Below are 131,737 nucleotides of genomic sequence, written 5' to 3' on the forward strand. Positions count from 1 at the left end.
ACGAACATCTTGATTTGGTATTTAATGCAATAAACGTACAAATAGAAATTCATTAATTACAATATAGAGCTATTTATTAGTATTTTCCTCGATTTCGGAAGGGTGGATGGATCGACGGCGTAGGTTTCGAAGAGAAGAGAAGAGGAAGAAGGGGTGGGGGGTGGTCGAGGTTGCACCAGGCGCTACGGGGAAGGAGAAAACGCGTCGTCGTTAATACCGAAACACCCGCGATTTGAACGTTTTAAAACCTCCCACGTCAATATGCCTGTTCATGTACGTGACGGTTGGACGGTTTGCATGTGTTGCATGATCAAAATGTCAAACGATTTACCCGCCAAATGGGCTTGTATTCTTTTCTTTACTTAGGTTATATTTCATTTCATAATATGTATAGAAATCTAAATAAGATTTATAGACTGCTTATTAATAATTCTTATTATTCTAAAATATTGAAAGATCAAAAGAATTTATTTTCTTTGAATTTTTTTTGGATATGAACTATTAAAAATATCTTATTAGACTTATTTCGTTAGGGTTGCGTACTAAAAGAAAAGTTTAGTTGTTATTATATACTCAAAAAAAATTAAAAAAAATTCAACGGATCATTATAAAAAAAAATTCAAAGAGTAAAAAAAGAATTATTTATTTTTACTTGCTTACCATCGTTCTATATAAGCAACACACACACGTAACAAGTTGCTAAGTGATTGAGATGAAAAAAAAAAAGAAAAAAGTAGAATGTGCCATACAGGGGTTGGACCTACTGACTTTCTGTTCATAAAACAGATGCTCTATCCGAATAAAATTACCATTTCCCACCGTGAATTCTTCTTAAATTTTTGACCAAAATATTAGTAAAATATAAAATATTTATTACACTAGGTCATTGTTCAAACTATTTCATATTCTAATACACTGAAAGGCGGTCAAAAATATTGGTGTTTTAGACAACAATTTTCTTTTTCACCATTATTTCTATATAAATTACTTTCAGAAGAAAACAATTTACATAAAGGAAATAACTAGAAATCGTTGTATAAAACAGCAATTTTACTGTACTACTAGTTTAGAAAAAAATATAAACATTATTGTATTTTGACGAATATTTTTCATTGTCTTAATATTTTGGTCAAAAACTCATTCTTCTTCCCCCATACTAAGACTTTGACATTTCCGATTAAAACGCAAACTTGCTCGAAAAAGAATGCAGAACATTAGAAGAACCATAAGCTAGTTAGACAAGTAAAGAGAACTGATAAAAGCACCATGTAGCAACACCAAAATTTTGCTTTCGGTTTTCCTCTGTAGCTTCTATTTCTTTAACATGGAAGTAAAATTTGAATTTTAAGTACGCCACACCGAAATATTTCAGTTCCACATCAATTTTAATCTAAGAAGCAAAAACATCAAGAAATTGAGGGTAAATAGCATTGATTTATCATAAACAACAATCAGATTAAGGCCTATGCAGGCCAACTGTTGGAACTCAATCCGACCCGGCAGTGGTTTCTTTTACAAAGTAGCTGGTGAAACTTAAAACCATTGACACCCATTATAAGATTATCCCATTATACAACCCCCATTTGACCTAAGAAACAGGGAGACAAATAGCAAGGCGAGAATAAACAGAGTCAGAACCAACTATATCCTGTATACATGCCCTCTTCCAAAATCTTCTTTATGTACTAAATTACACTGGAAATAAGAACAACCTCTATCCTAATGGGGGCCTTCGTAAGAAAGGACTCAAGAAAACCAATAAGTATCATCGCTAGAAGGCATGATGACGAACTCCAAAAGCCCTCCCCTCAACCAGCATTGGAATAAGTTACACCGAGAGGAAGCATCAGTAAGCACTAGAGCAGGAAACCTCCCATTTCAGCAGCTGCCGTCTAAACTCTCATCCTCTCCTGTTGTGTTGGTGCTACCCTATGCCTCTATATCTGCTAAAGGAAAAGGCACAGGAAGAGGGAGTGCTGAACTTTCAATTGTAGATTTTCACAGGCTTTTCAAAGGTGTGACGATTCTGCACACAAAACAAGGAAACCAACTCACAGTAAGAGATAATGAGAGATTCGCTTTTACTTAGCGTGCAACAGTTTCAATAGTCTGCAGTAAGCAAAACAATGTAAGCCAATTGCTGAGAGAAAGGCAGTTTTCCGTCCTTTGGGCAAGAATTCAGATCAATAAAAGGTTTCATCAATTCATGGACCATAATCAGTACTCCCTCCGTCACAAGAATCATATAACAAGCTGGCAATTACCTGATTTGCTGTGTAGGCCCTTTTCGGAGTAGTATCCGAATGCTCTAGTCCAAGGTACTGCTCCCACGCTCCATAGACATCTCTTCTCTGGTTTAGTATAAGAAAAAGATGAAAAATGAATATAACTGTAGCAAGGGACGAGTGGGAAAATGGAAATGAACAGAAACACATGCCTGAAAACGACTTGACACGATATCAGAATCCTGGAGGTAGTCAGGGCGATTCATTGACAAAAATGCGAACTTCCACTGGTCAAACAATCATTATGAAAGTCAGTGTATATTCTGCATCTCAGGCAAGATTTCTTACAAGACAAAAGAAGTTAAAGCCAAGCATTTAACAGGGAAAAAACAAGCCTTCACTTCCTACAAAAGATATGTATATATGTAAACTGTATATCATCCAATACAAATAAGGCTAGGGTATATGAAAGTATCCATACTTCCTACAAAATAGCTATAAACCATGCCTTTACTTTCTTTACTCAGCAGCAAAAATATACTACAGCAATCTAAATTCACATCATCAGCCTAGACCGAAGGAGCTAAAAAGAACTTGACAGAAGAATTTCCTGAATGCCCCAATTAGAGTACAGAGGAAGAAAAAAAAGGAAATGGAAGTACCTTCGCAAATTCCTCATCAGGAACCTGGAGCTTTTTCTGGATTCGTACTTTCACCTCAGCCAATGTCTCGCCTTCACGAATTACCAAAAAGAAAGGTTCTCCAAAGTTCTGAACCTGCTGCTAGGATTAAAGATCAAAATGTCAATTCCTATGTCATGCATACCCAACATTAAATGTATCAGTGCAAGCAACATCAGAACTACCAACTTCATGACTATTAATAAACCTGGGTGGAAACAGATGGGCCATGGGTCAGGCAGAAGGTGAAGATGTGATTGTTACAAAAGAAAGAAAAAGAATAAAAGATGGATTTTCACGAGACTAGTAACCCTAGTAAACTGGCCAAAGAAAAGTCAAGTACATCTATTGGCAGCAGAATTTCCAGTATAAAAAACTAATTTGCTTTCTTCAGCCATTTAACAATGCAAAACAGAACAGAAAGAGAACTTTCTGATTTCTATTTACCATCTGGTTTTGGTTAGGATCTTTCATGAAATGATAAACATGAATTAGGCGATCATGGGGACCAAGGTTCTTCTCTTCTTCTGGAATCTGTTGCAATCAGGATACACAAATAATTAGCAAAAGATATGTATAATTATACATAAACTGTATGAGAAGAGAAAGTAAGTTTAGCTTAAGGTATGAAAGATTGTCCAGAAATAGAAACTATATAGTGAGTTCTTCTCTAAAAGGAAGCGACTGGTTGACCAAAAACTTTAGATGAGTGACTTACGACATACCTCCTCTGCACGCAGAGTCCAGTACTGATCATTAATATTTTCTATCTTCTCATGAGGTGGAAAGATCTGCAAGGAAGAAACACAATGTTGCTAAAAATGAATGTAAATGCTTTCAAAAAAGCTCAAACATCTAAGCATCAGAGAGTCCAGGCTGCAACAGCACCTTATATATCTTGTGATAAAAGACCTCAAGCAACCGGAGTTCAGCATTAGGATAAGACAGTTCAACCTATTCAGAAGAAAAAAGAAATGCAGATGGTGGAAAATTTAAGCATTGACATAATAGAAATTATACTAGCTAAAAGACTGAAAATATACCCGATATTGCAGGGACAAAATGAACTGGAAACAAATTGAGCAACAGTTGTCATTCTTACCTTTGTTTTCAGGTCATTAATTACATCACCAACTGTGCTATTTTTGGGAAGCCTAATACTATGAATTACAACCTGACAAATAAACAAAAGTTGATTATCGAAGGTCCGTGAAATTAAATTTAACCAGCAATGTGCAAGAAAGACATGGCAGATAAACCTACATCATCCTTTGTAGCATGATGAAATGCAACCTTTAGCGTCTTTAAACCTTGCAATTCTGGCAGAGGAATATCCAGCACTTCGTAATACAGTATATCAGAAGTCTGTTACAGATAAAGCCATTAAAGTCTATATCCCTCATTTACAAATCAAAAGTTCATTATCCACAACAGAGGAAAGGATGATCAACCTGATTGTAGTGGACTAACATGTCAGCTAGGTGCTCTACACCTCGGTACTTGATGGGTTGAGGTTTAGGTTGCTGTGAATAGCAGTTGTGAGATGTAAGCCGAATTTTTGATGGATCATCTAGACCAAGTTGACGAGCGACTCTTTCTACTACATCATCATAAGTATGAAGCTTCGACCTTAAGGGCATAGGAAAGCCATAAGCATAAAAAAAGGATATAATGTTAATATTTGAAAACAGAAAATATATCATAAATTTGACAGACTGTAAACTGGTTTCAGATGCTTACAGTTCTAACGAAAAATCATCCTCCTTTGGCTTTTCTAAAGATCGAAAATGCACAACCTGTCGCATCAAAGAGAGAACAATTTCAATAAGCAAGCTCCCTGTGAAGATAAGGTTCAACTAGACTCAAAAATAATGATATTGACTAATGAAGAATACATAGTTGACTCATGAGTTATGACAATCTAACATCAAAGAGTATGAGGAAAAAGATATTTGTAGGAAAACAACATCACAGGTTGATCATGATTGAAGACCGTTATGAAAATATGTTTGGAAGTACTTTTGCATAATACTTCCACAATAAGAAAAGAAAACCAAAAAAACAAGTACTGGAATAACTCCACTATGAGTAAAAAGAACTGAAGTGAAAAAGAAGGCCACAATAAGGAACTAGGTGATTCAAGGAAGAATGGCGTAGAATAATTCATTCAGATGTACCTGTCGATTATGAACGTACTCCAAAAATGATGGAACATCAGGATAGCGGATTCGATCATCATTTTCTAGAATAGGAGATTTTTGATAACAGATGATGTCACCATCTTCGAGCTATAGAAAATAGAAAGTCAGATAAACTGAACAATTATTTGCATGAATTATCTATAATATGTCATCATGATTGAATTCAACAAGGTCTATAAACCTGGCTAGACCGAAAAGTAAGTTTCTTGTCAATGTGCTCGCACATAACACTTGGCTCAAACTTAATTTCCTGCACATTGTTAGAGAGAAAAGCTCAGAAGACTCATGATACAAAAGAATAGGTAAACTGACAAATCAAAGTAGCAGCATCAGCCTCTTTTGAATGCAGTATGAAATGTCTAGGTATACGAGAAAGTAAAGAAACTGAAACACTACGAGGAATCTATCAGTTAGTACTTAATACATGTGAGAAATAAGCAACTGGTCATTTTCATTTAAAGTCAAATTCTACACATGAATAAATGTTTTCTAAGAAATTAAATTAACTGAATCTAACACTGACCTCATATAGTTCAATTTCTTCATTTGGAGAAAACCCAGCCATTTCATTCAATTTTGTCAGGATTTCTGCTGGCTTTCCGGTTGATTTGACAAAGAGCCTCCCCACATATCTAGGTTTATAAAAGCGCCAGATATGAGACAAAATTTAAGAGACTGTAAGTAAACTATGGTTAAGAAAATGAAATACCGAAGCTCTTCTTTCTCAGGGTCATATAGCTTGAAAAAGAGCAGTATATCTTCCTTTGTTTTAGCAGGAGGCAGAAGAGGATGTAAATCCTGAATAATAAAAAGTGGAATGAAATAATTACCACATGGAAGAAGTGACAAACAGTGTAGAGAAAAATCAAGATAGAAAATTAGAGAGAAAACCATATTATTTATGAGTATTGTCACTACCTGTCCAAGCTCAACTTCCAAAAATAGCTTAAGTTCAGCATTATGTGCCTTATTTGATACCTCTCTTAGCTGTCCAACCTATACAGAACCAGCAGAATCCATAAGCTCACTTGTAGATAGATAAAAAAAAGAAAACAGAAACATACACACAAGAAAGTACGTGCATACACATGCAAGATGGACCTAATAGAAGCCATAATACAGCCTAAGGGAAACTACTGGGTTAATAAGCTCATCAATTTCCTTGGTGCATATGCAAACAAGTTTCTAGAAACTAATTGAAACAGAAACAAAAACAAAAAACAAAAAACAGAAAAGTTTCCAAGAAGCACCTCAATATCCTATTAAAAAATGCAAATAATTCCAGAAGCAAAAGATATCAGAAGGATATAAGAAGTTTGAAGTTTTTGGCAGTCACTTGATAGCTGATTGAACTTCATAATGCTGACCATGGAAACTAAATAAATGGCACACAAAACTAATTGTGGAATATCTATCGTCATACAAGTATAAGCCCAAAATGAGACAATATGTAAGAACAGAATGGAACTAAAAATCTTAAAATAACAAGATATGACATACTTCTTAGAATTTTTATTAACGGGAAGATGCAGCAAGGAAATGCAGCTTCTTATTTCGGGATCTTTGTGCCATCATTCACGAATATCCACCAAAATTTTCATGGAAAAGTAAAAGATTATTATCATTCTAAATAGGGGTGAAATGGGTCACATAACATCTGGCCAGATCCGGTTCCGTATATGAATTTCGCCAAATATGAGTTGAGATTTTCCTATCCATCTTGTTATCCAAATTCGTATTTGTATTCAAATAGTCTATGCAGATACTAATATGGGATAAAGAATAATAAGTGAACTAAAATCTGCATATCATTTAGTTTAAAATATCATAAAAATAGTAATATAAAAAAACTTTTACGACATTTATGTAGATTTCTAATCTAGTTTTTGTATATATTTATTGATTGTCTATAGAATTCCGTAATGTAATCACTAGTTCATATAGATTTAGAAAATGAATATAGATTCATCTGATATTCAATTCATATCCATAGTTGTATTTAGTGGATATTGTATTTAAGTTTACTATATGTTCACTATCCATATTCGTATCTGTACTGAAAGAAAAAATATGGATATGGATATGATTTTACCACTATCCGATCTGTTTTCACCACTGCTTCCAACACACTAGAAACTACCGGTCAATTTAAATATAAAAATTGGGAAAACCTAGTAGAATCTAATAAAAGCATATTATGTACCAACTAAACAAGCAACATCAACAATTAATCTCCAAGGTAGTTGTTTCACATACTTGATGAAGACTCATAAAATCAAGATATGAAGTGTAAAAAATTTACAACTACAAAAAAAAGACAGAAGGTAATAGAGAATTTTTTTTTTAAAAAAAATCTAGAAAAGGAGAATTTGTACTTCTACCTAAAACCTCATGATATCACAACTTGCTAAATGTAGCATCATACCCTTTTCTAATAAATATAAAGAGAAGACCATAATATAATATCACTTACAGATTGTGCTTCTTCCTGTGGACTCAACGGCCTGTTAGGACGGTATGTATGGTTTTGCCGCTTAGCCCACAACCAGAAACGCTGAACTTGAACTGGGACTCCAAATTCTTTGGCCACCTCCTCCTGTTAAAAATTTAGTATGAATTATTAATATCATAAACTGAACATATAAGTGATGTCTTTTATGTCCTTGTAATGAAATGATAGTCAGCATAGCAGACATATGAGAAACAGTTACCTTGAATACACTAAAGGGCAATTGTTTCTGAATCCGAAAGTTACGAACTTTGTCATGGTCCACCAAGTCAAAATATATATCTCTTCCAATCTGTTCTTTCAAATCCTCATCTCGAGCAACCTAGATGAAGATGAAAACTTTAGCCTGTATGAACATCACAACGGCGAACTATTTATAAGATAGATAAATTAGAATCATTATGACGTACCTTTATTATGGTGTAAAGGTGAGCCTCAGCTTTTTCCTTCTTCTTGTGTTCTTTTTCTTCTTGTTCTTTCTTCAATCTTATCTAAAAATCACAAATTTTGCACACAATATGCAACTAAATTAGCTATAATTAATAAATATATATACTATTTATCAAATTTCAATGGACAGTACAACAGCCTTACCCTTAGGTGCTCAGCAATATCCTTCTCGTCCACATTACATATTATCTTTTCCTTGTCACTCTCACGAATATAGACAAGCATGTAGGCGTTTGAATATTTTGTGAATTTAAATGGAGTATTATTGAAGCCGGGGTTTATCTGAGGTAACTGTTTAGGCAGGAAAGAAAAATAAAAGTAGAGTGACTATGCTACAAGAAGCACGCAAAGGATTTCTTAAAATAATTATTGCTTAGAAAAATACATCACCTCTTCTTCACCACCATACTGCTCCTCTAGTGCCCTCTTTATATCCTCCTTTGTTACCCGCTCATCATCAAATTTAAACCTGAAAAGGAAAGATCCACCAGCACTAAACATATATGTATAGGCATAAAAATTTCTAATAAATATTGCATAAAGCTATTTCAATAGATGCACTTATTTATTTTTCAGTACATATATAACTGAGGAGTCTTTTCCACTTGACTGCTGAGCACTAGCAACCATATAAAAGCTTTAAATGAATTAAAATGATAAGAACTTGCACAAACTGCATACCACTGATCAGAAAGAGTTGGTCGTATAAAAGCATAGTAATGCCCACCATGCACCCCGCCACTGTGAACAAGCACGCTGCATGATGCATTAAAGAACGTTAATAGGTATAAAAATATGACAGAAGCATTTGGATAGCATAAGCTGCATAACAATGACAAAAATATTGAAAAAGATCCCATGTTAATGTGAAATCAAACAATTCAAATTTTCTACTTCCAGAGCAGATACAGTTATGATTTACAAATTGAGACAAATCAGGGCCTATAATATATCAAACAGCATTAAATTCCACAAAATAATGCAAATGAAAAATCAAGAACAAAATATTCAAAGTTATAGGCAGTTTAACAGACACCAGAGAAGTGTTTTGTTTAGTTCAAGACTTCACTGGGAGGGTACTGTACTCGGAAGATTGGATTGCCTGAATCACGAGTCTTTTATGCTGTAATATTCTATATCCATTAAGTCAAAAGTAAAATAAAAGGCATTGGTAGGTTGTGAAGCCAGTCAAAACTAAAAGGTTTAATGACAAACCAACAAAATCTGATAGAATTTACCTGTGCAGAGTATAAAGGTTGCGAACTCTTCTATCTGCATCTGGAGAAAGATATTTTCCATTGTCTCTATCAAGATCAAGTTGTAGAGGGAACTCATAGCGGTCATTTATCTGCACCAATATATTATTGCCAACACTTACTTGCAGATCTATGGGAAATACATAAATTGACAAAGTAAAAGAAAAAAGACTAATCAAAATGAGCAGCTAAAATATTTTTTTGTCCAATATTTACACACACATCTGCCTAAGCACCAAGGAAGTCCCACTCTGGCAAACCAAGGTAACTTGAACAATTGACATACGTAGTAAATAACCCATGTAGGGCTTAAACAGAGTCTGATTATCAGGTGAATTTTCAGTAATACACCTCCATAATTCTATAGGCCAGGTACTGTCATACAGACTTAAGTCGTAGCTCTGTTGCTAAGCTGTATTTAACTCCAGTTTGGCACATCACAACCAACATAGAGGACTTATAATGGAGGCATTTCTTTGGGCATTAGGCAATACACCCCAAGCCTCATCTAGAAATATAGAACTTATGTCCCTTGCAGTTATTTACACAATTTTTCAAGGCCAGCCATCCCCCGATAGAATAAGTAGAGACTATCTCTTGTATGCGTTATCCTGTCATACCCTTGGACTCTAACACCAAACTTCAGCATGGCTCAGTAATACATGAACTTAAAATATGTCCAGAGCAGGATTCCTAAAACATCAATATTAAGAGTAAGCAATATTGAAGTAGTCGACTTATCCTTTAAAATCAAATAGCTTTCCCAAGTAGTAAGGGCCTGTTTGTGTAAGTAGGCAATATTTTCCATTGGAAATTCCAAATGTAGGAATTGAAAAGTGAAATTATAAGATCCTATATGAAAATTTTCCTTAGGATTGATTTAATTTATCTTGTTTAGATAGTCAAGGAAATTTGTGACGAAAAGAAAATTAGAAAGAGAGAGATGGGAGGAAGAGGAGAAATAGGAGGTGATGGTGCTGGTGCTGGTGGAAAGAGGAGGTGGTAGATGTGGTGGTGATAGTAGACAGAGGAGGTAGAGAATATGGTGGTGGTGGTGGTGGTGATAGGTGGAGAAGAAGAGTGGTGGTAGGAAAGAAAGGAGGGATGGGAAAGAGAGAGTGTGAGAGAAGAGAGTGAGGGAGAGGGTGTAGGAAAAAAAATGAGGTGAAGGTAGAATCTTTTTTTCCTTAAAAAAAGGGTGTTTTCTAAAAAAACTTTCCTCGAAAATTTTCATTCAAATACCCACTTAGGGAAAAATTCATATCCTTTTAGAATTTCCTAAGGAATGCCAAATTCTTATAAATTCTATAGAAATTTAGGCTATCCAACAGGCCCTAACATTTAATTGGACATGATCTCCTAAGGATAATTCACAGCAAAGCAAAAGAGGCATCAAAAAGATAGTTAAGTCCATTCGCTGACCTTAACCATGGTGTCCCGCATGAAATCATATTCAAAGCGTTTCAGCTGAAGTTGCAAAACAGGGGGAAAATCAATGAAGAGAACACCCTTCTTAGCATCCTGACAGAGAAAGGAGTAACAGTTTTAGCATTAAACAACTCCTAAAAAATGAATCACAGAACTGAAATCATGTAATTCCTGCAACAAGTTACTTCAGAGAAAAGCAGTTTAAAGAGGAGAAAAAGATATTATGCCAGAGTAATATGATCTTCATTTTAGGATAAGAGCAACAATATGATATCTTCCATTGCCTTGTTATCTCGTCAAAATTGAACAGATGAATGTGCCAGATTCCATCATTTCATTTTACATCCTTTAACAATATGATCTCCTAATGCCCTATGATCGCATAGATAAATGGGTGTGAACAGAAGATTGTCATACATACTATTATCAAGCTACTTTCTCCTCATAGATTATATTCTCTAGGCCAACATGAATTCATGTCAAAGACATCCTTTAGAGTTTTAATTTATGGAGTGACAGACATGCTTATAAAGAAGTAACTAAAGGAACAAAAACATACAATATTGTTGCATGAAAAATTAACTGAATAACAAGTCAATAACATCTTGCATTAAAAAACTATATGACGTAAACTGAAGAACAGTAATAACCTTAAATAAATGCTATCAAAAAAATAGCAAGGAACAAACTCTTCCTAATGGGAAATAATATAGTTAATATCGAGAAACCAAAAGGATGCAATATCATGTAACCAAAACTTTAACTGCTCAACTCCACTACACATTTTTAAAAAAGAAAAAGAAAAAAAAAGTACTTCAGCTAATAAACAATTTAACAAAAGATGTTCATCAAATTGTTAGCAAAATTCAAACTCCAAAACAAATTTACAAGGACCAACTAACCTGTAAGCCATATTGCTCCGCATGATACTTATTATCTCCTTCGAGACGTTCAACTTCAACATACTTATCAAACGACGCATAGACATCACGGCAACCTTTCACATCAAGTTGAAGATCTAGACAATACACCCAACCATTAATAAACAAGTAGCAGAACATGCTAAATAAGATGTTCGTTAGTATAACATATCACAGTTCTTTACCATAAAATGATTCCTTCCTGCTAGATTTATAGTCAACGTTAATGCACTCTATGTAATTCATGTGGTGGCCTTCAAATAATTTTTGAATTGTTCCTTCCACAACAGTTCCCTGAGACACAAAAGTGCACAATTAGCTATACGAACTATCATTGACAAGCAATTATCTAGAACATATGTCAAACCTTCATCTTATCTTCCAATTTCTCACAGAGAACCCTATTGAGTTCTTGAACATCATGCTGCATGAAAGAATCATATGTGTCCCATCCAAAAGATTTGGTCAACTCTTTTGTAGCAACACTGCTGTCACTGTATTGAAGTTTATAGAAAAGGCTCTGCAGGGCCAAAGGAATGCTTCCGGATGGCATGTCGTTCTCAGTTGTAGGCATGTGATACACAGCCTGAAGAACATAGCAAGGTCGGAATCATAACCCTCCATACAAAACAATTCAAGCAGCAAGCAGAGAAAGATAATAAATTCACACCTTCCTGAAGTAGGGAATATGATATAATGTCTGGAGAAGAGAATTCATATAGCACGTAGCTCCTTGGTTCTTAAGACCAACATAACCTGTTTCCTTTTTTGAGTCATATGTCCAGTAATCAACCATCTTGCGGACAGCAACCTCAGCTTCAACTACAAGGGTATCATTAACAAGATATCCTCTACTCGGGTCATAAAGTTCACTTAGAGGCATAAAAGATGTGAAACCCCAATCACTCTCCCGTGCATTAAATTGATGTTGGGTCTCTGTGATAAAAAAAAAATGAAGAACATGAAATAAAGAAGGATGAGATTTAAAAAAAAATATCTTGAAATCAATAAAACAGAGAATAATCATTTTCTGTAGCTGCCACTAATAAACTACTAAAAGAAAGCATAGTTGATCCTGGTTCCTTTTAGCAATCCAAATCCTGCTGGAATATAGAACAACTAAAAGAAGTAGCCACCATAACGAAAGTGATACTAAAGATGCTGTTGGGCCACTGCATCTCAAAAAACACATAAACTTTTCTGACAATATTAGGCATCAAAAAGCAAGCCTTCTAAGAGGGAAATCACATTAATATCCACATCAGAGACCAATTTAGGTTGATGTTTAAGGCAGAAAGTGCATATCAGATGTTAAGCCTCCGCATAAAGCATTAAAGAAGGAAGGTGTACTGCATGATATTTATTACTTACAAGATTAAATAAATATTGTCCCATGCTGCAACCCGACAAATATTACAAATGTAAAAAAAACAAATGAGTCTAAATATATACCCGTAAGAATGCTTCCGACCATTTTATTAACTGTCTAAATAACATGTTAAGTAAACCAAAAGAACCTAAAAGGAAGATCATTTTGAAAATGGAACCAAGTGCCTCACCCCAACCCAACAAAACACACATACGACAAAAAAAGAACAACAACTTCTGCCTTCTACATGGAAGAGTTGCATAGGATGAGTCCGCAAATGTATATGCCAAAAAACACACGACGAATAACATTATCAGAATGGCAAATACTTATTCCGATGATCCGATCATCAGTTAACAGTTAAAAAATATGAAGGAAAAAGGAACAGCTGGTCCTAGTTAAGAGAAGACCAAGCTTAAATGGAACCATAAGGTCAGAAAAAGTTATACCTTTTCTTATGGTATACTTGTTGTGGATTTGATTTATGACAGCCAGACTGAATTGGGCATATCTACTCCATCCATAAGGCAGGTTTGCAGAATCAGCAACATCTAGATACATAGACAAGTGGTCTACGTTGTTCCCCTTTGGAAAAATCAACACGCGCCTGCCACAACCATCATGTACTAGTTAGATTTTAGCTCGTTCTGACAATGTCTTGGGCATGGACGTCCAGCAAAGAAATCTTCTTACCATTTGTAGCCTCCAACAATGAAGACATCCGAGTAATGTTTCTTGATGTTGAGCCGAGAGAAATTCTCGATCGTCCAAGTGAACCTGGATGTGGGAGGATCCTCCAACTGCTGATTCTCAGCAGTACTGACAGTTTCAGTTTGAGCCACTACTGATGCCGAAAAGAAACAGTACGAGAAGGGTTCAGATCAGAAATCAGTTACCAAAAAACATTCAGATCAAATCACTGATGATGTAAAGCTGCAACTTTTAGACAAAAATCACGCACGAAACCAAGAAACTCCGATCCAGCAAGAACTCGATTCATCAAATCGAGGTTATACGCTTACCTTCCATGGGTTGCGCTCCATCGGCAAACTCCTGGTGGGGTACCAGCATCTCGTCGTCCTCCTGCTGCGAGTAAGAAAAAGAAGCACAAAGTACACGTCAGATCCAGAAAAACCGTAACCTATCGGGACGATAGATACCGATCGAAACGACTGCTTGTGCCCAAACCCGGCAGAAAACCCTAGGGGGGGCACGAGAAATCGCAAGAGAATAACAGAGAAGTGCGGAAGAGGCAGAGCGAGTAAGAGATCGAGCGGCAAAATCCGTGGGCAATCTAGGTCAAGGAATCAAAAGAGGCATTACAGGCGATAGGGATTAGGAGGAGACACGTACATCGAGCGGCGGAGGAGTCATCATAGTCATGGATGGGGACGACGGAGGAACCGATCCGAGGCTGCAGCGACAAAGCAGAGGAGTGGAATCCCCGGCGGAGGAGAAGAAGAGAAGAACACGAAGGAGGGCCGAAGGGGAAGGGAAGAGCGACCGACGCCACCGGAAAGGAAAAGAGCTGGGTCCAGAAAGAGGTCTGGGTTTTTATTTCGATTACGGGGTGTTTTGGGAATTCTAAAGCGGGTAAGCGGGGGCGGGGGGAGGCAAAGTGGACGAGTACGCCAGAGCCCAAAATCCCACGTAGGTTGAGAGAAATATTCCTATTTTCTTTTTCTTTTTCTTTTTTTTTATGAGAGAGAAATCATCAGAATGAAATAAATAAATAAATGTTAAATTATTACACTTTGATATGAAGAGTTAATATATAAAGCAGATGATGCACCCATGTTGAACATTACAGACTCTGGGGAAGAGATTTTTGTCATCCATAATTATGTGTATTAGTAATTTTTAGATATCTTATATATACACACATATATACATATATATATATATATAGAGAGAGAGAGAGAGAGAGAGAGAGAGAGAAACAAAAACAAAAAGATTTTTAGAAGAACAGCTAATCTTAGCAAATAACAAAGCCCGTTTATTTGATCTTGAGCTTTCGGCTCAGAAGAACAGCTAAGCTTACCAAATACCAAACCCCGTTTATTTGATCTTGGGCTTTTGGCCCAACTGTTAGCCCATTCTAGTTGGGCCAACCTAAACCATATAACAGAGGCTCGCTCATTGAGTCATCAGTATTAATATTTTGTTTTCAATAGAAAATTTAAATAGCAGAGCACGGGGTCCATATTGTTGTAGCTCTCACGATCCTCCTACCGGTTCTGGTTAGCTAGGGTTAGGGTTTTATTTCCGACTCGAGCTCCTCCTCCTCCAGCCCCCCTCTCTCCTCTGATAACCGAGATGATCCAAGGACGGGTTTCTAAGGGGAAGGCCGACCCAGACGGCAAAGCCGATGTGGTCTTTCTCAGCAGCAGCGACGACGAGGAAGCGAACGGGGACCTCAGCCTTGCCATCGTCGAGAGGGCGATGCGGCGCGAGGCGAAGAGAAAGAGAGCCGAGGACGCCGTCTCCGGAGCTGCGGTCGTAAACGTCTCTTCTTCCTCCTCCGATGAGGTCGAGCTCGATACTTGTGAGATGCCCGCGGATCCCGGCGGGGATCCGCAGGATGGGGAGAGAAGTAATAAGCGGAAAAAGTTGAAGAAGAGGAAAAAGAAGAAGAAGCAGCAGCGGGTCCCCGAGAATGAGATTGTAAGTTTTGTTCTTAAAAGAAGCACGCTCTATAGGAGTGGAACATATCTACTTTTTTCACTCATGACAACTTATTTCGAACAGAAGATTTAGTCCTTTAATAGTTGGAGTTGCTCATGTTCTCTTAGTTAATAGTTCTGCATCAGAAAAGATTTTCTTTTTTGATGGTTAATGATGTACATATTGTTAGGTTGCCTTCTTTCAGCCAGAGAAGGGTGCTGCTGGCGCAGAAGAAGAACCATCGGGAACAGCTGAATCTCCAATCACTGAAGTAAAGGAACTATCAGACAATGTAGTCTTGCGAAAGCTTCTTGTGAGTCTAAACACTTTTCCACTTTCTTAAGTTGTAAAGTTTGATTTTTGACCAGAAATTTGTTGTGGAATTATCTGATCAGCGGGGGCCAAGGTACTTTGATCCAGGGGAAAGCAATTGGGCGACTTGTTTTAATTGTGGCGAAGGTGGTCATGTGGCTGTGAATTGCACAATGGAGAAGCGGCGGAAACCATGCTTTGTCTGTGGTTTGTTTGGGCACAATGCAAAGCAGTGTATGCAGGTTGGCCCTCTTTTAAGTCTGAATGAAATGCTGGTCAATTCAAGTATGTTGCTGCCTGCCATTCCTTTCCTTTATTTGACAAGCTGTAATAATTAGACTAGATAGTACATTTCTCTGCTGAGTACATTTGATTAAATGCTGTGTTGCCATTTGAAGTTTTGACTCTTCCTTGATGGTGTGGCTGATGCTTAAATCATTGTCCTAAAAGTGAGGCAAATATGTTTTTCTATTGCTTGGGGGTGAAATGTTATTCATATATTTGGTCCAAACCTTAGAAAGGTCTGCTTGCAACATAGTGACATATATCAGAGAATAGACAGGATACTCTTCTGCATCAATGTCAGAAGCTCATGTGGGAGGAGAATTGAACACACATATTATCATTATCATTATCATGCAGTATCCTAGTGCATTTACCCAGATAGAGGATCACATTCCTTACTAGCGAGAAAGAAGTCAGTATCATTAAGTAGGAAACTAGTAGACGTATATCTATTTGATACTATTGCTATGCTTTGGTTTCTTTAATTTGTGAGCAATACTATTTATCACTTTATTTATTACATCACCGTTTTCCTTTTCTTTAATTGGCATTGAAGTATAATAAATAGTTTTCATCTGCTCAGAAGTTTTAATGCCTTTACTTGCTTGCTGATTTGTTAAGCAATACATTTCATATATTATAATATACTTTATCGCATTTGCTCTGTTATGGGTAAAATGGTGTCAATTTTTTCATCCTTTGATATTTATCTTTTGCATAAAAACTGGCATTCACTGCATTCTATTGTATATACTTGGTTCCTTACATCATTGGCGGCTACATATTTATTTGCTCCATTTGTAGGGACAAGATTGTTTTATATGTAAAAGAAGAGGACACATCGCAAAAGACTGCCCAGATAAGCACAAAAAGATTTCTCAGGACTCTAGGATTTGTCTTCGATGTGGAGATGGAGGGCATGATATGGCTTCATGTATTAATGACTATTCACCCGAAGACTTGAAGGTTTGTACTATCTTCGGGACCCGTGTTCTTGATCGTTTGTGTAATACTTCTTTTGAGTTATTATGGTGTTCAGGAGAGGTTCAGAAAGCTGAGAAGTTTTAGATTGTTGAGCAGCGCTTGCTGCTGACAGCTGTTTCACTGTTACACTGGTGTTAATGTTTGTTATTGGTGCAACTATGTGAAAAACCTCATACTAAAATATCTATCCGTTTGAACTGTACAGGAAATACAGTGCTATATATGCAAAAAGCATGGTCATCTTTGTTGTTCTGATTTCACAGATAGTTGTCCAACAGAAGTCTCCTGCTATAATTGTGCTCAATCTGGTCATACTGGTTCAGTAAGTTAGATGGACCTTTTGTTCTAAGAATTATATTTTTTTTTTCCTTCATACCTATAAGAACTATGGATCGGTGCTCATGATCTCCTTCAATTTAGGGATGTGCAAAGCCACGTGGAGAAACTAGTAATGTTGCATCACCAACCCTCTGCTACAAATGTGGTGAAGAAGGGCATTTTGCACGTGGTTGCACAAAAGCTACTAAGGTTATTTCAAATAATTATATAGATATGCATTGCCGGTGTTATCTTTTACATTTGTTACATAGTTAATGTTTCTCTGCAGTATGATAGGCTGATAGGTGAATCATCAACTCCTATTTGGAAATCAGCCAAGAAAAACAGAGATTGGTCAGGATTTAGATCTGTTTCTCATGATTTTGGTAAACGTGATAAAAAGAAAAGCTTGGCATATGATGAAAGATGGAATATGTCTGCTAGTAAGTCTAGAATAAAGGGTGGATGGATAGTTGATGACTCAGGTGACTTGCCAGCAAAGAAGTTCAAGTCAAATGGTTGGGTGTCCCCCAAATCGCCAATCAAAAGGAATCATGGAAAGCAATACTTGGGTTCTGGTGGGAATTATTCAAGTTCCCAGTCTTTAAAGAAACACAAGGCTGTTTTAGCATCATCCATATCGAAGTCCCCTAAGAGCGCTAATAAGAGTGGCTCTTCAGCCTCAAGATTTTCTAATTCGCATATTCGTTTTGGGCAAAGATAAATGGAAATTTCTTTATGTTGGTTCCGATCCATCCTTTTGTCTGTGGAAGAAAGTCAGCAATTGGTATAAGATGCTGGAGAGATATTCTTCTGACCTTGCACATTTGATCAACTTTATTTACGATGTTTCTCCTAGCAGTCCAGATTGCCTGTTCTCTGATGAAACTGTAAGCAGCCTTATCTATCACCTTTTCTTCCTTTCCAAATATATTATAATGTGTAAAAGGTCTGCCTGTAAAAGATGTAGATATGTAAAATTCATATTTGGCAATCTCTTGTCTTTGTTGGCCCTGATATTGAAATAAGAAGCCTGCAATTCTCAATATGTTCAAAGCTTAAATTCTTTTTCTGCTTTTGCAGGGTGTTGAGGACGGTTATCTTCCACAGCCGGGAGGGATGTTCATTTCAACATTTTTTATGCTATAGCTGATATGTACATTATGTCTGTAATATTGCAGATACAGATGATGTAGTTCAAATCCAAATTTAGCTGCCGTCATTTAAAATTTAATTCAATTGAGGTGCTCAGCTTGTTTAGAACCCACGAAAACAACATCTGATGTGCAAATAACTATAAAGCCAGGCCAGATAGTTTAAGAATGTCAAGTACTTGTTGGAGAGGGACTTTAAATGGAACAGATGTAAGCACCGTTGTTTGTTCCCGAACATAAACATGAAATTTAAGACTCGACTTTCCTGATATAAAAATGGGATATATTGCAAGTTCTTCTGGATTCCAGTGTTACAAAGATTAATGATTGGTAATAACAGTTTGTTAGGCCTTGGATGAAGGACAGAACTTACGGGGAGATGAAGGACAGAACTTACAGGGAGCGCTACTCACGACATCTAAATTTATTAATACAGGTATTCTCATTTAATGGCAACGGTTTTTTGGTTACAAATTATAGTTATCCATCGAGCATTCGCATTGACATTCAGTGCACTGATTTTAACGTCGCATTTTGAGAGACCACTGCCTATCACCGACCAATGAATATGTATATGTCAAGTGGTGGGCAAGGTGTCCAAATCGTCGTCCGATGTGGGCGTGGTAAATGTGAGGCCAAAGCCGAATGGGAACAAGGGGTCATAATGCTGGTCGCCGTAGTTCATGGGGAGCTGGTCCACGGACTTGAACCAGGTCCGAGGGAGCTTCCCAGTGAAGCCGTGGTCGCCAAAGAGGACATCAGCGACGCCTTGCCCCTCCGAACCAGGCAACCAAGCGGCCACGAGGGCATCGATTTGAGAGAGGTAGGGCTGTATCACGACTGGCCTCCCCGTGACGAGCACGACTACGCACTTGACTGCGCCACACACTGTTTGGATCGTGGTCGGGCCAGGCTCTGCAATGGTCAGGTTCAGACTGTCTCCGTCGCTCTCCGCATACGGCTGCTCCCCAACCACAACCAGGGCATAAGAGAAGTTGTTGCTCTTCACAAATTCCGCATCGGGGTTTAAGGAGAACACCACATTGGTTGTAGGGTCTACTGTGGATTTTACGGCATCTAGGATCGTGGTTCCTGTGAAATAAATAAAATAAAAGGGCACACCGACAGAGAAGAACTCATCAATTCCATTACTATTTATTATACAAGGGAAGCCGACCACTGAGCGCACTACATTATATTTATATGTACCTACTGTGATATTTCCACTACCCCCCTGCCATTCAATCGTCCACCCACCACATTGGTAGCCCAAGTTATCAGCGTGGCTTCCAGCAACGAGTATCCTAGAAGCCTTTTTAGGCAGAGGAAGCAGAGGATCACCAGTTCGCTTTCCATTTTTCAACAGCACAAGCGACTTCCTGACTGCTTCCCTTGCCAATTCCCTGTGCTCCTGCATGACATCCAATACACTAGTCTAGTTGAGACTTGTGAAAGCATCGTTCACTAATACAGATCTAGTACACAAGGAAAAGAAACTACCTTCTTTCCAAGCTGATCGGCTAGGCTGAGATCAGCAAAAGGGTTCTCGAACAGGCCCATGATGAATTTAACTCGCAGAATCCTCCTAACGGCATCATCGATTCGGCTCATCGGGATGATGTTGTTGTTAACAAGAGCTGTCAGATTTCTGATAAAAACAGAGTAGTTTCTTGGAACCATCACCTGCAGGAGTCGCCACAGTGAAGAAGTGAAGTGAAGTACTTGGATCGACATATCACAATGAAAGAAATCATCTTCATGGACGTCATAAATAATAAGCCAAGATTCCTTGTGGCAGAAAAGTGGGAAAGAGACAGAGAGAGAGAGAGAGAGAGAGAGAGAGAGAGAGAGAGAGAGATCCTAAGCTATACTGACCATATCAATACCAGCACTAATTCCAGCTTGGACAGAGTAAGTGTAGTTCTTGCCAGCTGGGTTGGTGATTCTATCAAGGCCCTCCCAGTCTGTGATCACCAAGCCCTGTTCACAGATCAAGGTGCGAACATTATCATAAACAGACATAGGTTAAATATTGGAAATGGATTTCAACGGACGCTTTAATTCCGTTCCTTAATCTCCTACCTTGAAACCAAGTCTATTCTTGAGGAAGCCGGTGATGAGATCGCGGTTGGTGTGCATTTTCACCCCATTCCAGCTAGAGTAAGAGATCATAACAGTGGAGACGCCTTTTGCAATGGAATCATAGTAAGCAGGCATATGGATATCAAACAGTCCTTTGCGATCTATTATGGTATTGTTCTCATTAATACCCATGTAAGTGCCACCATCACCAACGTAATGCTTGGCGCAGGCTGCAACATTGTTTCTGTTGAACAAGTGATATCCACATAGTAGTGAACATGAGGTGTCAGCAGCATGTTTTTCTTTGCGACTATAACCATTAATTACATAAGCAAACTCATGAATTATTTCATAAATAGGATGATTCTCCAGTGTCTTTTTTGTTTGATTCTCGAGTGTCTTTTTTGTTTTTCTTTTAAATTACAAGATGAATGAATAACAAAATCACAAGTAATAAATGCAGCTGAAAATAAGAATGATGTGCATCGATCATCATTTTTGTTTGTTTATTGCATTCAGAGGACTAACGTACTTTCCAGCAACATAAGGAAAAGCCTTGCTATAGTTTGCTGGCACATCACCCTGCAAACCGGGAATAATTTCCGTCATTGCCTGTACAATAATATGGTCTTCACTGTAGCTTTCGTAGCAACGCCCCCATCTCGGATCTCTACACACCTGATTCATGCCAGCCAAAAAACAGGGGACAAAAGGAAAATTTTAGTTGTAACCGTCTGTTACATAATACTGAAGAAATCAAATTAAATTGAGAGCTTCTTCTTCAATTACCGCAATACAGGGTGCAAAAGCATAAGGAATTCCTGTTGCTCTGACTTCAAGGGCTGTTGCCGCACCAATCCTCTTTACAAGATCAGGATCCCTGCTAAGAAGGAATAAAGATCACAAACAAAACAAAACAGACACCTTGTTAAACAACACTTTTACTTCGGATGGAAAAGAAGAAGAAAAAAAAAAGCTGACACACTACTTGCCTTGTAGCTCCTAAGCCAATGTTGTGAGGGAATATGGTGGCATTAAAGGCGTTATTATTCCCATGAACGGCGTCGATCCCGTAGATCATCGGAATGCCTAATCTGGTGGAGAGGCAGGCCTTCTGGAACTCATTCATCATATTAACCCAATCGGCAGCAGTGGCTTGGGAACGAGGCACACTACCACCACCACTCAGTATGCTACCTGACAAATTAATTAAGAAAAAATATATATAAAAAAAAAAGTGGGGTGGGGGGAAATGAAGATAATTCTTTTAATTGCACATCGATCTCTTCCTCTTCCCATTCCGATTCGTACCTATGTAGTAATCTTTCAGGACTTGAGCTGATGTTACATCTCTTTCGATTTGTGTCATCTGCCCAATCTTTTCCGCAAGAGTCATCCTCTTGAGCAGATCCCTGATTCGAAGCTCCACCGGTTGGTTTCGATCTTTGTACATCATGTAGCCGGGTTCCCTGAGCGGCTCCCAGAAGAATAATAGGAACGGAACAATCAAAAGAAGCGATGTGTAAATTGCCATCCTTTCGTGGAGCAGCAACTGCCTCCCTCGAAGGATCCACTAACTTGAGTTCAGAATCCACCCACAAAGAAGCAATTCATAGAGCAAATGAGAGATCAATGATGGGAGAATTTAGCCAATAATTAATCTTGGCGTCTATATAACAATCCGCAGAGACAAAAGTTATAATTAAAGCTGACAACTACATTGTTCTATAATAATAATAAGTTAAAATATATCAAAATAATTAAAAAAATTTACGAACCACACTCTATATTTTACTTATTTTATAATTTATACTTTTTCTTTTTTTTTGTATTTTGTAACTCAACCCGTCCAATTTTTTTCAATAATTCTAATTTAAGACGTTACTATAGAAGAAATATTTCGACAAAATAATTTATAAATATAAATTATCCTTGTTTATTTCGTTCTATTTTTTTAAGAGAAAGATAAGGAAATATAGTGATAGAGGAAGTAGCTAGGAAAGATGATTAAGGAATATAGAAAATAAAACGGAATGGTGGGAATATTTTAGTAGTTTGGTTGACGTTAGTTAGTTAAAATAACGTCTTAAATAAGAATTTTGATAAAAAAAAAATTTCTAGTTATAAAACCTCAAAGACAAAGTGTGAATAAAAAAAAATATATATATATATATATATAAGATATAATTTATAAAAATTTTTAATAATTAAAATCTAACTAATTTCGATTATCTTCCGTATGATATTGATGTCATTGAATCTAAAAAAATATTCCATAAAAAAGTGACGAGCACTTAACGTGTGTAGTAAGTAAAATTTAAGGTTGTTTAAGAATAATATAAATATATTACTAACATTATGATATATGCTGATAGTACCATAATAATAAACTAAAATATAACTATACTATGATACATAAAATATATATAATATTTTAACTCTAATTAAATTCTCAATCAAAATAATAAACTCGTACAAGAGCATAATGTCGTACCTTTTTTATCCTGGGTGTGACAACAATGGTAGGGACAACAAAAAAGATGAATAGAGTATGGTGATTAATTTGGGCAATTAAGCTTAGAACTATATATTGCCTCAAGCAAATTAAACCTCCTATCTTAAAGCCAACACTGTAATTTATAGAGCGCAAGGATGTCACCGTGTGAACAAAGTCAACTGCTTAGACGTTAACCGCGTGACAGAATTATATCGGACGCAAACCGATGGTGATTTCTATTGTTAGCCCAAAAACGTGGAAGTTCGTAAAAAGTCGCAGCCACGTCATCATCGTAATTGTGAAAAGAGTTTTGTGAAAATTCTCCGATGTGTAGGTAACAGGTCAGCATCTTCCTTTTAATATTATTTCAAAGGAAGAGGTAGGAGAGCAGAGGATAACTAGAAGGAGACTTGACGTAGCTGCTCCTTTTCTTGTGTGGAATAATACCAGAGACGAAAAAGAAAAGAAAGAAGCAAATCAGAGGGAGAGGGAGAGGGAGAGGAAGAGGGACAGAGAGAGAGAAGATAAAGATAAGATAAGATAAGGATATAGGATATAATTAGTCAGCAGCATCTGGCTACCAAGATTTCTTGGAATGGCGGCAGGGGCAGGGGCAGGGGAACACCAACTAATCCTTTTTTCAGTGTTCCAGACTTGTACGGAAGAAAAAAGCGATATTAATTAATTAATTAACTGTTGATTAGATTCCAGGTGTTAAATTAGATAAACAAAAACGAGACCTTTAACAGATAAACACGTTTTCCTTTTCTTTTATTTATTTTATTTCAAACCAAAGGGAGGGATAACGTGCGGAAAAGGGAATTTGTGTTCAGAACTTATCTAGATCAAGAATAAAGATCCAAGATAACGAAACATAAAAAAGAAACAAATTAACACGAAACTATCCAATACAATGTTTTCCACGTCGTTTAGCTAAATAGATGATGTGGCACGGCCACTAATTAAATAATTTGAGTACAATATATGCTCCAAAGTTATCTAACACGTCACATTTTGGAGGGAGACTGGATAGGTCCTACAAATGCCAATAGTTTATTATAGGAAGAAATTATGTGGAACACGTCCTGCCTACGTGCTTGCGTTGTGTTATCTGCAGCAATTGCAGGTAACGAGAGCGAACAAATCCTGCTGCGATCAGTTAATACAATGTTTTAACTAGTAAAAATTGCAAGATAAAGATCAAAAACAGCTAAAAGATGAGAAATAAAAAGTCAAAAGTTTTTAAACATGAGTGAACATCTGATCAGTTTTATTCTCTTTCAATCAAAGCTCATTAAAATGGAGGTCATCCCCCTTAGTGGATAGCAAAATACAGCAGCAGGACCACAAGAACCTCATTAAGATTGATAAGACTCCACCTACTGACTTAAATTTAGATAAGGTTGGATGTATTTTACTATCCCCAAAGAATTTATTGGAGTACAGGAACATGACTCCTAATTTCCTTTGATCGGCTCTGTTGTGAGTCCAAATCCAAACGGGAAAAGGGGATCGTAATGTGGATCGCCTACGTTCATGGGTAGCTGATCGACAGATTTGAACCACGTCCGAGACAACTTGCCGGAGAAGCCATAGTCACCGAAAAGAACATCAGCGATGCCCTGGCCTTCTGTGCCCGGGAGCCATGCAGCCACGAGTGCATCTATCGTGTCAATGTATGGCTCCATCACCAGAGGTCGCCCGGAAATGACAACGACAACACATTTGACACTCTTGCAGACATTCTGAATCACACTCGGACCAGGGTCGGGAATTGTAAGGTTTAAATTGTCACCATCCGTCTCTGCATATGGATGTTCTCCAACCACAACGATGGCATAATCGAACTTGTCACTCTTGACAAATCCGCTCTCAGGTTTCTCAGAGTAGACAACCTTGGTAGTAGAATCGACCGTGGACTTAATAGCTTTAAGAATTGTGGTTCCTGTTTGAGAATCTCAACATTACCATCAACCAAGGTGTCTAGGGAAAGAAAATTAAATTAGGCAACCTAAATTTTTTATGTTTAGTAAGCTTACCAGATGTGACATTGTTCCCGCTAAGTCCTTGCCAAGTGATTGTCCATCCTCCACACTGATAACCCAAGTTGTCAGCGTGAGCTCCAGCAACAAGGATTTTTTTCGCCTTCTTGGGAAGAGGCAACATCGGAGAATAAGTAGTCTTTCCATTTTTCAACAGCACTAGCGATTTCCTCACGGCTTCCCTGGCAAGTTCCCGATGCTCCTGTTGAAAGTAAGAAGTTTGAATCAGTAGGAATGATCACTGGAAGCATAGAGAAACGAAATGTGATGTAGTTAATAGGTAATTTGAACATGAATTTGGATGTCTATGGGTGAAAGAAACTGACATGCTTTCCAAGCTCGCCAGCCAAGCTAAGATCAGCATAAGGGTCCTCAAAGAGACCCATTGTGAACTTGACTCGAAGGATCCTTCGCACAGCATCATCAATTCGGCTCATGGGGATTATGTTGTTCTTGACTTGGAAGGTCAGATCATCAATGAATTCAATATAGTCATAAGGAATCATTACCTGAAGAAGGCCACACGGAATGAAAGATTGTACATGACCAAACGGAGAGGGAAAAAAGCAGAACTATAGATTTGACATACCCATTAACAATAACCATTTGCATCTTCTTACTGTTCATCAGTGCAATAGAAACACAACCAAGTACTAGAACTTGATCTGAGGCCTCTACAGATTTTTCATAATGATACTTACGAGAAAGTTAATTTTCTTTTAATTAACTTTTAAAATTTGTGGCTGAGTTACTCTTGAGAGCAACCAAAATTGTCAGAAAACAGTTTGAACTCAAGTTTGGAAATCTATTTATTGATGTCTTCTGTCATAGCTCATGAATAATCTAGCATTCATGTATGTAAGATAAATGCTGACCATATCAATGCCAGCATGAACTCCAGCCTGGATCGAATATGAGTAATTTGCATGTGGAGGAGAGGTAATCCTGTCAATACCTTGCCAATCGGAGATAACAAAACCCTGTCAAATAACAAAACTATTCAGCATTGATCTTAGTAATCATGTGTTGCACCTAAATAGACATTAAAACAAAATGAGAAATTGTTTTGCGTTCTAGGCAGTGAACTAACCCTGAAATGGAGCTTGTTTTTGAGAAAATCAGTCACTAGATAATGGTTAGCGTGCATCTTCACTCCATTCCAACTTGAATAGGAGACCATAATAGTAGAGACACCTTTGATAATAGCATCATAATAAGCAGGCATGTGGATGCTGAGCAGCCCATGGAAATTGATGATTGTATTGTTTTCATTAATGCCCATATGTGTTCCACCATCACCAACATAGTGCTTAGCACATGCAACGACCTTTTTTCTAGGGAATATACAAGAAGATTCTTCTCAGAATATCCATTCTCAAAATTTATTTTCCATACTTAATTTCAGTCAGAGGAATTAAGAATGTGCAAAAGACACCAAAGACAGATTATTAATCCAAGTTAATAAAGTAGCATAACAAAGTGTACCTCATTCAGAGGTTTGCATTCCTCGACATCAGGTTAAAAGCTACAGCAGAAGCAGATATATGAACGATACTACCAATTCAAGTTGCCACTTTACAACAACAAGGTCCATTTCAGGCATAGCCTCAGTTACAAAGCTCTACTTTTTTTTTTTTTGTTTTACTGTCCAAATTTTACCATCTGGACTCTCTTCCATCCATCTTTATCAAAAGTTGATTACTTACTCTAGCTCACTAATCTAGTGTGGGGACAAAAAGGATTACATACTATTATATGAAGGAACCTCATGAACATACAATCTGATAATAGATGCTAATTAAATAACATACCGTCCAGCTACAAATGGTACTCCTTTTCTTGAATTTGCTGGAATTTCTCCTTGTAAGCCAGGAATGATCTCTGTCATTTGTTCAACAACTTTTGGATCTTCGCTATAACTTTCATAGCAGCGGCCCCATCTTGGATCTCTGCAAACCTGAACAATATCAAGTAAAAAGGGGAAAATAAAAGTTACAACACATTAATTACTATAATACATAAGATCAGTGGAATCCATAAAATCAACTTCTTGACTTCGAGGATGTCTTGGAACTACTAATTACCGCAATACATGGAGCAAAGACATAAGGGATGCCTGTAGCTCTAACTTCAAGAGCAGTTGCCGCTCCAATTTTCTTCACCAGTGCTGGATCCCTGTGAGGAAAGATATTTTATCTCAAAAAATGAGGACATTAGAGATATAAATCTGATGATCTATCCACAATGTTCTAAAACTTTCAAAATATATCAATTACAATAAGAAAGAACAAATGACAGATTCTTGTTACGTCAAAGCTTCACCTGAATAACTGAAATACAATTTACCTGGTAGCTCCAAGTCCAATGTTGTGCGGGAATATGGTAGCTCTGTAAACATTATTGTGTCCATGAACAGCATCAATACCATAGATAATTGGGATTCCTAGGCGTGTAGAGAGAGCACCTTTCTGCATCTCATTGACCATATTTACCCAGGTCTCCACGGAAGCATGAGGAGAGGGCACACTGCCTCCCCCACTCAGTACACTTCCTACACCAGATTCACATTGATTAATAACAGCATTTGTTCTCTCCATGCATATTATATATACACACACACACACACACACACATATATATCATGACTTCTGTCTTCTGTGAGGGGACAACAGGAATTATGTACCTATGAAATACTTCTTTACAACCTCAGCTGTGGCATTTTCCCTCTCAATCTGTGACATTTGGCCTATCTTTTCAGCAAGAGTCATCCGGCTTAGTAGATCATTTATGCGAACATTTAATGGCTGCTTAGGGTCCTTATATTTCATAAACTTTGTTTCCCCTGTTATAACCGAGCAGCAGACTATCAGAAGAACAAATGCAGCCCTCTGAAAACTATCCATCTTCACAAATTAAATGAAACCTTTCCCTGATTCTTTATAGTCCTGTAGAGAGGAAAAAAAATTAAGGGAACAATAAACAACGTATCTAATAGATGGTATAATTACTGCAATGTTGAAAAACACTCGTACTAAAAACCTTAACGTTAACATTTAAACCAGGAAACAGATACCCATGGGGTAAGTCAGGAACTTGCTGATTTAACGTTAAAAACTTCATGTCTCCTTCAGTTAGAAGATCCACAAACATGTAGCCAATACTTATAGCAATACTTTGGAATACCTCTTGAGATATGAGAACACAACGCAAAAGATATTTGAGATAAACAGCATATCATAAAGACATAAGCAGCTTGTTCGATGTCAGAGAGACTTTTTAAGCACATGAATACTCAACTTGAAAGGACAAAGATATGCAGGATTAAGAAAGGTCAGGAAGTGATCTGAAGAAGAATATAAAACTCTCCTGATAAAATAATATGAATGTCTTCAGAAACTATAGTTTTAGAATAATAGGTGCCATATTGGATCCCTCTTGTAGCAACATTGAGTAAACCAAAATGAACATTTCAGTTCTGAGGCTCTCATAGTATGGATGTAATTTCACAGATAAGCCATGCGAACAAATTCTAGAATTTGAAACAGATGTCTGTTAATAAAGGAGCAACTTGAAAACCGGTCTCTAGGGCAAATGATTAAAGGTTAGCACAAATACGATCATTCTTATCTTGGTAAAAAAAATAGTATGAACAAACATATAGCGAATTGTCTCACCTGCGTATCCTATTGACAACAGGATCATCACTTGAAAACAGCGACGAAGAATTAGAAGAGAAACCAATATGTGCTAGATCAGCATAAGAGCACCTGACATCAGATCCCAGGAGACCCAATCCAGAAGAGGTGCTTATTATGTTGTGGAAGCTCCCAGGAGGAAGTCGAGAGTTTATATAGGAAGGATTTGGCCCTTGCTGCCAAAAATAGGACACTATAAGATAAGATACATTTTACTAGTTTCCATGGACGAATGGTAGGATCTTATTCAACAGTTAACACCACGGCATTGAATGCTATGCAATCGTGGTCTCAGTTACTATTTTAATCACCACAATGCAATTAAAAATAGCCGACATGTCAGCGTAAGGTAGATTAGATAATCGATAAGGACGTTTTCAAAAAAATTGATTAGGAGATGTGGGGATGCAACCTGATCCTAATTTCGACTCCGGGAGTTGCCAGAAATAATCAGGAAGTCGAAGATTAGGTCAGATAAGATCTATAGATGGATTGTAATCCAACCACCAGCGTTGAATGAAGAAGAGGCGGCCCGAAAAGAAGAAGTAAATCCACATTAACGAGTCGAGAGAGCATGACCATTTATAATAGGGACAGAGCAAAAGAAAGACAGGTTACCCATCGACGAAGGATGTGCTAAGTGCAACTGAAGAAAAGAATAGAAAAGAAAGGATTTCAGTACAGTGGAAGAAATTCCAATTTCCAATTTTCAATGTTAAGATTCCACTTGATTTCAATCGATTTCAGTATATGTAATGAAATCCAACGAATTGAGATAGAATTATTTTGCCATATAAAAGTTTTCTTCTTAAAATCTCAACACTAACCCTTAATCTCAAAACTTCTATTGAATTCCACTTAAAATTAATTTTAAACGCACCCTTATTATTACTTTCTGACGTGTATGGTTGAATATAGGTATGGTGCAGTGGCAAGTTACTATATTTCTATTATTAACTTTTAAAATATATTTTCTTGATACAGTAGTTTTATGTTTCATTATCTCACAACGACGTAACAACCTCCAAGCCTCTCTCTTCCCTCAATCTGTCACTCTCTGTCTGTCTTATGATTATGGTTTAAATTTGTTTGATCGATTCAAGGAGACCGACAGCATCGAGTGCCAAGCAGCTCCTCTCGCACCTCCTCCTTCGTAGGTGCTACGTCAATCCTCTTCTCTTCTTTTTATTTTATTTTATTTTATTTTATTTTTTCATTCTATAATCTTATTAACGCTACATCGAATTTTTTCATTCTATAATCTTATTAAGGAATTGGGGCCCAACGAAATGACTTTATTTTATTTTTTTAGTGCTACTAATCTAAGACCGCATACTCGATAATGGAGATTGCTTTGTCATTTTGCGTGGACAAGTCTTTCTTTGGTCAAAAAGAATGAGCTCATTTATTCTTTGAGTTACGCTGACAACTTACCCAACCGACGCATATATCTTGGAATTTTTCAAGATAAACAACCTAATTAATAAAGTTTTACTGCTTAAATAATTGTTGTGGGTTAGATTTCTAACTAAGAGTACTCTTGACTGCAATAGACGTCAATGATAAACCGGTTAAGTAAAAAGTCCCAAAGTTCTGATGTAAGAATGGTCTTCAATCTTCATGCATGATCCATTGCTTTGGTGGGTCAAAATTCCTTTTTCTAATAAAAGAACTTGGATCATTACAATGGAACAGGATAAGGTTGCTAGATGAGGTAGATAACGCTACGTAGACTTAAAAGTGAAAGCTAGCAGTGCAACTGTTGACAGTGACTAATTCTGCTTTGCTGGATTCAAACATGAAATACTGCTCCTATTTTCTTTGGAAGCTCTTTCATCCTGTTAGTTGGCAGTAGGCATGGGCCTTTCGAGAAGTAGCAGACAGCATATGGCATACTAGAAACCTTGGGCTTCTTTCATTCATAAGAAGTAAATCACTAGGTACTACAGAGCAATCCAGGATAAATAAAATTCTCTCTCAGTAGAATAGACAACTGAATCACCAGAGCAATCCAGGATAAATAAAATTCTCTCTCAGTAGAATAGACAACTGAATCACCAGACCTTATTCAACATTCTAATATGCTGTTCTTTTACGTTCGGAGCCCAAACCCAAATGGGAAGAGTGGATCATAATGGGGGTCGCCCACATTCATTGGAAGCTGATTCACAGACTTGAACCAAGTCCTTGAAAGCTTGCCAGTAAACCCATAGTCACCAAAGAGAACATCAGCCACGCCCTGGCCTTCAGTACCAGGAAGCCATGCAGCCACAAGGGCGTCTATCATGTTAATGTAAGGCTCAACCACGAGTGGACGCCCTGAGATTATGACAACGACACATTTGACACTTCCACAGACATTCTGAATCAATGTTGGGCCGGGTTCAGGAATCGTGAGATTTAAATTATCACCAAATGTCTCTGCGTATGGATGTTCTCCGACCACGACAATGGCATGTGAGAAACCATTTTGCTTGACATAACTAGCATCAGGGTTCTCAGAGTAAACGACCTCGGTGCTACTGCCGGCAGTTGATTGAATAGCCTTAAGAATTGTTGTTCCTGAATAAAAAGTACAGTTAGCTACGGAAGAATATTATGCTGTCCCATATTAAGAGAGTCAGCAGATTATGTTCCATTAAGAGCTTCAGAGATCTACCTGAGGTGAGATCATTCCCGTCAAGTCCTTGCCAGGTGATTGTCCACCCACCACACTGATATCCCAAGTTGTCAGCATGGCTGCCTGCGACAAGAATTTTGTTGCCCTTCTTGGGTAGAGGTAGTACTGGTTTGTCCCCATACTTTCCATTTTTCAGCAGCACAAGTGATTTCCTTACAGCTTCTCTGGCAAGCTCACGGTGTTCCTATATTGAGAGCCAAGAGTGTCATCAGTAAGTAAAATCACTTTGGATGCAAATTAAGGACTTAATGGTTGTTGGGCATATTTCTAGGTGAGGACGATTGCTAGCTTACACATGTGGGTAAGTTATGCAAAGAAGTGGCTAACCTGCTTCCCAAGCTGATCAGACAAGCTAAGATCACCATAGGGGTTCTCAAATAGACCCATCGTGAACTTGACCCTTAGGATTCTTCTGACAGCATCATTGATTCGGCTCATTGGTATAATGTTGGTTTGCACTAGGTTGGTCAGGTCATTAATGAACTCTGTGTAGGCATTGGGAATCATAACCTGCCAAATAGCAAAGGAAGAAGATACCATGTAAATGTGTTTAAGTTACCTATCATATAAGACATTATTATGTAATGTTTGTATTTTGTAGCACATGTTCAACTTCTTTCAGTAATTAAAATAAAGTATCATGATTATCCTTTTTCTCTGCTTGATCAAATCCGCATATACTTTTATAGCTTGAACAGTTTGTTTCTCCCTCTTCTTCCTTCTTTTATCTTTTTGTGAGAAAAAGTTATTCTGTATTTGGAAAAGCTAATTTTTAAATTTTAATAATTTTAAGCCATCTCTTGGAAATTGATGGTTAGTTAAGATGCCGCTAGTTTATCTTCATTTCTACCATGATATCTCATGTCATCCAAGGCTGTATGCTGGAAGATAAATACTAACCATGTCAATGCCGGCAAGTATTCCAAGTTGAATTGAATGTGAGTAATTTGCATGTGGAGGTGTTGTAATCCTATCAATCCCTTCCCAATCCGAGATGACAAAACCCTACTTATTCAGCATAATCACATGGTCAGCCACAAATTGTATTCATAAGAATGTGGGTAAATTTTGATATCACCGGAACCAGTCTAATTTGGAATATGGAGCTTGAGAGGATATACTGACCCTGAAATGGAGCTTGTTTTTTAGAAAATCAGTCACTAAATAATGATTAGCATGCATCTTCACTCCATTCCAGCTTGAGTATGAGACCATCACTGTAGAGACACCTTTGATGACAGCACTGGGATAAGGAGGCATATGGATATGCAGCAGGCCATTCTTACTAATGATGGTGTTATTTTCATTGATGCCCATGTATGTTCCGCCATCACCAACATAATGCTTAGCACAGGCAGCAACATTTCTCCTACAAGATATCAAAACAGAAGTTACAGAACGATAAGAACGAGAAAAGTAATTTATATAAATTGATCCACAAGGTGTGTTATGAAGGTTTGAAGAATTTAATTTCAGATGCCTATTTCGAAAGATCCTACCTTCCTGCAACAAATGGAACTCCCTTCTGAGAATTGGCTGGAATATCTCCTTGTAAACCAGGAATGATCTCTGTCATTGCTTGGACAACCTTTGGATCTTCACTGTAGCTCTCATAGCAGCGGCCCCATCTTGGATCCCGGCAGACCTGAACAAGCCGGCCAAGTAAGCAAAGAAAAATTGAGTAAGTCATAGAAGGACAATAACAGTGATCAATAATTTTCTTGAAACTTCTTTTGTTTGACTTGATGGAGAAATTTCACAGCAATGGAAGGGATCTTTGAGGTTTACCGCAACGCATGGAGCAAAAACATAAGGAATGCCAGTTGCTCTAACTTCAAGAGCAGTTGCAGCCCCAATTCTCTTCACTAGTTCTGGGTCCCTAAAAAGAGAAGGAACATCAAATAAGCAAGTTCAGCCTAGAATAGTGAGAAGCAACTTCTCAATGAAAAAACATTCATTTTGATTGTTTATACGAGTGAACGAGCTTTATTTCTTCTTCTTTCTTTTTTCTAGATAACAAAAATAGGACATTATCCAAGCCAAAGGGCACTTGTGTGTCCAGCTGCTAGTGCTTCTTCTCAACATAAAACTATTCAAACACAAAAGAAAATCCTAAGCAAATTTCAAGCCTAATATCATTTGAGAATACTTGCCTGGTAGCTCCAAGTGCAACGTTGTGTGGAAAAATAGTGGCTTTGTAAACATTATTATGACCATGAACCGCATCAATACCATATATCATTGGGATCCCTAAACGAGTGGAAAGAGCTCCCTTTTGTAATTCGTTTACCATGTTCATCCATGCCTCAGCAGAAGCCTGAGCAGAGGGAACACTACCTCCCCCACTCAGTACGCTTCCTGCATTGCAATTAAACTTAGTGGCAAATAAAAATACCATGTCCGATGTAGTTGGAGTATTGAAACAATGTCTCATACCTATAAAGTACTTCTGCATGACATCAGCTGTTGCAACTCCCCTTTCAATCTGTGACATTTGCCCAATCTTCTCAGCAAGAGTCATGCGGCTCAAGAGATCATTTATCCTAGCATTCACTGGTAGCTTAGGGTCTTTGTACTTCATATACTCTGCCCTTCCTGTTACTATGAAGCAGCAAAGGAGAAATAATACGAGTGCAGAACTTTGAGAATTCGCCATTACTCTGGGAATGATGCGACCTTCCAACTATTGGTTAGAGTCCTGAGATGTGGGTTGCCAAACAAAGTATAAGCGAAAAGGAGGCCCAAGAAAGGATCTACGAAGAATAATCAACAATTGGTGAGTGCGGATGCCGATTCTAATCACACTATATTTAGGAGCCACAATCCCATCGATACTAGGATCTGGTACACATACCCACCGAATGCAGCTCAACCCCCAAGGTGTGTAGATTGTTGACTTATATTTGACACATCAAACCTTCAAACGATGGCATGCGGCCAAAAAGGATAATTTAGTAAGCTTTTTTTTCCTCAAGAAAGATTAGGAGAATAAATTATTCTCTTACTAGAAAACCGGACAAATCACTGGACCACACTTGATTGATAGGCACCAAAGTTGACTCCTTCTTTTTAGAAAAATTAAATAAATAAAATCTAGACAGCCCGTAAGCTACTGGATAAAAAGAAGGATAAGGCAAAAGAGGAAAAAGAAAAGGAAATGTGGTCCAAAACATTGGCAGTGATCAAACCTTTCAAGATCTAAAAAACCCTGGTGAGCAATGTGAACCGGGAGTTTCCTGCACGAAATGAATCGAGATCCCAGTTTGCAGTGCGGAATAGAGAACCCAACAATGCACAATGGTTGAATGAAAGAGGCGATGCAAACAAGGAGAGACAAAGAAAGCGGAACAAAATGGAAGCAAAGAGAGCGGAAAAGGGGAGAGATATCTTTACCAAGCATAAGCGTCAAATGCAGAACCAGAACCATAGAGGGAGGTCTGGGCTCTGGAGGATAAGAGCAGGAGGAGATAGGAGAAACAGTGTGGGTGGGGATTTATCATTGTGGTTTGTGAGTATTAGTGGGGGGGGGGGGGGGGGGGGGGGGGGAGGGACAAACGCACAGGGATGGTCACATTTCCACTGTTTCGCAGGGGTGGGACTGGAAGCGAAAAGAAAAAGGAAAAACTCTTTTCTCTCTCCTTGGCAACTGTTTTTTCTTTCTTTCTTTTTTTTGAAATATCCTTTTTCTGAAAAGATCTCCATGGCAACAGTTGGGCGTAGCCGTTTGACCTTTGAAACACATGGGGAGCAGATCGTCTGCATATCGGACTGCAGGAATTTATTTTTAAGCCAATCAATTGCTGCCAGGTATCTTCTTTCGCTCCCGGTTGTTGTTCCATTAAACTTGGCAGAAGACCATCGAACTGTAGGAATTTCCAGCAGTGCGGTAACATTTTTCTCTGCGGCTGGACCTCGTGCAGTCGTGTCACATGGTGTGGCAAGACAAAAGACCCCCCTTATCACTTTTGCTGCAGACGGAATCTTCAATTAGATAATAAGTAACGACCAACCGACATTATATGAGCCAGTGACAGCGAGCGGCTGGCTACTCATGCAAAATTGAGCTTTGTTCTTGAGAGATGCCGGCATCTTTTTATTCACGAAATTAAGTAACATGACAAGTAGTAAATCGTTCAGGAACCTTAGCTATTACAACAACTCCGCCGTGGTGATGGTATATTTATTTCAAAGCTAAATCGTTCAGGAACCTTAGCTATATCTAGGCTTAATTAATTTTTGATGGTTCTGCCTGTAGCCCAAATCCAAATGGGAAGAGTGGGTCATAATGCGAGTCCCCAACGTTCATGGGGAGCTGATCAACGGACCTGAACCAAGTCCTTGAGAGTTTGCCTGAGAACACGTAGTCACCAAACAGCACATCTGCCACTCCCTGGCCTTCGGTGCCCGGAAGCCATGCAGCTACAAGAGCATCTATCGTGTTCATGTAAGGCTCGATCACCAGGGGACGGCCAGAGATCACAACAACAACGCATTTCACACTTCCGCAGACGTTCTGAATCACATTTGGGCCGGGTTCGGGTATCGTCAGATTCAAGTTGTCACCCAATGTCTCTGCATAAGGATGTTCTCCAACTACTACAATGGCGTATGAGAAACTGTGCTGTTTAATGTAGTCCGCACCAGGATTTTCTGAATATATGACCTGCGTGCTCGGGTCGACAATTGATTTGATACCAGCAAGAATTGTCGTTCCTACAGTTGCCAATTTCCATAACATCAATCAGCCCATGTTATGCAGACAGAAAGAAGAAGCAAAGTGCATATTTAGGAGTCTTCGAAGTTTACCGCTAGTGAGATTGTTCCCTCCGAGTCCTTGCCAAGTGATTGTCCACCCACCACACTGGTACCCCAAGTTGTCAGCATGGCTTCCCGCAATGAGAATTTTATTTGCCTTCTTAGGGAGGGGTAACAATGGCTTGTCGCCATACTTGCCATTTTTTAGCAGCACAAGGGATTTCCTTACGGCTTCTCTGGCCAGATTTCGGTGCTCCTGTTGAAATCGAAAAAGTATGGTCACAAAAAAGCATCACTTGGGAAGATAGAGAAAGGCTACATTTGCAATAAAAAGGCCGGGCAGTATGAGCAAGTGACTGACCTGCTTGCCGACCTGATCAGCCAAGCTAAGATCAGCATAGGGGTTCTCAAACAGGCCCATTGTGAATTTGACCCGAAGGATCCTTCTTACGGCATCATCAATTCGGCTCATTGGTATGGTGTTATTATGAATTAGATTAATCATATCAGAAATGAACTCCGTGTAGGTATATGGAATCATTACCTGCAGCAAAAGCCAGCAAAATCGTTAGAACCTGAAATGAGGCAATAGCTAGTTCACAGATGAAATTAACTCACCGTGTATGTGTCTATGCTTGCATAAATGTCTGTAAATCAACAATGTGTGTAACTATGTCTATTTTCTTTAAAGAGGTAATAACTAATCTCGTTCTTGCATGCCAGTTCTCAGTTTTAATTGGTCCATTCAGACACTTCTTGGAGTATGTTATCTTATCATCTTGAATATACAAGTTATGAGCGGATCAAAATACCGCCTTCCTCTCTATGTATTTCATTGAACGTATGGCATTAACTCAAAATTATTCATATGAACGTATGGCATTAACTCAAAATTATTCATATGAACGTATGGCATTAACTGAAAATTATTCATATGCACTTGACCTAGAATATCACTTCAAATGCTGAATATTGTACAATTCTTGGGAATTATATATTAGCTGAAGATAACCAATTATAATTTGGGTGCTTCTTCCATCTAACAAAGACATATACTGACCATGTCAATGCCTGCAAGAATTCCAAGTTGAATCGAGTATGGGTAATTTGCATGTGGAGGGCTGGTAATCCTGTCAAGCCCTTGCCAATCCGAGATAATGAAACCCTAATTAATCAACAAACCCACAAATTCAGCTTTCAAGAATCATCATGAGACAGAAAAAAAAAAAATCAGAAAAGTTGATATATCTGAAACCAGTTCCATTTGGTATATGAATTAGTAACCTTGAAATGGAGTTTATTTTTCAGAAAGTCAGTCACTAGATAATGGTTAGCATGCATTTTCACTCCATTCCAGCTTGAAAATGAAACCATCACAGTAGAGACGCCTTTTGCGACAGCGCTGTAGTAAGGAGGCATATGGATGCTCATTAGCCCACGTTGATCAATGATGGTGTTGTTCTCGTTAATACCCATGTATGTACCACCATCACCAACATAGTGCTTGGAACAGGCAGCAACATTTCTCCTATAACATGTGCAGCAGAAGATCAAGGAGAGAAGAAAATTAATAGACGAATTTTTAATCATACTGCAGATGCTATTGACTGAAATGACTAACTTTCCGGCAACAAAAGGGACTCCTTTTCGAGAATTTGCTGGAATATCTCCCTGTAAACCAGTAATTATCTCTGTCATTTCTTGGACGACCATTGGATCTTCGCTGTAGCTTTCGTAGCATCTTCCCCATCTGGGATCCCTACAAACCTAAGCAAGCTCAGAGAATCAAATGAAAGAAATGGAGAAAGGAAGGCATTAAGAATGCTTAATATGTATCAAAATGTTGTTAATTCTTTAGTCTTTACAAAAGGAATCAACTTCTTATAAGTTAGTGTTTTCTTTTCCTTACCGCAATACATGGAGCGAAAACATAAGGAATGCCTGTCGCTCTGACTTCAAGAGCAGTTGCAGCTCCAATTTTCTTCACAAGAGCTGGATCCCTGAAAAAACAAGATATTTCGTGATCCATATTTCAGACAAAGAATTATATCCACAATAAGAATCCCATACAGGCATATCCTTGAATCTTGTTTACATGATATATGTTAATTGATCCAGAAGGGTGGAATTGTAAGTTAGCAGTAGAATTTTTTTTTTTTTTTGGTTCTTGCATCTAAATGACTTGAAGCATAGTACTAGAAACAATAAACAGACATGACACTAGTATCTGCAGGTAGCATAGAGAAAATTCACGAGACCCAAAAGGATACAATTACACCATGCCATGCCCTATAGTTTAGGAATACTTTCCTTGTAGCGCCAAGGCCAACATTGTGTGGAAAGACCGTAGCTTTGTAGACAGTATTGTGGCCATGGACAGCATCAATACCGTAGATCATTGGGATACCCAGACGAGTAGAAAGAGCACCCTTCTGCAATCCATTGACCATGTTCACCCAATCCTCAACAGAAGCCTGAGGAGAGGGCACGCTACCTCCCCCACTTAGCACACTACCTGCACCAGATCTAATTAATGTTACTTAGCATCGAAATACTGCTCCAATGTCAATTTAGCTTGAACTGAAATAATGAATCTTACCAATGAAATACTTCTGCATCACACCAGCAGTTGCATTTTCTCTTTCAATTTGTGACATTTGGCCTATCTTCTCAGCAAGAGTCATGCGGTTTACCAAATCATTTATTCGAACATTTAGTGGTTGCTTAGGATCCTTGTATTTCAGATACTCTGCTCCCCCCATTGCCGTAAAGCAACAAAGGAGTAGTAAAACAAATGTCGAATTCCAAAAGACATCCATCTTTAGATAGCAATACTACTTTCAGACGCTTGTCTATTATGATCCTGAAAGAGAATCGGATAAGCAAGAGTGCGTTATATGAGAGAATTAATTTTGGTCAACAAAGATACCGGAAGGCCACTGATCGATATATAAATTATGAAATTGTAATCAGTGTTTGAGGTGATTACGATTAGTTTCAAGCAAGGTTTCTACCCACTTTCCTCACATATAAGCATACAAATGCATCATCATATAAACGTCAGCACACAAAGTTCACAAGAATATTCCCATTTGAGACAAGAATGAAGCTACACAAATTAAAACCAAAGTTAACGAGGAGAGAAGAGAAAGAGAAACTAACGAAGCATCAGTGAGAGAGAGAGAGAGAGAGAGAGAGAGAGAGAGAGAGAGACCAACGTCGACAAAGATGGAGATGGGGCAACGGGATTAGAATGGATTTTATAGCAGAGAGACTTGAGCCTGGGAGAGTGGAAATAGCCAAGTGAATCCTGAAGAATCGTGTCTCCAGTAATCCAGTGGCAGTTGTTTATAGTGATGGAAAAGAAAAGAAAAAAATTACCTAGTGAAAGAATAATTTATGGGAAGCGGACAAAAGTCGGTGAAGACCTCGTTCAAATTAATTTGGGATCTCACTAAGACAAGTTGACCTTATCTATAAAGACTGGACTAAAGAGATCATGTGATACCACGTGATGCAAAAAAGGGTACACACTAACTCGCCTAAGTAGAAAGAAATCATTAATTTATAAAGTTGATGTGGGCCAAGGGCCCCTGCCTTGGCTTGGCCCTTGGGCTAATAGGACGGACTAATTCAAGGCAACCAATCATGTCCATACGCATAGATCATAGATAGAGCGAAGAGCTAGGGCTGCGGAGAATCCGGTCCCGAATTTAGGCCCTAAGACCAGATGAAGACACGAACGTTGCTTTGCTAAACAAACAGTTCCTGCAATTGCAATTGCAATTGCTAAAAGAAAATCTACACCAATCACTCATGCACTAGCACATAGAACACGCCCTCCTTCACCTTCTCTCCAACATACATCATACACAAATCACCACAAAAATTAAAAAAAAAAAAAAAAAAAAAAAAAACGTCCACCCTTTTTCTTTCTTCTCTACTTTCTCTTTCTCTCCCTCTCGTCTCCACCGCTCGCGATAACAAAAGCAAGAGGGCGTGATCCACCAAAACCAAATGGTCTCTTCTCTTACCCTCCGCTCTCTGCCGTCGCCGCTGCATCCCCAGGCCCGCCGGAACGGCGCTGCTCTCCCTCGCGCCTCAATCCTCTCTTCTTCTCCCACTGTGAGCTCTCTCTCTCTCTCTCAAATTGTTGGACCAATTATTTAAAGAAAGAATGCTTCTTTACATCTAAAAGATATCCTTAAAGAAAGAATGCTTTTTGAATCTCGACTTTTTATTTCCTGGAGAAGTGGGTCGTTCTTTTAGATGGCTCCTTTCCAGGTGTCTACTTTTTCTCTCACTTTGATTCGTACCAGGACCGTGGTATTATCTACATAGAAAAGTAGCTGATTCTAATCAAATAAATGGCGTTCTCCACTATGCAACTAAATTCGTCCCCCCCCCCCCCCCCCCCACCCTCTCAAGCATTATATGGTAATGATTCTTGATTTCTCCTTTAGACACAAATCCGACTCAATGGTCTTGGTACCGTGGGAAGTGCTTGGAAAACAAGATTTTGGACGTCCGTTGGAGGTGAATTGCCGTTGATTTCAAGATCGATAGGCCGAGAAACTGGGAAGGCTCTACAAGCAGCGGAGAAGAATGTCAATATTGAGGGACAGGGCGACATTGATGAAGACAGTGATGATGATATTTCCAATGATGCACTTCGTGCTACAATAATCAAAAGCAAGAAGGTTTTAGCAATCCAGAGGGATCTGCTGCAACAGGTATTAAATATATGGTATTGCAATATTATCTGACTATTCTCTCTTTAGCATTGGTTGCATTGCCTTGGAAATCATTCAGTTTCACATTTTCCTCTACTGTGATGCAACACAACTTACTACTATATTTCAATTATATACACCTTTAGTTGCCTTGTAGCTATGCTTCTTCTTCTTTTTTTCTTTGTTGGAGCACAATAATTTTGAATATGATAGTACGAAATTTCCACAACTTGGTGCAGATTGCAGAGAAAAGGAAACTTATTTCAACTATAAAAGATAATGTTGCTGAGGGGGAACAATATCCTCTTTCCCCTGATATGGAGGGTTCCTCCTCAAATATTGATAAAGATCCAAGTAATCAAGATCTTGATGATAAACATGCTTCTGAAAGTTACTTTGATAGTTATGCCCAATCAAAGGAAGTTGGTACATATGCAAATCCACCTGGTACCACTCATAGAGGCTCTCATGATGATAGAAAACACACTGACAGTTTAGACTCTATTGCGCATGCTATGGGATTATCAAGAGAGTCCAATTTGGAGCATTCCCACCAGGAGATTCTGCCCACTGTTCTTCCCATATTCTCTGAACCAGATAAGGGAAAAGATCACAAGCGTGATGAATCGGCAGAAGCATATGGAAGTGGTGTCAGTGAAAAGCTAGAGGCCGCAATTGAGGAAAGAAACATGACTTCACCTCCTTTGGCTGGGGATAATGTGATGAATGTCATATTGGTATCTGCAGAATGTGCTCCTTGGTCTAAAACAGGTATTAACATTTCACTTTAAATTTAAGATGTTGTCGTCATTTTAATATTCATCTCCTGCAATAAGCATTTCTTGATTGTGCTTTTATTTTCTCCTTCTTTGTGTCCTTGTACGTTGTGAGGTCATTTCTAGGTTAAGGGCCTAGAATTTTCTTTTCTTTTTCCTTTTTTTTTCTCTTTCTAAGCTAAATTTGATGTTCTTTTCTAGGTGGACTTGGAGATGTAGCTGGAGCTTTACCAAAGGCTTTGGCCAGGAGAGGACATCGTGTCATGGTTTGTAATGCTATAGTTTGTTTTCTATTCATGTTATTTGAACCAGGACTAAGGTTCCTTTACATGGGTTCAGCGTATGATTAATTCTAACTAGCACTTTCTGGAGTCTAGTATACTTATTAGTCTGGTTAGAAATGCCTGAAGAGTTGCTAGATTTTTACTTTCTTAACAGGTTCAGAGATCAGTGATTCATGTCTATTATTATTTCTAGGTTGTGGCACCAAAGTATGGAAACTATGTGGAACCCAAAGAAATAGGAGAGCGTAGAAGGTACAAGGTTGATGGGCAGGTATATTGCTGTGTAAGTTATGTAATTGTTCAACTAGTGGAGCACATTTTATTCTGGTTTGGTGTAATATGTTGTTATGCAGGATATGGAGGTAGCCTATTTCCATGCTTACATTGATGGTGTGGATTTTGTTTTCCTGGATAGTCCTAATTTCCGCCACATAGAAAATGATATATATGGCGGAAATCGACTGGTAAAGCATTACTTACCCATTTCAGACTTTTAGTATAATATCACCCTCTCCGATGTCTCCACCCAATGTTTTCCTTGGCAAGAGTGTCAGGATTATTGTTCAGTTATAACTTTTTATTGATAAAAGTTAGCCAAATTGGTTCATGCTTTCTACTTTATCTGGAGTGCAGGACATTCTGAAGCGGATGATTTTTTTCTGCAAAGCAGCTATAGAGGTATTTTCTTGAGCATTAATAACTTCATATATCATGACATATTGGAATGTGTTTTGAAAGTTTATGTAACAACTAAAATTGTTGAAAAGTACAATAAGCTTTTTTCAGGTTCCTTGGCATGTTCCCTGTGGTGGTTTCTGCTATGGAGATGGGAACCTGGTCTTCATTGCCAATGATTGGCACACTGCTCTTTTACCTGTCTACCTAAAGGCATATTATCGCGACAATGGGTTGATGATCTATGCTCGATGTGTTCTGGTGATACACAACATAGCACACCAAGTATATATTTTAATCATCTATGTTTTATTTCTTTTATTGTTCTACAATCAAAGCTACCTGTATCTTGTTCCTATTCAACTTGATTATGCCTTGCTGTTCACCGGAGTGTTTTTTTTTCCGAACATATGCAGCATGCTATGTATTGTAGATAATTTGTACTGTGCATGTATGAATAATGAATAGACCAATAATATGGAAAGGCTGTGATGATGCATGTAGACTGTTATAAAGCAGTACTGTCTCCGATCTGCTTGTTCATCACTTCATCTTGATTCTTGCCTAACTGTTACATCTAGGATGGTACAGGCTTCTCATTTTCTTTCTTTGCACAATTTGAGGATAGAGGAAAAAAGAAATTCTATTCCAAGGATGTGATTTAGTTAACCTTTATTGTCAAGATGCATATTTTTTAACACAATTTATACTATTATTATTGTGATAGACCTACTGATGGGGAGATACACACAGCAAGAAGTAATATTACTTGGTGGGGCAGATATAGGCACCATAGTTGCATACTTACTGTGCCTCTAATCTGTGTGAGCAAAATGTATGGTGTCTTATATCTTTCCATGACTGAGATAATCATGAAACAGTTTGGACGTGTAGCTTCAGCTCGAATTTGACAGTGGTGATGTCATTAACAAATAAAATCTTCTTCTGGAATAGGCAATCCCCTATTTAGTGTGGACTTTGGTGTAGATCAAACAACCATATAGAGGAAAAAAGAAAGAAAGTATTTAGGTATTTCATATCCTTTCAAGTGATTTATGTATGACAAACACGGTTAAGATTGCCAAACATGCCGGTAACCACTAATTCTGTTTGCAAAAAATATATTCTCATTCTGATATTTTATGACTTACTAGGTTATTTAGCATCCTGTTACTTTTCTTCTAAAGCATTTTACATGTTATCCAGTTACACAGACAAATGACATCAGAGTTATTGTATTGAATCATACATCAAATCATAAAGCTCCAATATATGCCTTGATAGTTGAGGATGTAAATTCAGTTTTGTTCTTGAAAATAGTATTTTAATTTAGATCTCTGTTTCCAGGGTCGTGGTCCAGTAGATGACTTCCGCTATGTGGATTTGCCGGGTCACTACATTGATCATTTTAAACTCCATGACCCAATGGGAGGTGATCATTTCAATATTTTTGCAGCTGGTTTAAAAGCTGCTGACCGGGTGGTTTCCGTTAGCCATGGTTATGCTTGGGAGCTGAAAACACCAGAAGGTGGTTGGGGCTTGCATGATATTATTAATGAGAATGATTGGAAACTCCAGGGTATTGTGAACGGGATTGATACGAAAGATTGGAACCCTAAATTTGATGTGCACTTAAAATCTGATGGTTACATCAACTACTCCCTAGAAACTCTTCAAACAGGCAAGGTCCAATGCAAGTCTGCTTTGCAGCGAGAGCTTGGTCTGCCTGTTTGTAATGATGTTCCTATTATTGCTTTCATTGGAAGGTTGGACCATCAGAAAGGTGTAGACCTTATTGCAGAGGCCATGCCCTGGATTGTTGGTCAAGATGTGCAGTTAATTATGTTGGGTACGGGAAGGCAAGACCTTGAAGATATGCTGAGGATGTTTGAGAGCCAACATCATGACAAAATTAGGGGATGGGTTGGGTTTTCTGTGAAGATGGCTCACCGAATAACTGCTGGTGCTGACATATTATTAATGCCTTCAAGATTTGAGCCTTGTGGATTAAACCAGCTCTACGCCATGATGTATGGGACTGTCCCTGTTGTGCATGCTGTAGGTGGTCTTCGAGATACTGTACATCAATTCAATCCATTAGAGGAGACAGGGTTAGGATGGACGTTTGAGAGTGCAGAGGCAAATAGGATGATAGATGCACTTGGACATTGTTTAAACACGTACAGAAACTACAAGAGCAGTTGGGAGGGATTGCAAAAGCGAGGAATGATGCAGGACCTCAGTTGGGATGGTGCTGCCCAACGCTATGAGGAAACCCTTGTTGCTGCCAAGTACCAATGGTGATTTATGAAAGCATTTGTTCTTCATTTGCAAAGTTTTCTGTCTACGGCTGTCAACAATTTCTGGCAGACAAGTAATAACAGTGATGGGAAATTGCACATTACTTATTCTTGGTGCATCCTTTATATCATCTCCAAGTTGGTGATTTCTAATCCACTTAGCAAGATGAGTTCGTAGGTGGCAATACCCTGCTATCTGCTTGTTTTCCCATTTTTCTTGATTGTAAATAGTGGAGCAGGTTACAGAACAAGCATATCTGAAGTGACTGACGTCGAAGGAAAATGCGTAGAGAGTTCTTAGCAAATTATTTGAGGTGCATGTATTTGCAACGCAAATCCCTGCAATTTGTTTCTCTGTGGAAAACTTCCAGCAGATTATGGAGGGTACATCTAAACCATCTCATCAAGCTTTTGAACTGTTTCTATCTGTATAGAAATTCTCTTTTTTTCCCAATTTTCTTCGTCTCTGCTGACTTATTGATGTGAAGAGAAGTTATTGATGTTACAGACCTAGTCGTGATCTTCGTTGGGATAAGGTTTTTTCTTAGCCTAATCAAAATTGATTACTTTAATTTTAGAGCATAACTAGTCCTTGCCTGGAATTAGTGAGCATATATTGGCAGTCATTTCTTGATGAAATAAGAAATTGTTGTCGGAAATCGAGAACAGATAGGTTGCGCCCATGGTCATCTTCATCTAAAGATATAGGCTGGAGTGAGTCATGACATTTGAGATAACATGCATGCATGGCTTCCAATTTTGCCAATGCCTCGTAGGATATACTCCTTAACGGTAATCGTTTCTATCTTACTTTTGCAAAATACATGGTTCGTAGATGAAGCAGAGACAGGGATCGGAACTACGTAGAAGTAAGCTCATAAATATGTGAGACGATTAAAAACAGTCAAGTGTACGTACGAAAATAGTTTTTTTTTTTTGGGTTCAATTATTCTTGTAAGCATCAGCCACTCCAAAGAATGAACGAGACTTTCCAACATAGAAAAGGCATAGCTACCCTTGGAATCAATACAAAAAATAAATAAAAACTCAGTAAACCACCTTCCAAAGCAATGGCATTCCTCTAACGCCATCACAATCCAAGGAGAGAGCACCTTCCAGTGTACATGCATGTATTATTAAAAAAAAATCTCCAATGCATGCATATATACCCTCCGCCTACAGCCATAATCACATCCAAAGTAATCAAAATCGAAACTACCAAAAGATCAGGCTTGCATAAACATGAGCACAACGCCCGTTCCTAGTGCTGAAAAGCGCAGCTACCAAGACTTTATACCTCCACATGAACTAGTCAAAGAAGGAGGAGTCGACAGTACCTTTCTCATTAGCGTCGCAGGTATGCATGTCTACATATATTTTTGTTAATATTGGTCTTAATTAATTATTACATCTCGCATTTTAAGCATCTTTCCTTTTATATGGATGGATGTTTGTGTGTAGGATTCAAGAAGGAGGAAATCAAGGTCCAATATGACAAGTCGGGAAAGCTAATTGTTAGCGGGAAGCGCCGTCTCGCCGGCAACCAGTGGAGCCGGTTCCGCAAGGAGCTCCAATTTCCAGAGAAGTGCGACGGGAAGGAGATTCGTGCCATACTCGAGAATGGGATTCTCTACGTTAGGCTACCCAAAACGAACCGCCAAGATGATCAGCCCCAGACGCCTACGCCGGCGCCGAGCACCCAAACTACTCAAACTGATGGGACGACCAAGGATGCAGCGATAATTAGCAAGACTAAGGAAGCAGAGAAAGAGAAGAATGGAATCAAAGAGTCTGATAAGAGAAGCGATCTGAAGCACAAGGTGGGTGGGGACTTGGACGACAAGAGGAGGAAGGTCATCTGGAGCGCGTTGCTGGTGGCGTTGCTTGGTGTGGGCTTGTATTTGTATCTCAACTACTACGAACAAACTGGAGAAAGAAGATCACGTTTGTGATTTTAAAATGTCAAATGAGTAATCCAAATGATGATATGAAAACAAAAACAAAAACAAAACAAAGGAGAGAAGAATTGGACATCTATGTATGCCTGCTCCTGTGGCTCTGTGTATCTGTTAAAATATTCAAATATTTAAAAATTACTTTTCTTCACAAGCTTAAGCTTTTAGCGTAAATGTCAGAGACTTGGTGACTATTTTTGGGTGCATATATCCTCATATCAGTTTACAACTAATGATAGTGAATATAATTAAACGCATCGTAAGTAATTATTTGCAAAGAAACCAAGTAGGAAAGACTCCTAGTAGCTGCAGATTGGTCAAAAAGATGCTAAGCTTGCAGAGCACGACGTTATTTAATATATCAATCTTGATCGGTAACACAAAAACTTACTTTAAAATGTCATAAATGATATGTTTAGTCACAAATTCATGACAAACTTGTTGTTTTTAATCCAGCTAATGCAGACACGAGTCTACTAACTACTATTATCCGCATTTCCGCCCACTATTAAAATCTATATATGGTCTTAGTTGAATTATAAAAAAAACATAGGATTATTAAAAAAAAAAGAACTTTCAAAGAAGGGAACAATAATTAGGGACGAAGCTTAACCTTAATAATCAAAATTAGAAACAAATGGGGGGGCGAACCAATTGGATTGATAGAAAGAAATGGAGAGACGTAAAACTCATGACTAGAACCTAGCAAACGTGCATGACAGATAAGGCAGAACCACCCAGATCTAGAAATCTCGATTAAGGAGTCCAATATTCCTCAGAGGAAGAAACAAAGAATAATTCCTTTACCAAGCAAGCAATTAATATAGCTTAGAAGACCTTCCTCGCAAGCGAGTTGAATTTGTCTTGTATATATGTCAGAACCCATGCATGACCTTCCTTCACTCGATCGTTTTGAGTTTATTTCACATTATTATTTATATATATATATATATATATATATATATATATATATATATATCCATTTAGTAAAAGAGATCGGAAGGAAGAAGTGCTCATGGACGTTGCACCACGCTGTAATGATTACTCCGAGATTGAATTGGTTTCCGAATGGTCACGAGGAGAGGAGTCGGATACGCTTATTATTCATGTCCCAGGCATGTATAAATCTAACTGCACATATTAAATTATATAGACATATATAACGGATGGTTTGTGTTTTATTAAGAAATTTAAATTAGGAGTTTGCCCCTGTGATTATTTGTAATGAAGGATTCGAGAAGGAAGAATTGAAGATTCGGGTTAACAGCGCATGCAGGTCAATAAACCTGAACGTCTGTGGAAAGGCGCGGCATAGAGATGTTCGTTTCGAGAAGTGCTTCGACATCCCCAAGGGGTACAACATCCGCAGAATCACCGCCAAGTTTGACCGAGGGAAATTATACGTGGTGATCCCAAAGCAACCGAGTTGGTGGAGGGCGATTTGGGGTTCTGCAACGAACAACAAGCAACTAATCTTCAACGTTGGGGTAGTCATCGTAATTGCATGGTTTGTTGCGCAGTGCATGCAACCAATAAATTACCCAAATGAAGGAGATCGAGATGCACGTACGTGCTAGCTCCAAAAATAAATTAATAATAATAAAAAATACATACAAGTAAATTGTGAATTGATATGAAACTACTATTGATACTTGCGATTGTAAAAACATCGTCCGTCTCACTTCACTTCGCTTCAATTTTTCTTTTTTTCTTTTTGGTTTAATAGGAGAGGCAATTAATATGCTTCTCGATCGTGATGCAAAATATATATGGCAACAAGTGAAAACTGATAGGGTGAGCCGCAATTTCACTAAAATGTAGGGTCTTAAATGAAAAACTTTCCCAAATAAACAGTAAAGGAAAAGGGTCGTTGGTTTGAAACGCGGGAGTGAGATTGCCTTCCTCCTTCCTCCTCAAAAATGGAAACATCAATCTCTAATGGATATGCTCCATCTCTTACCATATTCGTCTCTACAAATCCTTCCCCTTCTTCCCCGATGCTTACAACTCTGACATCATGGAGCCTTCTGAGGGGAACACCTCTTGCCCCTCCTCGGCTTTTTACTCCGCTACCCAATCTCCCTCGTCCTCTGATTTTAACGCAGACGACACTCAAATTACTACCTCAGTCCAACCGAGCAATGCCCACTTGCCCGGTTCTCCATCGGACCTCTCATCTCCTCCATCATTTTCTCTGAGACATTTCGTCGAACAGCTTCCCGGTACTCCTACTCTTTATGAGAGCGACCCAGATGTTGATACCTGTAGAGGTCCAAGTAGGTCTTGGAACTCGGATTTGGATCGAATCAAGCATTGCGATGTGTACGTCGGTTTCAATGGCCGGAAACCGTTGCTCCTCAGGCTAGTAAAGTGGCTTCAAGCTGAGCTTCAGATGCAAGGGATCTCCTGCTTTGCCTCGGATCGAAGGAGGTGTGCAAATGCTTTTGATCATACCACTGCGAGGGCCTCAATTAACATGGCCTCCTTAGGGGTGGTGATCATAACTCCAATTTCCTTTTCAAACCCGTACTGCATAGAGGAGATGCACGTATTCTTGCAAAGGAAGAGACTGATTCCAATTTTTCTTGGAGTCTCTAAAGATGATTGCATCACAAGGGATATAGTTGAAAGGAGAGGGGAGATATGGGAGAGGCTTGGAGGTGAACTTTGGACGGCATATGGCGGCATAGAGAGAGAATGGAAAGAGGTCGTAGATGGACTCTTGCGTGTAGCGTTTAAGTTGGAAGTGAATGCAGGCAATCTCAGGGACCGCATAATGGATGCTGTTGAACTTGTTGGGGTCCAGTTAGGAAAAAGGTGCATTGTGAAAACAGTGGGGAAATGGAGGAAATTGGCAGCTGATGAATTCCCGTATGTACGGAATGTTAACTTTATAGGAAGGAGAAATGAGTTACATGAGCTTGAATCTATATTCTTCGGAGATGTTGAATGGCATGAGGAGGATAACTCCATTGATACAAGAACCAGAGGAAGGTATAGAAGGGATACAACTGTATCTGAGATAAATGACGATAGTAGATCAATAAGAGAAAGATCACTAAAGGAGTATAAAGAGAGAAGTAAGGGCAAGAAACCGATGAACTGGAAAGAATCTGAAGACTGCCAAGAAATGCAATGCACATGGAGAGGCAAACAGCCTCACCGATTCATGAATCAGAGACATGGAAGTAAGAGCAGTAAGAATGATCCTTTATATAGTAATGGCATAGCTTGTGTTTGTGGTGAATCAGGTTTTGGAAAAACAGAACTTCTACTTGAATATGCATATAGATTCTCGCAAAGGTATAAGATGGTATTGTGGGTGGGTGGAGAAGCCAGGTACCTCCGAGGAAATTATATTAAGTTATTGCCTCGATTAGGTATTGATGTTGGACTACAGAATGAAATTTGCCCCGAGGAAAATGGTTTGAAGAGCTTTGCCGATATAGAAGAAGAAGCAATCCAAAAAGTACGAAGAGAGCTCATGCAAGACATCCCTTTCCTTCTAGTGATTGACAACCTAGAAAGCGAAAATGATTGGTGGGATGGGAGGTCTATAAGAGAACTTCTTCCTCCTTTAGGTGTGGCTACACATGTTTTGATCTCCACTCGGTTGCCTCGGATAATGAATATTAAGCCTCTGAGGCTACTGTACCTGTCTGGTGCAGAGGCAATGTCTCTAATGAAGGGAAGCTCCAGAGATCTCAAAACAGAAGACATTATTGCTTTGAGGCTTATTGAAGAGAAACTAGGTAGGTTGCCTCTCGGTCTTGCACTAGTTGGCGCAATCATTTCTGAGTTCCATACTGATCCGTCCAAACTCCTAGATTCAATAAATAAAGTGCCATGCAGTGAGCTCATAACATGGAATAATGATAAGGAAGAAGTCATATTGAAGCAGAATCCGTTCCTTCTCCAGCTTCTTGAGTTATGCTTTTCTATGTTAGATCATGCAAGGAGTCGCAAAAAGTTGGCGGCAAAAATGTTAGAGGCCAGCAGTTGGTTTGCGCCTTCACCAATACCGATATCCATGCTGGTCCTCGCTGCACATGGAACTTCTAATGAGCAATATCACATGAAGGTTTGGAAGAAGTTACAGCATATGATTTCCTGTGCATGCATGCCATCATATGTTGAGAGCTCAGAAGCTGAAGCCTCATCTATGCTGATAACACTTCGTATGGGAAGGACTAGTGCAAAAACAGGATCCATATCTTTTCATGATATAATAAAGGAATATGCTAAAAAAAGGGGCAGCAACAAAATGTCTATCTCTGCAGTTAAAGCAATCAGCATCGAAGGTTCTATACCAGAACACTTTGATCACATATGGGCTGCATGCTTCTTGCTCTTTAAATTTGGCACTGATCCTGTGGTTGTCAATCTACCAACCCGTGATCTGTTATATTTTATCAAACGTTCAGTGCTCCCTCTTGTATCGTGGAGCTATACAATGTTCTTTAAGTACAATGATATCCTTGAGCTTCTACGATTATCCACCGAAGCTCTGGAAGCACTAGAGGATTCATTCATAGATGAAGCCAATGCTGCTCAGCAGAAATCTTCATGCTTGAGTGGTAAAAGTCAATCTATTATAGCATCTGATCCTATTCTTTACCAGGATCTTGCGCATTTAAGGGCAATACTTTTGGAAACCAGAGCAAGACTTATGCTAAAAGGTGGACAATATGATATAGCGCGACAACTTTGTCAGACAGCTGTTAGTATAAAGGAGGTCATTTATGGGAGGGAACATCCAGAAACACAGTCTACTCGTGAAACATTTGAACGAGTTATGAAATATCAATCAAAATTTTGAGTTGTTGAGAAATAATCAATTTATTTATATAATACAATATTCATCATGAAGTTAATGTTCTTTTCTTACAAATGTACTGGCTGCCTTTTTCATAGTTGCTACTCTTAGCCATTTATTTCTTTTTTCTGCTTTGCTCACTTTTGGACAACATTAGATCTTTTAATGTGATGGTGTCTTCACTGTCATACTTGTGTCGATATCCTTATGCTCAAGGATTGTCATTCTTTTTCATAGTATTGCATATTGTCGTATTCTTTAATTGCATGTTATGCAGTCGTCATTTAATGCTTTAAAATGGTCTAGTTGCTAGATAAAAGGTTTGCCACTTTTCCTTATAATCATTTTGTTCCCCAGAAAACGATGGTTTTTATGCAGCAACAGATGCTATAATTCTATAGATTCAGGATTCATGTTGTTTTGTTTCGTTCTCAATTATTAGTTTTGCTTACTTCTCAATTATAAGTTTTGCTTAAATAATGTAGTATATATGTTCACTCATATTATTTACATATCCACGCCTTTACATATGTGTGTATGCTGGATAATATGCAACAGTACTTGCAAAACTTGCTTTTATATCCTACTTATTAGTGGGACATAGTAAAGATTATTCCAACCATAAAGGACTGTATTAGTATGAAATGGTGTCACAAGAGCAGGTATTAGAGACTATTATTTGTCAGAGCAAGAAGCTGTCTACTTCGTTATAATTGGTCTCACTTGATAGTTTTGTTATTTTCTCTGTCTCACTGTCACTGGTCGCTAAGTACCAGTGCAGCTTATATATCCTAGCATTGAGGGTTACTGTTGTTCTATTCATTATTTCTCTTCAGATTTATCATTGCACTTTTTTTTTTCCTTTAAATATGTGTATCTTCTTGCTAAAAGGGAACTATAATGTTGTACAGGAAAATAATCAAATTTGGTAGCAGGCTGGGATACTATGAGTTCTCTACTGGATTTTATCCTTCTCTAAGTTTCACAATCTTTCTCAAGGAACGGAATGGTAATATATTTCAATCAGTTCATCTGGGAGAGAAATTGAGATGAATAAGTGCACCTTTGCTTGTTCAGTAATCCAGAAAAGACATTGAACAAGCGGTGCTCCTTTTTGTTGGCTTCTGCTCCACTTAATGCCTCTTTATATAGTTGTATTCTTCTTTTTAATTTTAAAATGCAATTATTATTTAGCATCTAATGGAGGTTTCCTTCTTGTTTTTTATATAGTCATAGAAGAACTCAGAATTTCAAACAGAGTTCTACAATAGAGGTTTGTAGTAGTGAACCGGTAGCCACTGCATAGCAAATATAGAAAAGGTGAAAAATGAAAAGATCATATGCTGATTCTTGCAGTCATGAGATGAACAAAGATGGTTAGCTTATTGCAATTTATTGATTCTAGAAGACCTCTCAAATCCTTTGTTGAAGATGTTCATATGCTGCAGCATTAGTAATGCGCATTGGAGCTCACACTTCCCCAGAATTTTTCTGGACATAAATTAAAATTTTATTCTCTCCTTTATTGTATCTAGACCGTCTCTTTGTCAAAGGATGCAAACCGTTTTGTTTTTAAATTATGTTAGTGGATCTTGAGACTGCACAGGAGGACTTCTATTAATCGATTTATTTGAATTTAGATTTCTGGGAGCCTGTTGTCTCTTAGTCTCTATCTTTATTCTAAAGCAGAATGTTTTACTTGTAGCCATCTTCTTCGGTGGCTAACATCGACGAATGGAGGTGGAAACTTAGCATGCTCTTGCGTAGTACGGATGAGCAAGAGATTATTTCAAGAGACAAAAGGGATCGGCGTGATTACGAGCAAATATCTAGCCTTGTGCAAGAAGAATGGGTGGGACTTTTTTTTTTTTTAAGAGAAATAATATTATGCTTGCGGATATATTAATAAGGGTTTTGCTGATACATGTTTACATGTCTTTTTGCAGTTAAATCTTCTGTGGCTACAATGAGTAATGAGTGGAAATAAACTTGAATTAAGCTCTAATGTCATGAACCTTGGACAGTCGGATTGATTTAATAAAACCAGCAAAGTATCTTTAAGCTACAGAAACCAGGCTCATCTATGTCACGTCTCGGAATTGGTAAATAAAGCGTAATAATAGTATATAATCGTAAAAAATGCAAAAAGGTGAGCGGAAGAAAATACAACAAATAAACAAAAAAATCGAAAGGAGAAAGTAGTAACAACAACTAATCAAGTGCAGCAGCAGCAGCAGCAGAAGGAGGTCTGACGAATAAAAACCCGCTTTCTCTTTCTCGCATGTCCGTGCTGGAATCAAAAACCCTAACTCTACACACGAGAAACCGATAATAAAGATATCAAGAAGACTGCAGAGAGACCATCTTTCGTCCGTCTCCAATCTCCTGCTCCATTTCCAGTTCTCGGAATCCCTCCTCGATTCCAAGAAATTTGACTCAAGAAACCATCACCTCGCCGAAGCGGACTCCCCTTCCCGGGAATCCGCTCTGAAGCGCAAGGCCACTGCCCTCCACGTCCTCGCTTCTGGGCCCATCGCGGCCTCCGTCGCCAAGCTCTCCGACCGCTCCCCAGGGATCCCTTCCGATAGGGACTTCCACTTCTACAACAACTTCCCGGAGTTCAAAACCCCTGGTCGCGAGATTACCGCGAAATCCGCGGTCATGCTGCCGTAGACAAGGATGCATCGTCGAGGGCTATGGTTAGGGTTAGGATTTCTTGTGAGGTCCGGGAGATTAGCGGCAGCGCCGTTGGATTGCAGGCCTGGAGCTTTACATTGCTTGTTGCGAAGCTTGTTACCCTCATCTAATGATGTTGGAGTTCCGTGGTGGATTGGGAGGGGAAGAGTTTATTGTGGGTACGCGGTCGAGCAGTTCTCTGATGACGAATACGAGTACGAGGACCAGAAGGTCTCTGTTTAATGATATATTCTGTGTCTATGTAATATGATTGTGAAAAATTGAACTTTTGATACGGTTTAGACTTTACACTATTTTAAGCAACTGAAAAAAATTGCAAATTTATTTGTAAGTAATATTTTTCTTGCAAAGTTTTTAGTATTTTTCTGGGTAAAACTTGAAATTTGTATTCTCTCCTTTTATTGTATCTCTTATTTCGTGTAACAAAAGCTATATTCAAGTGTCTAGACTGTCTCTTTTTGTCAAAGGATGCAGACCGTTTTCTTTTTTAATTATGTTAGTGGATCTTGAGACTGCATCGGAGGACTTCTATTAATCTATTTATTTGAATTTAGATTTCTGGGTGCTGTGTTCTCTTAGTCTCTATCTTTATTCTAAAGCAGAATGTTTTACTTGTAGCCATCTTCTTCGGTGGCTAACATTGATGAATGGAGGTGGAAACTTAGCATGCTCTTGCGTAGTACGGATGAACAAGAAATTATTTCAAGAGATAAGAGGGATCGGCGTGATTACGAGCAAATCTCTAGCCTTGCAAGAAGAATGGGACTTTACAGGTTGGGCTGTGAAACTCATTCTTGCTACTGTAGTATAGCTATATGTGTTATGGATTTCTATCTAAGTTTAGGTTCAGGTATCTAATTTGTAATATATATATATATATGTACATGCATGTAGTGAGCTTTACGGGAAGGTGGTGGTTGGCAGCAAAGTTCCTCTGCCAAATTACAGGCCCGATCTCGACGATAAACGGCCACAAAGAGAGGTAACTGCTTGTAATGGATCTTTTGCCTCCCTCACTGCTATGTTTTTTAACAAAAATTTTCTCTGCATACATAGTATTGAATTTTTCTTTTTCTTGGTGTGTTGAATATGATACAGGTGGTGATCCCTCTAAGTTTGCAAAGGAGAGTTGAAGGTCTAATGGAGGAACACCTTGACAGGATGCTACTGACAGCTGAGAGAGCCAGTGATAAGCTAGAACATGCTTCTGCCATTGAAGATATTGATGATATCAACCCAGATGAGAACCAAGATTCTTTAGTCGATAGGTCAGTTATGGAAAAGATTCTTCAGAGAAAGAGTTGGCGCATGCAGAATTTGCAGCGAACATGGCAGGTTGGTCTTGTTCCTTGCTGATATGTTGCTTTATGCATGTTAAGCTGTAATAATAGTCCAAACTTAAGTGAATTGATTCATTATTAGCACTATAATTATATCATATTGTTTTTTCTTATTATTCCTGCAATTCTGGTTTACTGTTGAGTGCAGACATAGTGAAGTTTGGGGAGAGATTTTGTTAGAACCCTCTTTGTTGATAGTAGTTTGTTTGCAGTAATTGTGAACTTCTGATTAGGTGTTATTGCTTGTGGTTGTGCAAATGATCTAGTGTTTTTAGCTGCATGTGCTACTGAAGTTCTTAATGATCTTCTTCATGATCATATATATATATTTTTCTATATAATGAATCTGTACTTGATTATTATTCTTGTGTGTCGTTCACTTTTAACAGGAATCCCCTGAAGGTATCAAGATGCTAAACTTCAGGAAATCACTTCCAGCATACAAGGAAAAGGAGAGACTTTTGTCAGCTATTGCACGGAATCAGGTGTTAATCCAGAGCTTTGATACTTAACCTTGCCCTTTGTATGTTAATAGTAATTTACATTATTAAAGTCTCATGCTGCTCTTATTATCATTACTTTCATTATATTTTATTCTGGAAGTCCCTTTATTTTAAATATTTAGCATGTAACTGTATTGACATGTTTCTACTTGTTGCACGAGCTGATATATAGGAATATTGTTTTTGCTGTTTGCTTTCTCCATCTGCTCATTGTAGGTCATAGTGATTTCTGGGGAGACTGGATGTGGCAAAACTACTCAACTCCCTCAATATGTACTAGAATCTGAGATCGAGTCTGGTCGTGGGGCATTCTGTAACATCATCTGTACTCAGCCGCGAAGAATATCTGCTATAGCTGTTGCAGAAAGAGTTTCTACTGAAAGAGGAGAGAATCTTGGTGAATCGGTAAGCTTAACTATGTACTTGCCTCATTGGCCCTTTACCACTACCTTGGTATTATCAGTAGCTAAAGATTTTTCTAGAATCTTTACTGTAGTTTCCATACAAAATTAGCTTTTGATGTAGGTTGGTTACAAAGTTCGATTAGAGGGAATGAAAGGAAAAAATACGCATCTGCTGTTCTGTACCAGTGGTATTTTGTTAAGAAGATTGCTTGGGGACCGTAATCTGAATGGTATAACTCATGTTTTTGTTGATGAAATTCATGAAAGAGGCATGAACGAAGGTACTTTCCTTGACTTAAAACTATCTCTGAAGTTTTGGCAAGGTCCTTTGTATTGGACTTACTTACACTTTTGGCTGGTATTCATTACTACTTATGCTACTATAACTGTTTTCAGATTTCTTATTGATTGTATTGAAAGATCTCCTTCCACGACGTCGGGATTTGAGATTAATTTTGATGAGTGCCACTTTGAATGCTGAACTTTTCTCAAATTATTTTGGAGGGGCTCCTACAATTCACATACCGGTGAGATAATATTTTGTCATTTTAAAGTAAGTATCAATATGCTTGTATTAACGTCTAATCAAGTGAGAGATGGTAGTCATGTCTTTATTATTGTATATGTTGAGAAGCTTCTTTGTTGGAATGTGCTGCTACATCTGTTTTCTTTTACTAAAAGGCACATGAATTATTCACCCTACTATGTTTAGTTCAGTAGAATGATTCTTTTTTTTTTTGTTGAATGAAACTATTATGAGCAGGGATTATATAGCTTTTTCTTTATGATGTTGTTGATTTAGAGTTTTAAATGACAATGTTTTTTGCTTAAATATCAATAGAAGCCGATAAATAGGAGATAGTGTTTTGCACCCATCTTTCCTATTTTTAAACTCCTTGGATATTTCTTGATGGACTTTTTTACCCCAAGCTTCTTAGATTTGAATGGTGTCAGAATTAGTTGTTAATTGCTTGAGTTTTTATTTGACTGAAGAAATTTTTTTTTTTAAATTTCGTTTGGCAGTTTATCAGGCTATTTATATGCAGTGCTATTTATTGATTTCAGGGCTTTACATACCCAGTAAGGGCACACTTTCTAGAAGAAATTTTGGAGAAGACTGGATACAAATTGAGTTCATCTAACCAAATGGATGACTATGGCCAAGATAAATTTTGGAAGACACAGAGGCAGTTAATGCCTCGAAAGAGAAAGAATCAGATCACTGCACTTGTTGAGGTATTATATTGTGAAAAAAAATGATAATTATTTTTTGTTGACCAATGCTCTTCAGTGGTTCTGCTCTACAAATGCAGGACAGTCTTAAAATCTCAAGCTTCGAGAACTACACTTCCAGGACACGTGATTCTTTGTCCAGTTGGAACCCAGATTGCATAGGGTTTAATCTTATTGAGGCTGTTCTATGTCACATTTGTCGCAAAGAACGCTCAGGTGCTGTTCTAGTTTTCATGACTGGCTGGGATGATATTAGCTGCTTAAGAGATCAGCTAAAAGCACATCCTCTGTTAGGAGATCCAAATAGGGTTTTACTGCTTGCTTGTCATGGTTCCATGGCTACTTCTGAGCAGGTAGGTCCTTTTTAGTCTTTTTCAAGGAATCATCTCTATACGATTTACATGCTGCTGATGATGAAGTTAATCATGTATATTCTATCATTTTAAATATACATTGTAATGTTTTCAGAAACTCATATTTGAGAGACCACCGCCTAATGTACGTAAAATTGTCCTTGCTACAAACATGGCAGAAGCAAGTATTACAATCAATGATATTGTTTTTGTGGTTGACTGTGGGAAAGCAAAGGAGACCTCATACGATGCTTTAAACAATACACCTTGTTTGCTCCCATCCTGGATATCCAAAGCTTCTGCGCGTCAGGTAAAATAGCTTCTCTCTATACAGACACACAATTGTATAAGTTTTTGCCTTCTAAGTGTTACTATTACTATTTTATATATGTGTATTTACGTTATTTTCCTTTTTCCTCTTTTATGAGTATACAGAGAAGAGGCAGAGCTGGTCGTGTGCAACCTGGAGAATGCTATCACCTCTATCCTAGATGTGTATATGATGCTTTTGCAGACTATCAGCTTCCAGAGCTTCTTAGAACTCCTCTGAACTCCTTATGTTTGCAAATAAAAAGTTTGCAGCTTGGTACCATAGGGGAGTTTCTGTCCGCTGCTTTGCAGCCTCCAGAAAGCTTGGCCGTAAGCATTCTTTACCTGTTCAATTGCTGAAATTTGTTTGGCGAGAACTGTTTTTCTCGTTGTTGTTATGGATTCTGGTACCCGCTTATTTCATTTGTAACTCTTTCTAGCAAATTATGTAGCATCATCAAATGTAATTTATGCTTCAATGTTCAAATATGTTTTATGGGATACGCTAAACCTCATTATATGCATTGTCTATCTATTTCTTACCAAAATATTGCAAGACTATTATATTTTTGCCTAATCTTGTAAATATTAAATTCATGTGCTGATGGTGTTGATAAATTTCAATATAACACATATGGCAAGTTGTCAAGGCACTGCAGTTACTTTGTAGATCGAGTCCTTCATTATTGTTTCCTGCATGATAGCTATATAGCTTTGATCTTGCTATCCATAAAATTAATGCATTGTGAGGTTACAGGAGCACTTAAATTAAATAATTGAGATAGCTACTTGTAATCTTATCTGCAATCACTTGCTGATTCTCCCTAGTCTCTCTGCCTCTTTTATTTGCAACGCCATTAAAATATCCTTATTGTTTTGTGGAATTAACAACTTGAAAACATGCAGGTCCAAAATGCTGTTCAATTCTTGAAGATGATTGGAGCATTAGATGAAAATGAGAACCTCACAAACCTCGGTATGTTCTTTTTTTCCTTATGTGTTGCATTTCCACATGGTTGAAGCATGCCTTTTCTTGTCCTGGTTGCACTCCCTTGTTGCTGAGTCAGAATCAGAATCCTGTAATTAGTATGATGCCTGTATACTTTTTCAGTATGATAATAGGCTGGATGTGTTTACATATCAGTATTCTGCTTGCAATCTGCAGGGCGATATCTTTCAATGCTTCCAGTTGATCCAAAGCTAGGAAAGATGCTTATTATGGGTTCTGTTTTCCGTTGCATTGACCCCGTCCTCACCGTGGTGTCTGGGTTAAGTGTTCGGGACCCTTTTCTGTTGCCCCAAGACAAGAAAGATGTAAGTTAACTGTCTAAGCTACTAGTAGCTAGATTTAGAGGAGCAAACATAATAGGTTTTGGGTTGCTTATATTGAAAGGCTTTGCGTTATTACTTGTTAGTACCATCTGCATCTGTTCATGTGTCATCAATCAATTCCTTTAATTTATAATCTAAAGTATGTGATTGGTTGAAGTTCTTTGTTTGCTTGGTCAGTTGGCAGGAACAGCAAAATCAAGATTCTCTGCAAAAGACTACAGTGATCATATGGCTCTTGTCCGTGCATATGAAGGATGGAAAGATGCAGAGAGAGAAGGATCTGCTTATGAGTACTGCTGGAGAAACTTTCTTTCAGCCCAAACTCTTCAGGCGATCCATTCTCTTCGAAAGCAGTTCAACTTCATTCTGAAAGATGCTGGTTTATTAGATGCCGAACCTAGCATAAGTAATAGCTTGAGCCATAACCAGGCATTGGTTCGTGCAATTATATGCGCTGGCCTCTTTCCAGGCATAGTATCTGTTGTGGTAATTATTGAAACAAGTTTTTTTCCCCTTCTCATTATCGTTTTCATGCTATTCTTCAATATTTTAGATTCATGAAATTGATTGTGTTGTCCACCTTTCTGTAGCATCGAGAGAAGTCCATGTCCTTCAAAACAATGGATGATGGGCAGGTTATGCTTTATGCTGTAAGTCCATGTCCTGCTTCTGTTGGAATGCCCAGGAGTCATAATTATAAACTAATTATCTTTCTCATGTTTGTCAGAGCTGATGTATGCTTTTAATGTGTTTGCTTCAGAACTCTGTGAATGCAAAATACCAGACTATCCCCTACCCATGGTTGGTCTTTGGCGAGAAGGTCAAAGTCAATACTGTCTTCATCCGAGATTCAACAGGTGTATCTGATTCTGTTCTGATCCTATTTGGTGGCACCCTTACGAAAGGCAACTTGGTATGACTGATTTTTTTCTCCGTTTACTAACTGTTCTGATTATGGCCATCTGAATTATCCTTCCTTTATTCAGGCAGGGCATTTGAAAATGCTGGATGGTTACATTGACTTCTTCATGGATCCAAGTTTGTCAGAATGCTATCTGCACCTGAAGGAGGAACTTGATAAGCTTGTACAAAAGAAGGTAACTGCAATCATGGTACACTAAAAGCTAATATTGTTCCCGTGTAGGAAATATTTCACCTTGCATTTAGAAGTAATTTTAGAAAAGAAAAGAAGACCATAAAGAGTCACAAGGATAAACAGATTCTATCCATAAGCATTTGAGCAAAAAGGCCTTTATGCATACTATTTTATGCAAATAAAGAAGAACTGGAGAGCGGCAGTCGCAAATAACACCAACAGCAACAGTTACATATAAGATAATTGACATTAACATTAATTGTCTTTTGAAAATGGTTCCAGGAGGACAATACGATTTGAGAATACTCTTGAAGAGTACTATTTTGTCTCGATTTTGTACTATGCTCAACACTCATGTAGCAATATTTCAATTCAATCGCAGCTTGAAGATCCTAGTCTCGACATTCACAAGGAAGGCAAGTTCCTAATGCTTGCGTTGCAGGAGCTGGTTGCTGGTGATTTATGTGAAGGAAGATTTGTATTTGGCCGGGAAACAAATAGAGCTAGGTTGACTAGCAATGATAATAACAAAAGTAATATTGTGAAGGATGGAACAAACCCGAAAAGCTTGTTGCAGACCTTGTTGATGAGAGCAAGCCACAGCCCTCCAAAATACAAGACAAAGCACCTTAAGACCAATGAGTTTAGAGCAATTGTGGAATTCAAAGGGATGCAATTTGTCGGAAAACCCAAGAAGAACAAGCAGCTCGCAGAGAGGGATGCTGCCATAGAGGCATTGGCATGGTTGACACATACTTCTGATAATAGCCACCGGAATGAGGACGATGACTCTAATCTTGACATAACAGATAACATGCTAAAGCTACTTAATCAGCCGAGACGGCGGTCAAAGCGCCAGGCAGGTCGATGACGATGCATCTAATCGGAATTTGCATAACAAGGAAGTTTATTGTTGTCTCTTTCATCCTCCGTTTTGAGGTTGGGAGGAAAATAGAAGCATTATATCGACCTCTTGCAGCTAAACAAAACATTAGCAGAGTGGTCAATGTGGTATTATCAGAAAATTTTGCCTCATAACATGTATAACGTACTATTTATTGTTTATTCTTTTTTTTACATATTTAAGTTGCAAAATTTTCTTATAAAATAGGAAGTAGCTTTGGTTCGTAGTGCCGTTGCTTCGCTGCATAGATCTGGTTCTTGACGTGTTTTTATGTTTGGCTAAAGCTGTGACATTTTTATCTTAAGTTCCCGTTCATTTATAGGATAAGAATAAATTTGTTTTAGAATAAGTCTCTTTATTCTAATATAATAATTTAATAATATTTTATTTTATTTTATTTTATTTTAGTATAGTAATTTATCATTCTTTCTCATTTTATTTCATACAACTTTTAAAAAATAATATAATAATAATATATAATTATTATTTTATTTTTATATTATACAATATAAATTAGCTATTCTTTCTCTCTATTATTTTTTCTATTAAATATTAGTCATCTCAACCACAATTTATTTTTTCTTTCTCATCAATCTCTTTTTTTTTTAATTTTAAACATCTCATCAACGATTGAGACTTTTTTTTTAAATGAGTATATTCTGTAAAAATAAAAATAAAAAAATATTAAGCCCGCACACCTTTTTTTATAACTCCGCATTACACCGCCAATACGGACTTATAATCTTATATTAATCTACAGTGTCTATTTATTTATTTTAGCGTATGATTATTTTATATAAAGTCTAGGTTTATAATCCCGTATTATTTAGTAGTTCATCTTTATATCTTCTAATGTATTATTTTTTAGTATGAGCTTATTACCTTGCAGTGCCTTTTTATTTAATACACAATTATTTTATATAAAAGAGTGCGGGGTTATTTCCGCAATGCAAACTTATAATCATGCATTACCCTACGGTGTAGAGTTATTTATTTATAGTGTCGGTATATAGAGTATTTTAAATCCACAGTTTTAATAAAAATAATATTATTTTAAAAAAATGCTATTTATTACTATTTTTTAATATATAGTCACGAGTATTTTTGTAATTCGGTTTAAAATATCACTAATTTTCAATACAATTATTTTATAATTATTCTACGTGTAGTATTGAACTAAATATTCTGATATTAAAAATTAGAATATTTATTCCATCGACAAAGTGACGAGGGGTAAGTTCGTTGTAAATAAAAGGTCCTTCAGGCTACTTGCGTAAACTCGTTTCCGCATAAATTAATCCCCTTACAGGTCCTATAATACACCAGTAATAATATGCGAAGAAGTGAAGAATATTAGTTGCAACTGGACCCACCTAACAATGTGTGTGACCCAATAGAGCTCCTCCACGTGGGCAAGCAGTGGTGGGTGCTGTTAGAGGCCAGAGAGCTGAACGAGTAAGAAGGGCAGACGAAGGGAACTCTTTACATGCAGAGTGCGATCCTTGGACGAGGAACATGTGTGAGAGGATTGCCACGTGGCAACGTAACCAGGCCGACACGTCAACAGCCGAGGAGTTGGAGGAGGAGGGTTAAAGGAAACCGAACACCAGAGGCAGACCCTTCACCGGTGAAGGGTAGAGAATGAGGAAGCACCTATCCACCATTGCAAACGATGTCATCCAGAGATGTGCCCAGTAACTCTCTTTCTCCCTCTTTCTCTTCTTCTTTGTTTGGTGGACAAATTATATGGGTGTAGAGAAGTGACATTGATGAACTAGCCCCCTTAGTGGGTTTTTATTTCGGTTTTTACTATGGTCAGGATGGAAGGGAAGAGTAATTTTTATGGACAACACGGAGAGGATGATCGATATAGATAAGGAAAATTGCTGTGGCCGGGTTGTATCTAACTCTTAGATCAATTGAATGTATCATTAGTTTCAAACACGTCGTGAACGAGATGCTAAGGATGAATCCTCGAACGATACGGATATCTATTGTATATGAAAGTGTGATTCTCGGTTGCGCATCAAGTTTATGCTCGGAATTTGTTTGCATAAAAGAAAATGGGTGGGGCTTATTGTGTCGTCGTATATGTTACTCGATTTCATGCTTCAAATTTGAGTTCCCTGAAGTGTAAACTCAATAAATTTACTGAAACTGTAACTATATATCAATATTATTATTATTATTATTCCCTTTATTGTGGTAAAAGAGTAATAACATCTGGTTATTGTTTTCCTTTTCACCTTCTGTTTGGGATCTTTCAATTTAATTCTGAATATGAAAATGATTATCTAACATTCTGAATTGAACCTTTCAGGACTCTGGATACTTCAGCTGATGCGCTGGTGTCAGAGTTTGAGGCTAGCCTGAAGCCAGTAGTAGACAATTATTCGAGAAGATTAGTGGAGTTTTGCAGCATTAGAGCACTTGAGAATGTAACTGCTGACTTGGGGGACAAGATCAGTGATGGATCATTTAGTAGATTTACTTATGATATGATGCTTGCATGGGAGAGGCCTAGCGCAATTGACGACGAACCCTATTCGGTTCACATCTCTTACCTCCATATCTTTAGTCTAGTGACTTATTGGTTTTATTTTTATGATTGTCAAGTACTATTCAGTTCTTCTAACTATCGTAGAATGAAAATAAAGGAGGTTTTGCTGCTTAGCTTACATACATTCTTGATATCTTGGTAGCAGGAGGGAATTGCAAAAGAGAAAGAAGATAAGAAGGAACCTCTTCAAGGAAATGAAGGGCAGATGCACGATGACATACCCCTCTTTTATACTGACATCATGCCTTTCCTTGTAAGTAGATTGTTTATTAAAATATTTAAATGGATGAACAATTGAGGGGGAATGTCTTGTTGTGGTTATTATATGTAATATATATATATCTCATGTTGAAGCTTTGGTTTCCACAGGTCAATGCAGAGCCAAGTGTAGGAGAAGATGCATACGTATGGTTTGGTTCCATACTTCCCCTGGCTTGTGATGTTGTCAATGCACGATTCACTTTTGAAACCCTGACGGCATCCACGGCTAACAAGCTTCATTTCCCTGCTTATGACAGATTTCTGAAAGAGCTGGACAAGTAATTCACCTACCTACTTCTGTTGTTATTTTGTTAAGGACCCAGCAGATGACAAGCCAATTTTTTTTTTCATTATTCGGATAGTATATGTATGTAATTTAACACTTACATACCGACATCTTCCATGTCAGGTGTCTTAAGTACTTGCAGGGGCAACCAACACCAACTGATTGTGAACTAGCAGAAGGTGAGTTCATCTTGCATGTGGACGGGACTGCTAGAACACAAAGAGTAGTGCGGCATATTGGGGCATCCAGTTGGCCAGGTCACATTTACTGCAAGTTTGATCTATTTCTTGCATATGCTATAATTGAATTCTAGTCAACATATAATACGATAAGATAAAAACTAAGACAGATTTATTAAACTTTGGGCTTCATCAGGTAGACTCACTCTGACCAATAAGGCACTGTATTTTGAGGCCTCGGGAGTAATATCGTATGAACCTGCTCTGAAGGTTGATCTTTCAAATAATGAGGTAGATCATCAAGTCAAAGCATCTTCGACGGGGCCTTGGGGTGCTCCATTATACGACAAAGCTATAACATATGAATCTTCACAGCTGTAAGATAAGATCCCCTTTGGATCTCTGAATCTTAATTGGTTATGAATGTTTTTTTTTTTTTTTAATGTAGAAGGAAGTTAACTTTATGCTCTCTTGTTTTATACTTGAGAAATACAAGCAATTTTTGAAGCATGATAGTATCAGAGCTTTTTTCACTCCTGTCCAATTTAAATTTTGCAGATCAGAACCTCTGGTTTTAGAGTTTCCTGAGATGACTAGCTCGACAAGGCGTGACCATTGGCTTTCGCTAATAAAGGAAGTTTTCTTACTTCACCGCTTCCTATCAATATTCAGCATTGAATCCTCATTGCAAGCATGGGAGGCACATTCAAGAACTATCTTAGGAATCTTAAGGCTCCATGCAGCAAGGGAGATGCTAAGAATATCACCACCAGCTCCCACTAATTTCTTGATATTCTCACTGTATGATGACCTGCCTAAAGGTGACTATGTGCTGGAGGAGTTAGCAAACAGCTTGAAACAAACATCTAAGATAACTCCATGTAGCGCAACCTCTGTGTTGGAGAGCTTCAGCATGTCTAATCCTATGGCTTCGAGTACGGAGATGAAACAAGTGTTTGAGGATCAACCAAGCGGGCAGGCGGAATCTTTGGCTTCCCTAGAGACGACTATCGATCAGGTAAGAGAGGAAGCAAAGGAGGTTACCATCGCCAAGGCTTCGGTTGAAGAGATGAGAGAGGAAGGAATCAGCGATGGTCTTGTTATTCTAGTGGTAAGTTATAATCAAAACTACTGTTCGTCGTCTCTGTTCTTGCAATTCTTTTGACACCGACTAGTGTATAACTAAGTTGTTTTACAGGGTCTACTTAGTCCGCTTAGAGACTTGCTTGTTTGGATCCAAAGGATAATTTCTTGGGAGAGGCCAGCGATCACAATCTGCACTCTTTCCATAGCTCTACTCATCATATACAAGTGAGTACCGGCAGTTAATATTGAATACCTAAATAATAGGTATCATGAATGAAAGAGTGGTTATATTCATAAATTATTGTTTAGTAATAGTACATCTAGCTAGGTAATTCGTGACCGGTTGTTTTGGAAACAGGGAAGGTGTAGGTCATGCTCTAGCCGCCTTCTTGATGACGGGAGTCGGAATAATGCTATGGGCTAGATGGAGGAAGATGGGCAATAAGTGGTCAGAGGTGGTGATTGATACTTCCTCAGACAAAACAACCATGGAAAACATCGTCACTGCTCAGCATAGTCTTAAGTATCTGAATTCGTTGGTTAAGACAGTAAACGTGACGATACTGAAGCTCTGGGCTATAATGGTATCAAGGGCACCAAAGGTAGTATCACTCGAATTGTCAATTTCGATTCCTAGAAACACTTTTTGCTTAGCAGTCGTGATGGGTTTTTTTTTTTTTTCTGTTTGTTTGTTTGTTTGTTTGTTTGTTTATCTGTCTGTTTGCAGCACACGGACATGGCGATGTTGGGGATGAGTGGAGTTGCTATTCTTGTGGCAGCAATCCCATTCAAATACATCTTAATGGGGTTGACTCTGTTTTGCTTTCTGTCAAATTCAAAGATTGCAAAGTCCACGTCCGGTTCACAAGGGAATAGGAGGTTGAGAGAATGGTGGGAGTCGATACCTATCGTTCCAGTTCGTACCATCAGCAACCCTTCTCGATAAGCTTGATCAATCAAGTGGAAGAGCAGAGCAGAGCAGAGCAGAGCTTCTCTCTTCTTCTTTTTAAGAGAAATAGTATTTATTATGTTTGCCAATATACAAATAAGGGCTTTGCTGATGATACATGTTTACGAGTCTTTTTTGCAGTTAATCTTCTGTGGCTACAATGAGTGGAAATAAACATGAATTAAGCTCTAATCCTTTAATCTCAATCATGGAACTTTGGACCGTCGGATTCGAATTTTAAGTTAAAGCAAACTATTTTTGAATTTATTAACCCCCAAACCATTTTTAAGCTACAGAAACCAGGCTCAATTGTCATGCATTAAAGCGAGCTGTACAGTTCCTCATCTATGTCACGTGTCGGGATTTCATCAAGAAATCGTGATGGTAAATAAAATAAAGCTTAATAAGATATAATCTTTAATAATAATTAAAAAAAAAATGCAGAAGGTAAGCCGAAAGGAGAAGAAGTATTACCAATGACTAAAATGACATGCAGGACTGACGAAGCCCTCCACTCATAGAAAAAGACGCTTTCTCTTTCTCGCATGTCCATGTTGGAATGAAAACCCTAACCCTAGACACGAGAAACCGATCATAAAAGACACAAGAAGAGTGCAAAAAGACAACATTTCTTCCTTCTCCATTTCCAGGTCTCCGAATCCCTACTCGAGTCCAAGCAATTGGACTCAAGAAACCATTACCTCGCCAACCATGGAAGCGGACTCCCCTTCCGGGGAATCCGCCCTGAAGCACAAGGCCACCGCCCTCCACGCCCTCCACGCCCTCGCTTCTGGCCCCATCGCAGCGTCTGCCGCCAAGCTCTCCGGCCGCTCCCGAGGGATCCCTTCGGATAGGGACTTCCACTTCTACAATAACTTCCCGGAGTTCAAAACCCCTGTCCGCGAGATCATCGCGAAATCTGAGGAATCTTTGAGGACCCTCGCCGCCTCGGACCATCTCTGGGGCCGGAAGAAGCCACCTCCTTTCCCCGACGATCTCGACGAGGCTTTTGACTGGTTGGTCAATCTCAACGACGAGTTTCTTGAGAGGTTTGGCGTTTCCATGGACGAATTCAAGAGCTGGAGGGAGAAAGAAGAGGAGATCGGTGGCAGGATTGGAGCGGAGGATGCAGAAAGTGGGTTTCAGTTGGTTTATGGGAAAAAGAAGAGGGGCGGCATGCGTGACTATGAGAAAGATGAAGGATTTCCAGCTTCGAGGTCGTCGTTAGGGGTTAAGGTGGCAATGAAGGACAGTAAGACTACGGCCGCTCGGTCAAAAGTGCCATTTCATATACCCACCATCCCCCGGCCACAGGATGAGTATAATATTCTGGTGAACAACAAGAATCAGCCCTTCGAGCATGTTTGGTTAGAGAAGAGCGATGATGGAAGCCGGTTCGTCCACCCATTGGTTGGTTCCTCTTGTACAATCTCTTATATATATATATTGAATTCGTTAGTGCATCTTGTTTGCTAGGATTTCTCAATCGTCCGATTTGTTGTAGGGCAGGAACTCTTTTTCTCCTGGAGTATTTCTGGCTCTTCTTTCCCCCTCTGCTCTCTCGCCATTTTCTCATATGTTGGATTGCAATCAGGTTACTAATGTTAACCATAAGGAGTCTTCTGATTAGGGGCTACAGAACTTGCGTGACCAAGAAAAGGTCTAGAAAGTATTAAGTTTGATATGCATTCTATATGCCAATCCATAATGCAATAATCAGAACTATTGGAATCGTGAAGCCCATTCATTTATCAAAGTTTACTGTACCGATACTGTGTGAGGGAAAAGGATCTATGGACTGTTCCTCTCTAAGGAGAGGTCTGATGCATATGTGTGTTTTATGGATTAAAAAAAGTTTCAGAACTTAGCAGTTTCACATATTAGAACTACAAAAGAATCTCAAGTTCCAACTAGGTGGATGCCAATTTGAAGTCTTTTACACCATTCAGCATCACATGGAGCCTCGTTCTTTGTTAAGTTTTAAGACCAATCATTTTTTCTTCTTCCTGCTATTTTCAAGGTTTTATTTTTCTTCCTATCCTTTTTGTGGCAATTGCAATTTGGTTTCATTAACTGCTGCCCTCTGTTTTTACTTATTTGGCCCTTTTAAACCTATTCAAACTCTTTTGAACAATCACTGCTACTTATAAATCGCAGAGGATGCAGTCGTTTCTCTGTCTTTACTGGTAATTCGTCACTTCATCTGCTTGTTAATATACTCTGCTTTAACCCTTCCTTCTTCAGTCTGAACCCCATTCTTTACCCTGTGTGATGCTTCCATCTTTTGACCTATTGTCCAAAAATTGGAACATTTATTAACATTAGACCTTTTCTTGTCAGCTAAACTTTACTATCTTTTCTATTTATGATTGTAATTCAATTGCTTTCTCAATCAGGAAGTTATCAATTCTTTCTTTATAGCTCTTCAACATTTGTTAGTGTAAATGAGTTGCTTCTATTCATAACATTAAGAATAATGCTGCAACTTCCATTTATACAGGAGAAGCTGTCTGTTTTGGATTTTGTTGACAGAAATGTTGGTGAAGGTGAACCAGTAAAACCACTTTCTTTAGAAAATACCCCATTTAAACTTGTGGAAGAAGTGAAAGAGTTGAAGGAACTAGCTTCTAAGCTGCAAGGTGTTGCTGAGTTTGCGGTCAGTTGCAAATTTCATTTTAATTTTAGTTTGCATGTTTTCCTTATTTCCTATTTCCTGTCTAACTCAACATTCTGCAAATCCTAGGGGGAGTTGATCTTGTTGTTTCTCTTTTATGTTTTGAACACTTTTGCTTCATTATTTTCTACTGCATGATTAGATGCAGGCACTATTTGATTAACTTGGCTTGCCTGTGAGAATTGTAACTTCTTTCCGTGGTCAACCATACAATTGATATATAAAACATTCATGAATGACTCAGGAATTTGGAATAATTTCACTGGATAGCTGATAAGAGAGAAGTCCATGAGAATTAATGAAATTGGACAAGAAATGAATCCCATGTTTTTGTAAAAAAGAAACTTTTAAGGCTGACCCTATGCTGACTCATGCTTCAAAATTTTGCTTTTGTTTATCTAGGACCACGTGTCTTCTGTAAAAATTATATATATATAGCAGGTGATCTGCCATAATAAAAGATTTCATTAACTAGTTGACAAGTTGTCAGCTATGTATTTCTTTCTGTTAATTAGCAGTAGCACATTATAGGAAACATAATAATGCGGCAAGCAATTATGTGACAGAAACTGCAAGGACTTCTGCAAACAATTTGAAGCAATTCTAGCTTGATGTCACCTTCCTTTTGAGCTTCTTCAATAATGCAATCAATGTTATTGTCTATCTTTTATTTCTTCTCTAGATATGGACTCCAACTGTCTGCTAATGTTATTAATAGTAGTGGTCAATGTGGGCCAACATATTCTTCAGTCTCGGTCGACTTAAACTTTGTCATTTTACTTATATTTCAGGTTGATTTGGAACACAATCAATATCGGTCATTTCAGGGGATGACCTGTTTGATGCAAATTTCTACAAGAACGGAAGACTTTGTAATAGACACCCTTAAGCTGCGTATACATGTTGGTCCATACTTAAGAGAGGTTTTTAAAGATCCACTGAAAAGAAAGGTCTGCTTATTTCCTTCTTTACCTCTTCCTTATGCATAAATTAATTAGGTTTAATGTGCTGCCAAGCTTGCCGTCACTCATATATTCTGCTTCTAATAGGTAATGCATGGGGCCGATCGTGACATTGTGTGGCTCCAACGGGACTTTGCCATCTATGTTTGCAATCTCTTTGACACTGGGCAGGTAGTTTTTGCAAATTAGGAGTTCTGCTGCTATCATTTTGTTTATGAATATCGACATGATTTGATGCAAATCCTTGCACTTTAGTATAAATAAAGGAAAAGGATCCATTTAGCCGACCACAAATAGTGTGGTTTGGAGATTGCTTTTTTCTTTCATTTATCTTTTTCCCCAAAACCCACATTCAGATGTTGGGTAACTCCCCTTTTTGTTCAATAAAGTGAAATATCTGGATATGGTATACTCAGTGTGTGAGTGAAAAAGTATAAGTTTGTTTAGGGAAATCTGGCTATATCATTTCCTCTATAATTTATTTTATATCAATCATTGAGTATGTAGACTTAGTGATATTATCCTATTATTTTGTATTAGTACTTTCATGGAAACAGATTGAGAAGAGTGAAACTCACCTTTATGTACTAGCACGGTTAATTTCTTGAAGTACCTTGCTCAATCTCACATCCTTGATCCTTCATAGGAAAAGCAGGCAACTTATGTAATTGAGTGTGCTTTTATGAGTTTCATGATCCTCAGAAATGTCTAGACTCTAGAGTTGCTTTTTTTTTTTTAGATTCTCTTTTTAGTGAGTTGATTCTTTTCCCTCTACACTATGCAGGCTTCAAGGGTCTTACAGATGGAGAGGAACAGCTTAGAGTACCTTTTGCATCACTTCTGTGGAGTAAATGCAAACAAAGAGTAATGCTCATTTCTGTTTTATTTATTATCTTTGATGGCTCATGACCTATGACCGTTGTCTTGTTTTCTGTTTATCTTCTTTAGATTCTTATTTTTTGTGAGATTTAAGTTGCACTTTCTTGCAGATATCAGAATGCGGAATGGAGGTTGCGGCCACTTCCTGGTGAAATGCTCAAGTAATGTACCATAAAACCCTTTCTGTAAATTAGGTTACATTTGTCTAAAATTACTTTAATGGGTTTGCACATTGACCAGTGAACAATTTTGAATTTTGAAGTTGCACTTAGCTTTTGTGTAAGACCTTGACAGGGGCTTCATTTTTGCAGGTATGCAAGAGAAGACACACACTACCTATTACACATATATGATCTAATGAAAATCAGATTACTATCAGTGTCCACAAGCGAAAGTGATCTTCTTTTAGAGGTGGAACCACTGTGATAAGAAATAACTAGTTGTTATTTATTTACTTGTATTTAAATGAAGCATGTACCAGATGTTGTCTATCTTATTGTTAGTATATGCTGTCACTTCCTTTTCCTCTTATTCTTTTAGTGCTAGTGTGGGCTTATACAAAATTTATTGTATTTTCTACTACTTACAGGTCCACAAACGCAGCAATGAAATTTGCCTACAACTTTATGAAAAAGAACTGTTGACAGACACGTCATATCAACATATTTACGGGTTTGTACTTTGTAGTTGTGATTTTGACTATTTTCTGATCTTGAAAACAATCATGCATGTAGTTTTGATGGTGTAATAACTTTTCATGATATTTCTTTCATTTGGTTTGCCTTTCTCAAGAGCATATCTTTAACTGTATTATTGACAGTTTGCAGGAAGCCAAGTTCAACTCGAAACAACTTGCTGTTGTTGCTGTAAGTGTTCTATTTTGCTCTACTTATCAGAGTCCTGAGCAGTTGCTTTTCTTCTCTCATGCGTGATTGTAATAGCCTGATTTCAATATTGAAATAATTATATTGTTTCATTTTGTTGAGATGATAGAGATTACGTATCAGTTGTTTTTTCTGGTTCTAGTGCATATCTGAGCTATGCTATTTACTTTTCCTATCTTAGAATCTTGTACTAGTTGTCTTGAGCATTCATATTTTAGTAGGGTAACTTGCTTATCTGTTGAAAGATTCTGTTCTGTTTGTCCACTATTGTACTATTATATGAGTTTATGCATCCCATGATAGAATTGAATCATATGTTGTATATTCACAATAGTAAGTAAAATTCTGTAATTGTATGTTTATGCATTATTTGAGTGGATTAATTTTAGCTTTGCCCCATATCTCTAACAGGGCTTATGCCATTGGAGAGATACTGTTGCCCGTGCAGAGGATGAGAGTACTGGTTACATATTACCAAACAAAGCTCTCCTTGAGATAGGTATTACAACTATTTTGTACTCTTCGTTATGATGTTGCCTTAGGTATTAGTCTTGATGTGGTAGGCTCCTCTAACTACTTTTTGTGAATTCAAAAGCAAGGCAGATGCCTCTATCTTCAGGAAAGTTGCGTCAGTTGGTGAAATCAAAGCATCCATTTGTTGAGCGCTATCTTAGCTCTGTTATTGGCATTATTAGGAGTTCAATTGCTGGCTCCTCTGCTTTTGAGAGTATAGCTGAACAACTAAAGAATAGACGGCGTGAAGCAGTGAGATAAATAAATTTTCGTTTGGAGTTCATAATTGATTTTCTCTATTAAGATATTGACATATGATTGCCTGCGGTCCACACTGCAGAGTGAAGAAGCTGTTGGCTACAAGAAGGAAATGCTGCCTTCTACAGAGGATCCTATGGAGTCTACAGTTTCTCAAGAAGATTCAGTTGGCAGTGCTACCATGACTAGTATTGCACAGAATGCTGACTCTTCTCCAGTTCATATAGCTTCTGGAAATGATTGTTGCACTCCTGCAAATTCCAGACAGCTTACCACTCAAGTCTCTTTAAATAGTGGAATCCAGCAGAAACAGAAACTGGAAACTATCTCAGTATCTGCAAGTGGAGAATCTTTGACTATATCTGATAGGACAGGGGCAATGGATACAGAAAAGATGGGAAATGGAAGCTTCCAACCAGTTAGAAAAGTTTGTGGCCAATTTTTTCTTTCCTTTTCTTTTCTTTATTGTATGTGAGATGTAAATTGAGTCGGTAAATATTTTCTATTGCAGGAGAAGATGGCGTCAGTTCAAATATTGAAGAGACCTACAGCTTTTGGAGCTCTATTTGGGAACTCTTCTGGTAGAAAAGTGGATCCTTTTAGAGGGGTCACTACTGAACAGGTACTTTATTATCATTTTACCTTATTTATCTTGATATTATTTTCACCATATCTGTGTCTGAGATACTCTTCACAACTAAAGAAGATAACATCAAATTTAGCATTCAATTTATTAATGCATAGTCTAATACTTGTATGCTATTAATTCAGAACAGAGCCTTCATGGTTAGTAAGTAGTAATAGTATTCCATTGTATCTGATTCCAAGCCTGGTCAGAAGTGGAGGGTTTTCTTATGCAGCTTGCTATTTTTATGCAGGCAGTGGTCCTGATGCCATAAATCTGATAAAACTGTGGAATTTATGCAGCAGTATTGCATTATTCCGAATATCCTGGGTGGAAAAAATTAGGTTACTGGAGAAGTAGCTATAAAGGATTAACTTGCATAGAGTTGATTTACTTTGGAAGTGATGGTAACAGAATGGAAAAGCATGATTTAATTGAAGAAACAAATTTTGTAGGAGAAAAATCTAGAGAGGTGCACTTGGCTGTTATTATGGTATGCTAGTAAGAAAAGAAAATATGCAAATTGATTATTGGATTAGGAAGATCTTTGAAATTGGATGAATAGGAGATGTAATAACTAATAAGAAGGGAACTCATATTAGAGGAAAGGAAGACATCGTATAACTCAGGTATATGAATCTCAATCTGTATTTTGTACCGTATTAAGCATGGAGTCTTAAGACTCTATCCATATTTGGTAATTCAATGTGGAAGATTTGAGCTCTGAATTCTAAACCGCTATATGTGGTAGGACTTTATGGGCTTAGAGAGAAAATTAAGTGGCTATTATAAATGCATGTTTAGTTACATTGTGGGCAGAATGAATTATAATGGGTTTTTCCTAGTATAAGAGAGTGGACAAAATAGCAGATGATGATAGCAAAGTGATATAGAGAAAACTTGCTACGAAGCAGATTAACTGAGGTAGCTATTGGTATAATAAAATGGAAACACTGTATATTGGTGTTAAACAAATGGATGTTAGAATTTACAATCTGAGTGAAATAGTTACTTCAGAACAATTGCAGAACAATCTGAGAAAGCGTCACTTTTATGTTCATAGTATATGTAGAGAATTGGGATGTAGAATGTTGACACGGAAATGAAGATTTTGTTAGAAGATGCATTTCAATTACATATTACACTAGCATAAATTTTGCTTCATGCTCTTCCATTATCAATGAACAAACACAAGGGTGACTTGATCATGTTGTAATTTGAACTGTTTTCTAGGAGAGTCAGACCAAGGTGGAGAAGATAAAATCTGCAGTCATACTTCCATTCCATTATTTTTCTGGTGGAGAGAAGCCTCCTCAGAAAGGTCCTGAGGTGAAAATGATTCTGCCACCACCAGAAAGTCTGCAGCATGGCCAACATAACGAGTCCACTGAGTTAACCAAAATGGAAGAAGTAATACTTCTGGAAAATGAATTACAATATTCAAATTTGTCTGAAGAAACCCCAATGACTGATGATGATACTAAGCATAGGCAACGGTCCCCTTGGCTTAACGAAAATGTCACCAGTGGAGGTCTTCAACAAGAACCTGATTCTATGGATATGCCTGTGTCGCCATCTGAGCTTTCCTCTAGTTTTGAGAAATGCTTTCAGTCAATCAATGAGAGAAGAAACTCTCAACAGAATCAAAGGTCACCTGTGGAACCTGAGGTTGATTTCCAGTTGAGGCCATTTGATTATGCTGCCGCTAGAAAGAATATAAAATTTGGGGAGCGTGGAGAAGAGGATGCAGCCAAAGGCGACGACCAGGTTACGTTTGGGGATTCTGTAGATAATAAGAGTAAAAGAGTGGGGTTTGGTAAGGCTCAGCATAAAGAGCAAGAAAGGAGCTTTTCACAACCTCGTCGACGCCAGGCTTTTCCTCAATCAGGCAACAGAAGTACTACTTATCACTAGTGATATACTCTTATTCGGGAACTGCTGTTGTTTGTGTTTTACACAGAAAAAGCAACATAAAGAAAAGGCGAATTATGAGCATAGATGTTACCTGTTATTCCAATATTTGTCTCTTACCACAAGGTTAAGTGGCACAACGTTAGCCTAGCGCCCATCCTCTGATGGGGGTGCCTGTAATTCTGGGACTTTGCTTTCTATGAATGATAGATTTCCTCCTGTCCATGTCAAATTGTAGTGCCCTCTGGACAGTTTCGTCATGGAGCGGTTTGTTGGTTTTCTTTGATCGCAGTTGCCAGTTTCTTTCCAATGGCTATCCTATAAACCATGTCCGCATTTTGTATGAATCCAGCCTTGTTCATTCTCATGGATTGATATTTTCTCAAATAGGAAAGTAGATCAGCTGATGTTCCATCTTTTTGTGGCATTCTTTTTGCCTTTTACTGCAGATTGAGCGGCCGCCAAAAATAAAATAATAATAATAATAATAAAATTGAACACATGACTTGTGAGGTGTCTCATTGTCACTGTGAGCCAGATATGCGAACTAGTATTTTACGTTAAACAACTCACAGAAGTGGGAAGGATCTTGCATCAAATTGAAATGGGTGCAGACAGACTAATAATCCTCCCAACGGTACAAATAGTCCGACATGTATAATAAATCAGAAGCAAGTTGCAGCGTCCATCCAAGACAATGACGTCGGTGCTTTCCTCAGACCTCAGGAGAAAGATCTCACCTTTGTTGTGTGTGATCTCACCTACTACTTAATTTGCTTTCTCCCTCTAATCTAATGGAAGCTTTCGGGTCCAACCAGTGGGCTGTCGCTCTTTCTACCAGATTCCAAGACCACCAACACCGGAAAAATTACCTGCCTATCCTACAATTTTTTCTTTTCCACAGAGAAAATTCTACGTGTGAGAAGTTTAAGAATATACCTATTTTACCTAATTCAATCATTAGCTTGGATATTCCTTATCCCTCTTTTGAATTGGATTTGATTGTATAAAAGAGTAGTAATACGTTTTGTTATCCATAGACCATAGGGTTTCTTGATCATATCGTAATGAGCTGCACTATGAGCCTATCTGAGTGTCTTGTCCCATGGAGATACTTTATTAGGTTCTTACGGAACTAGCAAGAGAACGAGTGACATCGTCCTCCTGTTTACAAAGTAAAATTCCACTATATCAGACGCAATTTGTTAAACTTAACAAAATCAATAGAAAAAAAAGGTATACCATGATCATAATATAGTGATTAGTGATATACTTCATACTGAAGTTTGATCATGCAATGAATAACATACCTTAAAGCTCTTTATATTATTGTCTAATATTATATATTAGATTAATATTCGAGGAGGCTACTATCGTCATCCTACATTCCAAGATATAAATAAGTCACAAGCCCACTCACCGCTATATATTAAAGCTTTTCCTCTCTCCCTTTTCTCCTCACCAGACGCCTCTTTCTCCCAACCCACCTAACCCTCCTTTTTACACTCTCCTCTTCTCTCCTCTTCCCTCATCTCCTCACCACCAAATGGCAGCCGCCACCTCCTCCTCCGCCAACTCGCTTCTCCTCCATCACCCTCTTCACCCATCTCCCAAACGCATCTCTCTCTTCTCCCCCAAACTCATCTCTCTCCACCCCAAAAGGCTCGCTTCCATCTCATGCGCCGCCGTCACCTCCCATCCTCCCGTCTCCCCATCCATCTCATCCGACCGCGTCTTCAACTTCGCCGCCGGTCCGGCAACCCTGCCGGAGTCCGTCCTTCTCAAAGCCCAGTCCGAACTCTACAACTACCGAGGCTCCGGCATGAGCATCATGGAGATGAGCCACCGCGGAAAGGAGTTCGATGGCGTCATCAAGAAGGCCGAGTCAGATCTTCGCACACTCCTCGGCATCTCGGACGACTACGCCGTCCTCTTCCTCCAGGGTGGCGCCACCACCCAGTTCGCCGCCGTCCCCCTCAACCTCTGCAAGCCCGAGGACGCCGCCGACTACATCGTCACGGGGTCGTGGGGCGACAAGGCCTTCAAGGAGGGCCAGAAGTACTGCAAGGCCAACCTAATCTGGTCGGGAAAAGCCGAAAAGTACACCAAGATCCCACCTTTTGATTCCGTCGAGCAGAACCCAGATGCCAGATTCCTCCACATATGCGGCAACGAGACGATCCATGGGGTCGAGTTCAAGGATTATCCGGTTCCCAAGAATAAAGATGCGATCTTGGTGGCAGATATGTCCTCCAACTTCTGCTCCAAGCCCGTAGATGTCTCTAAATTTGGAGTGATCTATGCCGGGGCACAGAAGAATGTGGGGCCGTCCGGAGTCACAATCGTGATCGTGCGGAAAGATCTGATCGGGAATGCGCAGCCGATTACCCCCGTGATGCTCGACTACAAGATCCACGCGGACAGCGCCTCTCTCTACAACACCCCGCCGTGCTTCGCGATCTATATCTGTGCCCTGGTGTTTGAGGATCTGCTTGAGCAAGGTGGATTGGCAGAGATCGAGAAGAAGAACCTGAAGAAGGCTGGTATTCTCTATGATGCCATCGATGGGAGTGGCGGATTCTATGTGTGCCCAGTCGAGAGATCAGTGAGGTCGCTGATGAATGTCCCTTTCACGCTGCAAAAGAGTGAGCTTGAGAAGAAGTTTATCGAGGAGGCTGCCAAGGAAAACATGCTTCAGCTCAAGGGCCATAGATCGGTCGGTGGTGTTCGTGCTTCGATATATAATGCCATGCCATTTGCGGGTGTGGAGAAGCTGGTTGCTTTCATGAAAGATTTCCAAGCAAGGCATCCTTGAATTGGGTGGTGTGTCTCGGCTTTCTATTAGAGTAGGTTCTTTTTCATCAGTAGTTCCTGGCCAGTATTGCTTCTTCCCCCTTTCAGCTGTCATTACTCATTAGTATTCTACTGTTATTTAACTCTTTTGAGCTGATGCCGTAGAAGTTTATCGTCACCTGAATCAAAGTTTGGATAGCCAGACATTGTTACTCAGGTGGACTTATGAGGATTCCTTTTTGTCTTCAATATCTATTACTTAAAAAGTTATGGAATAAGTATTGCTCATTTGCTAAGTGTGGTGTGCCAATTGTATGTTGATTTTAATATAGTTTTGATTGATAGTAGAAATATGGATCTCCTGTCATTTGCTTTATGAGGAACTTGTTGTTCTTCAGTTCATGTTAGTTTAAGACACGGAATTATGGAAACTGGATGTACTTTCTTTTCTCTAGTTCAATCAACTGTCGCACTGCTTGTTTAGAATATAAAAGTTGAATGGATATAGAGACTGGTAGCTTGTTCCGTATTTTCTCTATGAAGATACTGCACCAACTTCTATCCAACATTAACTATATCTGGAGTTCCTGGCCATGATTCCCCGAGAAATATCAGGTATGAGTTTCTCATATAGTTTCAGTTTCAATTATACTTATCAATTATCTGATAACTTTGAAGAGCATGGGGTAATTTGGTTCATGTTTCTACTTTCTAGTAAGCCATCAGTACCATTTCTTTATGCTAAGGTGAGGATTAGCTTTCCGGTGAGTCCTTTTAGGGGGTGTACCCATAGGATTTGAATAAAATTCCTCTTTCATCAGGATTGAGTGTTTTGGTGACCGAGTAATCATGAAGCCCGGCCGGCGAAGCTGGTATTTATATTCAGAGCTGCTGGAACTATGATTTCGATGAATCTAAATTTAGCTTGAATTGGTCCACTCCATTATTGAACTACTGTCTTAGATTGCAACACATTCCCAAGTTATTCATTTGACTTATTCCAAGTTCAAGTTGCGATTAAGTAATTAACGAAGCACACCCTATGTCCTTGGAAAGTGTTTAAGATCAACAAAATTAGACACAAGCTATAGATCCTGAACACTGGTAAAGCAGGAATTTGTTAATTTTCTGCTTCTTTGATTGATTTTTGTAGTCATACTGTTTTTTTTCTTTCGAGTTCCCTTGAGCTGAATTTTGTTTGGTGAAAGCTTCATGATGTCTAAAATGCAGAATTTTCAATCCTTGTATCTTCCTCACTATCTTTGTGCATGATTTATGATAGTGAAGCATGAGTATGCGATTCATAAGCTGCAGTCAGTCACTTTCTGATTTGAGAGCTGCAACTTTCATTATTCCATTTGGCCTGATTTTTTTTCTTCATAGTGCTCTCGCATCATTATTTGAATCTCAGTTAATATGCAAATGTGCGTCCTCTCCCACCCCACATGGAAAGCTAAGCAGCTATATTCATCACAACCGCCATTACTGGAGTTGAGTTGTGGCCTTTTCTTTTTTGTAGGAGGGAGTCCAGAGTCCAGACTAGTCTTGTCATGGCTTGCAGTCAATAAAGCATACAACGTGAGATGCTGTCTTGTGCTGCCGATGTGCCTTATCAAAGAACTCGCCTGCTACAAACCGTTAAGAGTTTTTCTACATCAGATGTGAGATAATCACGGGTTCAAAAAAGAAGAATTCCTTTTTGTAGCTTTTAAAATGTTTTGAGGATCTAATTATAGTGAATCTTTTCTTTTCTTTTTTTGCTTGATGCCAACTACTGACTACATTAATTTAATCAAAGGAAGGTGCTGCCTATGAGTTGTCGTTTTTCCTTCAACCATCACAAGGTGCATCTCAAGTAAGCGTCACGTTCCAATTGTCTTATGGTGCTAATATACTCAATGTGGTGAAATTATTATTTTGGGTTTCGACCTAGTTCCTTGTTAATGTTTATGTACATACTAAAAGGTTACAAGATTCGATTCTCCATCTTCTCTCAAGGATAAACAAAAGAACAGTTATGTCAGGTTAATTTCAGAATGCAAATCGCAACAAGCATATAAAGAAAAGAAAAGGAGGAATTCAAATCACAGCAGACACATGATAAAATGGAACATAGTGCATAAAGCTTAAGTTCGATAGTTGTGAATACAAATATTATACATCAATCCTTTCATCTTCGGTTACCAAAACCTCACATTCCTTTATAGCCTCGAGCAAATTATTACTGGAACACTTTCGTCCAACAAATGCAAAATGTATAAAATATTCAGATACAGAATGCTTGTACAACTCTTGTGGGAGTTTAACCAGACACATCACTATTTAACAACACCGAGTCAACATCTGAACTGAAATATGAGATTAACCAAGGAAGAGATTCCAGAAAGAAGGTAAATATTCCTCCAAGAAGAAAGATGAAGACAAATGCGAACAGGAGCTTTCCAAGATACTCCAAAGTGAAGATTGGCGTAAATCCAGCAGTTGGCTCCTTCTGCACAGATTGGAATTCAGGTTGCTTCTACAAAACAGACAACAAATAACCAAGGAAATTTAGTTGAACTGGTATTTGCTTACTTAGACCATGTTAACTTTAAAAGGAGGAAGCAAGGAATGATACTCAGACCAAAGCATGGTTGCACTCATGCAATCGAATAAGATCAGGAATTACATACCATTGTGTTAGGGAGCAGCTTTGAAGAGTATGCTTCTCCATCTCCTAATTTTAGAAATTCAAGAAAAGTACACATACATATGTTAAACTTCCCAATGCAATAAGGTGACAGGCCTGTCTGCAACTAATTACAGGTATCAAGTAGTACCTTCTTCAGTAACTGTCTGCAATTTCCAGCCTTTGCCATAATTTACAAGAATTGCATTAGGACCAAAACTCACAGGCTCTTCCCCTTCTTTTATGGCCTCAATGTACAAGGCTGGTGGAGCACCAGTCAATTTGCGATTTATCATATACAGTGCATGCCGGGCCTCAGTTCCAGCTGCAAAGCGTCTAACCTTCTTGGATGTCTTGCAAGAAACCTCCAAAAACTGCTTGTAAAGTAAGTAGTACAATCTTACCATTATCTAATGAAACAAAATTGTGAAGGATAACCTCCAAAAGTATCTATAACTTAAATCTTATAAGAATAAGGTGCTAACAGCCTAACAGACGTTGGAAGATATTCTACAGACAAGTCTTCTATTATTTCTTGTTAACATACATGATACATATCAATGCAATTATGACTCTCTTTTTTTTTTCTGGACAAGAGAAAATCAATGATATGTACATGAAACAAAATTAAGAGAGGTAATGTGCAATGGCCAGGTAATGATTATGTAGTTCTCGATCTAATTTAAGCTCAAAAGCCCATAATCCATTCTCTGAGTTGATACAACTAATTTAATATATGCAATTTTGAGTACTCCAATCATTTTTCAAATTTGGAAATCGAGATGGTTAAGAACAACAGAGTTATAAACCTTTACAGGTACTATTAATTACAATCCGTAACTGTTTCAATTGAGTAATCTCCAAATCGCTGTAACTGGCAACAAAACCAAATTTTGATGACAAACCACTAAAATCTTAGAGACAAGTAAGAGGTAAAGCATTTCGTGGAAAATTGTTAACTCAAGTCCTTGCAGAGAATGCGAAACAATTTCCTACCCAAAATTTGCCATTAACAACACGAGCATGAAGGGAATGACCGGGAAACAAGAGAACAAACGACCGTGTACGGGAATCTAACCAAAACAACAGGAAAAACGAATATCAAACCCAAACAATCGAACCAACAGAAGTAGAAGCAAAGAGAAAAAAAGAAACCCCGAACAATTGCAGCTCCATGCTCCATCATATATATTACCTGTGGCTGAGAGGGCTGAGGCATCTCCTGTCCCTCATCTCCCTCTTCCCCCATTGAAAGAGATGGTTTAATCTCAAAAGATTCCTCCTCGGATTTTGGCTCCGCTCGAAGGAGATCAAAACATCTGTGTTGACTTCCTATCTTGGTATTGTAAAGATAGGAGAAGGTTTACACTTTATAGAGAAAAGGAGAGTCGAAAATCTAGACGGGCTGTTATATGGGCTGAATTTTTTATTACGGCCCACATATGGGTTAAGTGCTGCTAAATTGGGCCGATCCATTTCTTAAGGATTAAGGCGGTTCTCTACTCCCTTGGTTTGGAAGTCAGTCGTGCTCTATAAAATGCTCCTACATCGCCTTCTTAGTTTGTAATTTTCTCCGGTAGATTTCTTCTTTCTCTATCATCCTCGATGGCCGACAACAACACCAGTTCGGACGCGGCGCCGGCGCCGGCGCCGCCGACTGTGACGAAGAAGGAGGAGAAGAGATCTTGGGCCGACGAGGTGCCCGATGAGGAGGAAACCGCGGAGGCGGCTGTATCATCTTCCCAGCAGTCGGGAGAAGAGACGTCGGAGTTGAAGGCGATCGAGTCCCTCAAAATATCCGACGAGGACGGTGGACCTGCCCTTGAAGAACCCGAGGACTCCGATATCAAAGCCGTAAGGATCCCTTCCTAATGCTATTCCTTCATGCTAGGGTTTTTATGACGTTATTAGATTTCGAGTTGTTCTGTTCGGATTATTGGAGGTGGAATCCTAATTCGGTGCGCGGAATAGTTTGGAACGTTAGAAAGATTGCGTATTTCGGATTGTTTCATGAGTACGGTGCTCTTGATTCATTCTTCCTCAGTAGAAAAATCCAGTCTTTAATCGGGATTGGCTTGATCCCGTCTCGTTCTTCCGCAATTAGGGTTAATTGTGATTCCTTCAATTAGCAAGGTTGTCGTTTCCTTTCTCAATATCGATCTTTGACCTTATTGCCGTGAAGAGAAATCTAAAGCAAAGGTCATGGCGACGAGAATGACACCATATGAGATTTTTAATTTGTTACATTGATTGTATGCCTGATCTGCAATTCGGTGCACAGGTTACATCTGGTGATACTGTATATACATCTGCTCTCAAGTTTGAAGACTTGAATCTATCAGAGGAGCTTCTGAAGGGTTTATATGTTGAAATGGGCTTCAGTAGGCCCAGCAAGATACAGGCTGTGACCCTTCCTATGATTCTGACACCACCTTACAAAGATTTGGTCGCCCAAGCTCACAATGGCTCAGGGAAAACCACATGCTTTGTGCTTGGAATGCTGAGTCGAGTTGATCCAAGAAAACAAGTGCCTCAAGCTATTTGCATATGCCCCACCAGGGAGCTGGCCCTGCAGGTTTGCTGGCTTGATTTGTTTGCTTTGTGCCATTCCCTTGCGTTCTGACATTCTCTGACTGTGCAAAATAATGCAGAACCAATCTGTTCTTCTAAGGATGGGGAAGTTCGCTGGCATAACTTCAATGTGTGCTATACCATCAGATTCCACAAACTTTGTCCCAATTGCAAAACGCCCTCCAGTAACTGAGCAGGTAGTTATTGGCACTCCAGGGACAATTAAGAAGTGGATGTCATCTAGGAAGTTGGCAATGAAGGATATCAACATACTTGTTTTTGATGAGGCAGACCACATGCTAGCGGAGGTAGATTTTGTATTATTTTTCTCTTAAGTTGCATGAATTTCATTCTGCAACAACAGAACTTTGTTACTCTGATATATATTCGTTTCTACTTTTCTAGATGTACATCTTCCTACTAGTTCTAATTGGCTGTATGTGAACCTCTGTGCATCATTTGTTAGCTTATTGCAGTACTTGCATGCTTATAGACTCATCTTAAAGATATAATCTAGTTTGTAGATTCAGGAAAAAAAGGGCTGCATTTAAGAGTTAAATCTTTGGCTTCTAAAAGTCTACTTTATAGGGCATTCTTAACATCAATTTGATTGGATCAAATTTTTTTCTTCAACTTAAAGCTGTAATGCTGGTGGAAAACAGAGGTTGAGATCACTGTTGTGACTGTCATTTGAAACTATCACATGAATTTTGTTGCCCCTGGTTGCTACTGAAGTTATCACTAGAAATCTTGTGTCTAATATATGAAGTGATGAGCTAATGACCTCGGTTGTGAGGTTTTTTTATGGATGTTACTAAAAATAGTTCATTCGAGTTAGTGGTTAAAGAAGTTACAGATTTTCTATTTTTGTTACCCAACTCGTCTGTCTATGCTTGATCTTTTCACTCTGTCTATACTTTGAAATTTCTTGAAAATCATGATGTTAAGAAGTTTAAGCCTGTCTAGATAAAATGCAAATAGATCTCAGGTAGATCCTTTTCCTTGTGTAAATTAATTTTTGTGTTATATCTGATGCTGTTTGCTACTTTTTCAGATGTAATTTTTGTACTAATGTTTCTTTTTGTTGTTGTAGGACGGCTTTAAGGATGATTCAGAAAGGATCATGAAGGATATTCAAAGAGGCAGTGGGCACTGTCAGGTCTGTCTCCAGAAATCATAAGATAATTGCTTTCTTTATTTTACCTGGAATAATGAACCCTTAGTTGTTTTCTAGAAAGGTACTTTGGTTTTCTTTAGATCAGATTGTGTTGGTACAAACTAAAAGTTTGTTTCTTGTGTTCTTTAATTTTAATATCCCAAAGTTTATACTCTTCTTTCCCGTCTTGGATGTATTTCTTACGCCATTATTTTTTATTGGAGAATGAGCTTTGTTGTTTACCATTTCCCTCACTGATTGATATAGGTGCTTCTGTTTTCTGCGACCTTCAATGATACTGTCAAGGCATTTGTTTCGAGGGTTGTAAAGGATGGAAATCAAATATTTGTGAAGAAAGAAGAACTCACGCTGGAAAAGGTAAAGCAGTACAAGGTGCAGTGTCCAAATGAAAGGGCTAAAATAGATGTTATAAAGGACAGGATTTTTGAGTTTGGACAAAAGGTTGGACAGACTATCATATTTGTCCGTACAAGGGATAGTACAAGGGTCTTACACAATTCCTTGGCTAAAGAGGGTTACGAGTGCACTTCAATTCAAGGTGCTCTCAGGCAAGAAGACAGGGACAAGATAATAAAGGAATTTAAAGATGGTTTCACGAAGGTTCTGATAACCACAGATCTCCTTGCTCGAGGTTTTGATCAATCGCAGGTACGACATATCTAGTTTATCAGAGAAAATATTTTGCAATGTTTGCTAGTGATTAAGTGGTTTTGACGTGGTTTTTTTTTTTTCAAAGGTTAACTTGGTTATCAACTATGACCTGCCTGTCAAGTATGATACGCGAGAGCCTGATTATGAGGTGTACTTGCATAGAATTGGTAGAGCTGGACGCTTCGGGCGCAAGGGTAATCTTCTATTCAGTTCTGATGATTTTGTCTACTTCTGAATGCTACTATGAATGCCTGATTCTTCGTTGTCCATATTCACTTAGCTTCAGCAAGTGGAATCCTGAGATTACCCAATAATATGTAGAGAGTTTTCATAGTGTGTTCCTATATATTGGTTGCACAAAGTAGAAACTCTCCTCATATTGCTTAGTTTATGAATTTTTCGTGCTTGCCTTTATATATCTGATTTCATGGTAAACCAGTAATCATATGTAGCTAGTGACAGGAAGAACATATGAATCGAGAGGTGTTTGTAGATAAAGTCAGGATATTTCATCTTTCTGTTGTCCTGGTGGAAAATGTAGATTGATCAAAATGTTCCCCCTTTTGTCTCTAAAATATTCTCAGTAACTAGACAGATTTCCTATTTTTTGAATGATGTCGGATCACTCATTGGGTTTTGAGTATCTGATATGGTGTGATACATTTAATCTGCCTGTGCTAGTTTATTCTTTTTATGAAGGTTGTAGCTTTAATCTGATTATACAAGTTTTTGAAAGCACTTTGTGTACTTCTACTGTTTAGTTGAGAAGCACAAAGTTTTACCTACTGTAATAACCCAGGATCAGAGGATGGACGACTTAACTAGTATCTCCTACTAGACCTTTGGGTGAGTGGTAGGTTTCACTCTTGTTCTTTATGGGGAAAGCTGCGATAATTTGCATATCGTTGGAATCAAGTTGGTTGAATTCTTAGAATTATCATTACTAGCCCATGTTCTACACTGCGTGGAGAGTGTAAAGCTCATTGACTTCGTTAAAGTATGTCAATGAATTTTAAGGGCTTAGTTTGGCTAATGATTCCTTAAGGGCATGCATGGGGTAACTGTTAGTTTTAAGAGTAGTAAAGAAAGAGTTCTGCTGAATTGACTATTCGTTGGCAATGAATCACTTAACTTCATCTTTTATTTCTGATGGCTTTGGTTGCTGGCGACTTGAATCTTTTTGTTTTTTTTAGGTGGACATTCAGTTTTCTTTTCTTTATAATCACTGTTCTGTGCTTCATTTTCCCAAGTTTTCCAGATTGCATGGTACTCCAATTTTTGAGTGGTGATTGCATCTAGATAACAAGTTTGAACATTGATTATTTCGTTTCTGATGGCAACAGGAGCTGTTTTCAATTTGTTGTGTACTGATTGGGACAAGTCAATCATGGAGAAGATTGAGCGTCATTTCCAACACTACATTCCTGAGGTAGCATCGTTTTTCATACTATGTTTCTGTAGGTATTCTTATAATACTGATTCAATTGGATGGACCATAAATCTTTCAGGTACCTAACTGGAGAAGTGAAGACGACTTCGAGAAGGCACTCAAGGACGCTGGCTTGCTATAGAATGTGTTTCGTACCACTGAGTGATGTGAACCATGTATTGATCATCCTGCTGAGAAATCGACACTGAGCTGTACAAACTTGAGCCCTATATATCTTATATCTTGATCGTTTTGCTAAGTTATCTATTGTGGCGGAGGGTCATGTCTAGCAGGAGTTTTTTTTGTCCTTTCCTTGTATTCTGTACCCACAGTGTTATTGATAGCTGCAGCTGGATTTCCTTTACTTCATCTGTGAAGCAGAAAGTGTTTGATGTTCTTTTACCCACCAATTATAAGGTCGTTAAGACACTGAATTCAGCCTTGAGCTGATGGTGTTTGAACTGTTTCAAGATTAATTACTTGAAAAGTCGTGGAAGTAGATGATATTTTGCTTTCAATTATTTTATTTTTATCTTTACTCAAATAAGTGTTACGAATTTCCAGGAGAACCATTTCGACTTTGTGATTAAACAATGTGGTACGAGGACCCCAAATACGAATATGAATTGAAAGTGCATCACAGGGTTTCACTTCTCTTTGAAAGTCTCTCTTTTTTTTTTCCTATTTTGTGTGAAGTGCATAAGAGGGATTAACTTCCTTGTGAAGTCAAGGCATGCTGTTGAAACATACAGATAAATTTTATCTTTCCTTCAGAAGATTATACACATTTTTCTTCTGCAGGTTGATAGTTCCTTCGTGCTATACTGATAATTCATGACAAGATGCTAGTTCTTTTCCTGAGCAAAAAAAAAAAAAAAAAATCGGCAACATAAGATTAACATTCTGCAGTTCAGCATTGTGAAGTGAACCATTACTTCTCAAGAATATGTATTTTTGTTAGACGTTGCATGAGTTATTGGTAGAATGGACTAACAAGTGTCCCAGATATATGATATATGTTATGAAAACTGTAAAGAAGAAAGAACAATGAGGTGCTAGTATTTGGGATGTACTCCAGTGGAGTGGACCACGGAGAATTATGCTACTCAGGACGCTTTTTGCTCGATATCATGACAGGTCTGTCCTAGTTGTAGTACTGATCTGTTCATGTACCTTGCAGAGTATTTTGTTCTGCAATGATGAGCAAACTAAAATTCTCTCCCAACTTGTTGCTAAGAATTCCCAGTTCCTCCCAAAATTGCATGTGCTTTTAGTTTCGCTGTACATACCTCTATAGATTATTTCACCTACACTGCCTCTTACTGAAATTTCTATCAGATAGAAGCTTTGTTAGCAAAGATTTCAATCTCCTAGAACCTGCACCAGTCTTCAGAATCCCGAATCTTTCTCTGCTGTGAGCACTTGAGCATGTCCTTACCTTCCCATCAGTACACCAACCACCGTAAGTGAACTGCCCATTTCTTCGTCGAAGGAGCTCTCTATCGATCTTATCGAGGACCGGGTCATTCTTTTTAAACTTCCTTGCAAATGCTGCACTGCTAAAAATCATTTTTCTATAATCCTTCAATCCTAGGGGCAGAGGGTGCTGCTTTGGTGGATTGTCCCACATGATATAATGAAGATCATGATTAACAGTCGTGTTTCTGTAATAATTTGAGTTGCAGATCACAGTCTGGAAGTAGCCCTCCGGCGATGAGATGAAGTTGGAGTAGTAGAGAAGGAGGGTCCTTGGTAAGTTGTCCCATCCTAGAATGCAGTACTCTGCGAAAGATCTCGACAGCACAGTCCAAGCTGAGCCTGAGGATAATCGTTATTTCTAAGCTTCAGTTATTTTAAGGACAAATACATATATATATATATATATATGATGATGATGAACTGACACTGAAAGCAAATAATTTCTTTGGTTTCCTCGAAGGAGCATCAGATCTGAGGTTTTGAATTTAGAAAGATTTATGAATAAACTGAAGGAGTAATACATTAGCATAGGTATAAAGGGTATGCTAAATGCTAAAATATATCTCCTTATTAATGGATTGTTCCTTGGCAGGAGCAGGAAGACATGTGAGCTTCCAAGGTGTTGCTGCCTTAGCATGTGCTTTCTGAACTCGAACTAATAAAAGTAGAGAGGTTCATTAATTAGTTCTGTTCACAGGCCACATGAGCACTCGGATCGGTATGACACATTGCATTTATAATATATAATATTGTTTATTGAGGTTTTAAGCAGCATAAAATTGGTATTCACATGCATGTTTTACTCTAGTCATGTCTCATGTACTTCTTGACTAGTTAGCATCCGTACTCTAATAAGCCATATTTCAATTGACAATGGTGCAGTACAACAGAGTTTTCAATCAACTGAAACCCCAAAAGTTCCTGACGTATTGGAGTTTGTAGTCCATTCTTGTTTGGCATTTAGCACTATGCTACGATCTAATCTCGATATCATTGTTTTATTATTAATCTTTTATTGGTAATAAGACAATCCTATGCAAGAAAACAGAGGTGGGTTTGAATTCATGCCTGTGTAGAGTTTGAAAGCAGTAGGCAGACTCCTTTTAGCACCAGAACGGATGAACTCCGATTTGTTGAGATTATAGAGCGCAGGGTCTATGATGATTGGCCTTGCCCTTTTCTTCCTGAGATACTAACAAACGTAAACATCAGTAGAACAGAGGAAAAAAAAAATTTCACTTCGAGTACCAAAATCACAATTAACAATGCTGTGGAGTTGTTACATTTTCCAACCCAAGTGGCTTGTGTGCTCCACGAAGCTGAGATCTCTTGGCAATTCGGAGAAGGCCGCTATTAGATCTGCACGAGAGCTGAGATGAAATTACCCCCCAAATAAACAATCGGCCAGAAAGCTACTAATTTTGAATACTTCTTAAACCATATATACCATCTTGGGTAACCAATGGATAGTCCGAGGCACTGAGGTTTATGAACCAATCCCAACGGCATCTCCTCAGAAGGATGGCTATAGCATGGAGGGTGGTGGAAAGCATGGTGGGTCCTCTGTATGACACAAGATTGGACTTCTTGACGATCCAAACGTTGCCCATTTGGGCAAACGTCGGGTGATCTGAAATGAATTTGGATAGGTGGCGGCGTTCTTCCGGCGATGCTTCCTGATCGAGATGGAGGAGATAGTAGTTGGCGGGGTGATAGATCGCCGTGAGGGTGCGCTTTAGCCGACCAACGTCGCCTTTAGATGCTGAGATGAGATAGGCGAATGCGACTGGATATGGTTTGGATTTGGAAGTGTACTGCTTGGCGTGGTTGGTGGTTCGAAGTATGGAGATGGGTAGGAGAGATGGAATGAAGAGAAGGCAGAGTAGGAATGTGGCGAAGATGAAGGAGGTCATGATTTCTTTGATCCCCATAGAGAATCAATGGAAACAAAAGTGAATTAGGAACGACACAGAGAGAGAGAGAGAGAGAGAGATAGATAAAGTATGCAATCCTGAGTTTTTGGGAAGAAAAGGAACAGAGTGGACTACAGATAAGACATTTGGAAGAAAAAAAAGAAAACAACTGTTTTTCTTTCTTTTTTAATGTCTTGGGTTGGTTGAGAAGATCTAAATTGTAGAACTCTAAATAAAGGGGTTTCTTTTTTTAACTGTTGTTATTAATTATGTGGATTAGTTCTTTGAAGTTTTCTAATACCTCTGAAGGGAGGGAGTAAAGTCAATAAGTGTTCACAGGTCACGAAGAATCTTAAGCTTGTGAATGGTTAATTAGCTTTTTGTGAGTAGAAGCAAAGAAAGATTTAACTTTCCAAGACAAGCAAGAGGCGGAGATGGTAGGAGAAAGGTAGTTATCAGGATGGTGGTAGTTAAAAGTGATGACGATTGGGCTCTTCCCCCCACACCATCCCCATCCCCATCCCCATCCCGTGGTAGCTTTAAAGTGTGGGATTAGATTTAGATCAGATTTAGTTCCTTCCTTGGAAGGGAGGAGGACCCATAGCCATAAGCCATAAGCCATAAGCTATAGGCCATAGGCCATAGGGATAGGATGCCCTTCCCCCCTGGGAAAAGTAGGCAGGATCAGATCCGAGCCCTCACTGCAAGAAATTCCATGAAGATGGGTTACTTGGCGGACCGTTATTGGCTGGCAGAGAAGTTGGAATACCAAGTACTCCCAACTAATTACAAGTTCTTGCGTTCGGAACTGCAGGCCATCGCATCTCATCTCATCTCTATGTGATCCGATTCCAATGTCGGCCGAAGGATGACATCGAAGCCACATGTCAAATTTGAGCATTTCTAAATTCTAATGTCTGGACTCCCCTTTAACTAAACCTCAAGCCTCGTTCCCTTCTTTAAGACGCTTGAAGCCTTGGACCTTATTCAGAAAAATACTTACATTTCGTCTAGGATTATTATAATAATAATTATATATATATATATATAAATACCCAGTCATAAATTAAAATTTTCTCAACAAAAGGCAGTTCACTGATTATTATTATTATTATTATTATTTTTTAAAATTGAAATGATCTCTAGTCAGAGTAAAAGATGCGATGACAAATTGCTGCCCAATCATTATAATGTCATGGGTTTACTTTCATGGGCCATAGTGGGCTTATATAAAATATATATATATATATATAAACGACATGTGCCTTACATCGAGGCTTCTGTACATATCGTTTCCTATATGTACAATAATAATAAATAATAATAAAGTTCTTGCCGGAGTAGAATAATAGCTGGACCCAATTCTGTTGCCCTAAATAATGTCTGGTACTCAATGTTGTTAATGGGTCAGAATTGACCCAGTAGAGGGCTCAATGACAAGCTTTGGGCCAAAGCTTGGGTGTGTCTTGACATCTCGGGCCCAAAAATCACCACTAACCACTAGAAAACTGCATTTACTTTAATTTTGGGTAGGCAACTTTTTTCAAGCCCACGACACATTTAACATTGTAACAGTAGTTTTGTTGTACATATCACATTATACTAAATCAACCCTAGCTCCCATCTAGAATTAAATGTGAGGGGTATGGCTCCGACCAACCAACTTTAGTAGAGTTGATAGGTATATTATTCATGACCAAGGAGGCCATGGGTTTAACTCCAACCCTAAATAATATTGTGAAGAAATTATTTCGTGGTTTGGTAACTTACCTCGATTTAGTTGAAGCTTGATAATACGTTTAGCTTGGAGGAATAGCTCAGTAATATAACGACTTGAAACAGGTCTTAATGGCATTTAGCTTGGAGCAATTTTTCGACAACACATATAGCTTGAAGCTTAAACTAGACAACTAAAAATTTAATATAATTTAAGTGCCTTTGTATCTAGAAAGAGTTAACCCTTTGTCTGGTCTATATTTAGCTTTCAGGCTCATGAATGATTTTTTTTTAAAAAAAAAAGGTATGGCTTTGGCTCCAGCTATAGCTCCGGCTCTAATTATATTTGTTACGAACCGGCCTAATCCAATCCGCAACGATTGTGAAACTTAGATCCTAACTTGATAGCCTTTCAATGGCTAGATGGATGCTAGGGTTAGTTCTTAGTGTGAAGAGGGAGAAGTTGTTATGGAAGAGGGAGGTTAGAAGTTGGAAAAGACTGACCAAAATGAGGCTAAAGCCAATTCCAATCTAGATAATAATATCTCAATTAGAGTTTTCTCCACATATATATAGAGGCTCACCCTAGAGACTCCATCATTAATATAAAAACACCCCAAACAATATTAACATCCCTAACTTAACCCATACTTTTGCCGCGGTGCATTCAAATGCGCCAATTCCGTTCTTTGTCGATGCGAACGTGATGCAAACGTTCGAACGGGGTAACAAAAATAAATTTTATTGATTCTACTTACTCAACTAGATAAATTGGCTCATTTTCATGAACCCAATATCCCGCGTTGAGCCGATATGAATTAAATCGTATCAATATTATATATATATTATTATATAGTCGTGAGGTCGAGCCAATTTTGGATGCATGGATCGAAATGTGAGACCAAAGACCGGATCAGTTTAATTAGATATGGATGCTTCAATCAGCATGGATGAAAGGTCATGCAGCCCATTAACGTCATCTACAGTTTGTCGTGTAACATGTCATTACCAATATTAATGGTGATAAAGCCCATCCTGGCCCCCAAACAGTGAATCCGTATCTCACTTCACCAGTGCAACTAACATTTTCCTCTTTTTCTTAGATTATATATCCATGCATGTGTCTAAAGGAAGTTTCCGTCCGGCTTCCGGATGCCTCCGGTACCCCTGGCCCCCTTCTTATCCCCCTCCCTCCCTCCCTTCTCATTTTGGGAATCTACGCACTGCGTCCCTACTCTTATCACAGAATGTTTTTAAATTATTATTATTTTTTAATAACAAAAAAGTAGAAGATTCTCTGCACGAGAGACTGCAGCAATTTAATGCAGTCTAGCTTCCCTTCCTGGCAGAATTTACCTAGCTAATAAGAGTAGGAGAGAATGATTTGGAACGTACGTAGAGATGGAACTAGATCGGTATCTAGGATTCTCTAGGGTTTAGTTCTAACCAACCCAATTAAACCATACAAAGTCTGTAACGTTTTAAAAGACGGACACATTGAAAATGAGACTTGGGTACATACGTTCGATCAGCATCACCTCGACTATCACAGTCGATCGGCATATGAGTATTCTAATAGGTATCGTATTTGATTCCAAGTTTCCAACACACATTTACCACGATATGTATTTTTATTTTTATTTTACTTGGTACATTTTGTATTTCTTACAGCTCGCTAGTCCCGAGTGAAGCCCACTCTCTCTCACAGGCTAGATAAACAAACCTCTACAAGGCTTTATAAACCTCACAGAATCCTAAGATCCCAATCACCAAAAAGGTTTAACGAGCTGTTCTTCTCTTCTCCTCTCACTCTACCAGAAGAAGGTTTCGATCCTTTCAAACCTACCCTAAGGCACCGCCATTAATTTTCACCATCCAAACATCGATCTTTGGGTCATTTCACCACCTCGATCGATCTCTACACTTCTCCTTCCTGTGTCGTCACCTCGGGGCATACTTCCTCTCTTTTGGTCATAAAGAAAGATAGAGCTAGAGAGAGAGAGAGAGAGAGAGAGAGAGAGAGAGAGAGAGAGTAAAGCTAGCATTAATGGCTTTTGTCTTCTCCAGCAAGTTGAAGGCTTTCATAAACACAACATTCCTCCTGCTGCTATGCTTCTTCTTCACAACCCACATAAGGTCTCCCTCGCCTTCCTTCAACCTTGCAACCCTTAAGGCTCCTAAAGGAGATGGCTGCCATGGTCTACAAAGACTCCAAGACCACCACTCCAAGTGCCTATACCTCAAGACCCACATACCATGCGTGTCTCAAGGCTACGTCAACTACCTTTACATATTCTATTGCGTCTGTGAAAGACATCCCATCTTAGGCTACATGCTTCTAGCCCTTTGGCTCTTAGTTTTGTTCTACCTCTTAGGTAACACAGCATCCCAGTATTTTTGCTCTTCTGTGGAGAGCCTATCAAGGGAGCTGCGGCTCTCGCCAACCATAGCTGGGGTTACACTCCTGTCGTTAGGAAACGGCTCGCCAGATGTGTTTGCAAGTATAATTTCGTTTAGGTCTGGGTCAGGAGAGGTCGGCCTTAGCAGTGTTCTGGGTGGTGCATTCTTCGTGTCATGCGTCGTCGTCGGCATTATTAATGTCTGCGCCTCCAGCTCAAGCTCGGCATCTCGGACGGCACGCATCGACCGCTCATGCTTCGTGCGCGACGTCTGCTTCTTTATCGTCGTGCTTTCGTCACTCCTCGCCATCCTCCTCGTCGGTCGCATCAACATATGGGGCGCCATGGCGTTCACTTCCCTCTACTTTGTCTACGTCTCGATCGTGTCCGCTACGCATTTCTGCCGCGACGACAAGTATGAAGACCTTGTCGTCCCGATCCTGGACGACGAGGAGCTCGACGAACCCGTGTCGGGGGCGAAAGAGGTAACTATCGTGAGCAACAGCCAAGAAGATGATCATCTAGAGCCATCATCATGGACCATGTTCAAGGAAACAGCATCATTCTACATCAGTTGGTTCCTCTACCTCATCGACATGCCGCTGTATTTGCCGAGGCGGCTAACGATACCGGACGTGACGGAGGAGAGGTGGTGCAGGCCCTTCGCAGTGGCTTCAGCCACACTTGCGCCGGTTCTTGTAGCCACCTTATGGAACTCCAAGCGAAATGGGATGGGAACAAGGGAAGGGATGACCATCTACCTCTACGCAGGATTGGTGGGCTTGGTTGTGGGGATCATCGCATTCCGCACCACGAAGAAAGATAACCCACCAAAGAAGGTGCTATTCCCATGGCTAGCAGGAGGATTCCTCATGAGTGTGTTATGGACTTACATCATTGCAGAAGAGTTGGTAGGACTCTTGGTGTCATTGGGTTACATCTTTGGCATAAGCCCTTCGATACTAGGGCTCACAGTGCTTGCATGGGGGAACTCCATAGGTGACCTCATCGCAAATGTCGCCATGGCCATGAACGGAGGACAGGATGGGGCCCAGATTGCCATATCTGGGTGCTACGCTGGTCCCATCTTTAACACATTGGCTGGGCTTGGGCTATCACTGTTGGTAGCTGCATGGGCTGTTCACCCTGCCTCCTTCGTAATCCCGGTGGGTCCCCAGCTGTTTGAGATTCTAGGCTTTATGATAGCAGGATTACTTTGGGCATTGGTCATCCTGCCAAGGAAGGACATGAAACTGGATAGGGTATTGGGTATTGGACTCTTGGCTATCTACTTATGTTTCCTCTCATTGAGGCTGTCTCAGAGCTTAGGACTGATGCAAGTTTAACCAACTTGCATGCATGCGGATCTTCTTCTAATTCTCATCCCAGAGGGTCTAATATGCTAGCTGCCATTGGGAGCATGCAAATTTTATTCAACTCTCTCTTGATATATAAATAACTTCTTGTAACTTATCTTCCTAATATATCAATCCCATGATGCTAGCTGGCCGTTTGATTTAATTTGTTTTATGCTACGTTTCCATAATGTGAAACAAAAATATTTTACAATTCCAAAACCAATCCTGTATAATGTTGGGTGCTTAGGCATATCTAGTATATGATAAAAGGATATATATATATATATATATATTACTCCAACATCGAGCAAGCCTGTTCAATAATTGATAGGTAACCAATATATTAGCTACTCCAAAGTGCCTCTAGCTAGCTAGCTAGCTAATATATGTTACCTGGCCTTTGTAGAGGAGGAATTTGAAGGGATATGCATGTATGTGTGTGTGTGTGTGTGTGTGTGTGTGTGTGTTGCATGTACTCGTACTTATGACGTTACCGAGGCTTTGTGAGTTACTGTTGTAGGGTTTAAATATAATAATAATAATAATAATAATAATAATAATAATAATATCTGAACAATATAATATAGAGGTCCTTGACATATCCTCCTCCTTGGAGACTTCCCAGAACTCGGGTTCTACTGCAGCATCTAAAGCGTCCATCTCAGTATTTTGGTTCATCTTAAGGTGTCACATGTGCATCATTTATGGTGTAAGTAGTCGTAAAAAGACAACCATACTTCACATGCAGCCTCATGAGGTTGCAGTACTCTGGCAGTTGATTTTTAGAGAACCAAGAAAAAAAAACTAGCAGAACGTACCATCATTCTTTAATAGCCAATCATCGTTAACATTATCTATCTATTAATTTGAAAAGACAATAAAGAAAGAAAGAAAGAAGAAAACTTGTCCTTTACCTTTTGCCATGCAGAAGTCGTCTCGACTTTCGAATCGATTCAATAGAGGAGCAACGCTACCTCTTAATTGATGGTGCACAGTAGAAACTTAATTAAACTAAAACTGTTGATATTATTGTTAGTCCTAAGAGCCACTTCAATGCATTATATAAGTGTGCGTACTACTTACTTCTTACAGGAGAAGCGGTACAATACGTGATGCAAACTAATAAAGCATCCAACAAAGAGAAATATAGATAGGTGCAGCAGCAGCAGCAGCATTGAGAAGAATATTTTAGCGCAATTAATCGAGTTTATGTATAGAAAGATATGATCTATTGAATTGTCATAATCAATCACCTTCTATTCTTCATGATCCCGTTTCACACTGCAAAATTCGAAGTACTCCCAAAGCGTACGTCCATGTATTGGAGATTTGGACATGACTCTCAACTCTGGATTCTTGAAAAGATGGAGATGGAGATAGATATAGTTCAAAGTAAGGGACGTACGGTCGTTACGTATGAAGCACGCATGAAGGTGAGTGCCAATGTATAATGGGATCCATACATAGTCCGAGTATTTGGGCATTGTCAGTGACTCAGTGCCACTTGCGAAGTGTTCTTCTTTTATGATCGCCGATCGATGCATGCTCAAAAAGAAGCTATTAAATTTATAAATATAAACACGATAACCTAGGCAGCCAAAAAGAAAAGACACAAAGCTAACAATAGTAATAAATAATTAAAAAATTATTATTACCTGCCTCAAAGTTCCTGGAATAAATGTTATAACCATATATGTAAACCGATACATGTTCTTTACTCTCTGACATAACACAATAAAAACCAACAGGGCTTGAATTTTCGAAGAAAAATAAAAGTTAATAAATAGAATCCACAAGGATGAATCTTTTGAGCTCTTGCTTTAAATAATCAAACATTGACTGGGACATTTGTCCAAAAAAACAAGAGCACAAGGATTTAATCATTTATGTACATGTTTCTAACCAATCCAAGATGTTGAAAGTTACAACCCCCACCCCCAAATAAAAATAAAAATAATAATAAAGTACTCCACCATACCATACGTATAAAGAAAGTATCACGGGTTTTAAACTTTTTTAAGTAAGACTCCATTTGTTGCCCTTTTAATCGGAAAAAAGGAGCAGAAAATGAGAAGAAAAAAAAGAAAAAGAAATCGTAGTACATAAAAAGGAAGAATTCATAGTACAACCTGTTTTCCTCACTTTTTTGCAATTGCTGGGCGTCGTTGGAGCACACGAAACACCAACGAGGACGATGCACATGGCCGGATAAACTAAAGACAACACAGTAAAATCTCCATCGGTGGTAATTAACCGAAAGGTAAATAATAATTACTATTATATATACACACACACACACACACACACACACACACGAAATGTTTAGTATGAATTTATTTATATAAATGTTGTTAATTAATGTAATAAAAAGTGCTGATGATCATATATCCAACCAACCTCAGATAGTGAGATCTAATATTCTCGCATGCATGGATATGGAAGAAGAAGAAACAGAGGAACGCAAGTTAAGGACGACGACATGCGTTACTCAACACGAATTCCGAGGTAGGCGTCTCTTGGGAGGTGGGTCCCAGTCCGACTCATGTGAACCCGGTTTCATTTGGCCGACAGGCAAAAAGGACGCTTAGTACTTGATGATGTTTTGGAGCGGCTCGGACCGGGTGTCAGGTTGGACCGGGACCCACCCCTAATCCCCCTCTCTCTCTCTCTCTCTCTCTCTCTCTCTCTCAAAACCCCAAAACTGTCTTAAAATGTCAGTGACTAGTCATGCCTTAAATTGGCCTCTTCTTTTCCTCCTCCTAATTTTTTTTTTATATTTTTAATCTCCCAATGCTCTGGTTGGTTTGACTCGTGAAGGTTGGCAACTTGGCTAAGAAGAATAGAAGATAATAATTAAACCTAATTAATTAATTGCTTCCTGCTTAGAGATCATGATGATAATAGATAGACCTAGGGAAATTGAGAGCTTTATTGATGAAATTAAATTAAATTCAACAATTAATTTGAGAGAGGGAGGGAGTTTGCAAAATTACCGGTATCCTTATCCTGGTGCATGCACATATGCATAATAGACAGACTCGGGAAAATGAGAGCTGTGTTGATTCCCCTTTCAACTCTCATTCCCCTGTGTGGTTGCTATCAGCAAAGGTGCTGATAGCATAAAAAAGTGGGAGTTGGGAGACAAGTATGTAGCTTATTCCTTTTCATATCCCTCTCCTTTTCATTGAAAATTTTAGACAAACTTGTTTCCTCAGGACTACAATCATTGAGGCAGTACCGACAGAAAGAGTACTGACAGAAAAAGAAAAAAGAAGTACATATATATAATTTATCAGCAATTTATTTGATATACATACATACATACATACATACATATGTATGTATAATATCACTGACTGATTAACATACATGAGTTGTTAGGTGTTTGAAGGAAATGAAATGATGGCATCTATCTTCTTCCAGAGAAGCTGTTGTTATATTCCAAAGGACCAAGTGTGCAGAAAGTTCCTGGATGTTGCATGCAAGATATCGCAGAGCACAACAGCTGTGATTCTTGTACCTGTTTGTTGTGCTGTTCATGATTTCTTACTTCTCTTTTTTTTTTCTTCAAAGTTATTTGTACAGATTTCAGACTCGTCCGTTGGCACGATATAAAGAACCAAAACATGGTGCTTGCTGGATTTACCCATGAATTCATTACCAAATCTTTCTTTTCACAGTTTATCCAACCCCGAGTCTAGTTTCAAGTGTAATCCAAAGGAGAGTTTCGGATAGAAGTGAAAAGAGTTTAATTGATTTTGAAAGGAGCCGAAAAACTATACGATTATATATCTATGTATGTTGCATGGAGGAAGCAGTGTTAATATATAAAGCAACATCTTAATTAATAATGGTTTGAATTCGTGGAAAGCAAGTACAAGGAGAGGAGCAAGCATCCAAAAACGTCTTTCTAAAGCGTTATTTCCAACAGCAACGATCAGTTAAAAGAATGATTTGTCGACAGGTCGCAGTTAATTTTCTAGAGACGGTAGAGTAAGCACGTGGATTAGAACACTGTATGCAGAGAGAACAGAGAGGCAAATCGTCTGGATATACTTGTTAGCAGTAATGCTTCATAATCAAAGTACGAAAAGATAAGATATATTCCTCATCAATATATGCTCTGATCTCTGGCATCACCAGAGCGAGAAGCTCATCGAATCTCCATTGGGTCTGCACATCAAACCGAATCAATAGGACTTGTGATGCTTACGTATCTATACTAATCTATCAGGGCCTACTTAGCTCATCAATGTATACTTGTTACGCAAAACTCAAAAGTGAATTTGAATTTCCACTAGCTAAATTAAAATGACTTGTTGGCCTGTAGGATTCAGGTAAAGCCCAGCCAGAGCTTATGTTAGTTAGTGGAACAACTCAAATTGAATAAGGCTTTGGCCCAAAATAAAAGCCCAGTGTACATTACAGTTATACCCCTCCCCACCCTTCCCTCTTAAAGAATAAAGGAGATCCAAAACTCCTCACCGCCGATGGGGCGTATGATTGAGAAAGATATGGTGGGGTTGTTATGTCCGAGAGATAGTAACGATAGCAACTTGGCAACCATCGATTTTCAACCGTTGCTCATAAATTATCTTGGGCCACCACCAGTCCCCACCCCCCACCCCCCCTTTTTTTTTTTTTATTTAAAAAAAAAAGAAAAAAAAGAAGAAAAATGGTCAGAGTTCAAAGTCATGCATGATAATGATAAGTTGTGATTGAGGACCAACTATAACTATAATATTAGGCAGTAGGTTTAAAATCATGTTGAGAATTGAAAATTAATCACGTAACGTACGCTAGAAGCAAGGGGGCCACCGTTTTTGGAGTTAGTGAAGGAGAGAAGGGGTGGGAATGGGATTGAATAAAGTAGCCGGCGGGGTTATTTTTTCTTACTACCGTTCCCTTCTGAGTTCTGTCTCCTTGCTAAGCTTCTTCGTGCTGGTCCACGACACTTTCGATGATGTCTGCCCATCACATCAGACTTATTCAATAAAGTAGATGCTGACCACCCAAAGGCCCAAGGTAAACTTACCAATTTATTACACCAAAAGACTCAACTAATCTTAAAGATAAAAAGCACAGGTATATGGATAGCAGCCCATAGCCCAATACGCTGTCAATCCTCATGCCTCTCTTAGGGACCATCACTAGGGCCCATAGAAGTCCACCCATCAGGAACCCCAGTGTTTGATACAGAGTGGGGTCGTCGGGGATGGCCGATGGAGAGGGATACCTAGCCCAGGAGGACAATACAAGAGAGAGGCCCAGGCCCACTACAATATTAAAGATAGGCCCACCATAACAGCCAGATATTGCTACTTGGGCCCCTCGTGGCCCACCATTCATTGCTACTGCCACGTTGGCGATCAAGTCTCCCAGAGAGTTGCCCCCAGGCTAGCACAGTGAGTCCTAGAACGGAGGAGCTTATTTGTAACACAACACCAAGAGAGACTAAGAGGGAGACCAAATCCTCAGCAATGATGTAGGCCCAGATGACACTCATCAGGAACCCACCTGCAAGCCAAGGGAGTAGGAATCTGGATGGTGGTCTATTTTTATTGGTCTTCACAAGAGCACCAATCCCTAACACAATCCCTATTAATCCACCAAACAGATGGATAGTCAACCTCTCTTCTTCACCCGCATCTTCTCTTTTGGAATTCCATAGTGCAGCCAAGGGAGTTGGTGCCAATGTCACCGACATAACTGCAAATGACTTAGACCATCTCTCCTTAGAAACATCTGGGATGGTCAATCTCCTTGGCAGATACACAGGCAGTTCAATAATGTACAATATCCTACTAATAGTTTTACTCCAAGATGATGTTAGGAACTTAAAAGCAGTCACCTTGTCTCACTGTAGAGATCTTAGATTGATCCACAACCCTCCTACATAAAAGAGGGGTTCTCAATTCACCAACCTCTGTGCTTTGACACGGCAAAAATTTTGTATCTGTTGGCAGTGGCGAGGGCAAGGAATCATCATAGATACCTGTCTCTTCATCTCCCTTGTGACAGGCATATGTGATTGATACGAGGAAGACGTATACCAAGTAAAGGGAAGTGAAAGCCATGGCACCCCATATATTCATCTTACCAATCACTAAGATTGCAAGTACAACTGAAAGAACAAAAAGGAGGAAGCAAATGTCACGCACAAAGCTGAACTTGTCGATGGAGATCTTGCGAGGACTAAGGAAGATGCTTAGGATTCCGATGACCACAGATGACAAGAAGAATGCACCACCTAACACACTATTGAGACCTACATCACTGGTGTCACTGCCCAAGAAGGAGAGCATGGTAGAGAAGGCATCAGGGGCACCATTGCCTAGAGAGAGGAGGGTCACTCCAGCAATGGTGGGGGAGAGCTTCAGTAGTCTTGATAAGCCCTCCAAGTTAGAGCAGAAATAGTTTGCAGCTGTGTTTCCCAGTAGGTAGAACAACAAAAGAAGCCATAGCATCAGCATTGTATAACCAAGGATGGGATATTGACCACAGACACAGTAGAAGATGCTGAGATAATTATTATATCCTTCTGGAAGGCATTGGGCTTCAGAATTCAAATAGTTGCACTTCTCATCATAGCTTTCAAATCTATAAAGGCCATTGCAGACGCTGCCGGAATCATCAGAATGCCGAATTTGGTTGCTCTTGATGGTTTCCTTTAATGGTTGTTGCAATAGAGGATAGGAAGAACTCAACCATGCGGTGAGATAGAAGAAAATCACCAGTAGAAACGAGATGCTGAGGAAGAGATTAAGTACCTTGGCTGGTGATGAATCATGAACAGAGTTTCCCATAGCAGCACCATACAAGAATTTCCAGTGTGTAAATAAGGTTTAAGTAGTCTTCCTCATTGAAACAATGCCATTATTGAAGTGAACTTGAGAGATCTGTGGTTCATGTGCTATTGGTGGGGTGTCAGCGAAGGGCTCCAAGCTTTTACTATCAGTGCCCACAATTTTAAGCACGGCAAACAAATAAATCCCAGGACCACAACATTAAGATAGGGTTGGTGATGCATACCCAGGTTAATCTGACATGACCGGGTGATTTTGTGATCCCATGTTATTTTATTTCTCATAGCAAAATACTAAAATCTCCCACAAGGAACTACGGAAGACTGATATCCAAGAGTACAGTTCTAAAAGAATGACCCATCTCAACCCAACACATTTCAGATGCTTTGTGCAGCGACAAAGGGTACAATTCATAGGCATTGCTACTTACAACAAGTATTGCTATAAAGACCAATTTAAAAGCATCAGCAGAGATAAACAACCAATCAAGTAGAAATCTAACATGTGCACAAAGAAAAGAATGACAAGATTTGGGTGGCCCATGAATGAGAACCTTAGGTAAATGATGATAAATTGATAACTGACTGATCGTGCTTATCCAGGAGAACAGGTGTATTTCCACTTAGTAATCACATAAGTAGGACAAAGGATCGGTAAAATTGATATTTATCTAATTGACAAGAAAACTGAAAGTGGCAAGCTGACTTTCACAATCAGAACTTGCATTATCATACTAACAAAGAAGTATGAACACATGGCTGAGTTTAAAATCCATGTCATCAAGTGAATTATGTGATAGGCCATGATTTCTGCCAAACCCATCGCCATCTACCAGCAACATTCCAGTCAGTTGTTCAATGATAGTAGGGAAGGTATCAACTTTAATGGATTGAGATGTTATGCCTCCTTGCGTAGGTAAAATCTATGGTATATTCCTCACTTCCTTGATGATTCTGCCAGCTTTTCTTTACTTACATAATGACACAGGGGCATGATACTATGATCAATAATTACAACAATGACAAGCTTTAGTCAGAACTGATTATCTTAGTTATACGGATCAGCCTTTTATTCATCTCTATTTAGTGCAAGCTTCTCTACAAATCAAGTCCAAATATATAATTTGTACAACATTTAGATTTTGGTCCCTTTTTTTTTTTCATTTTCTTCCAATACACCTTCTACTTAAATAACACCATACTTTCTAACTGATGCACTATGTGGTCTTCTTGGGCATTTCCTAACCATATTGATTAATTTCTCATTTTAGGTATGCTCTACGAGTGTTAGTGGAAAAGTGTCCAAGGAGAGATTGTTTAGATTGTTAATTTAAATAATAACATATTAGTATCAGAAGAGAATTTTTTTGGCCCATGTTGTAGATGCTAAACAAGCAGAATTAATGGAATATGTCATAGCTCAGCCCTAAGAAGAGAGAAATAAATGTGATAGGCCAAGATTTATAAAAGACATGATGCACTAGCACTACCGAAAGGCTATCATCTCATGCTATTGACTTCAACAAGGACTCCCCAATTCTTCACCACATATGCCTCCTAAAGGCAGGAGATAATACTCTCCAGGTCACAAAGGTTCAACTTTGCGTGATGTAGCCAGGCAATGTCCTTCCAAAGCAGAGATGATTTTGTTTCTTTTCTATGGTAAGTTATTCTGATGATATTGCACCTTTCATTCTCTCAACAATGACAGTCTGAGCTCCTCAACTCAAGTAGCTCAAAAGCATCCCTAAGTAGATCCATGTGTCTGTTGGTGTTAGCTTAACTTTCTTTCCATTGACAAGAAAGATTTCAAGAAGAAATATTAAATGAACAAGGACAACAACAGCATTGTTGTTGCTCTATAGGAGATTGCAACAGCCAACAGATGAAGAAGTCCATCACCTAGGAGAAAAAAGTTGACTCCTAGACAATTCCTATAGGAAAATGCTTTGCATTAGGTCACAAGTTCCTATCAGTACATATGTTCTGAAAGAACTAATGATTGCAGTAGAATTTTACTGATAAACTCTCAATACTCTAAAATATGCCTCCGGTCTACTCGTGTTTATCTTTATATCAACCTTTTTCATCAAAACATGCATATTCTCAAACCTACCGGTTTATCATATTTTCACCACTGAGTGAAGTAAAAGTAATAACATCCCTTACCTGTTGAGCTACAAAACAAGTTCGGATATTAATAGGCGCAATCACATTCACGTCAAGGAGTCCTAATTTCAAGGATATAAGAACATAGTTAGAATTCAACAATATTTTATCATACCACCCATGGCTCATCGAAACAAAAAAGACACAAATCTATGATAAGAGTCAAAGCTAATCAAATGTGGACCTACATTTCCCTACGTTACGTTATGTATAATGAAATTCCTCTTCTGAAGCAAGAAACACTATACCACTTGCATCATATAACCTAAAAATATTTTCGAAGCTTAAAATCCTAAACCGGCATAGGAACAAGCGCAAATAAGGATGAAATTAATGGAGGAATACCAATGTGATTGCTGCGCTTCAACAACTACGGCAGGCGAAGCGAGATGAGAAGAAGGCGAAGAAACGATCATGGAGATGGAAACTCGCGGGAGATCACCTCTCAGTCAGACGGGGAAGAGGGTCGTCGGATTCTAGTAGTGTTTTTTACTTGACAACCCGAATCCATTTACCATTGCGTATTATGATCTGGGCTGGGCTGGGCATTTCAAATATCCGGAGTTGACCAATTCAAGGATTGGGCTGATTTTAATAGAAAGATGTTAGTGGATGACTCGTAGTCGTAGCCGTAGGAGGAGCATATAGACAATGATTTGAGAAGAGGGTAGGTGAGGTATTAACTAAAAAAAAACACCATTATTGAGTATAAAATTTTCAACAACAAAAGGAGGACCGACCACGTTCATTCCCCCCCTGTCGACTCTGTCGAGATAGTCCAAGCTGGCCTCTTATATTCATTCCTACGCCCAGTTACAGCTTAGCAACTAACCTAGAAAATACAAAATATATATGAAGGGATATGGCCTAGTTGTGCTCGATAATTCATTGCCAATAGAGTCAACTTGGCGTGCGGTTTCCACTACTCGAACATCCAAGTAAATAATAATAATAATAATACTAACTACTTATCTATTCTCTTGTCTATTGGTTGAGAAGAGAATAGAGAGATGTATATGGGCTTTTATTCTATTTTGATCTGGCCTGCTGCGTACGTGGAACAAAGTTGCAGAAGAAAATAATATTCAAACAAAAAGGGCCGCCACAACTAATTTTACACACAGCCGCTTTCTCTGACGGATCTACGTGTCACCTGACTAATGGCTCTCGGGTAGTAGAATTCCACAAGCCGAGCTGCAGCTGATCCAGGGTTGGTCGTGAACAGCGCAGTGGCTCGTCAAAACATCTAGAGAAGCCTCTAAAACGAGTAACGAGACTTTTTATTAGATATCCATCCGCCTCGAGAAAGAGGTAAGGGAGATCAGAGTCGAAGGGAACTGCTCCGATTCTTCTCGGGAAGGGGAGGAAGAACAAGCTTGTGAGTACCATTCATCTTTTACAGGAAATTTTGTTGTCCGCTGGTTCGTTTGGAATTATTTTAAAAGGTTTACAGTTCAATTTTGGTAACGAATTTATTCTCGATCTCACTTTTATGGCTTGCATTTTATTCCAGATTGTGAAGCGGATCATTTCGACTTGATCCTAATTAAGGTATCCGGGGATTTCTGCAATTGTGATTTCCAGAGATTCTCTATTTCCCTGTTTTTTGTTCGATCTGCTTCGAATCGCTTAGGAAAGTTCGGAACTTTACAAGGGCTTCGGACAAATCGAGGCAGAATTCGCTAAGAAGGAGACTAATTTCGTGGGAAAGTTGTTAACTTTGGAGCTAATTCGAACCGTTCCTTGCTGATACCCTAGAACCGTCTTTAGAATTGGATGAGAGAATAGAGCAACAATGGGAAAAGGAGGAGGTTGTGTGCCAAGCAAGAAGCGGCAGCCAGCAGTCGCATCAAACGACGCTCCATCATCTGCTCTCAATGTCCCAATTCCCACGGAGCAGAAGAGCCAAGCAAGCAACGAGGCCTTGGAAGCCGCCGCTATTCCGCCGCCGGCTGTTGTCAAGCTCAAAATCTTTATCGTGTTCTACTCCATGTATGGCCACGTCGAGAGTCTCGCGAAGAGGATGAAGAAGGGAGTGGATGGCATCGACGGTGCAGAGGGCGTGCTTTACCGCGTCCCAGAGACGCTGCCATCGGAGGTCTTGGAGCAGATGAAGGCGCCACCGAAGGATCCTGAGATCCCTGTCATCACTGCAGCAGCTGAGCTGGAAGAGGCTGATGGGATATTGTTTGGGTTTCCTACAAGGTATGGGGCAATGGCGGCTCAAATGAAGGCCTTCTTTGATTCCACAGGACAGCTGTGGAAGGAGCAGAAGCTGGCCGGAAAGCCGGCTGGATTTTTTGTGAGTACGGGGACCCAAGGAGGAGGACAGGAAACAACAGCGTAAGATTCTTCATGGCATTGATCTCTCTTTTAATATTAAATATCCAATCCTTTTGCCTCTAGTTCCTTGTCTGTGCAAGAGGTTGGAGTTAAACTAGTTTGTAGATTCTGTTGTTCTCTCAGAATTTAGCTTTACTTTGGGCCTGTTGACAAGCAACTGTTCCTAGTGGATGAGGCTCTCAGCAATGTTGATTTGGGAGACCAATAAGTACAAACCTTTCAAGTGGTTGGTTTGCGACATAAACCAGATGTCCGGCTGCCTGTAGTAGGCCTTACTATCATGCTCTCTTATATTTATCTGTTGATTTAACACTAAAGTCTAAAAGAAGTGATGAATTCATAGCTGAATGCTCAATTTAGTTACTAAGTAATCTTTGGTCCTAATTCATGGGTTAACCAGTCCCAGAAGCTCCACTTAAGCTTTTCTTGAACAAGCATAAACCCTGATTCAGTTCTGGACTCTTACATTCTAAACCCACATTAACATCCATTCAATGTGTAAGCTCTGAGAGTAAGTCTATAGAATGTTATCTGCAGATAAATCCGCACTCTGCCATTTTACTTTTTTTCTTCTGGAAACATGTTTGGAGATCAGGATTATTTTAATTTCAGAAGAGGAAACTTAACAGTCACCGATTATGCATATCCATGAATCTCTTTTCAATTTTTTGGTGATTGGATAAAACAATAGATTTTTTCTCAGGATCCCCATACCTAGCAAATGAAATAATATATCAATTGAGAAAGTCTTTTATGCCGAATTTGTAGGGCTAGCCTTGGGCTGACCACTTAGTATGAGGGAAATGGTTAATTTATCTGCAGCCAAACCATAGTTGTTACCCTAGTTCCTAACTTTTGGCATAGATGCTATTTTCAATTTATAGAATGTATTTGATTGTTCATTTGTTTCTATTTGCTGGAGAGTGTTATGAAGCATGTTTAATTATGTTATTTGTTTTGTTAATTGTGCTGCATAATTTCCATGGTATGTTTTTGAGCCTGAACTTGCAGGTAAAATGAGAAACTATGCTGAATATTAATAATAGATGCACGAGGCATTTCTTGGATAGTTTTCAATTGTTGGTAATGGATGAATTTAGAATGGGATTATTGTGTTTACTTGAAATAAAAAAATCTTCAGAGAATCAAACTTTAGAAAATTGAGCAGCAAAACTGCAAATGAGCATTAGTACACTTTAGATGGAGATTGCCATCTCAATGTTGTCTACTGTATAGTTCACTATTAGTCATCATTTTCCTGATGAAAATTAGTGTTATTCTTCTTTGACTTTTGAAGGAACATGCTGGCTCCACAATGAACTGGATTATGGAATATCATATGAAGAACCTTAGAGGCTTAGACAAATGGTGCTTTATATTTTACAAAAAAATTCACGTCAAACAACAGGGAGGATTTGAATCATGCTTCTTCAATTAAAGTTTCGATATTAGTTAGAGAAGTCACTGTATGTTATTGACCTTGGAAATTGAATTGTAGCATATCCTGGAAGTTGCAGGGACCAACTATTGGTTATTGAGGAGATGGTAATAGCTATATATTGTTTGGACTTTGGATATGATTGTAGTGATTATTTACTTTACTAAAAGAGATAAGTTAGATAATAGGTTCCTTAAAGAGGAGAGAAAGAGAGATAAAAAAAATCCCTGGCCATCAGCAAAATGACAAAAGTCAAGATGGCCCTTCAGTAAATGGTAAATGGAATGCAGTATGGGCCTAGATGGAATTGAAGAGTGACACAAAGATCTGAATACCTGATTCTTAGTTGCCTAATTCTGAAGTTGGAGTCTTGATGTAGGCTTATCTATGGAGATGGGGTCATCAAAACAACATAAGAATGTGACTGAATAGCAGATGAGGAAGCAAGTTTACAAGCAGATACTTAAGCAAATTAGGCACAGTATTTCAAGATTCTTACTTCTGTAATCTGAGACCATGTTGTTGGATCTTGAGGTTATAGTTTAAGAATACAAAAACAGCTGACCTATTCAGTAAAATGTGAATCAGATGAGTGTATCGTCATATAATTGCACAACCATTGAATTCTTATCTTCTAGCTCTAGAGAGATGGAGGTTTTTTACTACAGAAATTTTGCCATTCAGACGCCAAGGTGACGGTGGATATCACATTGGAGCAGTTCTGTTGCCTGCAACAACTGAAATTGCTTACAACTGCTGCAAAGAAAACAACTTCAACTGTCTGGATACCTGCCACCAGCATTTAGAAAATTGATGCGGCAAATAACTCACGTATTTTGAAGAATATATTAAAAATATTAATCTACTTACTTTCAGAGGACATCACTCTCAAAAATCCAAAATGTAGATCCCAACTTTGTGGTCTTGTGTCTCTAACAAATGTGCAGGCTGAGTGTCATTATTTTCTTTTCTCTATTCCTTCAGCAATAGAGACTGAATTCTCCTTAAATAATCACCTTAAGTATGGTTCTGATTTAGATATATTGGATTTTTGGGTGTTGTTATGTAATTGATCATGCAAGCGCAAAAGAACTGGCTAAGATTTTCTTTTGATAAACATGATCAAATAAGGAAGCAAAACGTAGGTATTCTGGATGGTAGTTGTGAGAAATGATCTAGAAAATTTTTACACGAATAACCAAGTCTAATGAACCACAAACCCTACTTCAGAAAGTTAGGTACCATTGCTGGTTATTTCTTTAGTAAGTTAGAATATGCATCTAAATAATTGCAGTCCATGCCAGTGGAGATTTGACTCTCTTTTTGCTCTGTGCTGGAATTCTGATTCTATTGCTGATTATGTTATAATGTTATGTCTTACATTGTTCAAGGTTAATTAGTTGCTAAATATAGAAAGTAAGAACATCTCCAGTGTTGTACATCAATGTGTTCTAACTGAGAACATTTGAATGCAAATGCTATTGCTGATTCATTGTAGCTTCAACTGGCACTACGATATGCTTGCAATCTAAATAGTATATACATGCTAAAACTGATACTGATCTAGTAACTCATATACTATATGGTGATAGCTACATATCTAAGCCATAGATTTCTCAATTATTATAGTTCTATTTATGTATATGTTTCAAGCTTAGATCATAAGAATTATTTTGTCGAATGGGGATCTTTGAACCAACCTAGAAACCGTTTAAGCATGTCCATTCTGTTTTCGAAGTCTAACAAATGGCAACACTTAGCTACTTTTAGCTCAAGCTGTACCTAATGGCCCCTATTACATGCTGTAGTGTCAGAGTCATGGACAGAGCTTCACACTTCAATTGACTGAAGAGGTTGAAATATTAGGTTAATTTCATATCAAATGCATACATGTTAAATTCTGTGCTATCATGGGGGCAAGCCGGTGAGGTCCAAGCATCAGGTATAATTAATAAACCATGTGACTGTTTTACTTTATTGGATTACATAAGCAGCAATTCTACAAGTAGAGCAAATAATTTACTGTTTGCTTAAAGGAATCGTATCTTAAGGCCAGTGTAAGATCTCATGTTTTGTTACATTTAAAGTGCATATTTTCTGGTTTCTGTTGAAGCTCTCCCTTTGAAGAGCATATTTTTCTATTCTCTTCTTTGGATTGTTATCGTCAATCAATTTACATACCATTACTAGGTTCTTAAGAAAAGTGCAAGCATGTAATTTGAAAAGTTATATTATGGACCTCACAATATTGAAACTTTTAGGTCATTAGGGCGTATGAGTTAGTTAACATTCACAAAACAGAGGGTCTATGACAGCGAAAGGCATCCTGATGTATTTAAATTGCAATGTTTCTACCCATTGATGGTTTAAGTTGTCATGAGATTTGACTAGAGAGAGCTTTGGAAAGGACTTACTTTCTTATTGGAACTCATATTTTTCAAAAAAAAAATTTGGTTTCTCTTGCTGCTAACTGAGCTACATCAACTCATAATGGGGTTTACTTTCTGATTGCAGTTGGACCGCAATCACCCAGCTAGCTCACCATGGAATGCTCTTCGTTCCCATTGGATACACTTTCGGAGCGGGCATGTTCAGCATGGATGATATCAGAGGAGGTTCTCCATATGGTGCAGGAGTTTTCGCCGGTGATGGCACAAGGCAAGCTACTGAAAGAGAGCTCTCCCTTGCTGAACACCAGGGCAAGTATATGGCTTCTATAGTCAAGAGGCTGGTGCTCCCATGAGTGAATATAATAGGTCACCAAATTCTATCATATTTCTCCACCAATATCAAGCTTTTCTCATAATTATTTGATTCTGGTCCCTCTTTAAAATACTTGTGTGATTCCTCTTTCCCTTTCTATCATCATTATCTGTTTCTGCCCGAGCTCAGACAGCTTTTCTGTCTTATTTGGTGTCAAGATCAGTGCCCATTATTTACTACAATGACTTCATAAATTAGAAGAATAAATCTGCTTTGTGTTGTTTATTATATTAATTGTTATCTGCATATCTTGTTGCAGTTTCTTCTTAACATCTGATTATGAAGTTCAATACCTGTTGCTACACACAATATTTCCGAGGTGCTGCCGTGATTCCAAACAAGTAGCTCCTCTGAAATTTTGACATCATCGGAATTCCTAATGACAACAAATTTTGATGCTCTTTCTCGCTCTTCATTGGACTGACTAAGACTTCCCTCACCAACTAAACCATTTGGACTAACCTAACAAACAAACTACTCTGGGTTTGCAATTATTTTTGGTAAACCTTTTTATTTCAGATGAGGAACACGTTAATAAACGTTCCATACGTTCTCGTGGGTCACCTTCCACACCTGCGCACTTCGATGAATGACGACGCTCTTCTCATGCCAATACGCCATGCAATGCAGGGGACATTTTTGTAAAATGGCACCAGAATGCCAAACTTCTCTGAAACGTGCGGCGATCCAACGGCCGCGAAAGCCGGCGGCCGACCAGCCCCAGTCGTCGCAAGAGCACAAATCACTTATAGTGACGAAGTTGCCCTCGAAGGAGGGACCCCCACCTATACACGACCAACGTGGGGCCAGAGAATCTCAGGGGGCGACGTGTACCACGTAGCGAGGCGGTCAAACCCTCACACGATTGCAAACCGCGCCAACCTTATATACTCCCCTCTCTTCCTTTAGGTACATCTTTTCCTTTTTTTCTTTTTTCGGTGTGTGTCTTTCTGTTCATCGACCTCCCAATTCCAAGGAAACATAGCAGGATTCCGTAAATCTTTCAGATACCCTTTCTGCATTCGTATGTTCTATTTCGCGTTCTTCTTTCTCTCTGCTACATTATCAAAGATCAGCAGAAAAGGGGGTTAGCGAATTAAAGGAGGCAACTTTTCTTTAAGCCTTCAGAAAAGATTAGTTTTTTTCTTACACAGGGTCTGTGACTGCATTGTTCTCTGTGTTCGGATGAGTGGTAGATTTATGAAATTTATTTGAGAACACCACCTTCCTCTGATTGCTTTCTTTAAATTCTGGCTATTTTGTGGAATCCAACCTCTGTTTTATCTGAAAGTTTTCTTTTTTAAAGGCGGACTCTTTGTGCTAGATCTTTTGCCCATCCTTGTTCTACCCTTTGGGATTCATATCCCAGAAAGGTGGTCTCTTTGATATTGGAAGAAAGACGATGAAGGTTTACCAATTGCTCTCGTGGGTTCTTCTTATGGGACTCGCACGTCCCATTGTCGAAGGCCTTGGGGTCAACTGGGGCACTATTTCGACTCACCGTTTCCCGCCTAAGAACATAAGTCAGCTCTTGCAAGACAATGGGATCAAGAAGGTGAAGCTGTTCGATGCTGCTGAATCCACCATGAGTGCATTGGCTGGAACCGGTATCGAGGTGATGATCGCAATCCCGAACGACATGCTCGCCGCCATGAATGATTATGATAAGGCAAAGAAGTGGGTGCAGAAGAACGTAACTCGCTATAATTTCGAAGGAGGTGTGAATATTACGTACGTTTCCAAACCTATAACGTCCTTCCTTTTCTTATAAATCCAGTAGCAAGTTTCATATTATATCAGCCTTTTCTTCCAGTTTTTTTTTTTTTCTTACTACCTACTGCGTTATTGAATGGCCCCAATGCTAGTAAGTAGTAATATCTGTTCTATCTCTGAATTTGCTTACGGGGAATTCATTATCCTCGTACACTTTTAGTATAGTAATCAAAGATAGATGGATGTGAATCTCCAAGCCATTGTCATGATTTTTTCCCCCTCCTTTGACAGATATGTAGCAGTCGGAAATGAGCCCTTCCTCAAATCCTACAATGGTACATTTGATAATACCACATTCCCTGCACTGGAGAACATCCAAAATGCCATCAATGAAGCAGGTCTAGGCAACACCATTAAGGCCACCATTCCCCTCAATGCCGACGTCTATGAGTCGCCGACGAACAATCCCCTCCCTTCTGCAGGACAATTCCGAGCTGATATCATGGATCAGATGACTCAAATTCTCCGATTCTTTGACGAAAATGCGGCGCCGTTCACCGTGAACATTTACCCATTCCTAAGTCTCTATGCAAACGACAACTTCCCGCTGGACTTTGCTTTCTTCGACGGCTCTGCAACTCCGGTCATCGACAACGGAATTGAGTACACCAATGTGTTTGACGCCAACTTCGACACCCTTGCCTCTGCTCTCAAGAAGGCTGGCTACGGAGACATGCCCATCATTGTAGGAGAAGTTGGTTGGCCTACAGATGGAGACAAACATGCAAACTTGGACTATGCCAAAAGGTTCTACAATGGCCTTCTAAAACGTCTTGGTACCAATCAAGGAACTCCACTTAGGCCAAACACATACATAGAAGTCTATCTCTTTGGTTTGATTGATGAGGACGCCAAGAGCGTAGCTCCAGGGGATTTTGAACGCCACTGGGGAATCTTTACCTATGATGGCCAACCCAAGTTTCCAATGGATCTCTCAGGTCAGGGGGAAGGCAAGCTCCTTGTTGGAGCCAAGAATGTTACGTATTTGCCTCCTAAGTGGTGTGTGTTCAACCCAAATTCTACAGATCTTAGCAAGCTTGCGGACAACATAAACTTTGCATGCACTTATGCGGATTGTACGTCCCTTGGTTACGGCTCTACCTGCAACAACCTGGATGCAAATGGAAATGCTTCTTATGCTTTCAATATGTACTACCAGACTCAGAACCAAGTTGAGTCGAGCTGCTATTTCCAAGGGCTGGCCATGGAGACGACGCAGAATGCCTCGCAGGGATCGTGCAACTTCATCATACAGATTAATTCTCCTTCTGCTTCTTCATCACCTACAGTTTCACTAGTGGTGCTTTTGTCAGTGCTTCTTGGACTTCTCAGCCAGCTGTTCTAGAAAAAAGATAGGTTGTAGATAATTAAATAGGGTATTCGTTGATTTGCTAACTTGTTTCTTGGATTCATTGTATAAAGTTTGCCAGAGTTTAACTACTAATGTGTTTTGATGTTGTAGTTGCTCCAGTTCCCAGGCTTGAATCAAGGTAACAATGATTGACACAAATCTTACACTGGTGTTGCTTATCAACATTATCAATTTAAAACATATAACCATCGTAGGATAAAGGAAGTTGCAACACTGAGGCTTACAATGGCAGTCCATTGAAAATTCAGTTCTAAAGAATTTTTGAAGAATTTGGAACTTGTCTTATAGAGAGGACATTAGAATTAAGAGGAACAATCTTAGTAAGCCTTACAACAGTATCCCTGCTTCGCACTTTCCACTCCAAGTGCTAACAATCATTGCACCAAGCTCTCCTTTTACAACCACTTGTAGACATTAAACTTAGTATCCACCCCGATGATATATAAAATAGTGGAAAGAGAGGAAAAAAAATCACTTGCTGAGGGCCTAAAAGAAACTCTGCTATAACTACCTCGAAGAGGAAATATTTGACTTGCATCCTATATTGCCAGGATGAAGATCTCTTGATTGATTTGAAGCTCCATCAATGGCAACATTTCTTAATCCAACTACAACTGCATCTCTTTCATTTCTCTCCTTCCTTTGCTTCTCAGAAACACCATCAACCAAAGCTTGGGTTGGTTCAGATGGAGTCCTTGGCTCACGTACGAAAGGCCCTACATTGATCCATGGGTGAAGAAGTAATTGGCCAGCTGTGGGACGTTTCTCTGGAACAAAGTCCAGTATTGGAACAAGAAAGTCAGCTATGTCATTTGCATCTTGCTCGCTGAACTCATACTTTTCCATGAGTACTTTGTTGAGGGGCCAAAACCGCAAGCGGCGAATGTGCCTCAGGTCACCATGCCTGTTGAAGAACTCTCGAGAGTACCTACCGCCCAAGGCTATCTGAGAAGCACTATTGTAGATTTAGAGAATTCAAACAATACGAGATATCTTGGAGGTTCAGGACAGGTGATTTACCTTCCGCGGCATCATTCCAAGAAGCTCCATCATCAGCGCCAAGTGATCCTGCAAATACATAAGAATACGGTCACCAATATACACCTGTTGCAAAAAAATCTCTACTAGGTAAATTAGCAATCTCCCCATATTATAACATAATTGCGTGTCAGCAGCATGTGTGGCTAGTGAAGAATCGAGGCACAGTAGCCCATGAATGTGATATGGACTGATTCCCCCCTCCACAAGTGCCATAAAAGATATTTGTTATCTCTAGGATGCATCATATATTCATATCCAACAAGAATGTTCATCACTAGGACAAAGACAGATAGCATGAGGTTTCATAGTGAAGACGATGCTCCTGCATGTGGAAATGATTATATTCTGACCTCCTAGTCTAAACAGTTTAACTGTATCTTCATGTTAATATAGGAATCTTGTGTGATGTTTACTGTTTGATCCATCAGAATTCAGATTATGCCTGAAGAGCACTGCTTGTGCAAGGGTTTAAATTTTTAAATACTGAATGAAGTATAAATATTATAAGCCTAAACCTCAAGGCATGTGACAAAACAGCACACAGAATGAATCACACAGACAAGCATTTGAAAAATTGTATCAGTATAATAGATATTTTCAAGCACATAGTAAAGGAGAACACGTAACAGTCTATTCCTTTTTATTCTTTATTTACTTTAGTTTTGTCACCTATCCAAGCAGTTAAAAGTTCACAATAAATGCAGGTGGCAATATCACATAAGCTTCTCCAAGTTTGAATCTTGCCATATTTCAGTTTTAATAGTGAAACAGTCAAGGTTTGTTCACACATCAATTTAAATATTTAAGAACAAACTTGAATGAGAAGAAAAAAACTTCAACGGAGAAGAGTTGAACAACTAGCCTTTTTGGACAGTAAATCACTCAATCAGTCATTGAGAACCCTTATCTCTTCTGCACTAGAAGAAAAGATATTGTTGTTGATGGATGAATATTTACTAACTGTAGATACCTCATGTAAAAGACATATAGAGCTTTTGATGGAGAAATGAGATTTTCAAAGTTAATTACTGCCATGGTAAGAAGCAAAAACCAACCCACAGTTATGTTCAAAGAATTAATGCCCATTGGTATTAGTTCAGAGAGATTTAAAGTTCAAGTCCTCTACCTCATCCCTATCAAAATTGTCTGAACTATGTGGATCAAAGAGCACATCTCCTGTGGCGAGTTCAAAGAAGATACAAGCGAATGACCACATGTCGGCAGATGTAGAATACTTGGATCCCAGAAGCACCTCGGGACTCCTATATTGCCTTGTCTGGATATCACTTGTAAACTGCTTATATGTCCAGCAAGCATTCCCAAAGTCCACCAACTTACATCGCAGGTTGGCCTCCATTGCTAACCTCTTCCTAGTATCTCTGCTGCCTCTCTGACGGCCACACACTACTCCATTGGGTTCCTCATTGGCACCACCACCACCATCATTCACTGCACAAGAACCCTCTTTATCTTCTGAACAATCTGCATCTGCAGATGCTGCCACTGCATTATTATCTGAGGTGGCAGCAGCAGCCCGCTTTGCCTTTCTCTTAATCTTCTTCTTTTGGTTTTTACTAAGGTCACCATTGGTCAAGGCAGGGGTTTTAGGTGGTGGTTCATCAGTTTTCACTGAAGGAATAATGAGTGGTGTGCTTGAGTGGCATGGATCCTTGGCTGGGTCAATGGACGACAGGAGGAGTATATTCTCTGGCTTAAGATCAGTGTGAATGATAGATAATTCACGGTGGAGGTAGTCCAGGCCGAGAAGAACATGACGGCAAATCTCTTTCACCATAGGAAGAGGGATTCCGCGATAATCTGTGTACTTAATCAGGGTTAGCAGGTTGTCCCCAAGAAACTCAAACACCATGCACACATGCTGGCCGTTAGGTCCCGAGTGCTTGAAATGGTCAAGGAGCTTTACAACGCACCGGGTGTCATTGGGATCCCCATCAGCAATCTGCTTCAGGATCTTTATCTCATCCATGGCCGCCTCTGTGTATTGCTGAGCACTCTTCTGCACTTTAAGCGCCACATAACGCTGCAACCAAGAAACAGTATCGTACTACAGCGGTCATTTTCACCATTTTTTCAGCATAACAGAAAATGGTTTTCTCTTTCAAGAAAACAAGATCAAATTTTGATCACAACATATAATTTTTGAGCAAAATGAAAGATGGTATTTTTTTTTTCAAGATAGTAGGTTGGTCACAATCTATCTATGTCTGAGCGAAAAGAGATAGTAGGTGAATTTCCCTTCTTGTGCTAAATATGATTGAATTCACACGACTATACCAAATGTTCTCGGAGATATTGAACCACGGAGAAGGTCTCAGATAGATCTTACGGAGTAAATGGTATCCCACGCGAGCCAAACGGTGGAGAAGTGCCCCCAGCCGAGTTTGGATTGGACGATGTAGGCCCCTTGCTTAAAGGAATCACCAACGCGAACGGCGTGGTAACCTCCTCTCCGGTAGTCCTCGGTGCCCTCGTCCTCCGAGGTGAAGTTGCTGCTCTCGCTCCTCCTGTCCTCCTCCGCCATCCGACCGCTGCCAATCCACTGATACGATCTAATCCCACGTCTCGCGAGACCTTTCCTTGTTACCACCTTCTCCCTCTCCTCCCTTCGCTCCGATTGGAACTAGGGTTTTCTTAACAGTAGTCTAAGCATGAGCCATCAGCTGGAGAACAACTCCTACTTGCCGACGTGGCAGTAAAAAGTCGATAGACGATGGAGGAGATTAATTAAAATTGAGAGGTGAGCACACTGGAATACTGGATTAGATTAATAAATAAGAGGGAACGATTTACAGAGGTCTCACCACCCTCTTTACTCTTCTTTCACACTAACAAGTTGCAACCAAAGAAAATAAAGGGGACGAGTTTGTTGCTTTCCTTTGCCTTGCTTTGCTTTGCTTTGAGGAGAAGGATAATGGAGAACTAATAATAATAATAATAATAATAATAATATGTCAGTTGCTGTTTGGGAAAGCCAAAAGATAAAGGAGTTGTTGGAACACCACCATTAACTTTTATGTATTAAACGCAATCTTCTTTTGAGATGGATGGCATGGCACGTTTTAACTCTTGTGTCTTGGATGGATGCAAGATGATGGACCACCAAAAGCTTGCATTGCATCCCAGGGTTTTGATTGATGGTTTGCTTTATATAATTTATATTTGGATCTTCTAGATCTGCAAAGATTCACCCTAACTGCTAACTTGATTACTAAATTCCATTTAATCCAAGTCCGGGTTTGCAAAAGTTGTAATAATGGCCTAGTTTTGGGCTAAGTTTTGGGCTTCGATCAAGAGCCCATTTATTCCCATAGGTTGTCGGTTGTCCTTTCCAGAATACGCGGCCCAGCCTAAGGTCCAATAGACAGAGGGAGGAGAGTGGTTTCGATTTCGAACGTTCTAGCCTCGCCTCCTAGGGTTTTTGTTTTGGTTGATCCTTCTCTCTTGTTGCTTCTTCTTCTTCAGAGGGTTTCTCTCTTCTTCTCTTCAACGGTCGCACTCCAAAAAAGCTCTAGGATTTCGATCCCTACTTTATAACTCTTTTTCGTTGTCTGCGATCCGAAAGTGAGGTGAAGATGGGGTTCCAGATGCAGCCTTACGGGATCCAGTCGATGCTCAAGGAAGGGCATAAGCACCTCTCTGGGCTCGATGAAGCCGTCCTCAAGAACATTGACGCATGCAAGCAACTCTCCGTCATCACTCGCACCTCCCTAGGCCCAAACGGTGAGCTCTTCCTCCCCAGGAGTTCCGTTAAAGGCTTTTACTTTTTCCCAAAAATTTGTGCTCTGAATGAGTTTTCGACTTTGCCTTCATTTGTTTTGGTGGGTTCTGTTACATTTGTATTGAGTCGTTTGTAAATATCAACATGATCGTAAGAATCTTCTGCTATTGGAGGCGTGGTCCTCTGATATAATGGTAATCTACCTGAAAAAAAAAATAATGGGGCTAGGACTTGCGGGAGGACCTTTTTCTCGTTACATGGAAAGAGAACAGCTTCATCACAGCAGAAGGTTATGGACCTGTTAGAATTATTTGATTACCGTGCCTAGATCTCAGTATTTGTATGTTGCCTCATTGCAGTATTTAGTGATTTGAGTATAGTGGTAGCACTGCTGGTTTTGTTGATTCCTTGTGGTTGTGCTGCATGTTGTTCAATAGAGGACTGTAGAGTGTTTTATTTTATTTTATTTTCATTTTCTGGAAAATTTTCTGTTATTGTCCATATTAATCATTCTTCTAGTTGGAGATGCACTACATCTCTGTTCAATATGTATATACATGTATTTTTCTTCTTCTTCTTCTTCTTTTTTAAATGTTCAGCTAGAGTTCTCTTATAATTTCTTAGGTATGAACAAGATGGTAATAAATCATTTGGACAAGCTATTCATAACAAATGATGCCGCAACAATTGTGAATGAACTCGAGGTCCAGCATCCTGCTGCCAAGATTTTGGTTCTAGCAAGCAAGGCCCAGCAGGAGGAGATAGGGGATGGAGCTAATCTCACAATATCTTTTGCTGGGGAATTACTTGAGAAAGCAGAGGAGCTCATCAGGATGGGGCTGCATCCAAGTGAAATTATCAGTGGCTATACAAAGGCCATTAATAAGGTCTGCCTCGGTTAATGATTGGTGTGGGATTCCTTAATTGAGTATTTTATGACAGATTTTTATATTTCCTACTTTCCCTATCAACATGCAGACAGTGGAAATTTTAGATGAGTTGGTAGAGAAAGGTTCGGAAACCATGGATGTGAGGAATAAAGATGAAGTTGTTTTGCGAATGAAAGCTGCTGTTGCAAGCAAGCAATACGGTCAAGAAGATATATTGTGCCCTCTTATTGCTGATGTAAGTTACTTCAAAGATCCTTCACTTCAAAATCATTATTGTAGATTGTGTGCATAATTCTTGCTACGTGTCAGGCATGTATCCAAGTCTGCCCGAAAAACCCAGCTAACTTTAATGTGGACAATGTTCGAGTTGCAAAGCTACTTGGAGGTGGTTTGCACAACTCTACAGTAGCCCGTGGTATGGTCTTGAAAAGTGATGCCGTTGGGAGTATTAAAAGGATAGAGAAGGCAAAGGTAGAACTTGTATCTGGATCAAGTATTTCTTTTTATTTCCTATTTCTTTTAGTGATAGACATATGACACGTCCTTTATGTGGTCTATTTTCCTTTTCACATTTAAAGTTCTCTCATGCATTTATTCTGACGATGCATCTTTTGTTCTCTAGATTGCTGTGTTTGCTGGTGGTGTTGATACATCTGCAACAGAAACTAAAGGAACTGTTCTAATTCAAAGTGCTGAACAGGTAGTGTAATGATGAAAAAAAAAATTTAGGTGCACCATTTATTGAGTTCTTTTTCTCTCTCTTTCTCTTTCATCACAGAGGCATATTTCATTTCATTTCATATCTAAGATGCAGAAATGTGAAGTATTATGTACTGAATTGTGTCAATTAGTAAAAAATTGGGTATGAAATTTATGGTGTAAATACTTTGTATTTATGATTTTGCAGCTGGAGAATTATGCAAAAACTGAGGAAGCTAAAGTTGAGGAGCTTATTAAAGCTGTTGCCGACTCAGGTGCCAAAGTTATTGTTAGTGGAGCTGCAGTTGGTGATATGGCATTGCATTTCTGTGAGCGTTACAAGTAAGTGAAGTTGTATCTTGGCCTATATCATATCGACACTTGGAAATGTGAAAGCATTATGAATTTGTTTTTTGGATGTTTGTATTATAAGTGGTCTCATTTTTCTTCAAATCTCTTCAAAAGCTGTTCTCCTTCTTCCTTTCTTTCTTTCTTTCTTTCTTTTTCTATGTGAAATTAAGAAGTACACAAGTTGTTATGGTAGAATTATTTTTGGGCTTATGGAGTGCAGGTCATCTAGTAACAAACTTTAATAGTTTCTTTTCTTGCTGCAGTTCTAGAATATTTATACTCTTTTGAAGTTCTATATATGCACTTTGGTCATTATTCCGTTGGTCAGTCGAAACTCGAAGGGCTTTTTCCTTTCTCCTCTATCCATTGTCATGCCTTGATCCTATTTTTAATATTCTTTCGAAAAAAATATCTAGAAGAGGCAAGAGACTATTCAGCCCTTTTCTTCCTCGTATAATAACTCAACAAGTCTAGCTTTTCTCCCACAGTGGAAATGTGCTCTATTTCAGTTCTAGAATATTTATACTCTTTTGAAGTTCTATATATGCACTTTGGTCATTATTCCGTTGGTCAGTCGAAACTCGAAGGGCTTTTTCCTTTCTCCTCTATCCATTGTCATGCCTTGATCCTATTTTTAATATTCTTTCGAAAAAAATATCTAGAAGAGGCAAGAGACTATTCAGCCCTTTTCTTCCTTGTATAATAACTCAACAAGTCTAGCTTTTCTCCCACAGTGGAAATGTGCTCTATTTCCTTTTTTCCTTTCAGATGTTTAGTTGCAAGTTCATCTCTTAAAGAGATGGAGTTGTTATTACTCATTAATTCAGATGATCGATTCTTGGGCCAGATCATCTATTTAATGCATAAATGAAAGCTCACTGTTATGATAATAAGGTCTAGTATAGACATGTCTTACATAGAGGTGATAATGAGTTTATATATATAAGGGGGTCTTCTTCAATGATACTTATATAGACTGCCATCTTTACAGACTCATGGTTCTGAAAATCAGCTCAAAGTTTGAATTAAGAAGGTTTTGCCGCACAACTGGTGCCATAGCTCGTGTAGGTTATCTTTACTACAGTGATTTTTTGTTTTTTGTTTTTGGGTTAGATTGTGCTTCTATCTCATGCTAGGAATTGTTCATGACAATGGAACAGCTGAAACTTAGCCAACCAAATCCGGATGAGCTGGGATATGCTGACTCTGTTTCAGTGGAGGAAATTGGCGGTTCCCGGGTTTGTTAACTACTGTGTGCAAGCATATACACACAATAGCCTGCTTTCTTGAGAGCTATATTTTCTTTCTTTTGTTTGACAGGTAACAGTTGTGAAAAATGATGAAGGTGGAAATTCAGTTTCTACGATTGTCTTAAGAGGTAGTACTGACAGTATATTAGATGACCTTGAAAGGGCTGTGGATGACGGTGTTAATGCATACAAGGTCTGGTTTTCATAAGGCTCATATCTTATGATGAGGGCTTAATGCTGCGTCAGTTATGGCGAATTTCTTATCTGACACATTCTTCTTGTATTTATCAGGCTATGTGCAGAGATAGTCGAATCATACCAGGGGCTGCCGCAACAGAAATAGAACTAGCTAGAAAACTGAAGGAGTTTTCATTCAAGGAAACAGGGTAAATAAGTCAATGTTGATTCTTACTCTTGTGTATAGCTGTTTAATTGCATGTAAGCAGACTTAAATATGGGTCAAAGGCATTCCTGAAATATTTAAGTTCTTTTTATATCAATGTAGAAAGTATATTTAGTTGCTTCAAGCAGGTAATTACCTTGGTATTGCTATCAGTCTCACAGTTGCATGCATTGTTCAACTTGAGATTGGGGATCTTTGACTTTCAATATGGATTAACTGTTGCAAGTGATGGTGAACATTTATTAGATGTTGATTTTGTTTGTAAGAGATCAAGCAGGTAATTACCTTGGTATTGCTATCAGTCTCACAGTTGCATGCATTGTTCAACTTGAGATTGGGGATCTTTGACTTTCAATATGGATTAACTGTTGCAAGTGATGGTGAACATTTATTAGATGTTGATTTTGTTTGTAAGAGATGCTGCAGTGTCATTAAGATATGAATGGATGTATCGTTCTGGACCACATTCAATCATTCATGCATTAAGTTGTGTTTTCTTTATAGACATCTGGTTCTTCAAACATTTGCATGATATAACATTGCTGTGATAGCATATGTTTATAATTATTTTTTTCATGAAATTTACTGTTAATACATCAAATTTTTTTTTTTTTTTGGTTGACAAATTCTAACAGATCAATTGTCACATTTCTTTTGGGTCAATTTGTCACAAGAGGACCGTATTTGCAAATCTTATGAACTTTGTAATTCATCTGATTGTCAACTTCATTTGTCCAGATTGGATCAGTATGCCATTGCAAAGTTTGCCGAAAGCTTTGAAATGGTGCCTAAGACCCTATCTGAAAATGCTGGACTCAATGCAATGGAGATAATATCTTCCTTATATGCTGAACATGCTGCTGGAAATATCAAAGTTGGTATCGACTTGGAGGAAGGTATCTGCACGGATGTCTCATCTTTGAAAATCTGGGACCTCCATCTCACCAAGTGAGTCCATGTCGAATTCTTTTATTATTATCTAGATTTCTATCTTATTTCTTTAGAATGCATATTTTCTTAGGATTTAAGCTTGATGTAATTCAATGTGTTTCCAGTAAGATCCTCTCAGCAGCCTTGTGTTGTTTCCAGTGTAGAACTGTAGATGTACAATGCTATTCATTGGGCTTGAGTGCTATTTTATTGTGTGTGAACAGAATGGTTCCATTTTATGCTTTTAGTGGTGAGACATAGATATGTGAACAAACAAAACATGTACGCATCATGGAGAGATATATTTGATCAAATTGTGCATGCGATATTGTTTAATTGGCTGATTCATATGGTCTCTTTGTTAATTGTCATTGAACTATGGATTTTTTTTTTCTCTGTGATTTCATAAGTACCAGAATGAATTAATGATAAATGTATGTTGTACAGGTGCTTAGTATGAATGGATCACCTTCATCATTCCATCTGTCTGCAGCCCAAAATTGATAAACTTACATTTTAGCATTTGATCTCTGCACACATAGGCCAAACTCTCTATGACACGATACCCAAAAGGATAGCCCTAGGCGCATATTTTGTTGCTCTGATATATGGTTTTTCTTATGAGAGCTAAATATGTTTTCCTTCTGAGCAGGTTCTTTGCACTAAAGTATGCTGCTGATGCTGCTTGTACTGTTCTGCGGGTCGATCAGGTGAGTAGATTTTCTATCCCTGTAGCAGTGTTTCTTAAATTCATCTCATAATCTGTGGGAATTCTTGTATACATCTTGTAGCATCAGTGACACAACATGTGCTTCATTTCGCAGATCATAATGGCAAAACCTGCCGGTGGCCCAAAAAGAGATCAACCAGCTGGAATGGATGAGGATTAGTTGGAGGAGCAGAGGCTGGATTTGGTTTCCCTGGTGACATCTTTATAAAGCTAAATGGTGGTAGCTGGTGTTCCTTTCTTTTACATGTAGGGAGTGGGATTTTTTTTGAGGGACTTAGAAACAGCAAAAGCTTGATAAGCATGGTTTGTGTGATGTTATTGTTATATGGTTGGCTCGTCTTATTGATCCAGCAGTGCTTAATCATAATCTTCTGGATTGGAATTTTTTTCCCTTATCCTTGAACAGAAGATTTGTATGGATAATTACTCTGATACAATTTTTGTGATAATGTATCTTTTATCGATAGTTAATGGCACCAGTTGAGCCAAATTACTTCTCACGTGCGTCACGTGACAGTAATGTTATTGTGTTTGGTACCATACACACATTCTTACACGTGGCATATGGATATTTGATATATATATATATATATATATATATATATATATATATATATGAAAAAGAAAACAGTGAGAAAGTAGAGATAAGAAACAAGAAAACCAAAACTATCCTGAGGCTGAGGCAAGCAAACATATGAGGCTCCTTTGATGTGTGGCGGGAGAAAAGGAGTAGTCTCCCATGGCCTATCTCCTCCCTCTCCGTCTCCCCAATCCCAAACCCAATTTCCCCATTAGGGCTTCCTCATCTACTTCCACCACCTCCCCCTCTACGACCACCCCCACAACCACCACCACCACCACCACTGTCACCACCCAATCTCCTCCCCAGTCTCTGGAAGAAAGGTTTGGCCGGAAAGGCATCAAGTTCTCGGAATCCGGCGATGTCCCAGCTGTCGAATTGTCCGTCAGGAATGGTAGCACTCTGCGTCTCCGCATACCTGATGGGCTAATCACATCCTACAAACCTAAGGTCCAGTGGAAGGAGGATGGATTCAAGGAGGTGGTTCACACAATTCCGGCCTCCTCCGATCCGGCCTCGCTAAAGGGTGGCATCGGATTAATTCTCAACGACGTATCGAAATTGGACACAAATGGCTCTCTTTGGTCTGCTTCAGATTGGGCTGTCAAGGATGCAGACTCAGACTCCTTTGATGCAGTACAGGTATAGTCTTGTGAGATGCTAGATTTGATCGTAAATTTAGCTTGTCTTTTGTCATAATTTGCTCTGCTCTGCCATTATTCTCAGGTTGAGTTGAGCTGCACAAATGGAGATGGCTCTCTTGACATAACATATGTTGTCTCCCTCTATCCTCTTAGCATGGCAACTGCAGTCATAGTTAAGAATGTGGGAGCAGAAGCAGTGAAGTTGACCAGTGGAATACTGAGCCATATTAAGTTCGATAGCCGGCGGGGCTCGGCAATCCAGGGTCTCAGAGGCTGCTCATATTGTGCTCACCCACCTCTCTCTTCTAGCTTTGGCATCTTATCTCCTGCTGAAGCTATGCAACCAGACCCACCTGGTTGGTTCTCATTTCTGGGTTCAGACAACAAAGAGAATAAGAAGGATTCATGGAGTGTAGAGGATGATTTGTATACCATCTTGAGGGGCAAGACTAGTAGAGTTTATGCTGCACCTCCGTCGGAGAGATCGAAGCGCATATTTAGCACTCCGCCTTCCAAGTACACTACCATTGATCAGGTATTGATGCTCCCCTTGTTACTATAGCTCCCATCTTAGCTTTTGTATGGAAAAGTTAATAGTTGAAAAAACTAGCAAACCATCTTGCAAATTGTTGGTTTTACAGGGAAGTGGTCTCGGATATAGGGTGATAAGAATGGGTTACGACGACATATACTTAGGCAGCCCTGGTTCTTCCTTTGAAAAATTTGGGAAGGAGTACTTCATCTGCACTGGCCCTGCCTCCATGCTAGTACCTCTAGTTCTGAATCCTGGTGATGAGTGGAGAGGGGCACAGGTCATTGAACATGACAATTTGTAAAATGAAACTTACAAGGAGTTGTGTAGAGCTCTTCTTTTCCTCTTGCTCACTGTAATTGTTTTCATCACCTCCAAGAGAATTTTACTGCTTATATTCATCACAGATTCAAGGCCTCTAAACGGCTTTTCCTGTCCTCTCGCACTCTATACAGTAGATGTTTGTGTAACTGTTTCTGTTGGAAGGAGAATTGCTCTGATGTTTGTGTAACTGAACCTTCTACTCATATCTGTAATCAGTAAGCTAGAGTGGCGAGATATATAGTTTTGATGCTTGTTCAACAGAACAGACTTTTCCACAATCAGAAAGTGTACTGATTCCAGCTTTTAATTTCTCAAACACAAGCATTTTTTTTTTTTTTTTTTGCTCATCCTTTCCGTTCACTGCAAGATTTGTTTGACATCAGTTGACATGATCACTACAAAAGCCCCATGCTATCACTGCTCATGATAAGTTCTTCTCCACTGATTTACAGGGCAATCAAGCATCATACAGATATATAAATAGATTTGTTCAATTGCCTTCCCTTTTCTCTCTTCGACTCCCAATCTAACTCGCGAAGCAATTTCACACCAATTATGTATCGATCTGCTCAGTATTTTAAGATTGACACCGTGTCAAAAGACTGTAATAAACCTGCTGAAAAGAAATTGCAAGTTTGAAATATTGGCTAGTAAATCTTCCTGTCTCTTCAAAGTTAATTGATAGTAAAGAATTTAGATTGATAGTAAAGAAGAGTCGAACAATTTGGCTCCAGTTCTAATATTAATCCTGCAGAAAGTTGTCTAAATATCCAACTTGTGACCACAAAAGGATAAAGCATGTTGTCACCATTTCATTATTGTGGACCAAATAACTCGACCAGAATGAATGACAAGGTTATAGATAAGGTTACGTTGTCTCAGTTGCTCACTGCTTAGTATCCTGACTAGCTACCCAGTAAAGCAATTTGTTGCAGGAGTTGGTCATGAGCAGCAGTTCTGCCTTCTTCCCCAACTCCACTCATCTTCCTCCTAGAAACCCATGGAAGCAACTTGAGAGAACCCATCGTCATCTTTTCTGCAATTCTCAGCCTCACAAGCACGGGAGACAGCTCTCACTACAAGCTGTAGCTTCAGGCGCAACACTACCAATCAATGTGGATTACTTGGTGAGAGAATTCAGTGGTCATGGAGTCAACTTTGAAGGTATTGGAGACAATTGTGTCATCAAGATGGGATTGGAGAATGGCAGCATGGCCAGCTTGATGCTTCCAAGTGGCTTAATCACATCATACAAACCTTTCATGTGGCATGGCACCACACTCGAAGTGCTGCACACCACTGTCTCCGAGGGAGAAGATAGTGAAGCTGTTGTTATTCAAGGAGGAGTGTCCACACATCTCAAGTGTGTGAATGATGTTGGAACGCCATGGTCACCAGCAAGCTGGTTTCTTCATGATGTTAGGGGGAGCCCAGAGAAGTCCATTCAGGTAGTTAACTATCAAAAAGTTTGAAGCGCTTAAAAACTGATGACATGAAATAATCCTTTTAAAAACCATCTAGAACAGGATATCTGCTGAATGAGTAGTAATATTGTTTTTCAGTAAAACTGTACAAGCTTTTGACTTGGTTCATTATTTAAATATAGAATGACTTATTAAGGAATATTTAGCAGTCATTTTAATGAGTCATCTAGATACTTATCTTTGTTATGCCGCCTGAGACAATAGGAAAACTATCATGAGAACAATTACAAAGACCCATGAGCAAAAGGAGATTCCAAATTCCCTGAAAATATAATTTCTTCCATTTCTTCTCTTTTGTCGATTCAATCATATATCTTTCTGTATTTGATGCGTGATTTCCATCACTAGTGTGCTTTAAAGCATCTATTACTCTACTTATCTTTTGTTTTTTTTCTGACATGTACACTTGTACCTAATAATCAGCAGTGAGTGTTATATTACAGGTCGAACTTGTATCAGTTGCTCCGCAGAGCATGGTTGAAGTCAGATACTTAGTGACACTCCAACGCGACCTCCTAGCATCGGAGTTTACAATTACTAACCTCAAATCATCATCTCTCCAATTGTCAGGCTCTATTATGAACCATCTGAAAGTGAGCACACCAGATGCGACTTATGCGGTTGGACTGCAGGGCTCGAATTATCGTAGCCAGCAACCAGTGATGTCTGAGTTCAGCATTATTCCTCCAGATTACTATGAATCTCGATCTCCAACAACTAACCAGTCGTGGACTGAGAAAACACTTGAAGGGTTGTTTTTCTCTACTTGGAAAAAGAAAGGTGATATGAAAGATGAAACATCTGGAGATGGATCAGAGGGAGAAGAAGATGATGATTATTCACAAATGACAGAGAAACTGTGTCGGATTTATACAAGCGCACCTAGGGAATTCACAGTCATTGATCGGGTGGGTAATGAACTTAGTGAATCTAGATACGTTTGCTCTCAAGAATCATTTTGCAGCGCTGTCTATCAACTAGAGAGACTTTCATATGTTCCTTTCACTTAGTAAACAGTAAAAAAACTGCCTATTCCACATCTATAAACTTTGAGAGGTCACAAACATAGTGCCAACTCTAATAACTTCTGATGGGTGCAGCATCTCCTCAGAACCAACTTCATCCGGATGAGAGAATTAAGAATTTGCATCACTGCATGTTAATTTTGGTTGTGTACATGTTTCTTTACTTGAATACCTAATGGATTCTTGTGATGCAGGGAAGAAGGAACTCGGTTGATATAGGGAGGAGCGGTTTTGATGAGCTTTATATTCTTAGCCCAGGATCAAATCATGATTGGTATGGAAAGTATGCATTTATCTGCATAGGTCCTACGATGCTTAAGCCAGTGTTCTTGGGTCCTGGAGGTGTATGGAAAGGAGCACAGTACTTGCATAACCCAAATCTCTAGAACATGTCCCAAAAGTAGTGTTCAGTTGCTTAACGCGGATCAATAGTTTTGCAAACTGAAACCGAACAGAAAACAAGTTGCTGTGTAGTAGATGAGAATCTAAAGTTACAAGCCCCCCTTTGTATTTCTGCAGATAACATATGAATTTTAGCTCCATCATTTAACAAATCAGAGTTCCTGTATGTTCTTCCATTTTCCTTCATTTGCAACAGCAAGAACGGTATATTCGTCAATCTCTAAAACATACTCATGAACATATAGAGAAACTTTTTGAGAAACAAAAGCTATGAGGAAGGATTACTAGCTTTGGACACCAGGATCTGGAAATAATACTAATCCCCTCTTCTAGCTTTGGACACCAGGATCTGGAAATAAGACTAATCCCCTCTTCCACTTGGTTTGCATAACGATCGGTATCTGCTGACGACTTGAGCAGAACTCGGCACCGCAGACACGAAGTTAGCCGACTTTAATTACAAAAGTCGGTCTCAAGCGCCTCAAAGTTGCCGAGTTGCTTTTGGTTAACTCAACGCAGGTCTTCGTTCTTTTCACTTGACTCTTTCCCTTGAAGGCTTCAGCCATCTCCAAATGCATGCACTGCTATTCTTTTAGTGATATCTAAAGTCCTGGGCTTCGACTCGTGGTGGGGAAATGGGAAATGGGAAATGGGAAATGGGTAGATTTGGATTCTTCTTCGTAGTTCCTTAATGACCCTTCTCCGACCACTTCGTTCGTCCAACCTTACTTACACTTTGTCATTTAGAACAACCATCAAATTCCAACCATGTCCTATCATGAACACCCAGGCGAAGAACAGTAACGTGTTGAATTGGCCCAACCCACGCTTCTGCTCTGTTCTACCTCGAAATGATGACTTCCATGTTGAAGGATATAACTTCGGCATTGCCGACCAGATGTTTGATAGAAGTATTGAGAGAAATATGATACTAAAAAACTCTCATATCTCTTGGGCATTCCGTTCACATATTTCATGTATTGTTCGTGCCATTAGCAGCACATGCTCGGATGATATGAAGCGTGGAATTCATGCAAGTGCAATCAAAAGAGGCATCGATTTGGTTGTTCCTATTGCCACTGTTCTTATAGGCTTCTATTCTTCTCTAAATGAGTTGGAAAGCTCTCGGCGTCTGTTTCATGAGGTGTCCACAAAAGATTTGATTTTGTGGAGTGCAATGGTTTCAGCATGCAGTAAGAATGAACAATATTTAGAGGCTATTGTCACCTTTGGTAAGATGCAGCATTCTGGTTTTAGCCCTAATGCTGTTAGCCTCCTGAGTGTGCTTCCAGCTTGTGCTAATATTGGCGCTCTTCAATATGGTAAGCAAATCCATGGCTTTGCAATAAGAAGGGCATTTCATACCCAAACAGGGATACAAAACTCAATCTTGGATATGTATGGAAAGTGTGGTAAGCTGGATGCTGCAACTACAATATATCATGGAATCAAAGAGAAGAATGCTATCTCGTGGAAGACAATGATTTTTGGTTGCATAGAGAATGGGAAGCTAAGAGAAGCAATTGCAATGTTCTACCACATGAGAGCTTCTCATGTTGAGCCTGAGAAAGTTACACTTGGGAGTGTAATAAACATATGCTCAGAAGTCAAAGACTTGGTCTCTGGATTAGAATTGCATTGCTATTCCATAAA

The 131,737-nt window shown here is 38.9% G+C and overlaps 25 protein-coding genes, 1 long non-coding RNA gene and 1 pseudogene across 40 annotated transcripts in view; 17 read left to right on the forward strand and 10 right to left on the reverse strand.

Annotated features, from left to right (window-relative positions):
• The window catches only part of LOC140777575 (myosin-binding protein 7), a 4,142-nt gene extending 3,808 nt beyond the window's left edge, over positions 1–334 (reverse strand). The window contains exon 1 of the mRNA XM_073121781.1: positions 1–334. This exon is cut by the window's left edge and continues 1,734 nt beyond it. The gene's annotated coding sequence lies outside the window, so the exon portion shown is untranslated.
• Positions 335–1,406: 1,072 nt separating this feature from the next.
• LOC140777758 (ubiquitin C-terminal hydrolase 12) lies at positions 1,407–14,583 on the reverse strand. 2 transcript variants are annotated; one of them, XM_073122096.1, is made up of 32 exons: positions 14,392–14,583; positions 14,061–14,124; positions 13,732–13,879; positions 13,488–13,645; positions 12,340–12,605; positions 12,037–12,255; positions 11,855–11,963; positions 11,652–11,767; positions 10,744–10,842; positions 9,304–9,413; positions 8,747–8,821; positions 8,456–8,534; positions 8,210–8,356; positions 8,026–8,106; positions 7,818–7,937; positions 7,580–7,702; positions 6,025–6,102; positions 5,816–5,904; positions 5,630–5,738; positions 5,288–5,356; positions 5,083–5,193; positions 4,646–4,701; positions 4,357–4,534; positions 4,169–4,270; positions 4,008–4,079; positions 3,794–3,859; positions 3,631–3,696; positions 3,353–3,439; positions 2,888–3,004; positions 2,438–2,512; positions 2,265–2,351; positions 1,407–2,026 (listed from the first exon to the last, which is right to left on the reverse strand). In XM_073122096.1, exons 1-32 carry the CDS (start codon positions 14,419–14,421, stop codon positions 1,985–1,987), a joined length of 3,348 nt encoding a protein of 1,115 aa, XP_072978197.1. In that variant the 5' UTR covers positions 14,422–14,583; the 3' UTR covers positions 1,407–1,984. The 2 variants fall into 2 exon arrangements, with proteins under 2 accessions (XP_072978197.1, XP_072978196.1); XM_073122095.1 differs by having other exon boundaries at positions 13,732–13,882.
• A 646-nt stretch (positions 14,584–15,229) lies between these two features.
• LOC140777760 (uncharacterized) lies at positions 15,230–19,190 on the forward strand. Of its 2 annotated transcripts, none has more exons than XM_073122101.1 (8): positions 15,230–15,702; positions 15,908–16,015; positions 16,098–16,256; positions 17,104–17,265; positions 17,489–17,605; positions 17,704–17,811; positions 17,891–18,491; positions 18,685–19,190. In XM_073122101.1, exons 1-7 carry the CDS (start codon positions 15,355–15,357, stop codon positions 18,323–18,325), a joined length of 1,437 nt encoding a protein of 478 aa, XP_072978202.1. In that variant the 5' UTR covers positions 15,230–15,354; the 3' UTR covers positions 18,326–18,491; positions 18,685–19,190. The 2 variants fall into 2 exon arrangements, with proteins under 2 accessions (XP_072978202.1, XP_072978201.1); XM_073122100.1 differs by having other exon boundaries at positions 15,231–15,702; positions 15,893–16,015.
• LOC140777759 (uncharacterized) lies at positions 19,017–23,479 on the reverse strand. Of its 3 annotated transcripts, none has more exons than XM_073122097.1 (10): positions 23,332–23,478; positions 22,149–22,414; positions 21,830–22,034; positions 21,627–21,717; positions 21,370–21,515; positions 20,838–21,081; positions 20,631–20,735; positions 20,256–20,438; positions 19,965–20,166; positions 19,017–19,847 (listed from the first exon to the last, which is right to left on the reverse strand). In XM_073122097.1, the coding sequence occupies exons 2-10, from the start codon at positions 22,369–22,371 to the stop codon at positions 19,333–19,335; spliced, it is 1,914 nt and encodes a 637-aa protein (XP_072978198.1). In that variant the 5' UTR covers positions 22,372–22,414; positions 23,332–23,478; the 3' UTR covers positions 19,017–19,332. The 3 variants fall into 3 exon arrangements, with proteins under 3 accessions (XP_072978198.1, XP_072978199.1, XP_072978200.1); XM_073122099.1 differs by having other exon boundaries at positions 19,685–19,847; positions 19,969–20,166; positions 23,332–23,479; XM_073122098.1 differs by lacking the exon at positions 23,332–23,478 and having other exon boundaries at positions 22,149–22,537.
• A 1,104-nt stretch (positions 23,480–24,583) lies between these two features.
• On the reverse strand, positions 24,584–29,230 carry LOC140778024 (uncharacterized). Its single transcript, XM_073122536.1, has 10 exons — positions 29,051–29,230; positions 28,060–28,321; positions 27,723–27,927; positions 27,461–27,551; positions 27,188–27,333; positions 26,467–26,710; positions 26,252–26,356; positions 25,703–25,885; positions 25,374–25,578; positions 24,584–25,279 (listed from the first exon to the last, which is right to left on the reverse strand). The coding sequence occupies exons 2-10, from the start codon at positions 28,277–28,279 to the stop codon at positions 24,792–24,794; spliced, it is 1,887 nt and encodes a 628-aa protein (XP_072978637.1). The 5' UTR covers positions 28,280–28,321; positions 29,051–29,230; the 3' UTR covers positions 24,584–24,791.
• Positions 29,231–30,964: 1,734 nt separating this feature from the next.
• LOC140778697 (uncharacterized) lies at positions 30,965–35,284 on the reverse strand. 2 transcript variants are annotated; one of them, XM_073123529.1, is made up of 10 exons: positions 35,145–35,284; positions 34,188–34,449; positions 33,905–34,109; positions 33,540–33,630; positions 33,251–33,396; positions 32,877–33,120; positions 32,652–32,756; positions 32,079–32,261; positions 31,731–31,935; positions 30,965–31,633 (listed from the first exon to the last, which is right to left on the reverse strand). In XM_073123529.1, the coding sequence occupies exons 2-10, from the start codon at positions 34,405–34,407 to the stop codon at positions 31,164–31,166; spliced, it is 1,869 nt and encodes a 622-aa protein (XP_072979630.1). In that variant the 5' UTR covers positions 34,408–34,449; positions 35,145–35,284; the 3' UTR covers positions 30,965–31,163. The 2 variants fall into 2 exon arrangements, with proteins under 2 accessions (XP_072979630.1, XP_072979632.1); XM_073123531.1 differs by lacking the exon at positions 35,145–35,284 and adding an exon at positions 34,606–34,868.
• A 57-nt stretch (positions 35,285–35,341) lies between these two features.
• LOC140778696 (uncharacterized) lies at positions 35,342–39,856 on the reverse strand. 6 transcript variants are annotated; one of them, XM_073123527.1, is made up of 10 exons: positions 39,496–39,656; positions 39,106–39,369; positions 38,816–39,021; positions 38,416–38,505; positions 38,128–38,273; positions 37,791–38,034; positions 37,567–37,671; positions 36,868–37,050; positions 36,558–36,762; positions 35,345–36,464 (listed from the first exon to the last, which is right to left on the reverse strand). In XM_073123527.1, the coding sequence occupies exons 2-10, from the start codon at positions 39,323–39,325 to the stop codon at positions 35,977–35,979; spliced, it is 1,887 nt and encodes a 628-aa protein (XP_072979628.1). In that variant the 5' UTR covers positions 39,326–39,369; positions 39,496–39,656; the 3' UTR covers positions 35,345–35,976. The 6 variants fall into 6 exon arrangements, with proteins under 6 accessions (XP_072979625.1, XP_072979626.1, XP_072979627.1 ...); XM_073123524.1 differs by lacking the exon at positions 39,496–39,656 and adding an exon at positions 39,721–39,856 and having other exon boundaries at positions 35,342–36,464; positions 37,791–38,273; XM_073123525.1 differs by lacking the exon at positions 39,496–39,656 and adding an exon at positions 39,725–39,830 and having other exon boundaries at positions 35,342–36,464; positions 37,791–38,273.
• A 508-nt stretch (positions 39,857–40,364) lies between these two features.
• On the forward strand, positions 40,365–45,787 carry LOC140778695 (soluble starch synthase 2-2, chloroplastic/amyloplastic-like). Its single transcript, XM_073123522.1, has 9 exons — positions 40,365–40,631; positions 40,970–41,239; positions 41,479–42,010; positions 42,217–42,281; positions 42,493–42,570; positions 42,653–42,763; positions 42,933–42,977; positions 43,086–43,259; positions 44,322–45,787. The coding sequence occupies exons 1-9, from the start codon at positions 40,524–40,526 to the stop codon at positions 45,276–45,278; spliced, it is 2,340 nt and encodes a 779-aa protein (XP_072979623.1). The 5' UTR covers positions 40,365–40,523; the 3' UTR covers positions 45,279–45,787.
• A 687-nt stretch (positions 45,788–46,474) lies between these two features.
• LOC140779371 (uncharacterized) lies at positions 46,475–47,317 on the forward strand. The gene is made up of 2 exons (XM_073124397.1): positions 46,475–46,631; positions 46,736–47,317. Exons 1-2 carry the CDS (start codon positions 46,517–46,519, stop codon positions 47,224–47,226), a joined length of 606 nt encoding a protein of 201 aa, XP_072980498.1. The 5' UTR covers positions 46,475–46,516; the 3' UTR covers positions 47,227–47,317.
• An 880-nt stretch (positions 47,318–48,197) lies between these two features.
• Positions 48,198–48,880, forward strand: LOC140779345 (uncharacterized). Its single transcript, XR_012107328.1, has 2 exons — positions 48,198–48,344; positions 48,460–48,880. It is a non-coding gene; the product is annotated as an uncharacterized lncRNA (long non-coding RNA).
• A 194-nt stretch (positions 48,881–49,074) lies between these two features.
• Positions 49,075–54,166, forward strand: LOC140777660 (uncharacterized). 2 transcript variants are annotated; one of them, XM_073121928.1, is made up of 3 exons: positions 49,075–52,021; positions 52,957–53,897; positions 53,992–54,166. In XM_073121928.1, the coding sequence occupies exons 1-2, from the start codon at positions 49,247–49,249 to the stop codon at positions 52,975–52,977; spliced, it is 2,796 nt and encodes a 931-aa protein (XP_072978029.1). In that variant the 5' UTR covers positions 49,075–49,246; the 3' UTR covers positions 52,978–53,897; positions 53,992–54,166. The 2 variants fall into 2 exon arrangements, with proteins under 2 accessions (XP_072978029.1, XP_072978027.1); XM_073121926.1 differs by having other exon boundaries at positions 49,076–53,897.
• Positions 54,167–54,320: 154 nt separating this feature from the next.
• LOC140777659 (DExH-box ATP-dependent RNA helicase DExH3) lies at positions 54,321–62,453 on the forward strand. Its single transcript, XM_073121925.1, has 19 exons — positions 54,321–54,952; positions 55,361–55,515; positions 55,637–55,724; positions 55,841–56,077; positions 56,472–56,567; positions 56,802–56,990; positions 57,111–57,270; positions 57,386–57,516; positions 58,055–58,225; positions 58,303–58,575; positions 58,691–58,885; positions 59,011–59,214; positions 59,791–59,860; positions 60,050–60,198; positions 60,394–60,702; positions 60,807–60,866; positions 60,977–61,129; positions 61,203–61,313; positions 61,695–62,453. Exons 1-19 carry the CDS (start codon positions 54,725–54,727, stop codon positions 62,181–62,183), a joined length of 3,468 nt encoding a protein of 1,155 aa, XP_072978026.1. The 5' UTR covers positions 54,321–54,724; the 3' UTR covers positions 62,184–62,453.
• A 1,404-nt stretch (positions 62,454–63,857) lies between these two features.
• Positions 63,858–67,673, forward strand: LOC140778133 (uncharacterized). The gene is made up of 10 exons (XM_073122699.1): positions 63,858–63,910; positions 64,537–64,765; positions 64,922–65,029; positions 65,146–65,315; positions 65,447–65,580; positions 65,699–65,879; positions 66,061–66,613; positions 66,701–66,813; positions 66,947–67,190; positions 67,316–67,673. The coding sequence occupies exons 1-10, from the start codon at positions 63,858–63,860 to the stop codon at positions 67,532–67,534; spliced, it is 2,004 nt and encodes a 667-aa protein (XP_072978800.1). The 3' UTR covers positions 67,535–67,673.
• Positions 67,674–68,059: 386 nt separating this feature from the next.
• On the forward strand, positions 68,060–76,551 carry LOC140777717 (protein RRP6-like 2). Of its 2 annotated transcripts, none has more exons than XM_073122029.1 (14): positions 68,060–68,947; positions 70,038–70,193; positions 71,003–71,161; positions 71,261–71,344; positions 71,958–72,037; positions 72,163–72,213; positions 72,364–72,463; positions 72,642–72,724; positions 72,873–72,918; positions 73,348–73,435; positions 73,532–73,701; positions 73,778–74,134; positions 74,219–74,329; positions 75,566–76,551. In XM_073122029.1, exons 1-14 carry the CDS (start codon positions 68,249–68,251, stop codon positions 76,244–76,246), a joined length of 2,865 nt encoding a protein of 954 aa, XP_072978130.1. In that variant the 5' UTR covers positions 68,060–68,248; the 3' UTR covers positions 76,247–76,551. The 2 variants fall into 2 exon arrangements, with proteins under 2 accessions (XP_072978130.1, XP_072978131.1); XM_073122030.1 differs by having other exon boundaries at positions 68,061–68,947; positions 73,790–74,134.
• A 1,136-nt stretch (positions 76,552–77,687) lies between these two features.
• Positions 77,688–79,332, forward strand: LOC140778735 (phosphoserine aminotransferase 2, chloroplastic-like). Its single transcript, XM_073123583.1, has one exon. It carries the CDS (start codon positions 77,790–77,792, stop codon positions 79,056–79,058), a length of 1,269 nt encoding a protein of 422 aa, XP_072979684.1. The 5' UTR covers positions 77,688–77,789; the 3' UTR covers positions 79,059–79,332.
• A 1,805-nt stretch (positions 79,333–81,137) lies between these two features.
• Positions 81,138–83,033, reverse strand: LOC140778262 (uncharacterized). The gene is made up of 4 exons (XM_073122897.1): positions 82,900–83,033; positions 81,856–82,078; positions 81,709–81,752; positions 81,138–81,554 (listed from the first exon to the last, which is right to left on the reverse strand). The coding sequence occupies exons 1-4, from the start codon at positions 82,951–82,953 to the stop codon at positions 81,339–81,341; spliced, it is 537 nt and encodes a 178-aa protein (XP_072978998.1). The 5' UTR covers positions 82,954–83,033; the 3' UTR covers positions 81,138–81,338.
• Positions 83,034–83,256: 223 nt separating this feature from the next.
• On the forward strand, positions 83,257–88,053 carry LOC140779436 (DEAD-box ATP-dependent RNA helicase 38). The gene is made up of 8 exons (XM_073124497.1): positions 83,257–83,558; positions 83,986–84,279; positions 84,356–84,583; positions 85,369–85,434; positions 85,699–86,100; positions 86,189–86,297; positions 87,447–87,532; positions 87,612–88,053. Exons 1-8 carry the CDS (start codon positions 83,310–83,312, stop codon positions 87,672–87,674), a joined length of 1,497 nt encoding a protein of 498 aa, XP_072980598.1. The 5' UTR covers positions 83,257–83,309; the 3' UTR covers positions 87,675–88,053.
• A 410-nt stretch (positions 88,054–88,463) lies between these two features.
• On the reverse strand, positions 88,464–91,114 carry LOC140778447 (beta-glucuronosyltransferase GlcAT14A-like). The gene is made up of 4 exons (XM_073123164.1): positions 90,459–91,114; positions 90,295–90,370; positions 90,080–90,195; positions 88,464–89,350 (listed from the first exon to the last, which is right to left on the reverse strand). Exons 1-4 carry the CDS (start codon positions 90,940–90,942, stop codon positions 88,836–88,838), a joined length of 1,191 nt encoding a protein of 396 aa, XP_072979265.1. The 5' UTR covers positions 90,943–91,114; the 3' UTR covers positions 88,464–88,835.
• A 3,286-nt stretch (positions 91,115–94,400) lies between these two features.
• On the forward strand, positions 94,401–96,555 carry LOC140778883 (cation/calcium exchanger 1-like). The gene has a single exon (XM_073123779.1). It carries the CDS (start codon positions 94,688–94,690, stop codon positions 96,383–96,385), a length of 1,698 nt encoding a protein of 565 aa, XP_072979880.1. The 5' UTR covers positions 94,401–94,687; the 3' UTR covers positions 96,386–96,555.
• A 4,657-nt stretch (positions 96,556–101,212) lies between these two features.
• Positions 101,213–103,453, reverse strand: LOC140779054 (cation/calcium exchanger 1-like; annotated as a pseudogene).
• A 3,136-nt stretch (positions 103,454–106,589) lies between these two features.
• On the forward strand, positions 106,590–112,161 carry LOC140778261 (probable NAD(P)H dehydrogenase (quinone) FQR1-like 2). The gene is made up of 3 exons (XM_073122896.1): positions 106,590–106,749; positions 106,885–107,714; positions 111,667–112,161. Exons 2-3 carry the CDS (start codon positions 107,167–107,169, stop codon positions 111,893–111,895), a joined length of 777 nt encoding a protein of 258 aa, XP_072978997.1. The 5' UTR covers positions 106,590–106,749; positions 106,885–107,166; the 3' UTR covers positions 111,896–112,161.
• A 134-nt stretch (positions 112,162–112,295) lies between these two features.
• LOC140778260 (glucan endo-1,3-beta-glucosidase 8) lies at positions 112,296–115,179 on the forward strand. 2 transcript variants are annotated; one of them, XM_073122894.1, is made up of 3 exons: positions 112,296–112,824; positions 113,222–113,646; positions 113,920–115,179. In XM_073122894.1, the coding sequence occupies exons 2-3, from the start codon at positions 113,318–113,320 to the stop codon at positions 115,031–115,033; spliced, it is 1,443 nt and encodes a 480-aa protein (XP_072978995.1). In that variant the 5' UTR covers positions 112,296–112,824; positions 113,222–113,317; the 3' UTR covers positions 115,034–115,179. The 2 variants fall into 2 exon arrangements, with proteins under 2 accessions (XP_072978995.1, XP_072978996.1); XM_073122895.1 differs by having other exon boundaries at positions 113,240–113,646.
• A 101-nt stretch (positions 115,180–115,280) lies between these two features.
• On the reverse strand, positions 115,281–119,040 carry LOC140778259 (uncharacterized). Of its 2 annotated transcripts, XM_073122893.1 has the most exons (5): positions 118,924–119,037; positions 118,449–118,796; positions 117,228–118,142; positions 116,081–116,128; positions 115,281–116,005 (listed from the first exon to the last, which is right to left on the reverse strand). In XM_073122893.1, the coding sequence occupies exons 2-5, from the start codon at positions 118,641–118,643 to the stop codon at positions 115,568–115,570; spliced, it is 1,596 nt and encodes a 531-aa protein (XP_072978994.1). In that variant the 5' UTR covers positions 118,644–118,796; positions 118,924–119,037; the 3' UTR covers positions 115,281–115,567. The 2 variants fall into 2 exon arrangements, with proteins under 2 accessions (XP_072978994.1, XP_072978993.1); XM_073122892.1 differs by having other exon boundaries at positions 118,449–119,040.
• Positions 119,041–119,495: 455 nt separating this feature from the next.
• LOC140779271 (T-complex protein 1 subunit theta-like) lies at positions 119,496–125,569 on the forward strand. The gene is made up of 13 exons (XM_073124285.1): positions 119,496–119,842; positions 120,465–120,727; positions 120,819–120,965; positions 121,040–121,201; positions 121,353–121,430; positions 121,638–121,771; positions 122,772–122,844; positions 122,941–123,018; positions 123,101–123,223; positions 123,322–123,416; positions 124,172–124,381; positions 125,016–125,073; positions 125,188–125,569. Exons 1-13 carry the CDS (start codon positions 119,695–119,697, stop codon positions 125,251–125,253), a joined length of 1,635 nt encoding a protein of 544 aa, XP_072980386.1. The 5' UTR covers positions 119,496–119,694; the 3' UTR covers positions 125,254–125,569.
• Positions 125,570–125,737: 168 nt separating this feature from the next.
• Positions 125,738–127,360, forward strand: LOC140777820 (photosynthetic NDH subunit of subcomplex B 2, chloroplastic). Its single transcript, XM_073122202.1, has 3 exons — positions 125,738–126,315; positions 126,400–126,852; positions 126,959–127,360. Exons 1-3 carry the CDS (start codon positions 125,833–125,835, stop codon positions 127,151–127,153), a joined length of 1,131 nt encoding a protein of 376 aa, XP_072978303.1. The 5' UTR covers positions 125,738–125,832; the 3' UTR covers positions 127,154–127,360.
• Positions 127,361–128,045: 685 nt separating this feature from the next.
• Positions 128,046–130,236, forward strand: LOC140777819 (protein NDH-DEPENDENT CYCLIC ELECTRON FLOW 5). Its single transcript, XM_073122201.1, has 3 exons — positions 128,046–128,621; positions 129,101–129,565; positions 129,877–130,236. The coding sequence occupies exons 1-3, from the start codon at positions 128,118–128,120 to the stop codon at positions 130,066–130,068; spliced, it is 1,161 nt and encodes a 386-aa protein (XP_072978302.1). The 5' UTR covers positions 128,046–128,117; the 3' UTR covers positions 130,069–130,236.
• A 626-nt stretch (positions 130,237–130,862) lies between these two features.
• Positions 130,863–131,737, forward strand: part of LOC140778141 (pentatricopeptide repeat-containing protein At1g11290, chloroplastic-like) — a 1,830-nt gene continuing 955 nt past the window's right edge. Inside the window, exon 1 of the mRNA XM_073122709.1 lies at positions 130,863–131,737. This exon is cut by the window's right edge and continues 955 nt beyond it. Coding sequence (XP_072978810.1) covers positions 130,863–131,737 — 875 coding nt within the window.

Source organism: Typha angustifolia, chromosome 15 (genome assembly GCF_048772165.1).
Source record: "Typha angustifolia cultivar Huaian chromosome 15, ASM4877216v1, whole genome shotgun sequence".
In the NCBI taxonomy this organism is placed as follows: domain Eukaryota; kingdom Viridiplantae; phylum Streptophyta; class Magnoliopsida; order Poales; family Typhaceae; genus Typha; species Typha angustifolia.

What these genes read in the sequence shown, in the direction of transcription:
- LOC140778024 (XM_073122536.1), bottom strand. Translation starts at nt 28,279, where the DNA reads ATGGATAGTTTTCAGAGGGCTGCATTTGTTCTTCTGATAGTCTGCTGC. An exon ending in GTACCATTTGTAGCTGGACG is followed by an intron (nt 26,711 to 27,187) that starts GTATGTTATTTA and finishes TATATTCCCTAG; the next exon opens with AAAAAAGGTCGTTGCATGTG. An exon ending in CTGGCGAGCTTGGAAAGCAT is followed by an intron (nt 25,579 to 25,702) that starts GTCAGTTTCTTT and finishes TACTTTCAACAG; the next exon opens with GAGCATCGGGAACTTGCCAG.
- LOC140778735 (XM_073123583.1), top strand. Translation starts at nt 77,790, where the DNA reads ATGGCAGCCGCCACCTCCTCCTCCGCCAACTCGCTTCTCCTCCATCAC.
- LOC140778883 (XM_073123779.1), top strand. Translation starts at nt 94,688, where the DNA reads ATGGCTTTTGTCTTCTCCAGCAAGTTGAAGGCTTTCATAAACACAACA.
- LOC140777660 (XM_073121926.1), top strand. Translation starts at nt 49,247, where the DNA reads ATGGAGCCTTCTGAGGGGAACACCTCTTGCCCCTCCTCGGCTTTTTAC.
- LOC140778259 (XM_073122892.1), bottom strand. Translation starts at nt 118,643, where the DNA reads ATGGCGGAGGAGGACAGGAGGAGCGAGAGCAGCAACTTCACCTCGGAG. An exon ending in CGTGGGATACCATTTACTCC is followed by an intron (nt 118,143 to 118,448) that starts GTAAGATCTATC and finishes TCTTGGTTGCAG; the next exon opens with CGTTATGTGGCGCTTAAAGT. An exon ending in TTGGAATGATGCCGCGGAAG is followed by an intron (nt 116,006 to 116,080) that starts GTAAATCACCTG and finishes AGTGCTTCTCAG; the next exon opens with ATAGCCTTGGGCGGTAGGTA.
- LOC140778447 (XM_073123164.1), bottom strand. Translation starts at nt 90,942, where the DNA reads ATGGGGATCAAAGAAATCATGACCTCCTTCATCTTCGCCACATTCCTA. An exon ending in TCCATTGGTTACCCAAGATG is followed by an intron (nt 90,371 to 90,458) that starts GTATATATGGTT and finishes GCTCTCGTGCAG; the next exon opens with ATCTAATAGCGGCCTTCTCC. An exon ending in AGCCACTTGGGTTGGAAAAT is followed by an intron (nt 90,196 to 90,294) that starts GTAACAACTCCA and finishes TTAGTATCTCAG; the next exon opens with GAAGAAAAGGGCAAGGCCAA.
- LOC140777760 (XM_073122100.1), top strand. Translation starts at nt 15,355, where the DNA reads ATGATCCAAGGACGGGTTTCTAAGGGGAAGGCCGACCCAGACGGCAAA. An exon ending in ATGCAAAGCAGTGTATGCAG is followed by an intron (nt 16,257 to 17,103) that starts GTTGGCCCTCTT and finishes CTCCATTTGTAG; the next exon opens with GGACAAGATTGTTTTATATG. An exon ending in GTTGCACAAAAGCTACTAAG is followed by an intron (nt 17,812 to 17,890) that starts GTTATTTCAAAT and finishes GTTTCTCTGCAG; the next exon opens with TATGATAGGCTGATAGGTGA.
- LOC140777820 (XM_073122202.1), top strand. Translation starts at nt 125,833, where the DNA reads ATGGCCTATCTCCTCCCTCTCCGTCTCCCCAATCCCAAACCCAATTTC. An exon ending in ACTCCTTTGATGCAGTACAG is followed by an intron (nt 126,316 to 126,399) that starts GTATAGTCTTGT and finishes CATTATTCTCAG; the next exon opens with GTTGAGTTGAGCTGCACAAA. An exon ending in AGTACACTACCATTGATCAG is followed by an intron (nt 126,853 to 126,958) that starts GTATTGATGCTC and finishes TTGGTTTTACAG; the next exon opens with GGAAGTGGTCTCGGATATAG.
- LOC140777819 (XM_073122201.1), top strand. Translation starts at nt 128,118, where the DNA reads ATGAGCAGCAGTTCTGCCTTCTTCCCCAACTCCACTCATCTTCCTCCT. An exon ending in GCCCAGAGAAGTCCATTCAG is followed by an intron (nt 128,622 to 129,100) that starts GTAGTTAACTAT and finishes GTTATATTACAG; the next exon opens with GTCGAACTTGTATCAGTTGC. An exon ending in AATTCACAGTCATTGATCGG is followed by an intron (nt 129,566 to 129,876) that starts GTGGGTAATGAA and finishes CTTGTGATGCAG; the next exon opens with GGAAGAAGGAACTCGGTTGA.
- LOC140779371 (XM_073124397.1), top strand. Translation starts at nt 46,517, where the DNA reads ATGAGCACAACGCCCGTTCCTAGTGCTGAAAAGCGCAGCTACCAAGAC. An exon ending in CTTTCTCATTAGCGTCGCAG is followed by an intron (nt 46,632 to 46,735) that starts GTATGCATGTCT and finishes GTTTGTGTGTAG; the next exon opens with GATTCAAGAAGGAGGAAATC.
- LOC140779436 (XM_073124497.1), top strand. Translation starts at nt 83,310, where the DNA reads ATGGCCGACAACAACACCAGTTCGGACGCGGCGCCGGCGCCGGCGCCG. An exon ending in AGGACTCCGATATCAAAGCC is followed by an intron (nt 83,559 to 83,985) that starts GTAAGGATCCCT and finishes TTCGGTGCACAG; the next exon opens with GTTACATCTGGTGATACTGT. An exon ending in TGGACGCTTCGGGCGCAAGG is followed by an intron (nt 86,298 to 87,446) that starts GTAATCTTCTAT and finishes TGATGGCAACAG; the next exon opens with GAGCTGTTTTCAATTTGTTG.
- LOC140778262 (XM_073122897.1), bottom strand. Translation starts at nt 82,953, where the DNA reads ATGGGGGAAGAGGGAGATGAGGGACAGGAGATGCCTCAGCCCTCTCAG. An exon ending in CTCAGCCCTCTCAGCCACAG is followed by an intron (nt 82,079 to 82,899) that starts GTAATATATATG and finishes CTTTACAAGCAG; the next exon opens with TTTTTGGAGGTTTCTTGCAA. An exon ending in GCAGACAGTTACTGAAGAAG is followed by an intron (nt 81,753 to 81,855) that starts GTACTACTTGAT and finishes TTCTAAAATTAG; the next exon opens with GAGATGGAGAAGCATACTCT.
- LOC140778261 (XM_073122896.1), top strand. Translation starts at nt 107,167, where the DNA reads ATGGGAAAAGGAGGAGGTTGTGTGCCAAGCAAGAAGCGGCAGCCAGCA. An exon ending in GGAGGACAGGAAACAACAGC is followed by an intron (nt 107,715 to 111,666) that starts GTAAGATTCTTC and finishes TTCTGATTGCAG; the next exon opens with TTGGACCGCAATCACCCAGC.
- LOC140777659 (XM_073121925.1), top strand. Translation starts at nt 54,725, where the DNA reads ATGCATCGTCGAGGGCTATGGTTAGGGTTAGGATTTCTTGTGAGGTCC. An exon ending in GAGAGAATCTTGGTGAATCG is followed by an intron (nt 56,991 to 57,110) that starts GTAAGCTTAACT and finishes CTTTTGATGTAG; the next exon opens with GTTGGTTACAAAGTTCGATT. An exon ending in CCCTTACGAAAGGCAACTTG is followed by an intron (nt 61,130 to 61,202) that starts GTATGACTGATT and finishes TCCTTTATTCAG; the next exon opens with GCAGGGCATTTGAAAATGCT.
- LOC140777717 (XM_073122029.1), top strand. Translation starts at nt 68,249, where the DNA reads ATGGAAGCGGACTCCCCTTCCGGGGAATCCGCCCTGAAGCACAAGGCC. An exon ending in AAGGTGTTGCTGAGTTTGCG is followed by an intron (nt 70,194 to 71,002) that starts GTCAGTTGCAAA and finishes CTTATATTTCAG; the next exon opens with GTTGATTTGGAACACAATCA. An exon ending in GAGGGGTCACTACTGAACAG is followed by an intron (nt 74,330 to 75,565) that starts GTACTTTATTAT and finishes ACTGTTTTCTAG; the next exon opens with GAGAGTCAGACCAAGGTGGA.
- LOC140777758 (XM_073122095.1), bottom strand. Translation starts at nt 14,421, where the DNA reads ATGACTATGATGACTCCTCCGCCGCTCGAT. An exon ending in AATTGGAAGATAAGATGAAG is followed by an intron (nt 11,964 to 12,036) that starts GTTTGACATATG and finishes TTTGTGTCTCAG; the next exon opens with GGAACTGTTGTGGAAGGAAC. An exon ending in ATCATGCTACAAAGGATGAT is followed by an intron (nt 4,080 to 4,168) that starts GTAGGTTTATCT and finishes TTTATTTGTCAG; the next exon opens with GTTGTAATTCATAGTATTAG.
- LOC140778696 (XM_073123524.1), bottom strand. Translation starts at nt 39,325, where the DNA reads ATGGATGTCTTTTGGAATTCGACATTTGTTTTACTACTCCTTTGTTGC. An exon ending in TTGGCCTTGGCGCTACAAGG is followed by an intron (nt 38,506 to 38,815) that starts AAAGTATTCCTA and finishes TGTTTTTTCAGG; the next exon opens with GATCCAGCTCTTGTGAAGAA. An exon ending in AAAATAAACTCCATTTCAAG is followed by an intron (nt 37,672 to 37,790) that starts GTTACTAATTCA and finishes TTGATTAATTAG; the next exon opens with GGTTTCATTATCTCGGATTG.
- LOC140778695 (XM_073123522.1), top strand. Translation starts at nt 40,524, where the DNA reads ATGGTCTCTTCTCTTACCCTCCGCTCTCTGCCGTCGCCGCTGCATCCC. An exon ending in TCCTCTCTTCTTCTCCCACT is followed by an intron (nt 40,632 to 40,969) that starts GTGAGCTCTCTC and finishes TTTCTCCTTTAG; the next exon opens with ACACAAATCCGACTCAATGG. An exon ending in TCTGCAAAGCAGCTATAGAG is followed by an intron (nt 42,978 to 43,085) that starts GTATTTTCTTGA and finishes AGCTTTTTTCAG; the next exon opens with GTTCCTTGGCATGTTCCCTG.
- LOC140778697 (XM_073123529.1), bottom strand. Translation starts at nt 34,407, where the DNA reads ATGGCGAATTCTCAAAGTTCTGCACTCGTATTATTTCTCCTTTGCTGC. An exon ending in TACTTGCCGGCATTGACATG is followed by an intron (nt 32,262 to 32,651) that starts GTTAGTATTTAT and finishes GCTATTTGGCAG; the next exon opens with GTTATGATTCCCAATGCCTA. An exon ending in CGGGAATGATCTCACCTCAG is followed by an intron (nt 31,634 to 31,730) that starts GTAGATCTCTGA and finishes CTTTTTATTCAG; the next exon opens with GAACAACAATTCTTAAGGCT.
- LOC140778133 (XM_073122699.1), top strand. Translation starts at nt 63,858, where the DNA reads ATGAGGAAGCACCTATCCACCATTGCAAACGATGTCATCCAGAGATGT. An exon ending in TTGACGACGAACCCTATTCG is followed by an intron (nt 64,766 to 64,921) that starts GTTCACATCTCT and finishes TCTTGGTAGCAG; the next exon opens with GAGGGAATTGCAAAAGAGAA. An exon ending in GCTCTACTCATCATATACAA is followed by an intron (nt 66,814 to 66,946) that starts GTGAGTACCGGC and finishes TTTTGGAAACAG; the next exon opens with GGAAGGTGTAGGTCATGCTC.
- LOC140779271 (XM_073124285.1), top strand. Translation starts at nt 119,695, where the DNA reads ATGGGGTTCCAGATGCAGCCTTACGGGATCCAGTCGATGCTCAAGGAA. An exon ending in CACCTCCCTAGGCCCAAACG is followed by an intron (nt 119,843 to 120,464) that starts GTGAGCTCTTCC and finishes ATAATTTCTTAG; the next exon opens with GTATGAACAAGATGGTAATA. An exon ending in AGGAAATTGGCGGTTCCCGG is followed by an intron (nt 123,019 to 123,100) that starts GTTTGTTAACTA and finishes TTTGTTTGACAG; the next exon opens with GTAACAGTTGTGAAAAATGA.
- LOC140778260 (XM_073122894.1), top strand. Translation starts at nt 113,318, where the DNA reads ATGAAGGTTTACCAATTGCTCTCGTGGGTTCTTCTTATGGGACTCGCA. An exon ending in GAAGGAGGTGTGAATATTAC is followed by an intron (nt 113,647 to 113,919) that starts GTACGTTTCCAA and finishes CTCCTTTGACAG; the next exon opens with ATATGTAGCAGTCGGAAATG.
- LOC140777759 (XM_073122097.1), bottom strand. Translation starts at nt 22,371, where the DNA reads ATGGCAATTTACACATCGCTTCTTTTGATTGTTCCGTTCCTATTATTC. An exon ending in TTAGTGCTGGTATTGATATG is followed by an intron (nt 20,439 to 20,630) that starts GTCAGTATAGCT and finishes CGACTCCTGCAG; the next exon opens with GTGATGGTTCCAAGAAACTA. An exon ending in CCGATCAGCTTGGAAAGAAG is followed by an intron (nt 20,167 to 20,255) that starts GTAGTTTCTTTT and finishes GATGTCATGCAG; the next exon opens with GAGCACAGGGAATTGGCAAG.